The following is a 144179-nucleotide window of genomic DNA, read 5'->3' on the forward strand; positions in this document are numbered from 1 at the left end:
ATGGAGTTAGCAGTATATCTCAGTGGGCTCCATATGGAGTAAATTATTGTAAAAAGTACTGGAGAAAGTTGGTATTATTACAAAAAAAAAAAACGGTGAAATAAAATATATAATTCAAAGAAATGCAGTAATTTCCTTGAGTGCATGTTTGCTATGACTGTGTTCTATGTCCTATCAAGTTCTCTTCTTTAGAAACGAAACAATAAAATATACATCCATTTTTAATGAGAAATTGAGACCTTTTCGAATTATGCCTCAAACTAAGTATTATTTTAAAGATTTTTTTTTAACTGAACAGATATTATTTTAAATACCTCTTAGTAACTGGATCTTGGAGGAACACTTTATGTTGTAGTAGATAAATTAATATTGGAAATCCTTTTGATGACAATTAAGTAAGGACCAGAATCTGTTCGTCAGTCAGTGGCAAACAACTTTTCTTCCATTTTAAATGTGATTGTTATACAGTATAATCAGTCAAAATCACAATACGTGTATGTATATACACAATATACTCACATACGTTGTTCTCTTTAGGCATATTCCCCAGTGCCTCATTATCTTCTAAAGTTATGCCACTTCTAAAATTTAGAAAATAGTGAGTTGCAGTAAATGTATACACATGACAGTGGGGAACAATTATTTTAAGGGTGTATATAGAAAATACTTGGAAAGGGAAAATAGGTTTGGTTAGTGTATGGGACAAGATATTATCATGGGTCAAACATTGCTCTGTTTTTATTTATTTATTTTCTGGTCAACATAATGATGACACGGTACTTTGTTTCCAAGAGCTGAAGACCTATCTTACATAGTAATTCAGTTGGTCACATACATATTTCAAAAATGACAGACTGACCATACATGGATATAGAGATATATCCATCGAGATATAAGTGCATGTGGGAGGCTTCCAGGGAGAACAATGGTGGACTAACACACCTTTACTAAACGGCAGAGATGATCCTGAGGAGATTGCTGGTAGCTGAGCTTTAAGCCTGAGCGAATGGAGCTCCTCTGGACAAGGAGGAATGTGTGAGGTGGCCTATCTGTGGCCTGGGGGGCTGATCTTTGAAAGAAAACTGGCAAGATCTGAAGGGATGTTGTCAGCTACTGTTGAGTAGAGTGCCAGTAGCCACAGAAGAGAACACCAAGCTCTGACCATAATAAAAACATTCATTCATTCATACTGGTGAAAGTCACAGCAAGAACCACAATGCTGCAGCTAATTTTTAAAGCTGCAGTTAGTAAAGTGAAATGGAAACTGATTTCATAGAACTCTACCACTGATCTGTAATATGCCTCATATAGAAAATACACAACAGATATGTCAGGGAAAGACCATTCAACGTTACAAAGAAAACAGCTGAAAACACTACATCAATGTTCAATATTGTATCCCAGGCTTGTTCTGAACTAGAATTCTTCCCAGTGCCCCCAGAACCTCTTGATTTCGGAGGGTATATACTAAGGGGTTGAACACAGGGGTTAGCACAGTATTAAAGACAGAAATTATTTTTTCAATCTCATGCATCTTCTTATTTGGAGGAAGTAGATATGTAAATATGGCAACACCATAATATATAGTCACTACTGAGAGGTGGGAGCCACATGTCGAAAAAGCCTTCATTCTGCCCCCTTCAGAGGGCATTTTTAGGATGGCTTGAAGAATGCGCATGTAGGAAAAAAGGATAAAGCCAAGGGGAAGGATGAGTGCTAATGTGCTACTGGAATACATGGTTATTTGTCTTGAAGTGGTATCAGTACAGATGAGTTTCATGATAGATTTAACTTCACATCCAATATGGTCAATTTCATTGTTTCCACAAAATCTCGATGGCTTTGCAAGAGAAGGGACGATTCCAAACATAAAGGCTGCAACCCATGTAACAGCAGCCAGGAAGATGCAGACTGTCCTGTTCATGATGAAAGTATAATGCAGTGGCCTGGAGATGGCAATGAGACGGTCATAAGCCATGACTGCCAAGAAGAAGCATTCCGTTGTCCCAAACAAGAGAATAGCATACATTTGGGTAAAACATCTAGCAAGAGACAACACAGGCCTTTCCACTAAGCAATTGACAATGGATTGAGGGATTATGGCAGTTATGAGTCCAAGATCAATAAAAGAGAGGTTACATAGGAAAAAGTACATGGGATGGTGCAGCCGTGGATCATATATGACTACTAAGACAATGAGGCCATTTCCAGCCATTGCTACAAAATAGGAGACAATATAAACTGGTATTAAAACCATCCTTGACTTGAGTCTACCGGACCAGCCAATGAGGATGAATTCAGTCACTTCAGTCTCATTTTCTCCTACTTCCTGCATTAGGGCTGATCTAAAATGGAGAAGAAATAAGAAACAAATATATCTGAATAATCTCTAAGTCTTCTTATAAGCAAAATGAATCTTTGGGTCTAGATCAGTCTAGAATTTTTAGAATGTCTTATGCACAGATTAGTAAAAGTCTGCACACCTTTGACATTCTGCAAAGATTTCAAAGCAGTTCACTAATTTTAAAAATGCATATAAATGTTATGTGTTAGGATTTTTTTTTTTTTTGGTAAAAAAGGAATTAAGTATAAAATGTCACTTATCAGGAGAAATACATATAATGTATGAGCCAAATCTTTTGCTGTTTTACATTTCCATCATTATATCCCAAAGTTTCATCAACACCAGAAGAACTGATGTGAAATAAATTCCGAAGAAAATAAAAGCATTGAACAGACTTGTTCATTCCTAGTTCAGTCCATATAAATATGATATATGAAATTAGAATTTTGCTATTTTATTTTGGATATATTAATAGGAGACCAACACCCACGAAACAGCATTTTACAAAGGAAGATGAGAAAGACTCAACTTTCTAGAAATATTCCGATTTGGATATTCACTAAAATGAGCCATAGGGAGTGATAAACACCAAACGAAGTAAAAGAGGTGATGTAAGTTCCATGTTGAAATTAATCTGCAATGAATGGAAGAAGAAACTTCCGTCTAACTGACATTTTGCCTATGGCTGACATGTTCAGTGAAATGAAGATACTATAACATATATTTTATGAAAAACATTCACTTCTTTTCTTCGATCCATTTGTAATTTTTAGCAAGTTTTTATGCAAGCGGTACTGTCATTGAATGAAACTGGTCGTGTAGGGAACAACTTCAACATTCCAGCTTGTTCTAAGGGATACTGAGAAATTAAAATAATTTAAGACGACTAGCAATGTAATGTTGTGCTTGTGTGGTTGGCAGTAAACTCCTCTGTGCTGCTTGTTAACTAAATTTAAATAATAATGAAAAAAAATGGTATTATTACACAAAATATTATGAAATAAATTATATAATTTTAAAAAATGCTGTAGTTGCCTTGAAAGCATATTCACTTTTACTGTATTCTATGTTCTTCCAAGATCCTTTCTTAAAGAGTAAAAACAATAAATTATGCATTTATTTTTAAGGAGAAAAACCAACATATTTCAATTCTATTCCAAACCTTTTTTAAAAAAATATATATTATTTTAAATGAGTATATATTTTTATGATTGAACATGTACCCATTTTAGTTACCTCTCAGGACCTGAATCATGCAGTAATGTTTAATTAATATTGGAGATCCATTTAATGAAAGTTGAGGAAGCAGAAGAATCTTCTTATCAGTGAATAGCAAACAATTTTCCTTCATTTACAATGTGCTGTTATATAGTTAATCAGTCAAAGCCACATTTTGTGTATGCACACATACCCATAGATAGATACACAAATACTTTGTTCTCTTTAGGCATATTCTCTAATGTCTAATTATCTTCCAACATTATGCCATATCTAAACCTACAGACAATAGTGAACTGCAGTAAAAGATTACACTTTATGCAGGTGGTGGGGTTTGTGTGTGTGCCATTAGGGTTCATAGATGACAGCAGAAAGGCCAAAATGTGACTGGGTGGTGCACGGATCAATAATAAGCCAACCATTGTTTTAACATATGTATTGCTTGTAAGATTTTTTTTTTCCCTATCCATATTTCTTTAATGGGATCTAGGTGAATCTGAAGAGAATCTTGTAGCATTACTCTCAGACCAATGCAAAACTGTCATTTCTAATTAAGTGCCTTTTCACAGGATCATCATAGAATTCACTTGGAATAGTTTTCTTTTTACAGGACTCAGGGCTTCTCTTAAGTAGATTTCTGGTATTCCAGAAATCCTGTACTATTGTATGATGTATGCCACTTCCATTTTAGTCTCCTTTGTTGGTGGTGCCCACTTTTGTACCAACATCTCATTATCTTCTTGATTAAGTTTGCATATTTATGGGGTTTAGGAGGAGCCCATATGGACAAATGTGAAGCACACCAAGGTTCCAGAACCTCAGACTGTTCTTGTAGAATGGGCATGGTCCATGCCAAGTTTTAGACTATAGTTATCCCAGACTGTGCAGCCTGTAAATCAGCACAAATTATCTGATAAGAAGCCTTGTCCAGGAGTTCAGTGATGTTATCCCCAACTCCCCATGTGTATTGAATGTTTAAAGCTTCTTTCTGTAACTACTGTGGTGTTGTGATTACTTGAACCACATGCTTTCAAGTTTCCAATACATGGAGACATTCATTTTACATGACTCTCAAAGAACGATCAATAAATGTCAGCTGAAAGCTACAGAGCCTGAGTTGAAAGTTTCTATAGTTTCAGCAGCTCAAATAGAACCTTAAAAGCCAGGAAACCCTGGTTAAGGAAGCTACTATAGGTGCAATATCTTTTATTTCTGCAGGAAGTTCATCTTCTGATTACATGTTCACTTTTCTGCCCTGGGGTTGCTTATTTTCCTAGGCCCAAATGGTTTGAGCCATTTCATCTAATCCCTAGTTTTCTGCCTTCACACCATTATTCCCCATTTAAGTAGTTTATTAGATTCTGGATTCTGGATTCTAGCATCTAAGGAATTCATAGCTCTGGTATGATCGAGGAGATCAATTTTCTATTGCAACTGAACAGACTGAGATTTTTTGTTGCCAATTCTTCTCATTTAACTTCCTTTGAGCATCCTGACCCCCAGCTGACACTTGGGTTAAGAAGCCCAAAGACAACTAAACAGCAAGAACACGTAGCTAACAAGGACCACTGTTTCATATGTGTATTTACTTTATTCATTTCAATATTCATACAGTGCCATATTCCATACAAGCCCAGGCGCTATAATGCTTGAACACCTTCACCACAGCTAGTAAACTGTATTCTCTTCACAGCCAGTTGCTGGATGTTCACATCATACTTCACTTGTTCACTGAATGACCTGTCAACCAAATTTGAACATGCTGTGCTCGGTTGGCTTCAGCCTATGTGGTTTTTAGTTTTCTCTTCTCACCGTGTTCTGCTATCCCTTCCCATTGTGTTGCTTACTCAGTCTATGTAGCACCTCATCTCTGAAGATAAACTGCTGCTCAGAAGTGACTGACTGTAGATGGGTGCTCACTTTCCAACTGTTTAATCTGAGTTAAACAAACAAGCAAACAATAAAGTACAATTCTTTGACAACATACTTTGCATCCTTCTGAATCTGCAGTGTGATGGCATGAAACAGCTGAAACTGCTTCAAAGCTTGAAATGGCTACTTTGAGTCCATCCCATCTAGATATATGGATACCCTGAAATCCATACTGTATATATGGAGTTCAGTTCCCAGAATTCTCAGCAATGGACATGCTGGCTGGGAATTTTTGGAACTTGAAGTCCATACTTCTGGAAGCTGCCAGATTGAAACACTGGTTTAATTGAATCAAATTATGTGGAAAAAATGGTATGATATGGAGTAATGCTAATAACCCATTAGAGTGCAGTTGTTGCTGGAGTGCTGGGATTCTGCATGTAACATCATCTTTGCTGAAGAAGCATATCAGTAGCATCAGCTAACAATAAGCAAAGCTATCGGGATACGATTGTTTGAAAATCATTTATTTGAATCAATTTCTCAGAGAGCATTCCACTGAGAAGGATATGGCCAATTAAACTGAGATAGAATTATTATTATTATTATTTTCTAAGAACCCATATGGAAGAGCTTTGCCATCTGAGAGGTGTTTATCTACTATGTAATTAATGAAATCACTGGTATTTATTTATTTTCAGGACACCAATAACAATTCAAGTTAAAAATGGAAAGAGCTGAATTCTGTACCACCTTGTGCTGAAGCTATAATGTGCCATTCAGAGTTGTTGGTGATCGAGCTTTATAACTAATTTAGAGGTCTGGTGTGGGGCACATTGAATTATTTTGTATGGCTAAAGATGAGCTTGTACAGCTGCGGCATCTGTAAGCATGGTAACTTTCAGTGGCTGCTACTGCTGCTATTCCAGCTGCTGCTCGCTCCTCCTGCATATGAAGATGAAAGAGAAAAATGTAGTCTTTCTACAAGTATCCAAGACAACTTGTACAGACCAGGAGAAGCGATAATTGGGGGCATCCTCTCTCTAATGTATCCTGTAGTTTATTTCCACAATTTTGCCAAAATTCCAGACAGGACATACAACATTTCTGTGTAAGCTTTCTCTTAAGCTATCTTTAACATTAAAACTATTTTAATAAATTAAAATGAATAAATAAATAAAATTTACCAGGTATGATCAGAACTGTCAGGACTTAGAAAAGATCTCTCTCTTTCTCAACCATAGATTGAATAACTAAAGTTGGAACAGTTTCTTCAAGTAATGGCATTAGTAAAGGCATGGGAATTAAGGTTGGGCAACAACTAGCCAATCCCTAAAAATATGAGGTCCATAAATAGTCTTACCAGTCCTTGATATGTCTAGGAATAGCTCTTTCTCAATTGTTCCTGGTGCCAATGTATGTTGTTGTGATGCTCCAGGATTTTTTTTTTTTTTTATAATTTGCCTTCAAGAACATATTTCTCTTTTTAATTAAGATGATGATGATGATGATGATGATGATGATGATGATGATTAAGAAAGTGATCAGAATCCAGGCATCGTGAAGCTGCCAATCAACTTTTGTTTCTCTCCATCTTTCTTCTTACAAATCCCCTAGAGGGATCACTACAGAAACTGAGTTAGCATATTTCCAGGCTTCATATATATATCTTCTGGAAAGCCCTAAGCCCTGTTGTCTCTACAAAATAATAGGTTGCTAATATAAAAAGGCAGGACAAGTGATATTCATCTCCCAAAGTTTCATCTTCATCCTTTCTTCAGAATCTTAATAGTTTGTGAGGATTGCTGCTCCTCAAATTTACAAACAGCACTGGGATGTTGCTTGGAATTCTGGGAGATATGGGCTGAGTAGCTCAGGTAGGTACCAGATTAAGAATCACAGAGTACAGCAATTCTGTTCAAGCAACAGAACTGTAAACATCTCTCCTTGCCTAACAGGGAGAAAATGCAGTCTTTCTATCTGTGGGTTACAAACAATGATATATTATTTCTGATAAAAGTTTCTGATTCTTATTGTCAATATTGTTCCAGCATAAAAATGAAACATTATCAACATGTCCTTGCTTTGATTTTTGCAACTGATGAAATCAATAAGAATCTAGGACTCTTGCCCAATATCACCCTGGGTTTTCATATTTATGACAATCTCTTTGACTCAAAGATAACATATGAGACCATTCTGGACCTATTGTTCTCAAAGGAAAAGAATGTACCCAATTACAAATGTGACAGGAAACATGTATTATCTGTTACTGGGGGCTTCACTGTGGAAAATAGCATCCAGATGGCCACCATATTAAGTATCTACAAGATTCCACAGGTGTGTGTTTGTGTGTGCAGTATTAATTTGGATTCTTACATTTGTTCTCCTTTAGGACAAGACTGTCTGGGTGCTTAACTATATTCTGTTCAAAACTCTTTTGGTGGGGGGCATCTTGTAATTTTAATATACTTCACTTTCACTTATAAACATGGAGAACCCAGTCACAATGTAATTATATTCTTTCATATAATTCACTGCATTCAATTTTATATGGGGAAAGTTATATGTATCAAGTGTTCAATTCTTTAAACAATCAAATGAAAACATTATTTTGTGGCTGAGTGATTTTCAACCATTTCATCAATAAAGTGTACTCTTGATGGGTACTGATGGATCAGAAGATTTGGAGTCTCACTGGTGGTATTATAATGTAGAAGGTCTTCTGTATAGAGATTTGGTTAATGCCTATTTTGGGAGTTTTGGCTCTAGATATTTTTGTATTTTCCCAGGTTTTTAATGCTTAGAATAATTTCATCTGCAATCCTACACAGTTACTTAAGAGTAAGTCTCATTTACTCTGGAATTTATTTCTCTATAAATATGAGCATATGACTATTCTTTTCAGATATTTTAATCTAATACTATCTGATATTGTTGAGTTTATATTGATATACATTGCATCTGTGTGTTTTTTTTTAGCTCTAGAATTTCAATATTTGTTTTACTTTTTACTGTGTTTTAAAATCAACCCATAGATTTTTATGCCAACCCTCTGGAAGTCCTGCGCCTTTCATAGAAATAAGAAAATCACAAGGAAATATAATTCATGCGGAGATTCATGTCAAGCAATTAACCTAGTAGTTAATTGTTTAACAGTTTAAAATTTGCAACTACTAGTCTTCCTTGCTCTCTCAAATCCTACAAAATCTTGAATTTAATCATTCTTCTTTAAATTAAATTCAAATAGGTATAAGAAAAAGAACAATTTGGCTATATCAATCACTTAATAATTTATTTTCAATATATACTGAAATCATTTGAAAAAAAAGGTGAGTCTTGGTAGAATGTTCATTTTATAACATTTTATTTAAAAATACTTCTTTTTCTTTACTATATTCTTTTCTTTTCTTCCTTTCTTTCTTGCTCTTTCATTCAAATCTTTTCTTTTTTTCCCCTTTGCACCTTTTATTCTTTCTATTTTTTTATTTCTTTTAGTTTGTATTATTTTTTACTATTGTAGTTATAATCTTGAAGGAAGATAATAAAATTACTTTAAAAAAAGAGGTTCAAATGAATATTTTTTGCTTTAATTAGACAACTATAAATAGAACATTTATATGAAGTATGTATTAGTCTTATTTGGGATTGTACATGCTGTTTTATGCTGTTATTAGACTGCAGTTTACTAATTGTTGTAATTTATCTGATATCATATCTCAAAAAAGAATCAAATTTAAATACAATAGAGCTTGGTACTGCTGCACAGCATGTTTACAGAAAGCATATCATTTGAGAAACATATTATTTTTCCCAGTTCAAAATAGGACTTTTTTCTCCATTAGCTCACTTATGGTGAATATCAGACTGAATCAAGCAGTAAAACTGATTTCCCATCTTTATACTGGATGGTGCCCAGAGAATCGATTCTGTTTACAGGGATAATCCAGTTACTCCTGCATTTCCAATGGACATGGGTTGGCCTTATTGTTTCTGATGATGATGATGGAGAAAACTTTGTGCAGAACCTGACACTTCTGCTGGCCCAGAATAACATATGTATCGCCTTCCTGAAAAGAGATACAGCAAACAACTATCTTTTTGCCAGTTATTCAACTGAAAATACTAGAAAGTTAATAATAACACTTTACTCAACAGATACCAGTGTAATTATTCTCAGCATGGGCTCTCAATTAATCAATATATTAACAATCTTCTTAGAAGAAATTGAATTCTTGTTTAAAGAACATTTAGGAAAAATTTGGATCATGCCAGTCCAATGGTATTTCAGTACCACACCCAAAAGGGAATTAAGTGGCAGGAACATTTTCCATGGTTCCTTCTCTTTCTCAGTTCAAATAAATCCAGTGCCAGGATTTAAGGACTTCCTTGAGAACTTGAATCCAGATGAGACACTACACCACTTCTTCTGTAAGTTCTGGAAATTTGCATTCCATGCATGTGAAAAATGTGAAGGAGAAGAGAAACTGGAGAGACTCCCTGCATATTTATTTGAGACGGACATGCCTAGCGAGAGCTACACTATCTACAACACTGTTTATGCTATAGCACATGCTTTACATGCCATGTGCTTATCTAGGCAAAGACCCTTCTATGGTAAAAGTCAATGCAAACATTGGAATGTCCAGTCATGGCAGGTAAAGGCATTGTGGGTGTGTTTGTGTTTGTGTGTGCTCATTTGTTTTTTAATTTGTGTGACCTCGAATATGAGATCCAAAAACAATAATGTCCTAAAGGTTTTCTCAAGCATGAGGGTTGGGGGGAAGAGAGAGAGAGAGAACAGAGACACACATATACATTGTTCAAGCTGTACACCTGTGTTTGAACAGTTAGGAAAATGAAGGCATTCCCACAAGAGGATTATGGATCAGTTTGAAAAACGTTTCTGGATCTCTCAGTGGTGTTGGAAAGTTGAGATGATTTTTTGTACAGTTGCAGTGCAGAAGAAACTGCTTCAGACTGTTTGGTAAAGGAAGCTTGATTTGGCAGATCAGAATGACTGCACTACAGATCATGTATTCTGATTCTTAGAATAACATCCTCTGTCTGGAAGTTCTTCCAGAGCTCTTCTCAGAAAACTTCAAAAAGTAATCCAAGGGCTGGCAAAGGTAGTGGACTACCTATAGAGGACTGGACCTAGGATAAGACATACCCAATGTCTCAGTCATAGTAGGGGAAAATAAAATATCTTCAGTGATTGAAAGCACCTACTGACAGTTTTCTGTTCCTTTTACCTGACAATGATGACGCTTGGGGATCTTGGGCAATCAGTGGTTAAGTTGGAGAGCCTAGAGCTTTATTCAATTCAAAACTGGAATAAAATCAGACATTCCCAGTATAAGATATCATCTTATTTTATTCTATAGTATTCTTACTGTAGAAGTGATAATCAACAATGAATTCAGACAAATGCTAACTTGCTACATTATAGTAAACAGAAGGGAAGTTAAATACTGTCATTATGTTAGAATATGGATTTCATTCATTATTTTTCTTCCATTATAGCTCCAAAGTTTCCTGAGAAACATCAAGTTTAACAATAGCTCTGGTCATGAGATCTCATTGGACTATCGGGAATTCTTTGCTAGCTTAGAACTCATCAACTGGATCACTTTCCCCAATCAAACATATTCTAAAATCAGAGTGGGAAAGGTTTCCCCAGGGCAAGAATTCACTATCTCTGAAAATGCCATTCACTGGAATACCAGATTTAAGCAGGTAAAAAATAAACAACACATTTTAAATATCAGTGATGAATGGGTGCTTTTGTTCTCTGATCACGACAGAGTAGGGGAAAATTCCACATCCATTCAGATATAGTGTTGCAGAACAAATAAGGATGTGTACTGTACAATGTCTCCGCAAAGGATCGTTACCTTGTCGTGGTGCTGGAGCTTGAGCACCTCAATGATGCCATGAGCTAAACCGTGAAGGGCCACCCAAGACGGGAAGGTCATGACAGAGAGGTCAGACTAAATGCGATCCCTGGGGAAGGTAATGGCAACCCACCCCAGTATTCTTGCCGTGAAAACTAAATGGATCAGTACAACCAGAGATATGTCGGTATACCATCGGAAGATGAGACCCCCAGGTCGGAAGATGGTCAAAACGCTACTGGGGAGGAACAGAGGATGAGCTCAACTAGACCCAGTCGTGATGACGCAGCTAGCTCAAAGCCGAAAGGACGGTTAGCGGCCGACGGTGCTGGTGGTGAACGGCGAATCCGATGTTCTAAGGATCAACACACCATTGGAACCTGGAATGTAAGATCTATGAGCCAGGGCAAATTGGATGTAGTTATTGGTGAGATGTCAAGATTAAAGATAGACATTCTGGGCGTCAGTGAACTGAAATGGACTGGAATGGGCCACTTCACATCAAATGACCCCCAGATCTACTACTGTGGACAAGAGGACCACAGAAGAAATGGAGTAGCCTTCATAATTAATAGTAAAGTGGCTAAAGCAGTGCTTGGATACAACCCCAAAAATGACAGAATGATCTCAATTCGAATTCAGGGCAAGCCATCTAACATCACAGTGATCCAAATATACGCCCCAACCACAAATGCTGAAGAAGCTGAAGTAGAGCAGTTCTATGAGGATCTGCAGCACCTACTGGACAACACGCCTAAAAGAGATGTTATTTTCATCACAGGAGACTGGAATGCTAAGGTGGGCAGTCAAATGACACCTCGAATTACAGGTAAGTATGGCCTGGGAGAACAAAACGAAGCAGGACATAGGCTGATAGAATTTTGCCAAGACAATTCACTCTGCATAACAAACACTCTCTTCCAACAACCTAAGAGACGGCTTTACACATGGACTTCACCAGATGGACAACACCGAAATCAGATTGATTACATCCTTTGCAGCCAAAGGTGGCGGACATCTGTACAGTCGGTAAAAACTAGGCCTGGAGCTGACTGTAGTTCAGACCATGAACTTCTTCTTGCACAATTTAGGATCAGACTAAAGAGATTAGGGAAGACCCACAGATCAGCTAGATATGAGCTCACGAATATTCCTCAGGAATATGCAGTGGAGGTGAAGAATAGATTTAAGGGACTGGACTTAGTAGATAGGGTCCCGGAAGAACTCTGGACAGAAGTTGGCAGCATTGTTCAGGAGGCGGCAACAAAATACATCCCAAAGAAAGAGAAAACCAAGAAGGCAAAATGGCTGTCTGCTGAGACACTAGAAGTAGCCCAAGAAAGAAGGAAAGCAAAAGGCAACAGCGATAGGGGGAGATATGCCCAATTAAATGCAAAATTCCAGAGGTTAGCCAGAAGAGATAAGGAATTATTTTTAAACAAGCAATGCGTGGAAGTGGAAGAAGACAATAGAATCGGAAGGACAAGAGACCTCTTCCAGAAAATTAGAAACATTGGAGGTAAATTCCAGGCAAAAATGGGTATGATCAAAAACAAAGATGGCAAGGACCTAACAGAAGAAGAAGAGATCAAGAAAAGGTGGCAAGAATATACAGAAGACCTGTATAGGAAGGATAACAATATCGGGGATAGCTTTGACGGTGTGGTCAGTGAGCTAGAGCCAGACATCCTGAAGAGTGAGGTTGAGTGGGCCTTAAGAAGCATTGCTAATAACAAGGCAGCAGGAGAAGATGGCATCCCAGCTGAACTGTTCAAAAACTTGCAAGATGATGCTGTCAAGGTAATGCATGCTATATGCCAGCAAATTTGGAAAACACAAGAATGGCCATCAGATTGGAAAAAATCAACTTATATCCCCATACCAAAAAAGGGAAACACTAAAGAATGTTCAAACTATCGAACAGTGGCACTCATTTCACATGCCAGTAAGGTAATGCTCAAGATCCTGCAAGGTAGACTTCAGCAGTTCATGGAGCGAGAATTGCCAGATGTACAGGCTGGGTTTAGAAAAGGCAGAGGAACTAGAGACCAAATTGCCAATATCCGCTGGATAATGGAAAAAGCCAGGGAGTTTCAGAAAAACATCTATTTCTGTTTTATTGACTATTCTAAAGCCTTTGACTGTGTGGACCATAACAAATTGTGGCAAGTTCTTAGTGGTATGGGGATACCAAGTCATCTTGTATGCCTCCTGAAGAATCTGTATAACGACCAAGTAGCAACAGTAAGAACAGACCACGGAACAACGGACTGGTTTAAGATTGGGAAAGGAGTACGGCAGGGCTGTATACTCTCACCCTACCTATTCAACTTGTATGCAGAACACATCATGCGACAAGCTGGTCTTGAGGAATCCAAGGCTGGAGTTAAAATCTCTGGAAGAAACATTAACAATCTCAGATATGCAGATGATACCACTTTGATGGCTGAAAGTGAAGAGGAACTGAGGAGCCTTATGATGAAGGTGAAAGAAGAAAGTGCAAAAGCTGGCTTGCAGCTAAACCTCAAAAAAACCAAGATTATGGCAACCAGCTTGATTGATAACTGGCAAATAGAGGGAGAAAATGTAGAAGCAGTGAAAGACTTTGTATTCCTAGGTGCAAAGATTACTGCAGATGCTGACTGCAGTCAGGAAATCAGAAGACGCTTAATCCTTGGGAGAAGAGCAATGACAAATCTCGATAAAATAGTTAAGAGCAGAGACATCACACTGACAACAAAGGCCCGCATAGTTAAAGCAATGGTGTTCCCTGTAGTAACATATGGCTGCGAGAGCTGGACCATAAGGAAGGCTGAGCGAAGGAAGATCGATGCTTTTGAACTGTGGTGTTGGAGGAAAATTCTGAGAGTGCCTTGGACTGCAAGAAGATCAAACCAGTCCATCCTCCAGGAAATTAAGCCAGACTGCTCACTTGAGGGAATGATATTAAAGGCAAAACTGAAATACTTTGGCCACATAATGAGAAGACAGGACACCCTGGAGAAGATGCTGATGCTAGGGAGAGTGGAAGGCAAAAGGAAGAGGGGCCGACCAAGGGCAAGATGGATGGATGATATTCTAGAGGTGACGGACTCGTCCCTGGGGGAGCTGGGGATGTTGACGACCGACAGGAAGCTCTGGCGTGGGCTGGTCCATGAAGTCACGAAGAGTCGGAAGCGACTAAACGAATAAACAACAACTGTACAATGTAAGTATACAATTTGGTTTTGAGATACAAATACAATAAGATATTGAAATTCAGAGTGGACTATTACTTGCAATGGCAATAATAATAATAATAATAATAATTATTATTATTATAATTATAATAATAGAATATATTCAAGTGCCTTGACCAAACATGCTGTCTTGAATGCTTTCCCATTTCATTCTACACAGGCTTGTGTTAGGAAGTAGAAGCCAACCTGTGTAGAAGAATAGGGTTCCTAAATTAATAGGATTAGACTAGTGTAATAATAATAATAATATAATAATAATAATAATAATAATAATGCTTACAAATTATTTTATATAACTAGGTACCTCCCCATTCATTCTGTGTTGAAAGTTGCCACATTGGACAAAGCAAAATACTTCAGGAAGAAAAACCAGTATGTTGCTATGATTGTATTCCATGTTCAAAAGACATGATTTCTAACCAGACAGGTAAATGACAATTTACACATGGGTACTAATTATGTGTGAACATGTATTTAACATCTGAGCAAGAGGTCATTTCTCTAGTGATAGTTCTGTACTTATAGAAACATATTGCTTTCTAGGGTACAATGTAATTTGTGGAAGGCAAGATATTCTGATCAGAATCAAGATGAGAAGGAGAAGATTAATCTCCTAGCTTTCCTCCAGTAAAATGTAAAAACACTTACTGATGTGATTGTAATGATAACAATAGAAACCAATGAGAAAAAAAGTGTAAGAAGTATAGATAAGCTGTTGACATCAGTAGGTAGAAGTCCTAATAGAGGGAAGAAGATGATAATAGAAGGAATAAACATTCACCAATTAATTTCATATTGAAATAAAATACATTGTTTTGGCTGGAGCATCAGACAAAATTTAATGACCCATCAAAGCTGATTAAAGCAAAGCACTTTAAATCTTCAAAGTGGCATTGTTGAGTAACAGTTGAGACAGATGTCAGGATTATTTTAGTTTCCTCCCAACCACCGTGAATGGGTTGTCCAATAAGTCAAAATAAAGAAATTAATCAAAACCCTTTATTATTATTTGTCTAACTATCTTACATATAGTGTATGCTTCTCTGAATAAGACATGAAGTACTAACTTAATGGATTGTCAATTCTGCATAGAATAATAATATATCTCAAAAGCTAAGTTGAAAGTATACATAAATGTAACATCATTTTATAACAATTTTCTGTTATAGACTTTAAAGGCATTATACTGTTCATCCCAATAAATCATAACTGGTCACAGAAATAATCCATTCTGTTTTATTCATCACTTCAGGTTGCTGTTTTCAGTGTGTTGTTGATTTCTTCCCTCCCTCTCTCCCTCCCTCTCTCTTCCCCTTTCTCTCTCTCTCTCTGGTTATGTGTGTGCTTGTACCCTGAGCCAGTCTTGACTCCTACTGCCTACATGGAGACGATTATACAACTTTTAGCAAACTTTTTAGAACTTAATGTTTAATTATATACTTTAAAAATGTAGCAATTTGAATCTAAGGCAGAGTGTCCTAACAGTGAGAATCACGCTGAGACAAGGAGTAGTTCTCTAGTGTTTATTACTGCTACATAAACAGAATCCTAACAAACTGAATAAGCATGGGAAAACCCAGACATATAAACCCCAAAAGCTAAGGTGGTCTGATCTGTGTCTCTTTGAATGGCTGCTTAATTCCTCAGTACTACGCATGTGTTTTCCACCCTGGATGGGAGCCCCTTCCTGCTCACCATCATTACTCATGACATAGAGAGCGGTAACGTCTCACTGGATGAGCATCTACTCTTAGCTCCTGGAGTCACACCTGTACCTACCAAACATGATCACAGGCTGATGCAAAGAATGGGAAATAAAGCAGTTTCAGGAAGAATATTCTCCACATTCTCTGAAAGAAGATCAGCTCCCCTGCTGCTTACAGACAGGAATTATAATTGAGATCTTAGATGTGGTCAAGCACCTCAATTTTTGGAACTAGGACTGCTGAATATAAACTGAGGCCCATTCAAATGAGCTAAAATGGTAGACAAAATGTTAGCTATTCCTGAGCATTGGGTTCTCCTACTATCCTTATCACAGGTGTCTGTAGTGGTAGATGGGGGGTGGGGGGGGGACAAGTAAGTGCATCCTAACACAAAGTCTGTGACTCAAAACCTTGCATCCACTGTTGGGATGCAAGTACAAAAACACTAGATGTGTTGTCATTGTTTTCATTGCCATGCATCGCAGTGGGCATTTCTGTTTCTTATTGTGGTTGGGCACCTGTTATGACTAGTCTGGTGGATCTGACCACTTCTTTGTGAGATGTGCTGCTTCTCCTGGCACCAAGGCTTAAAAGAATAACTTGTATGGATAAATCTTCATCATCCTCAAAGGAAGAAGATTAAAGTGCTGGTCCCTTCTGGGCTTTGACCAGATCCTTTTTCTTCTTTTCAATTCTTATCATCTACTTCACAGGTTTTCTTTTGATAGCCAATTCATGAAAGTAATCATTACTTTTAAAAAGGGAATGTGATTTCTGACTCAGCAATATTTTTTTCCTTTCCTTTCAGATGCTGTTCATTGTGTTCCATGCTCCCATGATCAATATCCAAACAGCAATCGAGATCAATGTATCCCAAAGATTTTAACTTTCCTTTCTTATCATGAACCGATTGGGGCTGCTTTGGTTTCTTTTGCTATATCCTTTGCCTTTATCACTGGCTTGGTAATATTAGTTTTTATAAAGAACTGGAACACACCCATTGTCAGAGCTAACAATCAGAATCTCACCTGCGTTCTTCTTATCTCCTTACTTTTGTGTTATCTTTGTCCCCTGCTTTTTATTGGCAGACCTAGTAAAGTGTCCTGCCTCCTTCAGATAACAGCTTTTGGCATATTTTTTTCCATTGCAGTTTCTTGTGTTTTGGCAAAAACAATCATTGTTATCCTGGCTTATATGGCTACAAAACCAGGAAACAGGATTGCAAAATGGTTAGGGCAAAAAGTGGCAAATGCCATTGTTATTTTTTGCTCCCTGATTGAAGTAGCAATTTGTACAGCTAGGTTGCTGACCTCACCTCCATTTCCAGATGTTAACGTGGACTCACCAAATGGGCAAATCGAATTACAATGCAGTGAAGGCTCCATCAACATGTTCTATTGTGTTCTGGGCTACATGGGCTTTTTGGCCATCATCAGCTTTATTGTAGCTTTCCTAGCCCGAAAATTGCCAGACACTTTCAATGAAGCCAAGTTTATAACTTTTAGCATGCTGGTCTTTTGCACTGTTTGGATCTCCTTTATTCCAGTTTATCTGAGCATCACAGGGAAGAAAATTGTGGCCATTGAAGTTTTTGCTATCTTGGCCTCCAATACCAGCCTCTTGACTTGCATCTTTTCCCCAAAATGTTACATCATTATTTTCAGGCCTGATCTCAATACCAGAAAGGTGTTCACTGGAAAAAGGATCAATTAAACTAGAATGGAAAACTTGGGTTTCTTTTTTCTTGTCTTTATATTTATCCTAGGAACTGTAAATTAATATTAGCTAGGAGTTTATAATCATTTTTCTAATTCATTAATAACATGAATTAGAAAAATGTATATACAATTTGTCCAACCATTACAAATAAGACTTGGACAAAAAGCTCTACCTATGATAGGAGTACATTATCATGAAGTGATCTGGTTTGAGTAAAATGAATACAGAAGGTGAGATAAGAAAAATCCAAGTTATAGAACAATGAGATGATAGAAATAAGAGACTAGGCAGAAGAAAATTATAAATTTGAAGAGCTGCTCAACAAGAAATACAAAAGGTATTCTGTCTCTCATAATCTCACCTAACATTTTCTTATAATTTCTTTTTTAAATCCACTCATTCTGTGTCATTTTCATATTCAGATTGCAGGGAACAAATAGTTTCCTTCTGCATATTTATATAACTGGTTCCATATACACAGAATGGAGTGCAATATTGCATTATTGCACTTCTATTCTTCCCTCTACTCATCTTCCCTCTATTCAAATGAGATTACCAAATGAAAAAAATTAGACACAGAAATGAAGCTGTCCAAAACCTATTAATACTTCTTAGCTTTGGGGATCTACAGGAATTCCAACTTTTACTCTTTCCACTGTTTTGGGGAATATATGGATTAACTTTCATGGGAAATTTACTCATTTAGTACCTGTGTCATTTGATAAAAGATTTCATGTTACAATGTTTTGTTTTGTTTTGTTCCTGGCAAAATATCACTCCTTGAAGTATGGTATACATCAAACATCACCGCAAAGTACTGGTAGATTTGTTCAGAAAGCAGAAAACTATTTCACTAACAAGTTGCATCATAGAGTAATAAATTTTTGATGATCTGGGAACCACCAAATGCTTCCTTCTGTTGTTTATGTCATATGATTGCTACTTGATGATCTGTGAGCCACTGAATTATACCTAAATGATGGGCTTGAACTCTTGCTATTAGCTGATTGCTAACACATGGCTATCAGATTTTCTATTAGCTGCTGGGCCCAACTACATAACTTTCATATCCTGAACCCTGTGGCTTCAGCCAAATTGACCATTACTATTGTGACATAACACCATTACTGAACTTGTCCTGCTGACATTTACCCAGAAGAGGTGGCCATCTTTGCTTAATGTTTCTTGGTAGCATTATTTCATTTGTAATGGAGCGTTGCATCATATATCTCGGCATTATAATATTGACTATTCTGATAAGCCCTGGAGTTGCAGGAGAAAAGAAAGGCTCTTCCACTTGTAGTTTCCACTTGGTCAAAGTAACTGCTTTGTATGGGACACTGGGTAGAACCTATGGTGTTTCTGCTGGAACACAGACCACCAAATTATACTTTCCATAATGTACAGTATGTTGATTCCTATGTTTAATCCTATTATATACAGCTTGACAGAAAAGGAAGTTATAGAAGCCCTCACTAGCCTTGGGGGAAGTTTTACGTTTCCTACATTGGTGAAAAATAATTCCCTAGAATTCATCAATTCTCCAAAATTTTAAAAGAGCTACGTCAAACTGAAATTTGTTAAGAAGAAAACCATGGAACAAAAGGAAAGACCCCCCCAAAAAATATTCTGTGATGGTAACAGAGATGACTCAAAGCATGGGAGTTTGAAAGCTTGAGAATCTGCCCCCTTTTTAGAAATTTTTCAGGCTTTGTTCAACCTGCTTACTAGTCCCTAAAAGTAAGTAAGTAAATAAATGAATGAATGAATGAATGAATGAATGAATCTATCCCTATCCTGAGGAAAAACCCACAAACTTGTCTTGAATGGGATCTTAAATGTAATACAGCAAAAAAAAGCAGATGTGAATGATCCCTGAAATTCCCAAAGTGATGTCTTTGTATAATTTGCTCTTTAAGTGAAATTTCAAGGCTTGAAATTCTAGCAACACAAGCAACAGCCTTTTAAGTTAAGAGAAGATGACTGCCACAAGCTGCCACAGCCACTGGTCAATGCCATTCTGGCTGCCACTCCATCCTCTGTCCTTAATATCCTCTTAGTTATTCTGGGGGGGGGGGGGGAAACGATACCAGCTTAGACCCTATGATTCCCTTCCCAATCCCTTTCCTGAAAGCATGTGGAGTCATCATGTTTAAGATACATATTCATGCACAAATACGCTTAAATAAAATATCTCATTTGCATGCCTGGCCCTGCATAACACTATTATTTTATAATAAACTAATTTCCAATAAAGGTTTAGGCTTTGGTCGACTTTCATTTGGTCCTCTTCCATATAAGCTTGATCTAGAGCTGAAGTGAACACTAAACAAAATAAGTACTTATGCAATATTGCTAAGTCAAGCACAACCTTATCTGATTTTTGGAACTAGTATAATTGCAGAGATGGATAAACTCTTCTGGAATAATCCAAAACAAAACAGAACTCTTATCAATGTGATTTTCACCATTCATTATATACTTTGAATTCTTGGGTAGAGTTGAAACATGCCACGCAACCATTACAGTTCTGCGTTGAACTAAAGGTATTGTACCTACCCATCCCATATCTATATCTATATCTATATCTATATCTATATCTATATCTATATCTATATCTATATCTATATCTATATCTATATCTATATCTATATCATCTATATCATCTATATCTGTATCTGTATCTGTATCTATATCTATATCTATATATCTATATCTATCTTAGCTACCATTAATTCCTATGGGATTATGAGTAGCCTCAGTGTATACAATTAGATAATATTCTGAACTGGGATTTGTTCTCAAGACACGGTATGATACCCTTCACATGATGCTGGCTGAGAAACTTCACAATTAAAATTACTTTAAGGATTATATTCTCTAGTGCTTAATCATTCTTGCTACCATTCTGGAAATCACCTCTCATGTATCTTCCCAAAAAGAAGAATTATAGCATAAATTGTGGCTACAAAAAAAAAAAAAAAAAAAAATGTTCATCCATTCAGCTCAAACATTTTCTGATGCATAAAGGAGTATTAACGGTTAAACATAAAAGCCATTTCTTAAAAGCCCTGATTGCTGTGAAAATGCATTCATATCATGCAGTTGGTTCATGACAAATGAGAGTGACACATCGAAGTGTAGCAGCAATGGAACTTTAGAATCTGAGAAACAGAAGATACATCTGCAAATTGAGAAAAAGCAGCTGAATAGGCTGGTGAAGACAGATATAATAGGTAATATTTGTTTCTTCTTCTTCTTCTTCTTCTTCTTCTTCTTCTTCTTCTTCTTCTTCTTCTTCTCATTTCAGTCCAACAATATTTTATTTTATTTATTTATTATTCACATTTCTATCACCGCCCATCTCCCCCTAAAAGTCTCCGCCCTAAACTCCCCCTATTTGTCTTAACCATAGATATATTGATAAATAGAAATTTTGCACATTAATTTTAAAAACATGTTTTTCTCTTTTAATACCAGGACTAAACAAATGGAAAATTTTGTATTCAGAAATTCAACAGTGAGTGTTTTAATACTCCTTGGCTTTGGGAATCTCCATAAATTTCAGATCTTAATCTTTTCACTATTTCTGGGAATATACGTAATAACTTTTGTGGGCAACACACTCATTTTTGTTGCGGTTTCCCTTGATAAAAGACTTCACACGCCAATGTATTTTTTTCTTAGTAACTTATCATTCCTTGAAGTTTGGTATACATCAAACATCACACCCAAGATGTTGGTAGACTTGCTGAGAAAGGAGAAAAATATTTCCCTGACTGCTTGCATCTTACAGCTCTACATTTTCTGTGCTCTGGGAACAGTTGAGTGCTTTCTGCTTTTGCTCATGTCATATGATCGCTACCTGGCTATTTGCAATCCATTGAACTATGTAAAATTAATGAACTGGAATTATTGCTTTAAATTAACTGCAAGTACTTGGTTTGGGGGGTTCCTTTTAGCAGCTGTACTGAACTTCATTGTATCCACATCTTTAACAATCTGTGGCTCGAACCATGTAGATCATTTCTTTTGTGATTTAACCCCACTGCTGAAATTGTCCTGTTCTGATACCCACCTAGCAGAGATGACCATATTTGTGGCATGTTTTGCAGTGTCACTGATACCTTTCCTCTTGACTATCACATCATATGTTTATATCATAATGACTATTTCCAAAATCCCATCATCCTCTGGAAAGAGGAAAGCTTTCTCTACTTGTAGTTCTCATCTTATTGTGGTAAGTACTTTTTATGGAACTCTGGGCATTACATATGCAATATCTATAGGGACCCAATCGGTAGAGTTAAATAAAATGCTCTCCTTACTGTACACCGTACTGACCCCTATGTTTAATCCCATTGTCTACAGTCTGAGGAACAAAGAAGTTAAAGGAATTCTCAGCAAACAGTTTAACAAGATTTCAGCTTTCATATATTGGTCAGATGCTACTTAACAATATTTTTCATCTATCTGTCCCCTGAAATATGAAGTGAGGTTAGTTTTGAGGAATCTCAAGAGCAATAGGAGGACAAGGGATCAATCCTGAGACATGTCATATATAACCAAGTATGCTATAGTTAAAAAAAATCTTGTTGAGAGATTTCACTATATTTATGGCTTTGTTATTCAATTTCTATCCTGTCATGGCAGAGCTTAAGGCTTTCTCTTTCTCTTTCTCTCTCTCACACACACATACACACACACATACAGTACATACAAACACACAGCCCTGTGGGGTAAATTGGACTAAGAGAGAATGACTGGTCCAAAGTCACCCAATAGGATTCCATGGCTGAGGATGGCTACGTTCTGGGTTGTCTTAGTTCAAGTCCTGCCCCTGAACTTGTACACTGCACTAGCTCTGCAAAGCAATGTGACTTTTTAAAACATTGCTAATATACTTCATTCTCTCTATACACACACACACACACACACTCCAAATTCATTTCCTTCCATTTTGCAATGATATAATGACTAATGCAACAACTGATTAAACATACTATAAATCCTGGAAATCCCAGGACCTCTGTATATTATGCTATAGTATCACTGTGAGTTAGGTTGGGCTAAGAGTGCAATAGTATCACTGTGAGTTAGGTTGGGCTAAGAGTGAGTGATTAGCCAATATCCCCACAGAGTTTCCATAGATGAGGGTGGACCTGAACTAGTAGAAGCACACCTGTATATTAAAATTCTAATATACGTAAACGGTAAATATAGTATCACAAGTGGTGTTCATCCATAGATATGAAAAGCTTCAGACATCTAACTAAAACTGATTTCAGCTGGACTTTTTAAAAAAAAGTCTTGCTAGGCATAAAATAAAGTTTTCTGACATATTGAGGAGTACATTTTTATGTTCAGGTAAAAGCAGTCTTCTTTCAGTTTAATTTATGGAATCTAGGTTTTTAAAATGGTTAAAGAACTTTCCTTTATCCAAGGTAGTATTCCATAACCTCAATTCCAAAATTACAGAGTTCTTATCTTCAAAATCTGAGCTGAAAAATGTTTATCTCTGGGATTCTACAAACATCTTCAAGCACCGACAGCTCCAGCTTTTGGGGATCCTGGGACAAACTGATATTTTCACGGATTCTGCTTACAATGGTGAGATGCAGGAAGCTTTTCTCCAAGAACTTGCAGCACCAGTACTCCACAATATTCTACAATAGAATATCCTACAATATACTACAATGCTCCAGAATAATACTCTTGTGAGCATTATGGGGGAGTTTAAATGCACAGGTGACTCAAAAACATGTGGCTGATGGTGGGTTTAGTGATGGACCTGCTCAAGTTTTGGACCTTGACTGCCATCTACTAGCACTCAACTTATCTTCAGTGGGTTTCTATACCTTAACTAACTCTGATACTGAATTTTGATAAGAATATACAGTATATATAAAAGAAGAGGCAGTAGAGCATCCTAAGAAACAAAATAAATCATGCTGCAGTACAATATCATGATAAAAATAAAAATATAAAACTTTTTAGAAGTTTTTTATCTGTACAAACATGTCAAGAGTAGATATGGAGAACCATGTTACTTAATATTTATTTATTTGTGTGTTTATTTGTTTGTCTATCTATCTAATTTGTCCCTGCCCATCTCCTCCCATTGGGGTACTCTGGGTGGTTCACAACAATCAATTAAAAACCACAACCATAAAATTTACAATATAAAAATATGATAATAAATAATATAAATAATGATAAAGATAAAGATAATATGCAAGCAGGGAATGGCTCAGTTACTGTGCATTATTTTGTTAGGTGTTATATATCTTGATATACTGTGTCTATGGTCTTTGATATAGTTATTATAAGCCATAGAACAAAAAAGAAGAAAAATAAATGTATGCATGTGACATTTGGTTTCAGATATTTTTTTTCATACTTGATGTGATTTGATCTATTTTCTGCAAATCATGTATCAACATTTAATCTGCAATTACACTAATCCAATATTTTAACATATTAATAATGACATTTTACTGGAATGAAGCAATGCTCTTCTTATGCTATTCCTTCTAAGCACGTGATTCTTAAAATATAGCTGTTTGTTCCAGAGTTCTGAATGTAATGTGCTTATTGGCTTCCACCTTGTTCACATTTTAATAGCAAGCGATAGAATGGAGAGCTTCTGACATCTACATCCACATCTTTACATATCATTCACTTCTCTCAGTTTACACACTCCTATTTTATAACCTAAAGTTGTTTAGTAACTGGTTTTCATCAATCTTTTCATTTAAAATTTAGAAGATATTTTGGGGAGGACTCTAACTATTCTTGGGACTTTCTTGATCATGGAAGATTAAGTCCCAACTCTTTAGTATTTTTATTGATTGGTCATACTTTGATCTACTCCTGGTCTTTGGCACTTTATTGTTTTAGTCTACCTTAGAATGCTGTTGTATTTCCATGCACCTGGGCATTTGGATAGACTGTATCTACTTTGTTAGACTGGATATTTATCACATAGATGATTAAGCTCATTATACATCACAAAGGTAATTTCCTGGGGAAGCCTGCAAAGAGGTTATATTCTGCTCAAATATGTATTTTCTCTGGTTCAGCTAGTCCTTGGTTTGTACCCTTTCAACAAGGATTTTTAATGCCAAAACTTGATTAAATCCAAATAGGGTTGTTCAAACTCTAAAATACACCTGCATGAGAAAACCTATATTATTTGATAAAAATATAGTGTATAAAATACTATATTGTTCAAAACTCTCATAACTGGGGGAAGTGTCAAGGAATCACAGAGATAAGTTGACAGAAGGATCAAAGTATTTGCTGCTGTGGGGGTTTCCAGTGAAGGAGTATGGCGGCTGGTCGAGCCTTGTAACAGCTCGGAAAAATTAATATCTACCACGCGGAGGTTGAGAGTTCTGCGGAGTCGGAGAGAGACGGGCAGACCTCGTAGGCAGAGCTAGAAAAGGAGCCCTGCTGGTGAAAGACTCCAGCGGCTTCGGAGTGGTAGGTGAAAGTTTTGCTTTCTATTTCAATACTTCACTTTCGCTGCAACAACAAAGCAGCCAGGAAGCCTGGAGGCACATCTGTAGAACCCGCGTGAGTAGCCTAGCTATCTAGGCAATTCTGCAGCCCCCTTTATCTGTAGTAAAAGAAATAACAACTTTTGACTACAGAAGAGAAAAAAGAAGAAACTTTCTAAGCAGAAGGAAAAAAAAAAAACTTTTCTATATTTTGGAGACAAAAAGTCTTTACTGACTGTTCTCACTTAAAAGGAACTGAATTAATTAATTAATTTCTAACGCCATATAGGACTATATTGCAGATGTTTATAAGATTATTTTGAATTGTTTGCTCTGTATGTTTTGATATAAATATTATACATTGCTTTATATAGATAAATATAACATTGGGTGTAGTGATTAAGATAGGTAAATAAAGATTTCTATAAGAACAAAATGAACACAAGGAGACAGAATAGGAGAGGCTCAGAAACCGGGAAAGGAGAATGGTTGAAAGCTACGTTTGAAGATTTTACGCAAAAAACAATTCAAAATATTACTCAAAATTTAACGCAATTATTAGAGGAGAAAATAGATGGCTTTGAAAAAAGGTTAGATCACAAGTTAGAGACAATGGATAAAAGAATAAAAGCAGACATTCAAGAGGTAAGAGAAAGAGTGGAGAAATTAGAAGTAGAGAATGATATAGAATTAGACCGATTAAGTGTGTTAGAGTTAAAAGAAAAAGAACATTGTGTTAGGCTTAGAGGTGTACCTGAAAAAAAAGAGGCAGAAATAAGAGAAATAGTGGTTCAAATGCTTGCAAGTTTAATTGAATGGGAGGAAGAAAGGCTAGAAGAAGATATAGAAAAAAAATATTCAGAGTTAATTCGAAATATGCAAAAATTAACTGGAAACCAAGAGATATAATAATTGAATTTGCGAGGAAGAAGACCAAAGAATTGATAATACAGGCCTCCTGGGGGAAAACAATTAATATCGAAGGAGAGGAGATTATGATATTGAAAGACATACCACTGAGAATATTAAAAAAAAGAAGAGATTATTTCTTTCTCGCTGAAGTCCTTAAACGAAATAAAATCCCCTTTAGGTGGGAAGTATTGGAAGTAGTGAATGTCACACTCCAACAACAAATATATAAATTGAATACTATTTTTAAGGCTCAAGAATTTCTTGGAAAATATAAGAAAGATTTAGAATCAGAAACAGATAGAAGGGAAAGGCCAAAAAGTAAAGAAAGTAAAGTGAAATGTTTAAATATAGAGGAACAAAGTGCAGAGGAACTAGCTTCAAGTTCTAAAGAATTTGCAATACTCCTTTCCAATGAGTGAATTAAAATGCCTTTCCTGGAATATAAATGGAGCCAATACACCAGCTAAAAGGGAAAAAAAAGTTTTTCACTATTTATACAAATTAAAACAAGATATAATATGTCTTCAAGAAATTCATATTGTGAAAAGTGGTAGTAAATATCTGGTAAATAACAAATTAGGAAATGAATTTATAGCAGCAAATGAAAAAAAATAAAATAAATGGAATTGCAATATATGTAAAGCCCCATCTAAATCCTAAATTAATAAGTGTTGATAAAAATGGGAGATATTTAATAATAGAATTAGAACTACAAAACTCTAAAGTTCAATTGGCTGTAAAACTCCACCCAAAAGTTATAGGTGGAGATTAAATGAAACTTTGTTGAGAAGTAAAGGACTTGTAGAAAATTGCCAAAAGAAATTAAAATAATTATTTGAATGGAATTTCAATAATGACATGAGTATTGGGACAGTATGGGATACTAGCAAGGCATATATGAGAGGATATTTTATGTATTTAAATAGTTGCTTAAAGAGGAAAACACAACAAAAATTTCAAACAGTTCTTGATCAAATTAAGATAAAAGAAAAAAAAAATCTTCAAATAAGACCATCAGATGAAGGTATAAACCATCAAATAAAAATTTTACAGCAGCAATTAAAAATATTTACAACAGATGAAATTGAAAGAAAATTGAATTATATTAAACAAAGAATTTTTGAATATGCTAATAAAGCTGGAAAATGGCTAGCATACAAATTAAGAAAAGAAAAGGAAAAATATTACTAAAATTCGAGAAAATGGGAAAGAATTAGTTGACAATGAAAAAATTAAAAAGGCATTTCATAATTTCTTTACAAATCTATATAAGAAACAAGAAATTTCATTTGATAAAATTGAGAAATATTTATTAAAACAAAATTTAAAGAAATTAACTAAAGACCAAAAAGCATTAATTAATAATCCCATCACAACCCAGGAAATTATAGAGGCAATTAGAAAATTGAAAACAAGCAAAGTTCCAGGTCCAGACGGATTTCCAGCAGGTTATTATAAATATTTTCAAGATCAAATTTTGTTACCACTAGGAAATCCAATACCAAAATCTTGGTCAGAGGCAAATATCATACTAATCCCAAAAGAAAAACAAGACCCGTCACTATGCAAGAATTATAGACCCATTTCATTATTAAACAATGACTATAAAATATTTACTTTAATTTTAACTGAAAGACTAAAAACAATACTTCAAGAAATAATTAATTATGACCAAAATGGTATTTTACCCCAAAGATACATAAAAGACAATATAGGGATGATTTTAAATATAATAGAGTACGCTCAATTTCATAATGAAAAACAGATTATGTTGTTATTTTTTAGTTGCTGAAAAAGCTTTTGACAACCTAAATTGGAATTTTATGTTTAAGACTTTAGAATTGATGGATTTTGGTTATATATTTATAAAAGCAATAAAATCAATTTATACATTTCAAAAAGCCAGAATTGTGATCAATGAAGAGATAACACAAGAATGTCAAATAGAAAAAGGAACAAAGCAAGGCTGTCCACTATCTCCTTTATTATTTATATTGGTATTGGAGGTTCTAAGAGAAGCTATCAGAAAGGATCATCAAATTGAAGGGATAAAGATTAAACAAGAAACATATAAATTAAGAGCCTTTGCGGGTGATTTAGTTATCACTTTACAAAACATGTTAATATCAATTGATTACCTATTAAATACACTACAAGAATATGGAGAATTAGCTGGTTTTAAAATAAATAATCAAAAAATGAAGATGATAAATTTAAATATGCCACAAAATAATCAGAATGTATTAGAAATTAAATCAGGTTTTAATAGTGTTAAAAAGGTTAGATATCTAGGGATGGAAATTTCAGCCAATACTAGTGATTTATTCCAAAATAATTATGTTAAAATATGGAAGGAAATTAAACAAGATTTATTGAGGTGGGAAAAAATAAATTTATCATTTATGGGACAAATCTCTGCAATTAAGATGAATATTCTGCTGAAGATGCTATTTTTATTTCAAACTATTCCAATATTTATAACTGATAAAACTTTTAAGCTATGGCAAAAAGATCTTTTAAAATTTATTTGGCAAGGGAAAAGGCCAAGAATTAAATTTAAATTACTACAAGAAGATAAGGAAAGAGACAGCTTGGGTCTTCCTGATTTCAGGCTATGTTATGAGGCATGTGGTCTATTATGGTTAAAAGAATGGATCACCCTACAAGATAATAAATTACTAAATTTAGAAGGGCATGATTTAAAATTTGGATGGCACGGCATCTTATGGTATAACAAATTGAAAGTAAATAAAACATTTAACAATCATTGTATTAGATCGTCTATTCTTAAAATTTGGGAAAAATATAAATCTACTCTAACATCGACAATACCACTCTGGATTTCCCCACAAGAAGCTTTTGTAAGGCGAGAAACAATAGGAAACTATAAGTGGTTAAAATATTCGGATTTAATAAAATTTGAAGGGACCAAACTTACAATGAAAACAAGAGAAGAACTGGAAAATGAAGGATATTCATGTCAATGGTTTACATATATTCAATTAAAAGAACAATTTAAAATAGATTCCAAAAGTTACAAATTTACAAAAAAACTATCTTGGTGGGATGAACAAATCTATGCTAATAATGACCACATGATCATCTAAAATATATAAAATATTATTACAAATGAGAGTACTAAATGTACAAATTAAGCAATATATGAATAAATGGGAGAAAAACTTTGGATCCAATATTGAATATGATGTTTGGAAAAGAACGTGGACTAAGGAATTAAAATTTACATTACATTATAATTTAAAAGAAAACTTTTTTAAAATGATGTACATGTGGTATACTACCCCTGAAAAATTATCAAACATGTTTCAAAATATGTCAAATGTTTGTTAGAAATGTAAAAAAGAAATTGGAACTTTATACCATATGTGGTGGACCTGTAAAAAAGCGAAAAAAAAATTGGTCATCTATACATAATATAATTTGTAAAATGTTGGCAGTTAATATCGATAAATTACCAAAACTCTATTTATTGGGCTTTATGAACAAAGATTTGGAAAAAAAAAAACTATGGAAAACTTCTACTGTATTTGATTACTTCGGCCGGAATGATCTACGCTGCAAAGTGGAAAGAACAATTAATCCCATCTGTGGAAGAATGGATACTTAAATCCCTAAACTTGGTACAAATGGCAAAACTAACGGACCAACTAAACGATAAACATATGGAAGATTTTCAAAAGGACTGGACACCCTTTATTAAATATGTGGAATGGACTCAAAAAGTTAATATGAATATATAGTATTTAAATAGCAAATTACTTTAATTGTTTAATCTCTTATTAGAATTAATGAAAGCAATTTAAAGAATTAAGGAAAAAAATAACATGCTAGGATACTAAGCTGTACCGTCTAGAAAGTTGGAAACCCTAATCTTTCTATTTATTTATTTATTTATTTATTTTTCATTTTACCCCCCCTTTATTTATTTTTTATTTATTCTCTCTCTCTCTCTCTCTCTCTCTCTCTATATATATATATATATATATATATATATATATATATATATCATTTTTTTCTTTTTTTCTTTTTCTTTTTCCTCTCTTCTCTTCTTTTCTTTTTCTTCTCTCTTCTTCTCTTTTTTGTATTGTGAGATATTATTGTTTGTATGTAATTTTATGTTTATTTAAATAAATTAATAATGATTCTGGAATGAACACAAAAAACAAAATAAATTTTAAAAAAAGTATTTGCTGCTGTAACACTACTGGTCTTTTTTCCTTTCCTTTGTCTAGAAAAAAACAAAAAAAACAAAAACAAAGCCTGGTGGTACCAACACTGTTTACTGGATACCCCAAGTGGTGGGAGTGCATGTCCTTGATGCATTGTGGGCAATTTTCCCTTCCTTCTGACTTGTTGTAGGTGGCCATTAACACCACTCCTTCTCCACAAAAGCTTTACAAAATTATTCAGCTATGTCTTATTGCATTCAGCTTCTGCTTTATTGCAGAAAGACGGAATATCCTCACAAAAATTCACTTGCTTGCCTGGTTAGAATTATTCCATCACTCCATGCCTATATTCAATAGGCATCTTCAGGAGGTCAAGAGAGCAAATGAAAACATATATGTAATGATACTACAAATGGAAACATATATGTAATGTCACTATCATGCAAATTATGCAACTTATGTACTTGTATCATAGATCATGATCAACTCATGCAAGTTACCAAATTACTTAATTTGCATGATTATATCATGATACCTGGTTGTAGTATGCATGCATGCATGCATGTCTGTATATATGTATGTACGTTGACATTATTTTGGACACTTATGTCTATAGATTCAAAAAGAATGAAGCATGCATACAGAATTAAATGGACTGTATTTGTGATAAAGACTGGAAAATTCTGTTTTCTGTATCACAACATTTTATTATAATAATTAAGATTCAACATAATTTCTCTGTTAAATCTGAGTCTGCTGAACAGAGGTATTTTAAATTCTATGTTTTCTATTGTTGATCATGGACTTACAGTAGGTACATAGTTACTGACATGGTAACAGAACTTGTAATGGCACTTCTGTCATTCCTGAGGCTCATGGATTTTAATGAAAGGTCTTCATTTAAGTTCTAAGACTATTCATGTATTCATAAAGGTAATATGTCCAAACAACTAAACAGGATATATATGCAAATTGAGAAGGGATCATACCAAGGTTTTCCCCAGACATTGCAGTTAAAATTCATGTGAAACATATGAAGGATCTCCTCAGATACCAAAATGAATACTTCTGGATGGAAGCTGTGGAATGACACACAATCATTTGATATATTCTGTCAAAATAAGTTATATTGATAAAGATCCACTCCAATATTTATGAATCACCAATGATATATTAAATATAATGGGTCCCATATGTGTCATCTAATCCCATGATTTGGCTTCTGTGAAACCTCTGTTGAGAGATCTGGGGGGACATAGCAACATAAATCCATAGAGGAGGTAGAGCATGAAAACATTTAAGTGACCTTTGGGATTCCTCTTTCCAATTATTACGAAAGAAAGTGCATTAACATGTTTTTAAAAACTTGAAGAATTCTTTGAATATGGCATTTCAATATAGTCTGAAATTATGATGTGATAAATGTTATTCATTCAAACAATGAAGTTTTGGTTGCAAACTGTGGTACACAAAAACACAGCTTTGGTGTGGGAATCATCAAAGAATAATCTATTCACTGTATTGGAAAAGTGTAAGTAACTCTATCTATCTATCTATCTATCTATCTATCTATCATCTATCTATCATCTATCATCTATCTATCTATCAACTATTTCTTTTTATAGAGAAAGAAGTATGAATGAATATTAGATAGAAGTGGAATTATAAATTACCAAAATAGAGGTGCCAGTTCATATAAGATTAAGAACTCAAATAACAAACTCTTTGAAAGTGGTTTTTATTTCTTAAGTTACTATGAATACAATTTTAAAAGATTTCAGCTATACATATTTTCTCCAAAGCAGCATGTTCAGCAGACAGTCTCCTTTTCAAAACATATTAACATCAAGTTTTCCTGAAAAAAGGGAAGATAAGATTGTTGAAAAGTTGGAACGTGATTAAATACAATGTTAGAAAATATCCAACTCAAATATAAAGTTTCATGTAGTAAAATAAATCAATGCCACTGTCAATGTCTCAGTGTCAAATTGGACAACATGGAACACCAATTGGGAATGCAGAATTCAGCTTTAAAAAATGGTTACCAAACATTCTTGATTGATGGAATACCCCTTTTGGATTAGAAGATTTCTCCTATTTCATTAACCCAAACTTATCTAAACAGATTTGTTCTGTAAGTTAAAAAAAGACATGTTCATTGAAGTTTTTTCTCATCAGTTTTTAAAGCAAGGTGGTGATGTTTTGATTCCTACTTTAAAAAACAATGACAAGGAAGTATTTCTCCAAAACAATGTACCTTTTGGAGAAAATGAGTTGGCATATGAATACTAAGAACATTGATTCGTCTTGTATCAACGCTATTGCTCACAAACAGGCAAATGGTATTTCAGATATTAAAAATATTAACCACATGAAAAATGAGGCAACACATCTCAGTCTTTCTATTGTAGATCTTCTTACAGTGACCTGAAGGTTTAACAATGGCTATTCACACATTTGGACCAATGTATTATCCCCTTCTATAGAATCACGCAAAGACATAAAAATTAATATTATTATAGAATGCATTATAATAGATATTAGTATGTACCAGAAGGCACCTTCATTTTTTTTTTTCAAAAAAAGTGTCCATATGCTTTTGAAACTCAGTTTGAATGGACAATATATTTTTTTATATAAAAACTTGAGAATTCATTACCAGGAAACATACAGTTATTTTAACAAAGGGCATTTTAGTACATAATTGCAGCCTTTCACTAAATTAATGATAGTTTTAAAAACAGAAAAAAAAATCCTATATGTTGTAATTCAGCTTACATTTTCTTTACCTTCTCCTATCTATGTTAGCATTCAGTGGCTTACAGCATAGAATACGAAACAATATTAAAGATGTGTGAGTGTGTGCTTCTGTGTGTTTGTGTAAGGTTTATTTGTTACCTTTATCGCACAGAGAGAGGCAAAGATTTTTAAAGGAGCAGATTTTAGAAATCTCAGTGAGGACAACGGCAAGAGTGGGAGACTCTGATTACTAGAATAATCAGTCCAGAGACAACACAGCAGAATCAAAATTATACTAAGAATAACAACTATGCCACTTTTGTTTTAATATTTATTATGCTTATAATATAATATTGTGAATCCCAGATTAATTATATTTAGACAACACCAACCAAAACCAAGTAACACAATCTGTTTTAAGTACGGAGAAAGCTTTCATCTAATTAATATGAAATTGTTTCATCTCTCTCTCTCTCTCTCTCTCTCTCTCTCTCTCTCTCTCTCTCTCTCTCTATCTTGATATATTTGTTCATTGATTACTGCAGGGAAAATGAGAGGACTGATGGAAAAGACAAGTGAAGGAGCTGAAAATGAAACAATAGTGACTGAATTTACTCTTCGTGGATTCTCTGGACCATATTATTTAAAAGTGTTCCTCTTCATGATCTTTCTTATCATGTACACTCTAACAGTTTTAGGAAATGTGGCCATTATCATTCTCGTAGCCACAAACCAACGTCTTCATACTCCCATGTACTTCTTCCTTTGCAATCTCTCTTTTCTGGAAATATGGTATACAACAGCTTGTGTCCCAAAGGCCCTTGCCACCATTCTTGGGAGGAGCAGAACCATCTCTTTCATTGGCTGCATTCTGCAGATGTACTTTGTTTTTGCCTTGGGATGCACAGAATACTTCCTGCTATCTGTCATGGCTTATGACCGGTATTTGGCCATATGTTATCCTCTGCACTACACCACTATCATGAACTTCCATTTGTCTAGCAAGCTAGCAGCTGGCTCTTGGCTAAGTGGATTCATCATTATTTCCACACCAGCTTTTCTGATCTCAAGGTTGACCTTCTGTGGACCCAATGTGATTAATCACTTCTATTGCAACATTGATTCCTGGATAGTTCTGGCCTGCAGCAGCACCTATAATGTTGAAATGGCAGCCTTTGTCATATCCATCTTTGTTATATTGGGACCATGTGTGATAACTCTACTTTCCTACATTTATATCATTTCTACCATCCTACACATTCCTTCAGCCCAAATACAGCAAAAAGCATTTTCTACATGCTCTTCCCATCTTGCTGTTGTCATCATTTGGTACGGTTCCACCATGTTCCTCTATCTTAAACCTTCCAAACGGACATCTTTGGAACTGACCAAAATAGTGAATATTTTGAGCACAATTGTGACTCCATTTCTAAATCCCTTTATCTATACATTTAGAAATCAGGAAGTAAAAGAAGCATTTAGACGTTCAGTGCACTGGCATTAAAGAAGAATATGTATTTGTTGGATCTGAAAAATTTCTTAACTATATCCTTATTTTCATTTTTTTCTTTTTTCTTTTTCTTTCTATTTTTGTATTTTCTGCACTTTCTATTTTTATTTTCTTCTTTTATCTTTCTTAGTTTGTATTAGATTGTTTCTATCTTTTTAATTGTAATGTTTATTAAAATTACTAAAAAAAAGCCTGTGTAACATACCCAAATAAATTTGTGTAAAGCCTGTGTAACATCCATCTTTCTTTCTTTCTTTAGTTCTTTCATCTTCCTTCCTTCCTTCCTTCCTTCCTTCCTTCCTTCCTTCCTTCCTTCCCCTCCCTCCCTCCCTCTTCACTATATAACCATCTGTGAAAAGAAAGATGTACTTTTCAAAGCATTAGCACATGGACTGTCCTGACTCCCAGGAAACACTTTGAGACAGGGAACTGTTCTCTAATGTTTATTTGCTAATACATAACAGTAATCCTAACAAACTGAACAAGCACGGGAAAAACCCAGCCATATAAACCCCGCAGGTTAAGGCGGTCCCAATCTGTGCCTCTTGGAATGGCTGACCAATTCCTCAGTGCTACGCATGCGCTTAACAGTCTGGAAGGGAGCCCCCTGCTCGCCATCCTTACTCATGACATGGACATTCTTTTTCATTTTTTAAAAAATATTGTCATTCTTCTTTTCTTCTCTCTTCCACTTTCCAGATTAACATACTGTATGGTAAATAAGCTGATTAAGTAGGTTATATGAGAGTATGATATAAATGGAAAATTAGATAAAGGAAATAATAAAATTGAAGAGGAAATGTAAATACCAAGGTAAGAGAAAATTAATCTATGGAATGATAAAATACAGTGGAGTGATGATGACAGCAATCATTATAGAAAAAAATAATTAACAGCAAAAACAAAACAAAACAAAACTAGTTCGAGCATTGACTGCAAAGAACTGGCAAATGTTTTATTTAAAATGGATTTGCATATAGCAAGAACTTTTAAACTGACATCTTCAGAAAGGTTTTTTTTTTTTTTTTCTGTGTGATAATATTAGTCACTTCTTTTCTTTCACCTCATAGGAAATAGGCCACATTGGAGGATGTTTGCTTATTATTATTATTTTTTTCCCCTCATTTTGCTTTCTTGCTTGCTTTCAAGTGGCACTCATTGTCTCTACCTAAACAAAGTTGCAGCAAGGCTAAATCCAGAGCATTGGGAAGAGTGCAAAATGGAGCTGTCAGGATCCCCAATCAAAGGTTTCTGAACCTTTGTTGAGGCATCTGCCATAGTTTCCTTATCTAGTGGTGGCCTGGTTCTCGCAAGGAGGGAGGGGTGTGAAGATGCAGTGTCTGGAACATTCCTATGTTTATTATGGCTACCGGGATGCCAAGGACATGGAACTGCAAGGCAGCAAAAATGCCACCTGGAATAGGGGGAGTGGGTTGAGTGGTTTAATGGGAAAGGGGACTGGTTAGGGGACTTTGTATTTTAAAAGTAAGTTTGCACGGGAACTCTTTATTCACAGCTTGGCCTCTGTACCCTGCATTTCGCTTCATTATACAGTTTAAGGATTCCAAGCCTCCTGACTGTGATTGTGTGAATGCTTGAATGCTGAGGTGCTGACAGGAGCTTCCGGTGGGAATGGCAGTCACAGTGGCTGTGCCCACTGTTTCAGTGGGAATAGCAGACAGCAAGGCAGCTTTTTTTGGGTTCAGGCAGGCTTTCTGAAGCCCAAAACTCTTCTTCAGATGAAGGCGAATACCAGGAATTATCCTATTTGCCCTCTTGAACAGTGGTGTGTAGCCTGGGGATCACAAACAGCATCTCATGGTCGATGGTAAGAGCACTGGGAGTTGGGGACGTCACCGTTTCTGAACCATGCTGCAGCCTTAAAGGACACTAAGACCACCCACCCTATTTTTAAATCAATTTGTTTGTTTGTTTGTTTAAAGTATATGTACCCCAAATGAGGCTTTCTACAGTGAGGAGAAGCTGGTTCTCTTGGTGTTTAACATTATTCTTGGGATTACTTTTAATATCAAAGGAAATATCAAAGAATTGCCTTCTTGTTATTGTTGTATTAAATTTGAAGATATTAACATTTTCCTAAAAGTTGGATTTGAATCTTAGCTTTCTGTCTTCAATTTCCCTTGAGAAGAGTTTGCTAACTTTTACTATGTGTAAACAACTTTCCCATATCTTTGACTTTTGCTGATGAAGTTCCTAGGGGGCACAATGATTTACTGCATGAGACATGGAGGATTTCAAATAGATTATTTCTGACCTTCACCAGGACTTCAAACTAATATCTTCTGACTTTTATCAGATCTTTATGCAAGATATCCAGGCCATTTGGAAAATATGAGAGCCAAAATGTGCCATCAGGTTGGGGATCTGGTGGATGAAATTGAGGAATCTAAGAATAACAGAAAGGTTCCTTCTGAGACTGAGATTGGGATTTCTGTCCAGGTGCTGGATGAAGTTTGGATAATGGAGTTGGAGAAATCTAGGGGAGAGAGTGATCTGAAAGCCCTAAGCAGGGTCGATCTCCTGGTGGAACGACATGAAAAGATCCTGGCATTTTTGAGGGGGGCAGCTGGGCTGTTTGATTTTTTTTTAAGGAAAAAGCTATATGCATATTTTGGGAACATTTTGGGGAAGGTGGTTGAAAAGTGGTGGCATTGCAGCTCCAGAGGATCCTGGATGAAATGGATTATCTAGTACCCTTTCAGTCAGGTTTCAGGCCCAGTTATGGGATGAAAATGGCATTGGTTGCACTTATGGATGATCTCTGGCAGGAGCGGGATGGAGGCAGTGCATCCATCCTGGCTTTTCTTGACCCTTCAGCAGCTTTCGATACCATCAACCTTGGTATCCTTTTGGGTTGGCTCAGGGTCTTGTGGGTGGGTGGTGTAGTCTTGCAGTGGTTCACCTCCTTCCTCCAGGGCCAGTCCCAATTGGACCCTCCCCTTTGTGGGGTGCCTCCGGATTCGATGCTCTCTCCATTCCTTTTTAACATCTACATGAAACTGCTGGGTGAGATCATCCACCACCACAAGGTAAGGTATCATCAATACACTGATGATACCCAATAATACATCTGCACCCCGGGTGACATAAGTGATGCCGTTGACTCCCTTTCACAGTACCTGGAGGCTGTAAGGGTTTGGATGGGGAACAACAGGTTTCAGATGAACCATGGTAAAACAGAGTGGCTGTGGGGTAATGGCTCCTTGGGATCTGGGAAATCATCATCTTTAGTTCTGCATGGGGAGGCACTGCCCCAGACAGAAGTGGTGCATGAACTGGGAGTCCTCCTGGACTCACAACTACTTCTCAAAGAGCAGGTGGCAGTCGTGGCTAGGAGGTCCTTTGCTCAACTTCATATTGTGCACCAGTCCAAGGCACTCTCAGAATTTTCCTCCAACACCACAGTTCAAAAGCATCGATCTTCCTTCTCTCAGCCTTCTTTATGGTCCAGCTCTCGCAGCCATGTGTTACTACAGGGAACACCATTGCTTTAACTATGCGGACCTTTGTTGCCAGTGTGATGTCTCTGCTCTTAACTATTTTATCAAGATTGGTTATTGCTCTTCTCCCAAGGATTAGGCGTCTTCTGAATTCCTGACTGCAGTCAGCATCTGCAGTAATCTTCACACCTAGAAATACAAAGTCTTTCACTGCCTCTATGTTTTCTCCCTGTATTTGCCAGTGATCAATCAAGCTGGTTGCCATAATCTTGGTTTTTTTGAGGTTTAGCTGCAAGCCAGCTTTTGCACTTTCTCCTTTCACCTTCATCATAAGGCTCCTCAGTTCCTCTTCACTTTCAGCCATCAAAGTGTTATCATCTGCATATCTGAGATTGTTAATGTTTCTTCCAGAGATTTTAACTCCAGCCTTGGAATCCTCAAGCCAAGCATGTCGCATGATGTGTTCTACATACAAGTTGAATAGGTCGGGTGAGAGTATACAGCCCTGCCATACTCCTTCCCCCATCTTAAACCAGTCCATTGTTTCATGGTCTGTTCTTACTGTAGCTACTTGGTCGCTATACAGATTCTTCAGGAGGAATACAAGATGACATGGTATCCCCATGCCACTAAGAACTTGCCACAATTTGTTATGGTCCACACAGTCAAAGGCTTTATAATAGTCAATAAAACTGAAATAGGTGTTTTTTCTGAAACTCCCTGGCCTTTTCCATTATCCAGCGGATACTGGCAATTTAGTCCCTAGTTCCTCTGCCTTTTCTAAACCCAGCTTATACATCTGGCAATTCTCGCTCCATGAATTGCTGAAGTCTCCCTTGCAGGATCTTGAGTATTACCTTACTGGCATGTGAAATGAGTGCCACTGTTCGATAGTTTGAACATTCTTTAGTGTTTCCCTTTTTTGGTATGGGGATATAAGTTGATTTTTTCCAGTCCGATGGCCATTCTTGTGTTTTCTTGTGTTCTCCAGTCCGATGGCCATTCTATGTGCCAAATTTGCTGGCAAATAGCATGCATTACCTTGACAGCAACATCTTGCAAGATTTTGAAGAAATCCTGATCCTGCATACTATTCTTTAATAAATCAGATATCTTTGAATTCCTGCTCATGAGTCTGAGAGTGTTTTAGAATAGGCATTCATTACACCCTGGACCTCATCAATTAAAGGTGTTCCTCTTTATAATCTTTCTTACCATGTATACTCTATCAGTTTTAGAAAATATGGCCATTATCATTCTTGTAATCACAAATCAACGTCCCCATATTCCCATGTACTTCTTCCTTTGCAACCTCTCTTTCCTGGAAATATGGTATACAACAGCCTCAGTCCCAAAGACCATTATGAATATTCTTGGATGGAGTAGAACCATCTCTTTCATTGGCTGCATTCTGCAGATGTACTTTGTCTTTGCCTTGGGATGCACAGAATACTTCCTGCTATCAGTCATGCCTTATGACCGGTATTTGGCCATATGTTATCCTCTGCACTACACCACTATCATGAACTTCCATTTGTCTAGCAAGCTAGCAGCTGGCTCTTGGCTAAGTGGATTTATCATTATTTCCATACCAGCTTTTCTGATCTCAAGGTTGACCTTTTGTGGACCCAATGTGATTAATCTCTTCTATTGCAACGTTGATTCCTGGATAGTTCTGGCCTGCAGCAGCACCTATAATGTTGAAATGGCAGCCTTTGTCATATCCATCTTTGTTATATTGGGATCCTGTGTGACAACTTTACTTCCATATATTTTTATAATCTCTACTATCCTACACATCCCTTCAGCCAAAGGACAGCAAAACGCGTTTTCTACGTGTTCCTCCCATCTTGCTGTTGTCATCATTTGGTATGGTTCCACTATTTTTCTTTTTGTTAAGCCTCTAAATGGAGCTCTTTGGAAATGACCAGAATAGTGAACATTTTGAACACGGTTGTGACTCCCTTGCTGAATCCCTTTATTTACACACTAAGGAACAAAGAAGTAAAAGAAACATGTAAACATGCACTGCACCGGCATTAAAGGAAAAACAAACAAACAAACCTTGAATTTAATAGATTGTAAACCGTAGGTTTAAGGGTGAACAATTTTTAAGGACAATCTATTGCATCCTCTCTTTTTTGAGTGATTAATTATGTACTTGTGCATTTTCATACCTTTAGAAAACCATTACTGTCATGAGTAAGGATGGTGAGCAGGGGGCTCCCATCCAGACTGTTAAGCGCATGCGTAGCACTGAGGAATTGGTCAGCCATTCAAAGAGACACAGATTGGGACCACCTTAAACTTTGGGGTTTATATGGCTGGGTTTTTCCCACGCTTCTCCAGTTTGTTAGGATTCCTGTTATGTACTAGCAATAAAACATTAGAGACCAGTTCCTTGTCTCAGCGTGTTTCCTGTCTGTTAGGACAATTACTAAGTCAAAATAAAGTGAGTTAAATGTTCCTTTTTGTCAGTTTAATTAAAACCAGAAGTGAGACGGAACTTGGGATTGTTCTAGAAACTCTGCTGCATGGTCAGACTAAATCCCTAATGGCTGCCTGGAATGGAACGGCAGCTGAGGCCTTGATTATTTATTTATTACATCATATTTATATAACCACCCATTTCACAGATTATCCAGAACCATTTCAGTTGGGATTGAGGCCAGGGTATAGGAAGAAGATGGCATTGATCATGCTCTTAGATGTAAAAACTCATGATATAGGGCTAAAACAGAAGCAGCAAACTCCTACTTTTCAAAAGAAAAAAAAAATCAAAATCTGAAACCGTAAAAAACATTTTGTACTCCTGTTGCTCATAGAGGTTTGAAATTAAAAAAAAAAAAAATGGTGGGGAGGTGGGGAGCTGAGGTACTACAAACTCTCAGCTTCCAACTCTGAGGAATACTGTCATCTGTAAGACGTTCTGTCCACATATAAGGAGGAAAATGTTGAAAGGCCATTTATACAATGTTCTATATGTCAACAGATGCTGGTTGGGATATGTCCTGCTGAAGTGCAGTTGGCAGCTCTGCCCAGATGTTAGTTGCTTTCAACAGATCAATGATCTTATCTTTCTCTGGATTGTTAAAATAACATTGTGCACATATATTTCAATGTCCACCAATGGCAGTGCCCACAACAACAACATGGACACAAACTAACCTCCCAACCACTCTGGCTAGAAACACAACCAAATCTTTAACTCATTCTGAAAAGTTGTCAGTGTCAGGTCAAGTTGAATTTCAGGTGAGTATGGGCTTCCAAAGGGTTGGTGTCGCAACCAAAAAGGATCACTTTCTGGGTCCCACTAAGAGGCAGATTTTATTTGACAGAACCTGCAGCATACCTCTCCTGTTGGACCTCATAGGACAGTATATGCAATTAGAGAGAGAGAGAATCCCACTACATGAATAAACAGCAAGTGAAGTTGACTCTGGTGGCTAGCCAATATAGGAGTGAGCTTGTATGTTTTAACATGTAGATTTGAGATGGCAATACATTGGGAATCACAGATCAAAGCTATGCAAACTTGCCCCATATGTCCTGTTTTTGTTTTTGTTTTAATTTGTCAAGTTCCCATCTTTTCTCCCTGGGATTCAGCACAGAAGATGTTGTTTGCTATATAATTAAGTAGGGGAAAAAGCAAAAGAAAAACAAAAGAACAAATACAAACCATACCAAAAAAGCATTGGGTTGGGTGCATACTATGATCTTTCTGTCAAATTCACACTGGGCAACCAATGGCTCATTGGCTGGATTTTGTGCCACCAAGATCCAGTTGGAAGATCCAATACATCCTGAGATCATCCTGCTGAAATTCAACTGCTAAATGGACATTTTACGTCTCAAGATGTTATGTTTAAGTATTGAAGTGACCCTGCAATGCACTTACTTCTTCTCTTTTGTCCTGTTCAAAAACAAAACTGGGTTGACATTTTTCATTACTATGCCCAAGTAACATGACTTTGTCATTGTTGCAAATACAGATTCCAGACTGCAGGGTTACAAGTCAGACATGCAATCCACAATCCACATCCTCATAGAAGTGTTGTTGTTTGTCAGATATGGAGAACTGAATATACCAGCCTTTTCTTCTGTTGCACATGGGGGGGGGGGAAGATATTTTTGAAAGCAGAGGGTCAAGACCCAGAAGTCTTCTAAAGGAGGAGAGGCAAAATAGAAGTCTAGAGCAAACAAAGGGTCTCAAACTAATTAACACTACCAAAAAAGTGGAGGGGGAATAATTTAATAGATTATCATGGATTATAGATTTGATGAACAGCCTTGAAACAGTGTAGGTAATATGAATACAGTTGAAGGCTGAGTCAGATAGTTTTTAACATGGCCTTCTTACTTCTTAGTATGTAGCCCTTGGAAACAGAAAATAAATGCCAAGTGCAGCTTTTCATCAAAATAAGCCCTCTGGATAAAAATCTAGCCCAATAATTATGAATCACCCATGGTGACAGATTAAATTTATTTAGTCCCATATGCTTTAGCTAATCTCATGATACTTTCTTTAGCTTTTATGAAATTCGTTATATTGAGAGATCTGGGGGAACATAGCAAAGTAAATCCATAGAGGAAATAGAACACGGAAACCCTTAAGTGACCTTGGGAGTCCTCTCCCAATCCTGGCGAAGGATATTTTATCACCATCTTTCAAAAGCTTGCAGAATTCTTTGAATATGGCATTTCAAAAGAGCCTATAATTTTGATGAAATCCTTTTAAATATTGAGGTTTTAGTTGCAAACGCTGAGACAGAAAGCAAAATTCTGGAATGGGAATCATAAGAGAACAATCTATATGCTATATTGGAAAAGTGTAAATAACTATGTTTCTATCTTTATTTCTTATAGAAAGAAAGACGTGTGAATGAATACTAGATGGAAGAGGAATTATAAATTGAAGTGCAAGTGTATATTAGATTAATAACCAAAACAGAAAACACATTTTTTTTTCTTTCTTTTTTATTAGCAGTAGGGTGGAATGTTGTTTCTTAGGTCACTCTGGATAAAGTTTTAAGAGATTCCAAATTTATATATGTTTTCCTCCAAAGCAGCATGTTCAGCCATGCACATATTTGGACAGATGTAGTTATACTCTTATATAGAATCATATATATATATGTGTAGAAATGAATATTATTATAGAATGCATTATATTAATATTAGGGTGTACCAGAAGGCATAGTTAAAGAAAATTTGAAGCTGTCCATATACATCTGAAGCTCAGTTTGGATGGAAAGATCTTTTTGAACAAAATGAGGCAAAGTATTAGAAGTAAAATAATATCAAAATAATTTTAGCAAAAAACAATATTATTTAGCAAATAAACAATATTTCAAACTCCCACTACATTAATAGGGATAGCTTTAAAAAACAGAAAAAAAGAACATTCTCTGTGTTGTACATTATTATGTTTCTCAAATTTATTCTACAATGCAGTGGATACAATACTTTCAAAGCGGCTTATAAAATAAATTGTAAAGCAATATTAATGAATGTTTGATTGTGTGCATGCAATTTTTATACACATATACACACACCCACACACAAAGACATGAATACATGTCTTTTTGTTTCTTAGTTTGTTTAAGTACTGAAGACCAAAAATCTTAATGAGGACATCAGGCAGTGGTAGAGTCTAACTGGGAAAATCATCTCAGAAGCAAGAGACTAGAACGTAAAATTTGCCCTGAATAACCATTTTATTTTAGATGGTAGAAGTACCTGCTGAATATCCCTGAAAATTATCACACTGGCAGGCTCTATGTGTTCTCATTATTCAAATTCTAAGAAAGAGTGTGTTTGTGTGTGTGTCTGTGTGTCTGTGTGTTTAAGGATATTATACTTGCAATCTGATGTAGGTGAAATCAGACTTAGGGGAGACTTACAACACAATGTAAAATTATCCTGTTTGGGGTATGAAAGCCTGGATCCAATTAGTGTGTTTTTTTCCCCAATTTCAGCAAACAAAAATAGAGGACAAATGGAAAAGACCAATGAAGGAGCCCGGAATGAAACAAATGTGATGGAATTTATTCTTCTTGGCTTCCCTGGACCTCATTCTCTGAAAATGTTCATCTTTATAATCTTTCTTATCATGTACACTCTAATAGTTTTTGGAAATGTGGCTATTATTGTTCTCATAACCACAAACCAATGTCTTCATACTCCCATGTACTTCTTCCTTTGCAATCTCTCTTTTCTGGAAACATGGTATACAACAGCCTCAGTTCCAAAGACCCTTGCCACCATCCTTGGATGGAATAAAACCATCTCTTTCATTGGCTGCATTCTGCAGATGTACTTTGTTTTTGCCTTGGGATGCACAGAATACTTCCTGCTATCAGTCATGGCTTACGACCGGTATTTGGCCATATGTTATCCTCTGCACTACACCACTATCATGAACTTCCATTTGTCTAGCAAGCTAGCAGCTGGCTCTTGGCTAAGCGGATTCATCATTATTTCCATACCAGCTTTTCTGATCTCAAGGTTGACCTTCTGTGGACCCAATGTGATTAATCACTTCTATTGCAACATTGATTCCTGGATAGTTCTGGCCTGCAGCAGCACCTATAATGTTGAAATGGCAGCCTTTGTCATATCCATCTTTGTTATATTGGGATCCTGTGTGATAACTCTACTTTCATATATTTATATAATCTCTACTATCCTACACATCCCTTCAGCCAAAGGACAGCAAAAAGCATTCTCTACGTGTTCCTCCCATCTTGCTGTTGTCATCATTTGGTATGGTTCCACTATTTTTCTTTTTGTTAAGCCTTCTAAACGGACCTCTTTGGAAATGACCAAAATAGTGAACATTTTGAACACAATTGTGACTCCCTTGCTGAATCCCTTTATTTACACACTAAGGAACAAAGAAGTAAAAGAAGCATTTAGACATTCATTGCACTGGCATTAAAGAAAAAATGTCTATTTGTTTTTTCTAAAAAAAATGGTTTTAGTATGAACAGTTTTAAGGACAATCAATTATATCTTGTGTTCTTGAAAGAGTCCTTATAAGTTTGTGTATTAATATAACTTGGCTAAGATATCCAAAGAAACAACGGACACTGATGCATTGGTATTTAATTTAAGGCATTTTCTGTCATTTAATTTCTAGTTCTTCAATAGTGTTCAACATGCACTTTCATTTGTGCCTCTCCTTCATAATTATAGGTATCTGTGAAGGAGAGAGAAGCAGTTTTCAAAGCATCACCACTGATTCATTTTAATTTTTTTCCCCATTTCATTTGCATTTTTATACTCTTCTTTCTTCCAGCTGTTCAAACTGTCATACTGCATCGTAAATAAGCTGATTCAGTACTGGTTCTATGACAGTAGGATATAAATGGGAAATTAGATAAAGAAATAAGTTGAAGAGCAAATGTAAAATACAGAACATAACAGAAAATCTAAGGAATTATACAATACTTTGAGGTGATAAAGCAAGTGGCAATTTATAGAAGAATGATTAATAAGCAAAAAACAAAAACGAAAAGCCCTACTATTTCTAGGACTGACTGCAGACAACTGGCAACTGAGTTCATTTGTAATGGGTTTAAATATAACAGGATGGTTCAGACAAACATTCCCAGAAAGCTTTACTTTTCAGAGGAAGAATATTAATTATTTTGGAGTAGCATTCATCTGCTCCATCCTAATAAAATTGTATAGCAAGGCTAAATCCAGGGCACTGTGAAAAATACAAATGGTGGTCATGTTGATAATCCATTTTGTGTGCTGTTGCACTCAGAGGAAAAAGGAGGAGAAGGGAGAAGGGGGAAGAGGGAAGGGGAAGGCGAAGGAGAAGGAGACGGAGCGGGAGAAGGAAAAGGAAAAGGAGAAAAACTGCTGTGCTGCTGCTAAGGTGAAGCTTTCGACTCTGAAACTGAAATTTCATTAAAAAAAAAAAAGTCCTAAAGAATTTTTTCCACAATTTTTGACCACAAAGAAATTGGAGAAAGTTGGGAGGCTCTAGATGACAATACACATATTTATACAATTGGGCTTATTCCCTTGATATGTAACTATAGTTTAAAGAGAACTATGATAGTTATATGTAAAGACCAAGAAGACACATTTGAATAGATATCACAACTTGGGAGTAGAGTAGCATTTTAAAGATCAGTTGGAACCCTGATTTTCAAAATCTGTAATTAATTATTTCAGATAGCTGGATTCATAATCTACATTAGCTCAGTTCTAACCTTTGCTGGGTTTGGATTATAATCCAAGAAATCAAAATGTCAAGGTCAAGATCATTAGAGAAAGAAGAACAAGATGTGCATGCGGGAAAAAATGCTTTTGATATGAACCAGTTCATCATTGAAATGGTTGTTCTGGGTGCTGTAAGGTTACAAGCACCTAAGTTCTAAGAGTTTTGTTTCAGAAGATTAAAGAAAAATGTTGGTTCTGACTGTCAGCCATAATTGAGGCTTTCTGCGTGGTTCTGGCAAGGAGATCAGCTTCTTCCACAGTACAAGGGGAGGACATGGTGGCACTATCTCCTTGTCCAGTCAAATGACTGCCTCCATTAAAAGCCAGGACTTAAATGTAGTTGTCAAGCCCCACAGTTTTGATTGTGATAACCAAGATGAAGAACCAGTAGACTACCTGCCCACATTAAAGCAAGCTTTTGATGCCTGATGGGAATACTTTAATACTTTAAGCCTGAGCCTGTAAATCCATGCTATGCTTCCTCCAATTAAAGTAAGCAAGGAAGCTATTTTAAGATGAATGCTTTAAACACAGAGTAAGTTTTACTTAGCCTGGTTTCTGCTCTTATTCCCCCCAAGCTTTAAAAAGCTCCTGTGAAATCTTAGATAAAAATGGGTAAGAGTGAAAATGAGTAGAATAAGCCTCCTCAATACATCTACTTCTGCTCTTATGTCCTGTTTGAAAACATTGAGATGGGATTCTTAATTCTTATCCCACAGTGACAAGACTGTGTCATTGTTACAAACATAGGTTTCGTGTTAGACTACAGGTTTAGGATGCAGATGTGCAATCCAGTTTCTCATGGAGAGAGTCTGATATCGTAATTTCTTCCTCTCTAGCAAAGAGGGAAAAAAATCTTGAATCTTTCAAAACCCTGGGCAGAAGTCTGGAGAAGCTGCAGAAAGAAGATGGTTATGGATCACAGACTTTCTTCCCCCATCAGTCTCAGAGAAAAAATTGGAAACACCAAAAGTGGGCAATCCGGAAACTTTGAAGCAGAGGATCATTCAGGAACTCTTCTACTTCTGTAGCAATAGGTAAAAAGAAATCTAGGCAGGTTTCATTTGTTTTATCTGTGGTGATAAGTTTCCATTTCTGTGGTTCTATGTACTAAGAATTGTTTTTAATTCATACATAAAATTGGTTCTAGAAAATAGATTTTCTTTCTTGTAAACAGTAATATGCAATTGAAATTTGATTGTCTGTCTGTCTGTCTGTCTGTCTGTCTGTCTATATATCTGCTTTTGTTGTGAGGAGTATCATCATGATTTGGTCAGGTCTAATTAACCTTTCCCATATTTAAAAGTTGAATTTTTAACATTCAAGGAGTTTTATGTTCAACATTCTCTTAAAAAAAAAAGGTTTGATTTTTTTAATCTCTGAGATTGTTCGAAGAGGGAAACAATGGGCTGACTCAACTAGACATATGTACAATGTACTGGACATAGCATTCTCTCACTTTTCCCTGCAATAATCCTGTGAGGTAAGCTAGGCTGAGAGAAAGTGACCAGCTCAAAATCACTCAATCAGTTTCTATATCTTGAACCCAGGTCTCCTTGATTCCAGTCTGACATCTTAGCCAGTACATCAATTTCATTGTTTGAACTATCCTTTTAAATATTTGCAGTGCTGTTGCTGCTTCAATTCCTTATCTTTTTCTGCATTCAGCCACCTGATTTCACATCCATTAACTCATGGGTTTGCAGCTAAAACAGAACAAGCACAAAAACATTTGTAGAAGATTAAATTATCTGCCTTCCTTCACAGTGGTTGGGTAATAAAGAGGTTTCTGCTCAAGTTCATGATACACAGATCTTCTGGGAGTGAACAATCCCAGTCCTTTCACAGGAAGGGACAACCATTAGGGGGAGAAGTGGATGAGGGATTATCCTCAGAGAGTCTAAGTGCTTGGTACACACGGCAATGGAATGGAGAGGGTGAAATGTATATCATATCATGGTGCAAAATCTGGCTTTTTGTAATTGTGACCTGATGTTGGATGGAAATACATAACACATGTGGTTTGTGTTACAATGTCACAATACTTTTTTTTTAATGTCCCCCCACTCTTGTTTCTTCCCCCTTAGTTCTATTTTATTGAGCATTCTCTCAATCATACTGCACTGAGTGAAACTCAATAGAATGATACATCTAATAATGTTTGTAGAGGAAGTTTGCATCTCAGTCTGAATTCCTTGCACCCAGAAAGTATTTGGTTCTCAATCTGATTTGTATGCATCCCTGCCTTTTTTTTCTGATAAACAGCTCTCTGAGTTAGAAAACAAGTAAAAATAAAATGTTAATTTTAAAACAAGCAAGCAAGCAAACAATTAAGCACTTCATTTGAGTAACATTTAAAAACTTTAATAAAAACAAATAGCCTTCATCCATCAAGTGAACTAATACATTAAAAGAAGAATAAGGTAATTATGGCCTGACATCCTTAAAGAGGCAGATCAAAACCCCTGACGTAAATCCTATTCTAGTTTCAAATTGATGTTTAGCAGGAAGATAGTCTTAGAAATTATTAGTACGGCTGGTTACATTAACAACAACAAGGTAAACACGAAGCAGCTGATGAACTTGCATGTAACTCCAAGTAGAGTGTATTATTAATTCAAATAGAAGTATTCTACAGAATTTATGTCTGCTACAGAAGTATATATAGAAATTACAGTGATAAAATACAAAAAAAGGAGATTCAGGAGTGACGTCAACCATGCAGGGCCATTCATTATACACACACACGCACACACACAGACACACACATACAGGTCATGCACTTGCTATTTGCTTAAAATTTTATCTCCTACATAGATCAGAAACAGAATAAGATTTAGAGTCACAGTTAAGTAGTCATTAACTGCCACATTTCTGAATTGGTCGAGGGCATTTGTTTTGTTTTCCCTGTCCCCATTTTCTCCCTTCCCATGTAATTAATTTGTTTAGAATAATGTTCTTTGGTATTAGCAATTGGTTATAGATGATCAAATAATGACCTTGAACCCTAGAGGCAGTAAGAAAATGAAACATGGAATCTTGTGATGATTTTTAACAATAGTTATGGGGTCCAGGCTGGGAAAAGGAGCACTTCTGGCACCTGAATGAGCTATATACTGGGAACTATGGAAACTGACGGATTATAGCTCATCTCCCTTTCCATCAAACTGTGAGCTGAAAACAGTGCCAAACACTGTAGCCCTTTGCTTTCAGCTCTCAGAAGACAAATGATGTGTCAGTGCAGATCTCCTCTCTTATTCAACCCTGGCTTAAAATTGATTCTCCATCTCTTTAACATGAGTTAGGGTCAAACACCTGTGTTGTTGCAATCTGGAATTGTTCAGGGGTAAGCGGTACATCATACAGGGAAAGCCCCATGAATGAAGAGGTGCTTTGCACAAACATGGCATGAGCAGAACATCTCTTCTATAACTCTTTAGATTAATTTTCTGTCACTTCTCTGTTTATAACTTCACTTCAATGTCATCATTTAACTTATCTACTTTTCCTTTTTCTTAAAAAAAATGCTCTTATGCCCACTGCACTGCATATTAAAGAATGATGAGCAGATGATTTTATGATCTTCAGAGTGATTTATATGAGTTATCACAATTATGTATTTGCATAGTTAAGAGATAGTCCAGAGAAGCGAATCCTGCCTCACCCTAAATGGTATTTTAAAAGGAGGTTTCATGGTGTTGCAAAACATTGCATGTAGCTGATTCTGGGAACACACACACACACAGACACACACACACAATCAAATCAACAACCAACACTGATGCCTATCATGTCTATATAATTAAATCTGCTCATCCAGTAAGGTCTGACAAAGTTGCCATACTTCAGGTCTCATCACTCCAGAGACATGCCTACTCTGCCACTGCCCCATCCTTTGGAACAGCATCCCCATAAAAATTTGGCTGTCCCTACCCTGCCTGCCTTTTGAAAATCATTAAAGACTTGGCTCTCTTCCTAGGCACTGGGTCAAGGGTGGTGGTCTTATGATCCTATTGGTTGGTTCTTCCCTCAAGCACTTTATGTCTGTATGTCTGTATTTTTTTGTTTAAATTAGTAACATTATTTGTTAATTGTGTTGTATGAATTCAGTTGTGTATTGGTAACTGATGGTGTATACTGTCCTGAATTGTATGCCAAGGGGGATGCTATATAAATTGATTGATTTATTGATTGAATGAATGCATATATGCATGAATAGCATTCAAAAACATTACCAAAGCAAACTTCAGCAAAGGATCTTTACCTTGTCGTGCTGCTGGAGCTTGAGCACCTCAATGATGCCATGAGCTAAACCGTGAAGGGCCACCCAAGACGGGAAGGTCATGACAGAGAGGTCAGACTAAATGCGATCCCTGGGGAAGGTAATGGCAACCCACCTCAGTATTCTTGCCGTGAAAACTAAATGGATCAGTACAACCAGAGATATGTCGGTATACCATCGGAAGATGAGACCCCCAGGTCGGAAGATGGTCAAAATGCTACTGGGGAAGAACAGAGGATGAGCTCAACTAGCCCCAGACGTGATGACGCAGCTAGCTCAAAGCCGGAAGGACGGCTAGCGGCCGACGGTGCTGGTGGTGAATGGCGAATCCGATGTTCTAAGGATCAACACACCATCGGAACCTGGAATGTAAGATCTATGAGCCAGGGCAAATTGGATGTGGTTATTGGTGAGATGTCAAGATTAAAGATAGACATTCTGAGCATCAGTGAACTGAAATGGACTGGAATGGGCCACTTCACATCAAATGACCACCAGATCTACTACTGCGGACAAGAGGACCACAGAAGAAATGGAGTAGCCCTCATAATTAATAGTAAAGTGGCTAAAGCAGTGCTTGGATACAACCCAAAAAATGACAGAATGATCTCAATTCGAATTCAGGGCAAGCCATCTAACATCACAGTGATCCAAATATACGCCCCAACCACAGATGCTGAAGAAGCTGAAGTAGAGCAGTTCTATGAGGATCTGCAGCACCTACTGGACAACACGCCTAAAAGAGATGTTATTTTCATCACAGGAGACTGGAATGCTAAGGTGGGCAGTCAAATGACACCTCGAATTACAGGTAAGTATGGCCTGGGAGAACAAAACAAAGCAGGACACAGGCTGATATAATTTTGCCAAGACAATTCACTCTGCATGACAAACACTCTCTTCCAACAACCTAAGAGACGGCTTTATACATGGACTTCACCAGATGGACAACACCGAAATCAGATTGATTACATCCTTTGCAGCCAAAGGTGGCGGACATCTGTACAGTCGGTAAAAACAAGGCCTGGAGCTGACTGTAGTTCAGATCACGAACTTCTTCTTGCACAATTTAGGATCAGACTAAAGAGATTAGGGAAGACCCACAGATCAGCTAGATATGAGTTCACTAATATTCCTAAGGAATATGCAGTGGAGGTGAAGAATCGATTTAAGGGACTGGACTTAGTAGATAGGGTCCCGGAAGAACTCTGGACAGAAGTTGGCAGCATTGTTCAGGAGGCGGCAACAAAATACATCCCAAAGAAAGAGAAAACCAAGAAGGCAAAATGGCTGTCTGCTGAGACACTAGAAGTAGCCCAAGAAAGAAGGAAAGCAAAAGGCAACAGTGATAGGGGGAGATATGCCCAATTAAATGCAAAATTCCAGAGGTTAGCCAGAAGAGATAAGGAATTATTTTTAAACAAGCAATGCGCGGAAGTGGAAGAAGACAATAGAATAGGAAGGACAAGAAACCTCTTCCAGAAAATTAGAAACATTGGAGGTAAATTCCAGGCAAAAATGGGTATGATCAAAAACAAAGATGGCAAGGACCTAACAGAAGAAGAAGAGATCAAGAAAAGGTGGCAAGAATATACAGAAAACCTGTATAGGAAGGATAACAATATCGGGGATAGCTTTGACGGTGTGGTCGGTGAGCTAGAGCCAGACATCCTGAAGAGTGAGGTTGAGTGGGCCTTAAGAAGCATTGCTAATAACAAGGCAACAGGAGACGACGGCATCCCAGCTGAACTGTTCAAAATCTTGCAAGATGATGCTGTCAAGGTAATGCATGCTATATGCCAGCAAATTTGGAAAACACAAGAATGGCCATCAGACTGGAAAAAATCAACTTATATCCCCATAGCAAAAAAGGGAAACACTAAAGAATGTTCAAACTATCGAACAGTGGCACTCATTTCACATGCCAGTAAGGTAATGCTCAAGATCCTGCAAGGTAGACTTCAGCAGTTCATGGAGCGAGAATTGCCAGATGTACAAGCTGGGTTTAGAAAAGGCAGAGGAACTAGAGACCAAATTGCCAATATCCGCTGGATAATGGAAAAAGCCAGGGAGTTTCAGAAAAACATCTATTTCTGTTTTATTGACTATTCTAAAGCCTTTGACTGTGTGGACCATAACAAATTGTGGCAAGTTCTTAGTGGTATGGGGATACCAAGTCATCTTGTATGCCTCCTGAAGAATCTGTATAATGACCAAGTAGCAACAGTAAGAACAGACCACGGAACAACAGACTGGTTTAAGATTGGGAAAGGAGTACAGCAGGGCTGTATACTCTCACCCTACCTATTCAACTTGTATTCAGAACACATCATGCAACAAGCTGGCCTGGAGGAATCCAAGGCTGGAGTTAAAATCTCTGGAAGAAACATTAACAATCTCAGATATGCAGATGATACCACCTTGATGGCTGAAAGTGAAGAGGAACTGAGGAGCCTTATGATGAAGGTGAAAGAAGAAAGTGCAAAAGCTGGTTTGCAGCTAAACCTCAAAAAAACCAAGATTATGGCAACCAGCTTGATTGATAACTGGCAAATAGAGGGAGAAAATGTAGAAGCAGTGAAAGACTTTGTATTCCTAGGTGCAAAGATTACTGCAGATGCTGACTGCAGTCAGGAAATCAGAAGACGGTTAATCCTTGGAAGAAGAGCAATGACAAATCTCGATAAAATAGTTAAGAGCAGAGACATCACACTGACAACAAAGGCCTGCATAGTTAAAGCAATGGTGTTCCCTGTAGTAACATATGGCTGCGAGAGCTGGACCATAAGGAAGGCTGAGCGAAGGAAGATCGATGCTTTTGAACTGTGGTGTTGGAGGAAAATTCTGAGAGTGCCTTGGACTGCAAGAAGATCTAACCAGTCCATCCTCCAGGAAATAAAGCCAGACTGTTCACTTGAGGGAATGATATTAAAGGCAAAACTGAAGTACTTTGGCCACATCATGAGAAGACAGGACACCCTGGAGAAGATGCTGATGGTAGGGAGAGTGGAAGGCAAAAGGAAGAGGGGCCGACCAAGGGCAAGATGGATGGATGATATTCTAGAGGTGACGGACTCGTCCCTGGGGGAGCTGGGGGTGTTGACGACTGACAGGAATCTCTGGCGTGGGCTGGTCCATGAAGTCATGAAGAGTCGGAAGCGACTAAACGAATAAACAACAACAACAACAACAACCAAAGCAAAACAAACAAAAAACAGTGCCCCCTCCAAAAAACAAACAACAAACAAAAAAAAACTCTTAATAAAATTCCACACAATCTCACTAAATTATAGTACTTTGTTAGGCTCTGCCAAACTTGCATCAGCATTTATACTTTATAAGCAAAACAAAGAGCTAATATTTTACCTACAATCAGCAGCCAAATCAGATAGACAGACAGGCAGACAGACAGATAGAATCCCCATTCAATAGCTTTATGTTGGTTTTTTTACAGAAAATTTATACACCTTCTTAGTACCACAAACGTCTTCACAAGTATATGAAGTCGATACAAGTGTTGGCCTATAACACATCTTTTCCCAGTGTTAGGTCTAAGTACTGATGCAGACAAATCTATTCATGCATCTCCATATGTCAAACTTAGGGATATACTTAGTTCAAAAATGATTAGGAAAAATATTTTGGACTTCATGTGAGCATGGGTAAAATACTTCCCTGCAATTTACAGAAGTAGCCCAACCCGTTCTAATCTTCTTCATGAGTTGTTGTTCTTGCTGTTGTTTTTAAGCAACTGCTTTAAGGAACCCTCTCATTAAAGTTGATCAGACTCCTAAAGGAGTAGCACCTATTTTCCATACGTAAGCCTGAAAAAGATTTGGCTATGTTAATGAAAGCAGAGATGCACTGTACTCATGATAAGTATTTTAAATCATTCTTGAAAAGCTTGTATTTCTAATTAAGATCTTTCTTTCATTAGCATGTCATTGTGCAAACATACTTTTCAACATTTTTTTTAAATGTGTTCTGGACTTCTTTATTCCTCAGGCTATATATAATGGGGTTAACCATTGGTGTCCCTACTGTGTAGAGCACAGAGAAAACTTTGCTTAAGCTTGGACACCAAGTTGTTGTAGGTATTCTGTATACTACTATCAGTGTCCTATAGAATACTGTGACCACAGTAAGATGTGAGGAACATGTAGAGAAAGTTTTCTCTTTGCTTTTAGTTGATGGGATCTTTAGGAGAGTGGAGATTATTTTAAAATAGGATAGAATAGTTAAAAATAATGGACAGAAAGACACAAGTGATGCAATAACAAAAGCAGTAATCCTCACCATCCATGTGTCTCCACATACAAGCTTAATGATAGGGGCTAAATCACAGAATAAATGGTCTATCTGTTTAGAAGCACAGAAAGGTAACATGGAAACCATTATTGTGGTGACCACTGTAGACAGAAATCCACCAATCCATGACACTGTTGTTAACTGAAGACACAATCTGAAGGTCATTATGCTTATGTAATGCAATGGGTGGCAGATGGCTATGTAGCGATCATAGGACATAGCTGCCAGGAGAAAACACTCAGCCACTGCCAATGAGTCAAAGACATAAATCTGGAGAAGGCAAGCTGAAAAAGAAATGGTCTCATTTAAAGTCAGAAATGTCTTCAGCATCTTTGGAACAACACTGGCTGTGTGCCAGATTTCTATAAAAGATAGGTTTCCTGAGAAAAAGTACATGGGTTTGTGAAGGCTATGGCTGGTCAACACAACCACCATAAGCATATATTTCCAATTACTATTACAACATAGACTGCAAGATATATTATGAAGGTAGGGATCCTTAATGCATGAAGGTCTCCAAATCCCAAAAGAATGAATTCTGTGATCATGGTTTCATTTGTATTCTCTAGTATGTTTCCAGCTGAAAAACAGATAAGCACAAGACGGACAATGGAATAAGAACAGTAGGAACCCTATTACTAGTCATTCAGATAATCAGTACAAGACACATAGAAGGATATCCACAGTGGTATTCTAAGCTACCCACTATCCAGAACATGAAAATGTATTCATCTTCATGAGAGAAAGTGAGTCCCCATCAGTTTGGGGATTCAATGTTTTACGTGAAGAAAATTTAATAGTGGTCAAAATCACCAATCAATAATAAGAACCATTAAATCCACAGCCATCCTTTGCATATTCTTACCTTTTCACCTGCATATGCCCCTTTGATCATATAGCATAAAGAAACCTTGAGGAATGAACATGTGCCTTAAATGTAGATAGATGAATTATGTACTTTTCAGAGTAAAAGCACTAAGATCCAGTCCCTAGCATCTTCAGTTAGGGCTGGAAGTGAGCTATCTTTAATATCTTCAAATACTGCTACCAATCATGTCAATATTACTGGACTAGATAAAGCAATGGTTTGTTGTAGTATTATACAGATATTTAGATATGTCACAGAAGGTAATCATTATGAAATTTGGAAATTCAGTGATTGGTAATAGATTCCATGGACTTACATGCTGAAAGGTGTTTCCATCTGTAACAAAGATAGATGGTATTCTCTTTATATTTTAAATGGCAGTTAAAATGTCTTATCTGGATGGTATTGAGATATATATGATTTATCTTGAAGGGGACTGCTTTTGGGGCCAAAAGAAAACTGAATGTGGAAGAAGAAAAATATGAACGTTAGACAGGGAGTAGCAACATTTGCCCTCCCAGAAGTAGTTGAACTACAATGGCCAGCCCATAAGGCAAGCAGCATTTCCAAGGTCACATAATGTCCACTGAAGAGGAATAAGGAAAGGAGAAGAGACCAAGCAGCATTTACCTCTCTATAATATAATCACAGAATAGGTATGCTATTTAGTATTGGGGCTGGATACCATGTTAACAGAACTATTACATTATTGTCTCATTTTGAATAGTGTTAACTGTACACCACTCTGACATCTCATTAACATGCAAAGTGTTATATAAACATCTCTCTGTCCCTTGAATGTCTGTCTGTCTGTCTGTCTCTACCATGTATGTGTCTGTCTGTGTATCAAATAAGTCACATAATTACAATTAGGCCAATATTACCCTAGGGTTTATAGATTAGTGTGTATGTAAATATGTATGTATATTCAGTACAAAACAATGTATTATCTCAATATAATCAGTGATCTGACAAACTGCACAAGCAAACTTGCTAAATAAATAAAAGTATGAACTGTTTATTAAAATAATGTAAAAACGGATATCTGAATATTGGCATATATGGAGAGCATTTAATAGTAAGGTGTTTATGCTAAGTTGTTAAAATATGTATTTAAATGAAACAGGTTTGTTGTTTGATCAATATACAAAATGTAAACTAAGGGTTTGATATAAAAACAGTTAATCTGATACATTCAAATGTGAAATATCTGTATTTCACTGAATCTTGATATTATTATCAAAATATTTATAATCTGCTTTACCTCAGAGCTGACTTTGGTCAAATAAAATAATACAACACAATAGAAATACCTTTGAAAAAACAAAGCTACTTTCTTTGCAATTTAGAAGATTTGGTGAATTGACGGATTCACACACTGCACCAAGATGAAGTAAAATATAATGGCAAGTTACCTTCCTGATGATACCTAGTCTGAATCTGCATCGCCATTCATAAAAAAAGGAGTGGATATGCACATTCTTCTTTGCATTCTGAATCCATGCAGGATTGTGTCCTAATACATTGTCATTGGATATAATCTGATAGCACTATTTCCATTGACATGTAATCACCCCCCACCCCCCAGTATTCTACCTGAAGGTAAGTGGGAGGAAGAGCAAAAATAATCTTGTTTTACCTTTATTCATGTCATCCTCCTCTTCAAACTCTAGCTTGAGATATGTAGCATCCCTGCATATTCCAGAAATTTATTCCTATTTTAAGCATTTAGATTATGACTAAGCAATGATATGCTGCAATAGGATATTGGCATATTCAGTGCTTAATTCTGAAGAGCTTAATTCTGAAGAACTAGCAGAAACGAGATGAAATAAGAAATCAGAATACTGCACTAAGTAGCAGCAAATCAATATATTAATAATTATCAATAATTAAATTATAATATTATATAAAATTAATATAAATATAATTATAATACAATTATAAAATAAATTTATTGATAATTAATAAATTAATATATTAAGCAGAGGTAGTATTTATTTTTTACATCTACAAAAAAGACCAATTGGCTTGTGCATTTCATTTTCACTTGGAAATATTTTCCAATAGGACAAAACTCTGATCAGTGAAAAATAAAGCAGACTACTGTACAGTTCTTTGCTACCTTACAATTCCATTATAAAAGGTTGTGATGTGTGTATAGTGTAATGGTTGTATCAGAACTGTTAAGTGTAATAATTTAATGTCCCTTGTGCATTAGGGATGCTTTTTGAAGGTATTGCTAACACAGTAAATATGAAATGGGCCAAGGCCATTTTCCTCACCCAGATTACTGTATGGTCAACCAGCATGATTGAAAAAAATCAGGCTCCAGAAACAGCTGTAATTGCTGGTGTCAGTTTCTGGACAAATTAAAATTAAGTGGATAATAATAATAATAATAAAAAGATTGACAAGTACCTGGGCATGCTCCATTTTGCTTCTGAGCACTCCCACATTTTGCCTTTTCCATAAAGATCCTGAATTTTTCTCCTGAGCACTCCCACAAGATCCACCCACAAGATCCTGAATTTCAAAAACATAAACTGTAAAGCATGGGCCGTTCAGAAAGTTTTTTTTTAATAAAATAAAAATCACTGCCTTTAAAACCATGTGTATATTATTTTTCCTGATTCCATTTGTGGGTACAGGTTTGCCACATCTTCAAGATTACCTTTTCTCCAGGTAATTTACTAGAAGTTCTTCCCACAAAAGATATTGTAAACCATAGTTTATATAAATAAATAGTAAACATTTTTTTCTCTAGATCTTCATTATAATGAAGTATGACAGAGGTGGCATTAACATTGAAAACTTTTGGACAATATCAGTACCAAGGATCTTCAAAAAACCCACTGCTAATACTTGCCTTGTTCTCACCTTTTTTCTTGTCCAGACTCCTGGGTAGCTGGATCAAGGTCAGCTTTCTCCACTCTGGAGGGCACTAGATATGTTGCACTACAACATACACAATTCCCAGCCAGTAGCATAAAATTCTATGAACTGCAATCCAACCATCTGGAGGTTACCAGGGTTAGAGCTATTCTTTATATTTCACATAATGTTGTGATTTTGTCCTGCTGCAATAGCTATATCCAGCTGCCCACTGCTATTCAAAGCACTATCATTTGATGTAAATGCAAACACCAAAGCCAAGAGGTGATAATGCCATCAAACCAATCTGCTGGAAAAAGTTCTGCATTAGTGTGATTTAATGATGGAATCTACCATTTTCTGGCTCTCTAAGTTCTTACGTTATACAAGTCTCAGTAGAAGGAAGGACCATAATATTCTAAGCTTTAAGATAATGAAAAATACTGTGCAGGATAACTAGGAAGAAAGAAAAGTAAAATGCAAAACAAAGACATGTATGGAAGTATAATTAAAAACCAAAATAATATAAATTGCAAATATAAAAAATACTAATTGAATAAAAATCAAAAAAAGTAAACTGAGAAGATGGATTTTGCTATTATATCAGTATGCAAAGGGAATTTAATGGAAGGAAGGTACAGTACATTTGGTATGCTGTGAAAAAAAAACTGAATTAAAAACAGATTAAATCTAACTGTGGGATAGCCCACACACAAAAAAAAAAGTCCTGGAAAAATACCCACATCTAAGAGAAGCTTCAAGTGATGATAGTTCCTCTGTTCTAGGGCCACCTCCTCCCAGTCATATGAGCCAAGACAAAACTTGTATTAAGAGGTTGGAATGAATTCCAGAACCCATGCTTTGCAAGCTTGGACTTTTATTTTTATTTTTTTGGAGGGGGGAGAGGGTAATCATATAAAAATGATTTGATGTGATTTAAATGATTTATATGTCAGGCACACCTCTTTTAGAGATGTCCTTGCATCAGTGATATTTCCCCTGACTTCTGGAGATTGAGTTGTGATCATTAGTATTCAAAAGTTTCCAACTAATGTGCTAATTCCTTACACACCTTGAAGCATTGAGAGTTAAAGACTAAAACACATGCTGAACTTTAAGTAAGGGATAGAACCCTGCTTCAATACTCAGGTATCAATGATCTGCTGTAACTTCCACTGGCATTTGCTTAAGCATTGTTTCTGGGTTAACTGTGTTATTGATACAGGGACAACAGGAGTTTTTATAGATAATTTTTCTCAGAGCATCTTTGACATCTTTGTTTCTCAGACTGTAAATCATGGGGTTGATCATGGGGGTAATTACAGTGTATAGCAAGGAGAAGAGTTTATTGAGCACTGGAGACTGTTTGGCTGAAGGGGACGCATAAATAGCACCTAGAGTGCCATAAAATAATGTCACCACAATGAGGTGAGAAGAACATGTTGAGAATGCTTTCTGTTTCCCTTGGGCAGAGGGGATTTTAAGAACAGTAGAAATAATATTGACATAAGATGTTAGTGTGAGAAGAAACGGGCCGATAGTCACCATTGATGCTAAAATAAAGGTTGTTGTCTCTGCAACGTAAGGGTCAGAACAGGAAAGCTTTGTAACAGGAGCTAAATCACAGAAGAAATGGTCAATTTTGTTGGAACCACAAAATGGCAAACTGAAAGTGAGTACAATGGGGGCTATGGAAATCAGGAATCCACTTATCCAGGAACCAGCTGCCATTTGGAGACAGATTTTGATGTTCATGATAGCTGTATAACGAAGTGGATTGCAGATGGCTAAGTAGCGGTCGTAAGACATCACTGCTAAAAGGTAACATTCAATGACTGCCATAGAACCAAAGAAATAAAACTGAGCAATGCATGCAGAGAAGGAGATAGCTTCATGCATTGTTAGGAGTGTCTTCAGCATCTTTGGTATAATAGCAGTTGTGTACCAGATCTCAAGGAAGGAGAAATTTCCTAGGAAAAAATACATGGGAGTGTGGAGGCCTTGATTGGTTGATACAGCAATCAGAATAAGGATGTTACCAGATAAAGTTATCATGTATATAGCCAAGAATATCACAAAGAGAATGATCTGTAGACCATGAAGATTCCCAAATCCCAGGAGAATAAATTCTGTGACGACAGTTTCATTCCTCTGTAGTTCAGTGAACATCTAATGTAAACATATTTAAAAAAAAAAAAATCATTAAAGAGTTAAATCAGGTGAGGTTGGAGCAAAATGTCAACTCAACAACAGTATTGACCTAACAATAGTAGATGATTTTCCTCCACTTTCCAACCTCTCTTTTTAAAGAAAGGTTGTGGAGAAGATGGCTGGGCTCCAGAGGGCTCTGGAGGATACATATTATCTGGAGACCTTTTCAGTCAGAATTCAGACATGGGCAAAGAGTTGGGCCAGCACTGATTGCACTAGCAGAAGACCTCTGGAGGAGTTAGGATGGTGGTTGTGCATTTGTCCTTGCCCTCCTTGATCTTGCAGAGGTTTTCAGTACTGTCAATCAAGGTATCATTTTGGATCAGCTCAGGGAGATAGCAACAGAGGACTCATAGTGCTCTTCCTTCCTCTGAGGTTTGTTTCAGTGTGTTGATGAGAGGAGAGATCGAGCCCTAACCCCCTGATTTGTGTGGTTCCTCAGACCTCTAATCTCTCTCCACTTCTGTTTAAATCTACCTGAGGTCCTCCACTGGCATGGTGTAATGGCATGTGAGAAAGACCTTGGAAGACAGGGCAAAGAAATACTGTGTAGGGAACAGTCAGATAAGAGAGGGCATAGCCTGCAGCTGCATAATGGGTGGAGAAAGAGGCTCAGAAGGGACCCACCTGAACTTCACAGGCTGTGAAGGAGATGGTGAAAGATTTGTACTTTCAGACTTGCAAGGTTCTGTTAATGTAGCCTTACAATAAAGTAGAATTAGCTCATCTGGTCGTATGTCTTGTCTTGTTTACTTGGAAAGGCTGACATATGGAGTCAGGTATCATCAGTACAATTAGGATATTCAAATTTTATTTATCAGTCTCTGATCAACCAAGTGATGCTCTCAAGGGTATCCTCAGTATCTAAAGGCTGTGGGAGTCTGGATGGGGAAGAACAAATTTTAGCTGAAGCACACTAAGGCTGAATGGTTGTGGGTTTTAGGTCCTCTGGTGCTGGGGATTTTTGATCTTTAGTTCTAGATGGGTTTGCCCTCCACCAGGGAGACCCCTAGTGTTTAATTTGGGATCCTATTGAATTTACAGCTCCTGCTAGAAGAGCCGTTGGCAGATAAGACAAGGAAAGCTTTGGTACAACTTCATCTTTGAGCCAATTGCCCCCATTTGTGGATTGGGAGACACTGATCATGAACACTTGTGCCTTAGTTACATCCTATTTGGATTACTGCAATGTGCTCTAAATAAATCTGCTCTTTAAGAAGGTACAACTGGTCTAAAATGCAGTGGAATGGGTATTGTGAGCATGCCTCAATACACCCATGTTATATCATTACTTTATGAATGCACTAGCTTCCAGTAACTTCTGGATGTTATTCAAGACACTACTTACTATTTAGATGCTTCATAGCACAGCCCTGGGTTATTTACACGTTCACTTATCTTCCATTGGTTCTGCTTGCCCTGCTAGATCTGTCAGAGTTGGTATGCCTTCTGATGGGACCCAGGAACTTGTGTCTTCTCTGCCATGGTATCTAACCTCTGGAACAATTTGTCCCTCAAGATTTGGATGGCTCCAATGCTATTGTCTTTTTTAATGTCTTAAGATCTCCTGTTTCCTTGGGCATTGGGCATGTGTGTGTGTGTGCGCGCATTACATTTGTTTGTATACTGCCCAGAGTTGCTGTGAATTGGGCAGCCGTGCAAGATGGATGAATTAATAGATGGATGAATGAACAAATAGCAAACTCTGGAAAATATACAGAGTCAATGATAACAAGAACAAGAACATAATATTAGGTCCCCAAATCCATGGGTAATCAGATGTATCTAATGTAACTACATTGGAGTTATGCTACGAAAGCATGCGATAGCTGTGGACTTAGACCCCGATTTTCTGATGAGCAGTCAATCTCATGGTTACCCTGCATTTTAATGCCACATTCATAGCCTCATTTTATAACATTGTAAAACCTGCAACTGAAGGGAGACACCACTGGCATGGATTGATTGATTATGTACCATAAAATCATTTTCAACTCCCAGCAACCACATAGATAGATTTTGTCCATGACTGGCATAGAAGCCACCTACATTTCTATTGCCGTGTTTTTTTTTTAAAGATATTCCCTGGAGAATGACATTTGTTTGTTTGTTTGTTTGTCACCATAACCCAAAATTAGTACCATCTCATATCAATGTTTTAAGTAATGTCAAGATCTTAATTATCCTTATGTGATTAAGATTCTCCAATTCTAGTACCATTTGGTGCACTTGAATGGCTATAGCTTGAAATGTTTGGAAAAAGGATGGAGAATACATCCTTTAAAAAACAATCACAAGGGCAATAGTCAGAGAAAGGGGAGGCATGTTTAATTATGATGGAACACAGATCTAATTCATGTCTTATAAAACCTTAATGTATTAGTATGCTGAAACAAAGAGATGCATGGAAATATTTGGAGAACAGCACCCACTATCTCTTCCACTTTCTGCTCCCAAATATACAGCATTTGTGTTCAAAGGACTCAAAGAGGCAACAGCTGAGAAAATAAAAGTAAAAGCTGTTTCATTAGTATTAGTCAGATAACACAACAGGGAGTCCTCAGTTACCAACCATAACTGAGACTGGGAACTTCATCATTGAGTGATGCAATTGTAAAGAAAAAAAAAATCACATGACTGTGCAGACTTATGATGATAGTTCTGGCAGTCCTGGTTGTGGTTGTTAAGTGAATCACATGCAATCATTAAGCACAACATCATATGACAGCTCATACCTTCCTGCCAGCTCCCCCATTGACTTTGCTTGTTGGAAGCTGGCAGTGAAGGTCTCAAATGGCAATCACATGACCCCAGGACACTGCAACAGTTGTAACTGCATGCCAATTGCCATGAACCCAAATCACAATCATGTGATCATGGAGACACTGTGATGGCTGCAACTTCAAGGACCAGCCATAAGCCACCTCATTCAGTGTTGCTGTAACTTTAAATAGTCACTGTAAATGGGTGTTTGCTAAATGAGGACAACCTATATTTGCATATACTAAACAATATTGAAACTAGGTTGAACAGCTTATTATTCCCAGCATACTATTAAACTTTGAAACTAAGGAACATGCTTACAGAAACACCCAAATATATCTATATACATATATCAGTTTATATCAATCATCAAATAAAAAACACTAAGCTGCATAAATACTTTGAGATATATGAATTAGGTCTTTTTCATACTGGAATATTCCAAAAGGTCAGAGCAATTTCAGGCATTTCAGTCCTTCATCTGAGATTGGATATTACATCCAACTGAGTGTAATATTCAAACCAATTTCAGAATACTTCCATTTAAACCAAATACCTCATTTCAGTTTGGGTTTAGGCTTAACTAGGGCTGCTGCAAAAATCAGTATGTTTTCTGTCCATCTTAGGTGCCACCTAATAGTTATCTGCATAGAAACCTTAGTTTAGCTCACCGTCAACATACATTTGACAATTCGCTTGTAATAGATGTACATAATTGAACCATTGATGTTGTTGTTGAACCGTAGACCAGCAAAATACCTGTAAAATTGATTGAACTCTAGGTCAATATATGGTTATAAAATAAGTACTGGACATGCACCCCCCCTGATAATATGTTTAGTCCTTCCTCCTTAACAGACCTTAGCTAAGTGTGGACCAGTTCAAATTTTGCTGTTTGGGCATGTGAGAAATAGTCAAAATAGGAGGAGTCAGGAGAAAAAAAAGGGTAAGAAAAAATTATATGGATGGGCTTTTACAATATTTACTCTTTACAGAGTTGCCAGAACATTCTTTCCTTTTGTTTAAAAGACCAATCTCTGCCCTCATTTGATGCCTACAAGCCATCCTACTATCTAGGCATGCTTAGAAGACAATAATACAGAAGCTGCTTAATGTTAATGTGATCACTGGTCTATGTGGACCATTCATTGTTGTAGTTGAAGACACAGAAAAGAGAGAACACAGTTAAGCATTCAGTCCTAATGTTTTATTGATTCAAATTTTGTTTTGGGAAAATCTTCCCAAATAATTATTTAAATGTCATAGAGGAGGGTTTTTTTTTCCTCCCCCTCAACAATTTATTTGCATTGCTGGATGCCATTGTTAATTCAGGACCCAAAGCCAAAGAGAAGCAACATTTTATATCTGAATTCCTATACACACAGAGAAATAAATGACATTGTACTCAATAGAGCACACATCTGAGTAGATGTACATAGGATTGTGCTCTAAAAAAAATACAGAAACTGGCATAATTTATTTTATTTACTGACATTCAGTTACATAATTTCTATACTGACTCTAGGCTGCACATATTGCAGGTTTAGGAAAGAGACTATTTTTAAGTGAATGTGAGTAGGATGATGCTAATATGATTTGCTTTAACAAGAGGACTGCAAATTTGAGAAGAAAGGCACTAATGACATACCGAGAGAGGATACAGTTTCAGTATAGGGAAGAGAATACTTTGGGTTAATGCCTTTTTGAGCAAACACACTGGTAGCAATGGAATGAACATAGAGACACTAAACACTGAAAAAGTTTAAATTCTGACATGGAAGTCATTGTTGTGGATAAAAATGCAATAAATCAACATCCTAATATTATTAAATTTGGCTGAAGCTCACAGAAGGCATAATCTTTCTGCCTTTCCTCTTTACACTATTCTTCAGAATCCTAAGGATTCACCTTTCCCCAACTGAGAGGATTTGTTGAAGCCAAAAAAGTTGGAGGCAGGTGAAGGAAAAATAAATTAAACATTCAAAATAGGAGTTAGATCAAAATAGTGTGACAAATAGTATCTTCCCTAAACATTTGCCAATGTAAGCTACTGTGCCTGCTTTAGAAAGCATTAGGTGAGAATATTTAATTATATCTAGCTAGGAACTGTAAAATGTAAGAAAAGAACACCAGAAGAAGTGTTACATAGAAAAACATTATTATTATTATTATTATTATTATTATTATTATTATTAAAGTTTATCTTACCTTTATCTTACCTTCATACAAAATATCTGATATATCTTAGCAGCAAAACTTCCTAATGACACTCCTTCCTGATTTCCTGAGTGAAGTTCTCAATAATCCATGAAATAACATCTCTGGACATAAAGTTACATTTAGTTTTGCACTGATTTGTATTTTCCCTCTCTACTATTTGGAGAACATCAAACTCTCTTAGCATTTCATTAACAAATGGAAAGCAAAAGTGTTCAGAGATACCAATATTGGACATACTGATCTGCATTGTCAAACTGTATCCTAGTGCACTGACCAAAGATATTTAAGGAACTTTAATGTCATGATTAATTTAATCCCGGTGGAGAGCTGTTTCTAATTGGCACCATATCATCCAAGTGAACTTTTTAGGGGAAATAAAATATACAGAAGAAAGAACTTTGCTTGCTCCCTGAAAAAAAAAAAAGTCAGAAAAGTGACACTATATGAAGTATGATTTCCATAGCATTACATTACAAGTGCTGCTTCAAGTTTGAAACATATGCGACTGAATTATGATTAAATCCCTGTGGTCCTGTGAAAAGTTAAGAATTAGCAATGGGTACTTGCTACTTGACTAGTACTGGGCTGTATCAGAATGAACACTATTACAGTATTTATTTATCTGTTTATTTATATTAAATTTAGCTCCTACTTTTCTGCTCAGGGTGGTACTCCAAGTGATTATTATTATTATTATTATTACCAAAAAGTTAAAACATAAGTTAAAATTAATTAAGAAAATCATAGTGAATTCAGTGAGCTATTCAAGGGTTTTTTTTAGAATGTAATAAGGCAACCTACTTCACTCTCTTGTATGCATTCATCCAAATAATCCTTAGCCAGCTACTGTATCTAGGAAGTGAAAATGCAGACAACCATTGTTGTTGTTGTTGGTGGCTGTTTTTGTTTTTGTTTTGTTTTGCTTGATTTGGTTTGGTATCTTTCTGCCAGTGGCCAGATTTTGCAGCTGAAAATACACACACACAACACACATACAACACACACACAAACACACAACTATTATTATGTCTGCTTCTAATTACTGTCTTAACCAAGAGTTTGTCTTTTAATGACCATCAATGTGCTTTTTAAATTAATTTCCTTCCTTCCTCCCTTTCCCTTTTTATTTATTTAAGGAATTAAGATTTAGGGAAGTGCTAGGCTTCTTTTTTCCTTAAATTTCTTCACTATAAAAGTTATTTCCTTCTCTTTTTTTTTTTCACAGCTTGTTTCTATAACTGTTTGGAAATTATTAAAGCTACAGCCATTTCCATGATAGTGCTATTTCTGGGGTGTAAAATCACTCAGACATTTTCATTCAGAGAGGTAGGATGACAAATTATTAGGATCCAGATTACATGGCCTATACAGATTTAAAGAGCAAAATATTCAGGTCACATAAAGTATATTTTATTTCCAATGTAATACTGTAGGCTTTTTAAGGCCTCCCTAACTTCTTTGTTTCTTAGTGTATAAATGAAGGGATTTAACAAGGGTGTCACGAGTGTATTCAGAATATTCAAAATAGTTTTTGTCATTTCCAAAGATTTTTGTTTAGATGGTTTTACATATAAAAAAAATGGTGGAGCCATGCAAAAGTATAATTACAAGATGTGAAAAGCACATAGAAAAAGCCTTTTGCCGTCCTTTGGCAGATGGGATATGAAGGATTGCCAGGATGATGTGCATGTAGGAAACAAGGATTATGACAAATGCACACAATATGACAATGATGGATAACACAAAACATACAAGTTCAAGGACTTGGGCATCAGTGCATGAGAGAACTATCCAGGAATCAGCATTGCAGTAGAAGTGGTGAATCACATATGGTCTACAGAAGGACAGCCGAGATCAACAGAACTAGTACAGAAATGGATAAAAAACCAGACATCCAAGACATTGCTGCCAGTTTACAAGAGAGACTGATATCCATGATGGTGGTGTAATGCAGTGGATAGCTTATAGCTAAATATCGATCCTAAGCCATGGCAGATAGCAGCAAGTATTCTTTGCATCCAAAGGTAAAAACAAAATATATCTGCAGAATTCAGCCAGTGAAGGAGATAGTTTTGCTCCTGCCAAGAGTAACAGCAAAAGTCTTGGGGGTTATTGATGTTGTGTACCATATCTCTGAAGGGACGCGGTGGCGCTGCGGGTTAAACCGCTGAGCTGTCGATCGGAAGGTCGGCGGTTCGAAACCGCGCGGCGGGGTGAGCTCCCGTTGCTCGTCCCAGCTTCTGCACACCAAGCAGTTCGAAAACATGCAAATGTGAGTAGATTAATTGGTACCGCTTCGGCGGGAAGGTAACGGCGTTCCGAGTCGTCATGCTGGCCACATGACCCGGAAGTGTCTATGACAACGCCGGCTCCAAGGCTTTGAAACGGAGATGAGCACCGCCCCCTAGAGTCGGACACGACTGGACTTTACGTCAAGGGAAACCTTTACCTTTACTTTACCATATCTCTAGGAAAGAGAGGTTGCAAAGGAAGAAGTACATGGGAGTGTGAAGGCTTTGATTTGTAGCAACTAGAATGATGATGGCTGTATTTCCAAAAATTGTCAGGATATACAAGATAAGAAAGAATATGAATATTAACCTTGAATATTAATATTATGAATATTAAATGGAATATTAAAATGCCATTGATTTTATTTCATTTTGTTCTCTTAGGTTGTGTTTCTGCATTTTGCTTCTCTTAAGTAGAGAAGTAAATTGCTGAATTAACTTAAAGAAGGTTTCTCTAAGAACTGCAAAGACATTCTTATAAACTTAATGAAAAAAAAATCAGCCCTTTTGCCTTTATGAATCTGGACTAAATTAGGCCTGTGTGTGTGTGTGTGTATCTGTGTGTGTGTGAGTGAGCATCAAATTACATTGATCACAATAACATAGACTGATTGCACACTGAGTTAAGATGAAGCCTAAATTTCATGGTTTATTTTCTCTGCAGGAATATGTAGACTGTCTAAACATGGTTAATCCTTCTCAGAGTTCTGTAATGCAGAATTCTAATCAACAATGCAAGCTGAATAGTAGAGAGAGAGAAACAGAGAGTGAGTGGGCATTAAAGAAATTGCAAGAAAGTATGTGTGAGGAGAAATTGTTGTCTTATGCTAGGAGAAACACTTAATGTCTGAATCTCACACTGATTTTTCAACCAAAAAAACCCAGAAGAAAATCACAAAAAGATGTGGACCTAATGTAGGGCCATATTCATTTGTGGTTTAAAACAAGAAGAAGTATAGAAAGGAAAACAGACATGATCTTCCCATTTCCACAAGAAGGTTGTCTCAAGCTGGTAGACCACATGTAGGTTTATAGATTATTAATGTATAAATCAATATAGTGTACTGTGTCTGCTGGTTCCTTTCATCTAACAGAAAAAAAAAAAAAACTTTTTGGGGGGGTGTGGGGAACCTATGCAATTCATAGGGAAAGGAACTTCTATTAAAAGAACTGTATTCTTTAGGAGTTTTTGGATTTTACGTAAATTGAATGATTTATTGTGGGAATAGACACATCCCCATCATTAAATCCCCCCATCTCTCTCTCACACACACACAGACATTCTTTCACTCATTTACTACCTACAGACTGGCAAATAAACTGTGATGTTGTGAAGTTTGAATTCTTTAGATAGACATAACTGGAAAATATCACTACTTAAGAAATTCTGGACTCCATTGTTCCCTAATATGCTAATAACAATAATTTTATTGAATTACATACCTATTTACCATTCAGCACATCCTATGTTATTTCACAAATACACACTTCCAAGCTCTTGATTTTCAACTCCATCAATCAATTTATTAATATTTTTACTCACCCAGGATACTCTCAGAAAAGGCATTTATTGTTACTTTACCTTGTGTTACTGAAAATAGATACAGAAATTCTATTAAGGAAAAAGGATGGAATAAGTGCACAGTGTCTTTTGGCTGATAGTAGAATACATGATCTAACTGAAATCAACCAGATAGAGATAATTCTTTAAGAAACCTTTACAACATTAGAAATAAGCCATAAAGAGAGTTCTAAATCTCTAAAATGTCTAACAATTCTGATGGAAGAATAACAGGACAAAAACCTAATTAATGTTATGTTGCTGCTCTTTTTCAGATTTTGAATCTCAAAGATCTTACCTCTTAAAATATTAATTGGTTTCTAAGGTAACCACAACCCCCCCCAAAAAAAAAAAAATGGGGAGGAAAAAAGAAAATATCATCATTAGAAAATCAAGTAAAATACAAATAGTGTTAAAATACAGTTACATCAAGATATTTGCCATTCTCTTTGATATCTACTACCAGCATTAATCGGAATCACTCGACACTAGAAATCACCCAGTATTGGGCCCGAAGAGAAAAATTTCAGAAGATATCCATCCATACAAACACTGTAATCATTTTTTTTTTCTTAGTGATTGGTTCTATTGGTTGCAGGTTCTTATTTTGATCATTGTGCTTTGGAAATTGTAAAACATTCTGAGTGTTTTTGACAATCTTGGAATGGGTTGGCAGACAAATGTTAGTAAAGAAGTAAACTGTAAATGAATGATTCAATCAATTTATCAATCAATCAGTCAATAAGACAGTAATCAACGTGAATATGGCTAGTAAGCTATATGTTTACCACCTGTACTCAAAGTTGCTAGATTAGTTGAAGAAAACTAAAATTCTGGCCATCAAGCAGAACAAATTTATAGCAGAGAGGTAAACTTTGAACTAGTATGTCATTCTTCATTATCTAGTTTTTTACAGGGTACCACAATACAATGGTATTCCACAATCACTCCAGAATGAGGCTATCAGCAGCGCAGTCCTGGAGAATGTGGCATGCTTGCCAATGTTATTCTTGCCAACTGCAAGAGTTGAAATCCATGATTTCTGGGGAGCACCTTTGCTTTAATAAATTTTGAGTCTTTTAGATTAACTGGTATTTTGTCTATCACCTGTGAAATACATTCCTCAAAATATCCCTGACTTCTCTGTTTCTTAATGTATAGATGAAAGGATTGAGTAGTGGGACCACAATTATGTTGAAGATGCTCACTACCTTGGTCTTCTCTAAAGAGGTATGTTTAGAAGGCTTGACAAAGAGGAAGATGGTGGAGCCATACCAAATGAACACCACAGCAAGGTGGGAAGAACAAGTGGAAAACGCTTTTTGTCGACCTTTGGAGGAAGGGATGCGCAGGATTGTGGAGATAATGTACATGTAGGAAAGAAAGGTCATCATACAGGAACCTATAACAACAATAATAGCCATGAAAAAAAATGTTAGTTCAATGAAACGAGTATCTGTGCATGAGAGTATGATCCAGGAGTCAAGGTTACAATAGATATTATTGATCACATTGGGCCCACAGAAGGACAGTGTTGTAACCAGGTAGGTGGGTATGCAAATAACAAGGAAGCTCCCCAGCCAACAGCCAAGGGCCAGCTTACATGATAGGCTGATATTCATGATGGTGCTGTAATGCAGAGGATAACATATGGCCAAATATCTGTCATAAGCCATCAGAGCTATCAGCAACTGTTCAGTGCATCCAAAAGAAAAAATAAAATACATCTGCAGAATGCAGCCAGAGAAAGAGATACTTCTGCTTCTTCCCAGAAGGATGGCAAGGATCTTGGGGATAGAGGCTGTTGTGAACCATATTTCCAAGAAAGAAAGGCTGTAAAGGAAAATGTACATGGGTGTATGGAGGTGTCGATATGTTATTATGAGAAGAATGATGGAGAGATTTCCTAAGATGGTCAGAATGTATATGATTAAAAAAAGGATGAACATGAAAAGCTGGAAACGTGGTGAGCCTGGGAAGCCAAGAAGAATGAATTCTGTCACCCTTGTGCTATTTGGCTGCCTATGATTGAGCTCTTCCATTTGTCCTCTTTGGTCTGAAAAGGAATAATGAACAGAAAATTTCACCAAAACATACTGTAAAAGTATAATACCTATTTATATTTTACAGTAACATCAAAAATATGAATTATTTTATAATATTGCAGTAGGTTCCTGCTCAATTTTTCTGTCTATCAATATGTCATAATCTATATTAGTTAATATTTTACTTTTATGAACTGATGGCAAAATAATTTGGAAAAACAATACTTGGTAATGTCTTGTATCTGACATGGTTTAAATGAGAAATAACAAAGGACCTTTTGAAAGGGACATTTAATATATATCAAAAACATTATGTGAACTTCTTTTAGGTATCATAATTGTTTCTTAGTTGGAACAAGAGAATAAAACATGTGACATTGACTCAGCAGACCTTGAAAGACAATGGCATAGCTCTTCTGAATAAGGGACAATTGCAGATCTGTATTTCATAATTGAAGAAGGTAACAGCATTTACTTGGATTGGTAAAATAAATAGAACTTCCTGGGTGGAGGTCAGAAACTGGCCAAAACATTCCATCGAGTTCCTGATGGTACAACAATGGTCCCTTCTGCTAAGCTTGTTTTGCTTTTGGGTGCCTGAAATATGCTTTTTTTAAAGTAACTTCTTTGTTTTTTATAGATAGGATAAAGATAGTGAGAAGTACTTTGTTCTCTTTCCAGAGAGTTTATTAATCTGGAATGTTGTTGACCATATAAGCGTGTTAAGCCCTACCTGCAGCATAACAGATTCAGCCAATGCATAAGCATTCTAGTGAACTATGACTGTCTTCAATCCATAAAGTGTTTGAGACCCAACAAAGAGTCACAAAAAATAGTCCCAGAAGTTTGGATTGTGCATATTTTTTTTCAGATGATAGAAATGATTAGGGACACATGGCTCTATTTTCCCTTTAAATACCCAAACATGTGAATTGGCCATCCTTGCTTAGAGTGGCAAACTTCTGGCTATTTTCTGTGTGCTGGAGAATGAATTATCTTCATTGTGTTTTCTTCGGTTCTGATTTTGCATTTTTCGATTATTCTTTCTTAAGTTCTGAAATAATTCAGATAGAGGTTGTTTTTTTTAGGAACACTAGGGGCATTATTATAAACTGAATGAAAATAAATAGCCTTTTTACTATTATGAATAGAGAGTAAAGATTTTTTTTAATATCCTGTATACTCATGAGGAATGCCACCTCCTCATGATAAATAACGGTGGCAGCATCACATTATATGAATCACTGAAAACAGAGTGCCAATAATATAAAATGACATAATCAGATTTCAAATAGCATTTGGACAAAGTGTTTGTAAGCCTCTGTTTCACAATTTACTTTCTTTGGAGCAGTAGTATCGGGATGTTTTTCAAATGGTACCCTCCTTGTGATCTTTGTAGATCTAAAATAAGTGTTTGATTACATTCTGAAAGAGAATATCAGGGAAAAAAATAAAATATTTCACCATCTAGAATCTACCGCTTCACAATACCATCACAATGCAAGTACATTATTATGGCCATGCGCAACTCTCTGCCCAAAGCTCCACTTAAAAGGAGAGAAAGCATGGATGTATTTGAGCACTGCTTCTAGCATAATATTTGTGCATGAATGCTGCAGTTACTAAGTAAGCAGGAGTTTTCGCACCTGAAAACACCTGGCAGATCATTAGCGGTATTTTTTGCAGTTTCATCTACAATTAAGAGAGGCATGGATGGAGACCTAACGCTCTTGCATTATATTGCAAGGGGGAAAACTCAAATGTAAATTATAGTAAAAAGGGAGGTTTCACCCAATAGATAGATAGATAGATAGATAGATAGATAGATAGATAGATAGATAGATAGATAGATAGATAGATAGATAGATAAATGCATTTGCATTTTTGAGATGGGACAAACAGAAAAACTGTGTTCTTTTATAAATTGAAGCATTATCTTCCAAGCATCAGCTGGCTGATAACAGAGAAGGGTCAGCATAAACAATGCTCCAAAAAGCTCTAGACTGATTTTAAGCTTTGCTATAACTAAAGACAGCAATTTCTTACTATCTATCTTTAAGACTTTTAAGACTAAAACATACCCAGATGTTTGGTGAAGGTGTATAGTTCACAGATCTGTATATAACAGAACAAGAGGAGAGTCAAAAATGTTCAAACTTCTTAGAGCAGCTTCCATGTTTCTTGCTGTGTAGCAAATATGTTGCTGTGGTTGGACTCTGAAATGTTCACCTTTGAGGGAAACACTAGGGTCTGTGGTTTAAATTCTGGTTTAAATTAATTCTTAATGCTCGGTTCTGAGCCACTCTGGTACTTCAGGATATATCTGTCCCCCAGAGGGAGAAAAAAATAAAATGAGCAAGGTATGTAGAATTGTGGATTTTCATCGCAAACGTTGATTGCCTTAGGTATAGAAAGAGCAAAGATTAAAGTCAAATGTTGACTCCTAAATATGAAACCTTAAAGAGTATGTGGATCCCTCCCCACTTTAGAATGCAGAATTAATAAGAGACTCTTTATCCTCCCAAGCTATCTGATGACAATTGTTTATGACAGAAATTGAAGATCCTTCTGCCAGTCAGAGTAAGCACATTGCCCTTCAAATCACTGGAGGGGAAATACTATCAAATCCCAAGAGCAGAGCAAATGTGCCCATGTGGAGTGAAGGAAATACAAGCTAGAATATGGTTACTTCATTGTCCATTTATATAGAGCTTGCTTCCTAATGCTTTAATACAACCTGTCACTGCATTTCCATTTATGGTAGGGTAGCCTTCCAAAAAACAAACAAACAAACAAAAAACACAGTCTGGAATGAATTGATATTCACACTTGATTTAGACTAGCTGGAAGCTTTGAATCAATTTCTTATTCAAATCTTTAATTCAGTTTGATAAGCCAGATAAAAGATATCTGAATTCATGCAGACCAAGAATTTGGATGCTTTCTGCACATGCATTTTAATGGTACCAAATAATGTATATATAATTGGGGTGAGTTTGAAAAATTGGTTCAAATCTAATTGGATGTCTCAGTATTATCAGATCAATTTTCTAAATCACTTTTAACACTGGGATTGAATTGAACAGAATTATCATAGTTTTCTGAAGAAGTGCAAGTACAGTTTATTTTTTTACATGAAATAAGCTGTACTCGCATGTATTTTTCCATATTAGTTTATAATGCATTTTATACCATATGAATGTCATCTGTAGCTGACTAATTGAGTTTGAATGTGTTTACCTGCTCTTTTACTAGCAGTTGAGGGAGGATAGCAAATTAAATGTGCATCATACAAGATGTCCCTTCAGTTCCATCCAATTGACTCAGCCAAAACCCACAACCTCCTTGACTGTGCACAACCATTGGTGGAAAAGAATGGCTAGACACCCATGCACCCTGTATTAAAGGCAATTGCTACAACCCTGAGAGATGTGTCAATTAGGGTACATCAAAGGAGGAAGAATAATAATTACCAACATTCTAATCATCCTTTTCTCTAGCTATCTATATATTTAAATATGTCACAGAAGGTAATCATTATGAAATTTGGCCATTCAGTGATTGGTAGTAGATTCAATGGACTTACATGCTGAAAGGTGTTTCCATCTGTAACAAAGATAGATGGTATTCTCTTTATATTTTAAATGGCAGTTAAAATGTCTTATCTGGATGGTATTGAGATATATATGATTTATCTTGAAGGGGACTGCTTTTGGGGCCAAAAGAAAACTGAATGTGGAAGAAGAAAAATATGAACTTTAGACAGGGAGTAGCAACATTTGCCCTCCCAGAAGTAGTTGAACTACAATGGCCAGCCCATAAGGCAAGCAGCATTTCCAAGGTCACATAATGTCCACTGAAGAGGAATAAGGAAAGGAGAAGAGACCAATCAGCATTTACCTCTCTATAATATAATCACAGAATAGGTATGCTATTTAGTATTGGGGCTGGATACCATGTTAACAGAACTATTACATTCTTGTCTCATTTTGAATAGTGTTAACTGTACACCACTCTGACATCTCATTAACATGTGAAGTGTTATATAAACATCTCTCTGTCTCTTGAATGTCTGTCTGTCTGACTGTCTCTACCATGTGTGTGTCTGTCTGTGTATCAAATAAGTCACATAATTACAATTAGGCCAATATTACCCTAGGGTTTATAGATTAGTGTGTATGTAAATATGTATGTATATTCAGTACAAAACAATGTATTATCTCAATATAATTAGTGATCTGACAAACTGCACAAGCAAACTTGCTAAATAAATAAAAGTATGAACTGTTTATTAAAATAATGTAAAAATGGATATCTGAATATTGGCATATATGGAGAGCATTTAATAGTAAGGTGTTTATGATAAGTTGTTAAAATATGAATTTAAATGAAACAGGTTTGTTGTTTGATCAATATACAAAATGTAAACTAAGGGTTTGATATAAAAACACTTAATCTGATACATTCAAATATGAAATATCTGTATTTCACTGAATCTTGATATTATTATCAAAATATTTATAATCTGCTTTACCTCAGAGCTGACTTTGGTCAAATAAAATAATACAACACAATAGAAATACCTTTGAAAAAACAAAGCTACTTTCTTTGCAATTTAGAAGATTTGGTGAATTGCCGGATTCACACACTGCACCAAGATGAAGTAAAATATAATGGCAAGTTACCTTCCTGATGATACCTAGTCTGAATCTGCATCGCCATTCATAAAAAAAGGAGTGGATATGCACATTCTTCTTTGCATTCTGAATCCATGCAAGATTGTGTCCTAATACATTGTCATTGGATATAATCTGATAGCACTATTTCCATTGACATGTAATCACCCCCCACCCCCCAGTATTCTACCTGAAGGTAAGTGGGAGGAAGAGCAAAAATAATCTTGTTTTACCTTTATTCATGTCATCCTCCTCTTCAAACTCTAGCTTGAGATATGTAGCATCCCTGCATATTCCAGAAATTTTTATTCCTATTTTAAGCATTTAGATTATGACTAAGCAATGATATGCTGCAATAGGATATTGGCATATTCAGTGCTTAATTCTGAAGTGCTTAATTCTGAAGAACTAGCAGAAACGAGATGAAATAAGAAATCAGAATATTGCACTAAGTAGCAGCAAATCAATATATTAATAACTATCAATAATTAAATTATATTATATAAAATTAATATAAATATAATTATAATACAATTATAAAATAAATTTATTGATAATTAATAAAGTAATATATTAAGCAGAGGTAGTATTTATTTTTTACATCTACAAAAAAGACCAATTGGCTTGTGCATTTCATTTTCACTTGGAAATATTTTCCAATAGGACAAAACTCTGATCAGTGAAAAATAAAGTGGACTACTGTACAGTTCTTTGCTACCTTACAATTCCATTATAAAAGGTTGTGATGTGTGTATAGTGTAATGGTTGTATCAGAACTGTTAAGTGTAATAATTTAATGTCCCTTGTGCATTAGTTTTTCCCTATGGGATGCTTTTTGAAGGTATTGCTAACACAGTAAATATGAAATGGGCCAAGGCCATTTTCCTCACCCAGATTACTGTATGGTCAACCAGCATTATTGAAAAAAAAAATCAGGCTCCAGAAACAGCTGTAATTGCTGGTGTCAGTTTCTGAACAAATTAAAATTAAGTGGATAAAGTTTCTGTAATAATAATAATAAAAAATGATTGACAAGTACCTGGGCATGCTCCATTTTTCTTCTGAACACTCCCACATTTTGCCTTTTCCATAAAGATCCTGATTTTTTCTCCTGAGCACTCCCACAAGATCCACCCACAAGATCCTGAATTTCAAAAAACATAAACTGTAAAGCATGGGCCGTTCAGAAAGTTTTTTTTTTTTTTTTTTTAAATAAAATAAAAATCACTGCCTTTAAAACCATGTGTATATTATTTTTCCTGATTCCATTTGTGGGTACAGGTTTGCCACATCTTCAAGATTACCTTTTCTCCAGGTAATTTACTAGAAGTTCTTCCCACAAAAGATATTGTAAACCATAGTTTATATAAATAAATAGTAAACATTTTTTTCTCTAGATCTTCATTATAATGAAGTATGACAGAGGTGGCATTAACATTGAAAACTTTTGGACAATATCAGTACCAAGGATCTTCAAAAAACCCACTGCTAATACTTGCCTTTTTCTCACCTTTTTTCTTGTCCAGCCTCCTGGGTAGCTGGATCAAGGTCAGCTTTCTCCACTCTGGAGGGCACTAGATATGTTGCACTACAACATACACAATTCCCAGCCAGTAGCATAAAATTCTATGAACTGCAATCCAACCATCTGGAGGTTACCAGGGTTAGAGCTATTCTTTATATTTCACATAATGTTGTGATTTTGTCCTGCTGCAATAGCTATATCCAGCTGCCCACTGCTATTCAAAGCACTATCATTTGATGTAAATGCAAACACCAAAGCCAAGAGGTGATAATGCCATCAAACCAATCTGCTGGAAAAAGTTCTGCATTAGTGTGATTTAATGATGGAATCTACCATTTTCTGGCTCTCTAAGTTCTTACGTTATACAAGTCTCAGTAGAAGGAAGGACCATAATATTCTAAGCTTTAAGATAATGAAAAATACTGTGCAGGATAACTAGGAAGAAAGAAAAGTAAAATGCAAAACAAAGACATGTATGGAAGTATAATTAAAAACCAAAATAATATAAATTGCAAATATAAAAAATACTAATTGAATAAAAATCAAAAATAGTAAACTGAGAAGATGGATTTTGCTATTATATCAGTATGCAAAGGGAATTTAATGGAAGGAAGGTACAGTACATTTGGTATGCTGTGGGGAAAAAAAAACTGAATTAAAAACAGATTAAATCTAATTGTGGGATACCCCACAAAAAAAAAAAAAAGTCCTGGAAAAAACCCCACATCTAAGAGAAGCTTCAAGTGATGATAGTTCCTCTGTTCTAGGGCCACCTCCTCTCAGTCATATGAGCCAAGACAAAACTTGTATTAAGAGGTTGGAATGAATCCCAGAACCCATGCTTTGCAAGCTTGGACTTTTATTTTTATTTTTTTGGAGGGGGGAGAGGGTAATCATTTAAAAATGATTTGATGTGATTTAAATGATTTATATGTCAGGCACACCTCTTTTAGAGATGTCCTTGCATCAGTGATATTTCCCCTGACTTCTGGAGATTGAGTTGTGATCATTAGTATTCAAAAGTTTCCAACTAATGTGCTAATTCCTTACACACTTTGAAACATTGAGTGTTAAAGACTAAAACACATGTTTAACTTTAAGTAAGGGATAGAACCTTGCTTCAATACTCAGGTATCAATTATCCTTAGCCAGCTACTGTATCTAGGAAGTAAAAATGCAGACAACCATTGTTGGTGGTGGTGGTGGCTGTTTTTGTTTTGTGTTGTTTTGCTTGATTTGGTTTGGTATCTTTCTGCCAGTGGCCAGATTTTGCAGCTGAAAATACACACACACAACACACACACAAACACACAACTATTATTATATCTGCTTCTAATTACTGTCTTATCCAAGAGTTTGTCTTTTAAAGACCATCAATGTGCTTTTTAAATTAATTTCCTTCCTTCCTTCCTCCCTTTCCCTTTTTATTTATTTAAGGAATTAAGATTTAGGGAAGTGCTAGGCTTCTTTTTTCCTTAAATTTCTTCACTATAAAAGTTATTTCCTTCTCTTTTTTTTTTTTCACAGCTTGTTTCTATAACTGTTTGGAAATTATTAAAGCTACAGCCATTTCCATGATAGTGCTATTTCTGGGGTGTAAAATCACTCAGACATTTTCATTCAGAGAGGTAGGATGACAAATTATTAGGATCCAGATTACATGGCCTATACAGATTTAAAGAGCAAAATATTCAGGTCACATAAAGTATATTTTATTTCCAATATAATACTGTAGGCTTTTTAAGGCCTCCCTAACTTCTTTGTTTCTTAGTGTATAAATGAAGGGATTTAACAAGGGTGTCACAAGTGTATTCAGAATATTCAAAATAGTTTTTGTCATTTCCAAAGATTTTTGTTTAGATGGTTTTACATATAAAAAAAATGGTGGAGCCATGCAAAAGTATAATTACAAGATGTGAAAAGCACATAGAAAAAGCCTTTTGCCGTCCTTTGGCAGATGGGATATGAAGGATTGCCAGGATGATGTGCATGTAGGAAACAAGGATTATGACAAATGCACACAATGTGGCAATGATGGATAACACAAAACATACAAGTTCAAGGACTTGGGCATCAGTGCATGAGAGAACTGTCCAGGAATCAGCATTGCAGTAGAAGTGGTGAATCACAAATGGTCTACAGAAGGACAGCCGAGATCAACAGAACTAGTACAGAAATGGATAAAAAACCAGACATCCAAGACATCACTGCCAGTTTACAAGAGAGACTGATATCCATGATGGTGGTGTAATGCAGTGGATAGCTTATAGCTAAATATCGATCCTAAGCCATGGCAGATAGCAGCAAGTATTCTTTGCATCCAAAGGTAAAAACAAAATACATCTGCAGAATTCATCCAGTGAAGGAGATAGTTTTGCTCCTGCCAAGAGTAACAGCAAAAGTCTTGGGGGTTATTGATGTTGTGTACCATATCTCTAGGAAAGAGAGGTTGCAAAGGAAGAAGTACATGGGAGTGTGAAGGCTTTGATTTGTAGCAACTAGATTGATGATGGCTGTATTTCCAAAAATTGTCAGGATATACAAGGTAAGAAAGAATATGAATATTAACCTTGGATATGAATATTATGAATATTAAAATGGAATATTAAAATGCCATTAATTTTATTTCATTTTGTTCTCTTAGGTTGTGTTTCTGCATTTTGCTTCTCTTAAGTAGAGAAGTAAATTGCTGAATTAACTTAAAGAAGGTTTCTCTAAGAACTGCAAAGGCATTCTTATAAACTTAATGAAAAAAAAAAATAATCCCTTTTGCCTTTATGAATCTGGACTAAATTAGGCCTGTGTGTGTGTGTGTATCTGTGTGTGTGTGAGTGAGCATCAAATTACATTGATCACAATAACATAGACTGATTGCACACTGAGTTAAGATGAAGCCTAAATTTCATGGTTTATTTTTTCTGCAGGAATATGTAAAGACTGTATAAACATGGTTCATCCTTCTCAGAGTTCTGTAATGCAGAATTCTAATCAATAATGCAAGCTGAATAGTAGAGAGAGAGAAACAGAGAGTGAGTGGGCATTAAAGAAATTGCAAGAAAGTATGTGTGAGGAGAAATTGTTGTCTTATGCTAGGAGAAACACTTAATGTCTGAATCTCACACCGATTTTTCAATCAAAAAAACCAGAAGAAAATCACAAAAAGATATGGACCTAATGTAGGGCCATATTCATTTGTGGTTTAAAACAAGAAGAAGTGTAGAAAGGAAAACAGACATGATCTTCCCATTTGCACAAGAAGGTTGTCTCAAGCTGGTAGACCACATGTAGGTTTATAGATTATTAATGTATAAATCAATATAGTGTACTGTGTCTGCTGGTTCCTTTCATATAACAGAAAAAAAAAACTTTTTTGGGGGGTGTGGGGAACCTATGCAATTCATAGGGAAAGGAACTTCTATTAAAAGAACTGTATTCTTTAGGAGTTTTTGGATTTTACATAAATTGAATGATTTATTGTGGGAATAGACACATCCCCATCATTAAATCCCCCCATCTCTCTCTCACACACACACAGACATTCTTTCACTCATTTACTACCTACAGACTGGCAAATAAACTGTGATGTTGTGAAGTTTGAATTCTTTAGATAGACATAACTGGAAAATATCACTACTTAAGAAATTCTGGACTCCATTGTTCCCTAATATGCTAATAACAATAATTTTATTGAATTACATACCTATTTACCATTCAGCACATCCTATGTTATTTCACAAATACACACTTCCAAGCTCTTGATTTTCAACTCCATCAATCAATTTATTAATATTTTTACTCACCCAGGATACTCTCAGAAAAGGCATTTATTGTTACTTTACCTTGTGTTACTGAAAATAGATACAGAAATTCTATTAAGGAAAAAGGATGGAATAAGTGCACAGTGTCTTTTGGCTGATAGTAGAATACATGATCTAACTGAAATCAACCAGATAGAGATAATTCTTTAAGAAACCTTTACAACATTAGAAATAAGCCATAAAGAGAGTTCTAAATCTCTAAAATGTCTAACAATTCTGATGGAAGAATAACAGGACAAAAACCTAATTAATGTTATGTTGCTGCTCTTTTTCAGATTTTGAATCTCAAAGATCTTACCTCTTAAAATATTAATTGGTTTCTAAGGTAACCACAACCCCCCCCCCAAGAAAATGGGGAGGAAAAAAGAAAATATCATCATTAGAAAATCAAGTAAAATACAAATAGTGTTAAAATACAGTTACATCAAGATATTCGCCATTGTCTTTGATATCTACTACCAGCATTAATCAGAATCACTTGACACTAGAAATTACCCAGTGTTGGGCCCGAAGAGAAACATTTCAGAAGATATCCAACCATACAAACACTGTAATCATTTTTTTTAGTGATTGGTTCTATTGGTTGCAGGTTCTTATTTTGATCATTGTGCTTTGGAAATTGTAAAACATTCTGAGTGTTTTTGACAATCTTGGAATGGGTTGGCAGACAAATGTTAGTAAAGAAGTAAACTGTAAATGAATGATTCAATCAATTTATCAATCAATCAGTCAATCAGACAGTAATCAATGTGAATATGGCTAGTAAGCTATATGTTTACCACCTGTACTCAAAGTTGCTAGATTAGTTGAAGAAAACTAAAATTCTGGCCATCAAGCAGAACAAATTTATAGCAGAGAGGTAAACTTTGAACTAGTATGTCATTCTTCATTATCTAGTTTTTTACAGGGTACCACAATACAATGGTATTCCACAATCACTCCAGAATGAGGCTATCAGCAGCGCAGTCCTGGAGAATGTGGCATGCTTGCCAATGTTATTCTTGCCAACTGCAAGAGTTGAAATCCATGATTTCTGGGGAGCACCTTTGCTTTAATAAATTTTGAGTCTTTTAGATTAACTGGTATTTTGTCTATCACCTGTGAAATACATTCCTCAAAATATCCCTGACTTCTCTGTTTCTTAATGTATAGATGAAAGGATTGAGTAGTGGGACCACAATTGTGTTGAAGATGCTCACTACCTTGGTCTTTTCTAAAGAGGTCTGCTTAGAAGGCTTGACAAAGAGGAAGATGGTGGAGCCATACCAAATGAACACCACAGCAAGATGGGAAGAACAAGTGGAAAAAGCTTTTTGTCGACCTTTGGTAGAAGGGATGCGCAGGATTGTGGAGATAATGTACATGTAGGAAAGAAAGGTCATCATACAGGAGCCTATAATAACAATAACAGTCATGAAAAAAAATGTTAGTTCAATGAAACGAGTATCTGTGCATGAGAGTATGATCCAGGAGTCAAGGTTACAATAGATATTATTGATCACATTGGGCCCACAGAAGGACAGTGTTGTAACCAGGTAGGCAGGTATGCAAATAACTAGGAAGCCCCCAAGCCAACAGCCAAGGGCCAGTTTACAAGATAGGCTGATATTCATGATGGTGCTGTAATGCAGAGGATAACATATGGCCAAATATCTGTCATAAGCCATCACAGCTATCAGAAAATGTTCAGTGCATCCAAAAGAAAACATAAAGTACATCTGCAGAATGCAGCCAGAGAAAGAGATACTTCTGCTTCTTCCCAGAAGGATGGCAAGGAACTTGGGGATAGAGGCTGTTGTGAACCATATTTCCAAGAAAGAAAGGCTGTAAAGGAAAATGTACATGGGTGTATGGAGGTGTCGATATGTTATTATGAGAAGAATGATGGAGAGATTTCCTAAGATGGTGAGAATGTATATGATTAAAAAAAGGATGAACATGAAAAGCTGGAAACGTGGTGAGCCTGGGAAGCCAAGAAGAATGAATTCTGTCACCCTTGTGCTATTTGGCTGTCCATGGTTGAGCTCTTCCATCTGTCCTCTTTGGTCTGAAAAGGAATAAATGCCAAATTAATGAACAGAAAATTTCACCAAAACATACTGTAAAAGTCTAATACCTATTTATACTTTACAGTAACATCAACAAATATGAATTATTTTATAATATTGAAATTTGTTCCTGCTCAAATTTACTGTCTTTCAATATGTCATAACCTATTAGTTATTTTTTTTTACTTTTATGAACTGATGGCAAAATAATTTGGAAAAATAATACTTGGTATCTGACATGGTTTGTAATAATGTTTTGTATCTGACATGGTTTAAATGAGGAATAGCAAAGGACCTTTTGAAAGGGACATTTAATATATATCAAAAACATTATGTGAACTTCTTTTAGGTAGCATAATTCTTTCTTAGTTGGAACAAGAGAATAAAACATGTGACATTGACTCAGCAGACCTGAAAGACAATGGCATAGCTCTTCTGAATAAGGGACAATTGAAGATCTGTCTTTCATAACTGAAGAAGGTAACAGCATTTACTTGGATTGGTAAAATAAATAGTACTTCCTGGGAGGAGGTCAGAAACTGGCCAGAACATTCCATCGAGTTCCTGATGGTACAACAATGGTCCCTTCTGCTAAGCTTGTTTTGCTTTTGGGTGCCTGAAATATGTTTTTTTAAAGTAACTTCTTTGTTTTTTATAGATAGGATAAAGATAGTGTATTTCCAGAGAGTGTATTTATCTGGAATGTTGTTGACCATATAAGATTAAGGGTGTTAAGCCCTACCTGCAGCATAACAGATTCAGCCAGTGCATCAGCATTCTAGGGAACTATGACTGTCTTCAATCCATAAAGTGTTTGAGACCCAACAAAGAGTCACAAAAAGTTGACAGCCCCAGAAGTTTGGATTTATACATTTTTTTCAGATGATAGAAATGTTTAGAGACACATGGCTCTATTTTCCCTTTAAATACCCAAATGTGTGAATTGGCCATCCTTGCTTAGAATGGCAAATGATAACTTCTGGCTATTTTCTGTGTGCTGGAGAATGAATTATCTTAGGCTAGCTTCATTCTGTTTTCTTTGGTTCTGTTTTTTCATTTTTCAATTATTCTTTCTTAAGTTCTGAAATAATTCAGATAGAGGTTGTTTTTTTTAGGAACACTAGGGGCATTATTATAAACTGAATTAAAAAAAATAGCCTTTTTACTATTATGAATAGAGAGTAAAGATTTTTTTTAATATCCTGTATACTCATGAGGAATGCCACCTCCTCATGATAAATAACGGTGGCAGCATCACATTATATGAATCACTGAAAACAGAGTGCCAATAATATAATATGACATAATCAGATTTCAAATAGCATTTGGACAAAGTGTTTGCAAGCCTCTGTTTCACAATTTACTTTCTTTGGAGCAGTAGTATCGGGATGTTTTTCAAATGGTACCCTCCTTGTGATCTTTGTAGATCTAAAATAAGTGTTTGATTACATTCTGAAAGAGAATATCAGGGAAAAAAATAAAATATTTCACCATCTAGAATCTACCGCTTCACAATACCATCACAATGCAAGTACATTATTATGGCCTTGTGCAACTCTCTGCCCAAAGCTCCACACAAAAGGAGAGAAAGCATGGATGTATTTGAGCACTGCTTCTGGCATAATATTTGTGCATGAATGCTGCAGTTACTAAGTAAGCAGGAGTTTTCCCATCCGAAAACACCTGGCAGATCGTTAGCAGTATTTTTGCAGTTTCATCTACAATTAAGAGAGGCATGGATGGAAACCTAACGCTCTTGCATTATATTGCAAGGGGGAAAACCAAATGAAAATTATAGTAAAAAGGGAGGTTTCACCCAATAAATAAATACATAAATACATAAATAAATAAATCCATTTGCATAGCTGAGATGGGACAAACAGAAAAACTCTGTTCTTTTAGAAATTGAAGCATTATCTTCCAAGCGTCAGCTGGCTGAGAACAGAGAAGGGTCAGCATAAACAATGCTCCAAAAAGCTCTAGAGTTATTTTAAGCTTTGCTAGAACTAAAGACAGCAATTTCTTACTATCTATCATTAAGACTTTTAAGACCAAAACTTACCCAGATGTTTGGTAAAGATATACAGATCTGTATATCAGAGAACAAGAGGAGTGTCAAAAATGTTCAAACTTCTTAGAGCAGCTTCCAAGTTTCTTGCTGTGTAGCAAATATGTTGCTGTGGTTGGACTCTGAAATGTTCACCTTTGAGGGAAACACTAAGGTCTGTGGATTAAATTCTGGTTTAAATAAATTCTTAACACTCAGTTCTGAACCACTCTGGTACTTCAGGATATATCTCTCCCCCAGAGGGAGAAAAAAATAAAATGAGCAAGGTATGTAGAATTGTGGATTTTCATCACAAGCGTTGATTGCCTTAGGTATAGAAAGAGCAAAGATTAAAGTCAAATGTTGACTCCTAAATATGAAACGTTAAAGAGTATGTGGGTCCCTCCCCACTTTAGAATGCAGGATTAATAAGAGACTCTTTATCCTCCCAAGCTATCTGATGACAATTGTTTATGACAGAAATTGAAGATCCTTCTGCCAGTCAGAGTAAGCACATTGCCCTTCAAATCACTGGAGGGGAAATACTATCAAATCCCAAGAGCAGAGCAAATGTGCCATGTGGAGTGAAGGAAATACAAGCTAGAATATGGTTACTTCATTGTCCATTTATATGGAGCTTGTTTCCTAATGTTTTAATACAGCCTGTCACTGCATTTCCATTTATGGTAGGGTAGCCTTCCCAAAAACAAAAAAAAAAAAAAAAACACACACACAGGCTGGAATGAATTGATATTCACATTTGATTTAGAGTAGCTGGAAGCTTTGAATCAATTTGTTATTCAAATCTTTAATTCAGTTTGATAAGCCAGATAAAAGATATCTGAATTCATGCAGACCAAGAATTTGGATGCTTTCTGCACATGCATTTTAATGGTACCAAATAATGTATATATAATTGGGGTGAGTTTGAAAAATTGGTTCAAATCTAATTGGATGTCTCAGTATCATCAGATCAATTTTCTAAATCACTTTGAACATTGGGATTGAATTGAACACAATTATCATAGTTTTCTTTAGAAGTGCAAGTACAGTTTATTTTTTTACATGAAATAAACTGTACTTGCATGTATTTTTCCATATTAGTTTATAATGCATTTTATGCCATATGAATGTCATCTGTAGCTGACTACTTGAGTTTGAATGTGTTTACCTGCTCTTTTACTAGCAGTTGAGGGAGGATAGCAAAGTAAATGTGCATCATACAAGATGTCCCTTCAGTTCCATCCAGGTAGATCTATTGACTCAGCCAAGACCCCCAACCTCCTTGGCTGTGCACAACCATTGGTGGAAAAGGATGGCTAGAAACCCATGCGCCCTGTATTAAAGGCAATTGCTACAACCCTGAGAGATGTGTCAATTAGGGTACATCAAAGGAAGAAGAATAATAATTATCAACATTCGAATCATCCTTTTGCTGTTTACTCGAAAATATTTTTTCTTTTCCCTAAAATTATATTTAAGTCCCTAAAATTATATTTAAATTATATCTGCAACGTAAGGGTCAGAACAGGAAAGCTTTGTAACAGGAGCTAAATCACAGAAGAAATGGTCAATTTTGTTGGAACCACAAAATGGCAAACTGAAAGTGAGTACAATGGGGGCTATGGAAATCAGGAATCCACTTATCCAGGAACCAGCTGCCATTTGGAGACAGATTTTGATGTTCATGATAGCTGTATAACGAAGTGGATTGCAGATGGCTAAGTAGCGGTCGTAAGACATCACTGCTAAAAGGTAACATTCAATGACTGCCATAGAACCAAAGAAATAAAACTGAGCAATGCATGCAGAGAAGGAGATAGCTTCATGCATTGTTAGGAGTGTCTCCAGCATCTTTGGTATAATAGCAGTTGTGTACCAGATCTCAAGGAAGGAGAAATTTCCTAGGAAAAAAATACATGGGAGTGTGGAGGCCTTGATTGGTTGATACAGCAATCAGAATAAGGATGTTACCAGATAAAGTTATCATGTATATAACCAAGAATATCACAAAGAGAATGATCTGTAGACCATGAAGATTCCCAAATCCCAGGAGAATAAATTCTGTGATGACAGTTTCATTCCTCTGTAGTTCAGTGAACATCTAATGTAAACATATTAAAAAAAAAAAATCATTAAAGAGTTAAATCAGGTGAGGTTGGAGCAAAATGTCAACTCAACAACAGTATTGACCTAATAATAGTAGATGATTTTCCTCCACTTTCCAACCTCTCTTTTTAAAGAAAGGTTGTGGAGAAGATGGCTGGGCTCCAGAGGGCTCTGGAGGATACATATTATCTGGAGACCTTTTCAGTCAGAATTCAGACATGGGCAAAGAGTTGGGCCAGCACTGATTGCACTAGCAGAAGACCTCTGGAGGAGTTAGGATGGTGGTTGTGCATTTGTCCTTGCCCTCCTTGATCTTGCAGAGGTTTTCAGTACTGTCAATCAAGGTATCATTTTGGATCAGCTCAGGGAGATAGCAACAGAGGACTCATAGTGCTCTTCCTTCCTCTGAGGTTTGTTTCAGTGTGTTGATGAGAGGAGAGATCGAGCCCTAACCCCCTGATTTGTGTGGTTCCTCAGACCTCTAATCTCTCTCCACTCCTGTTTAAATCTACCTGAGGTCCTCCACTGGCATGGTGTAATGGCATGTGAGAAAGACCTTGGAAGACAGGGCAAAGAAATACTGTGTAGGGAACAGTCAGATAAGAGAGGGCACAGCCTGCAGCTGCATAATGGGTGGAGAAAGAGGCTCAGAAGGGACCCACCTGAACTTCACAGGCTGTAAAGGAGATGGTGATTTGTACTTTCAGACTTGCAAGGTTCTGTTAATGTAGCCTTACAATAAAGTAGAATTAGCTCATCTGGTCGTATGTCTTGTCTTGTTTACTTGGAAAGGCTGACATATGGAGTCAGGTATCATCAGTACAATTAGGATATTCAAATTTTATTGATCAGTCTCTGATCAACCAAGTGATGCTCTCAAGGGTATCCTCAGTATCTAAAGGCTGTGGGAGTCTGGATGGGGAAGAACAAATTTTAGCTGAAGCATACTAAGGCTGAATGGTTGTGGGTTTTAGGTCCCCTGGTGCTGGGGATTTTTGATCTTTAGTTCTAGATGGGTTTGCCCTCCACCAGGGAGACCCCTAGTGTTTAATTTGGGATCCTATTGAATTTACAGCTCCTGCTAGAAGAGCTGTTGGCAGATAAGACAAGGAAAGCTTTGGTACAACTTCATCTTTGAGCCAATTGCCCCCATTTGTGGATTGGGAGACACTGATCATGAACACTTGTGCCTTAGTTACATCCTATTTGGATTACTGCAATGTGCTCTAAATAAATCTGCTCTTTAAGAAGGTACAACTGGTCTAAAATGCAGTGGAATGGGTATTGTGAGCATGCCTCAATACACCCATGTTATATCATTACTTTATGAATGCACTAGCTTCCAGTAACTTCTGGATGTTATTCAAGACACTACTTACTATTTAGATGCTTCATAGCACAGCCCTGGGTTATTTACACGTTCACTTATCTTCCATTGGTTCTGCTTGCCCTGCTAGATCTGTCAGAGTTGGTATGCCTTCTGATGGGACCCAGGAACTTGTGTCTTCACTGCCATGGTACCTAACCTCTGGAACAATTTGTCCCTCAAGATTTGGATGGCTCCAATGCTATTGTCTTTTTTAATGTCTTAAAATCTCCTGTTTCCTTGGGCATTGGGCATGTGTGTGTGTGTGTGTGCGCATTACATTTGTTTGTATACTGCCCAGAGTTGCTGTGAATTGGGCAGCCGTGCAAGATGGATGAATTAATAGATGGATGAATGAACAAATAGCAAACTCTGGAAAATATACAGAGTCAATGATAACAAGAACAAGAACATAATATTAGGTCCCCAAATCCATGGGTAATCAGATGTATCTAATGTAACTACATTGGAGTTATGCTATGAAAGCATGCAATAGCTGTGGACTTAGACCCCGATTTTCTGATGAGCAGTCAATCTCATGGTTACCCTGCATTTTAATGCCACATTCATAGCCTCATTTTATAACATTGTAAAACCTGCAACTGAAGGGAGACACCACTGGCATGGATTGATTGATTATGTACCATAAAATCATTTTCAACTCCCAGCAACCACATAGATAGATTTTGTCCATGACTGGCATAAAAGCCACCTACACTTCTATTGCCATGTTTTTTTAAAAAAAGATATTCCCTGGAGAATGACATTTGTTTGTTTGTTTGTTTGTCACCATAACCCAAAATTAGTACCATTTTATATCAAAGTTTTAAATAATGTCAAGATCTTAATTATCCTAATGTGATTAAGATTCTCCAATTCTAGTACCATTTGCTGCACTTGAATGGCTATAGCTTGAAATGTTTGGAAAAGGATGGAGAATACATCCTTTAAAAAACAATCACAAGGGCAACAGTCAGAGAAAGGGGAGGCATGTTTAATTATGATGGAACACAGATCTAATTCATGTCTTATAAAACATTAATGTATTAGTATGCTGAAACAAAGAGATGCATGGAAATATTTGGAGAACAGCACCCACTATCTCTTCCACTTTCTGCTCCCAAATATACAGCATTTGTGTTCAAAGGACTCAAAGAGGCAACAGCTGAGAAAATAAAAGTAAAAGCTGTTTCATTACTATTAGTCAGATAACACGACAGGGAGTCCTCAGTTACCAACCATAACTGAGACTGGGAACTTCATCATTAAGTGATGCAATTGTAAAGAAAAAAAAAATCACATGACTGTGCAGACTTATGATGATAGTTCTGGCAGTCCTGGTTGTGGTTGTTAAGTGAATCACATGCAGTCATTAAGCACAACTACATATGACAGCTCATACCTTCCTGCCAGCTCCCCCATTGACTTTGCTTGTTGGAAGCTGGCAGTGAAGTTCACAAATGGCAATCACATGACCCCAGGACACTGCAACAGTTGTAACTGCATGCCAATTGCCATGAACCCAAATCACAATCATGTGATCATGGAGACACTGTGATGGCTGCAACTTCAAGGACCAGCCATAAGCCACCTCATTCAGTGTTGTTGTAACTTTAAATAGTCACTGTAAATGGGTGTTTGCTAAATGAGGACAACCTATATTTGCATATACTAAACAATATTGAAACTAGGTTGAACAGCTTACTATTCCCAGCATACTATTAAACTTTGAAACTAAGGAACATGCTTACAGAAACACCCAAATATATCTATATACATAAATCAGTTTATATCAATCATCAAATAAAAAACACTAAACTGCATAAATAGTTTGAGATATATGAATTAGGTCTTTTTCATACTGGAATATTCCAAAAGGTCAGAGCAATTTCACGCATTTCAGTCCTTCATCTGAGATTGGATATTACATCCAACTGAGTGTAATATTCAAACCAATTTCAGAATACTTCCATTTAAACCAAATACCTCATTTCAGTTTGGGTTTAGGCTAACTAGGGCTGCTGCAAAAATCAGTATGTTTTCTGTCCATCTTAGGTGCCACCTAATGGTTATCTGCATAGAAACCTTAGTTTAGCTCACCGTCAACATACATTTGACAATTCCCTTGTAATAGATGTACATAATTGAACCATTGATGTTGTTGTTGAACTGTAGACCAGCAAAATACCTGTAAAATTGATTGAAATCTAGGTTAATATATGGTTATAAAATAAGTACTGGACATGCACCCCCCTGATAATATGTTTAGTCCTTCCTCCTTAACAGACCTTAGCTAAGTGTGGACCAGTTCAAATTTTGCTGTTTGGGCATGTGAGAAATAGTCAAAATAGGAGGAGTCAGGAGAAAAAAAAGGGTAAGAAAAAATTATATGGATGGGCTTTTACAATATTTACTCTTTACAGAGTTGCCAGAACATTCTTTCCTTTTGTTTAAAAGACCAATCTCTGCCCTCATTTGATGCCTACAAGCCATCCTACTATCTAGGCATGCTTAGAAGACAATAATACAGAAGCTGCTTAATGTTAATGTGATCACTGGTCTATGTGGACCATTCATTGTTGTAGTTGAAGACACAGAAAAGAGAGAACACAGTTAAGCATTCAGTCCTAATGTTTTATTGATTCAAATTTTGTTTTGGGAAAATCTTCCCAAATAATTATCTAAATGTCACAGAGGAGGCTTCCCCCCACCCCCCCGCTCAACAATATATTTGCATTGCTGGATGCCATTGTTAATTCAGGACCCAAAGCCAAAGAGAAGCAACATTGTATATCTGAATTCCTATACACACAGAGAAATAAATGACATTGTACTCAATAGAGCAGACATCTGAGTAGATGTACATAGGATTGTGCTCTAAAAAAATATAGAAACTGGCATAATTTATTTTATTTACTGACATTCAGTTAGATAATTTCTATATTGACTCTAGGCTGCACATATTGCAGGTTTAGGAAAGAGACTATTTTTAAGTGAATGTGAGTAGGATGATGCTAATGTGATTTGCTTTAACAAGAGGACTGCAAATTTGAGAAGAAAGGCACTAATGACATACCGAGAGAGGACACAGTTTCAGTATAGGGAAGAGAATACTTTGGGTTAATGCCTTTTTGAGCAAACACACTGGTAGCAATGGAATGAATACAGAGACACTAAACACTGAAAAAGTTTAAATTCTGACATGGAAGTCATTGTTGTGGGTGCAAATGCAATAAATCATCATCCTAATATTATTAAATTTGGCTGAAGCTCACAGAAGGCATAATCTTTCTGCCTTTCCTCTTTACACTATTCTTCAGAATCCTAAGGATTCACCTTTCCCCAACTGAGAGGATTTGTTGAAGCCAAAAAAGTTGGAGGTAGGTGGAGGAAAAATGAATTAAACATTCAAAATAGGAGTTAGATCAAAATAGTGTGACAAATAGGATCTTCCCTAAACATTTGCCAATGTAAGCTACTGTGCCTGCTTTAGAAAGCATTAGGTGAGAATATTTAATTATATCTAGCTAGGAACTGTAAAATGTAAGAAAAGAACACCAGAAGAAGTGTTACATAGAAAAACGTTATTATTATTATTATTATTATTATTATTATTATTATTATTATTATTATTAAAGTTTATCTTACCTTTATCTTACCTTCATACAAAATATCTGATATATCTTAGCAGCAAAACTTCCTAATGACACTCCTTCCTGATTTCCTGAGTGAAGTTCTCAGTAATCCATGAAATAACATCTCTGGACATAAAGTTACATTTAGTTTTGCACTGATTTGTATTTTCCCTCTCTACTATTTGGAGAACATCAAACTCTCTTAGCATTTCAGTAACAAATGGAAAGCAAAAGTGTCCAGAGATACCAATATTGGACATACTGATTTGCATTGTCAAACTGTATCCTAGTTCACTGACCAAAGATATTTAAGGAACTTTAATGTCATGATTAATTTAATCCCGGTGGAGAGCTGTCTCTAATTGGCACCATATCATCCAAGTGAACTTTTTAGGGGAAGGAAAATATACAGAAGAAAGAACTTTGCTTGCTCCCTGAAAAAAAAAGTCAGAAAAGTGACACTATATGAAGTATGATTTCCATAGCATTACATTACAAGTGCTGCTTCAAGTTTGAAACATATGTGACTGAATTATGATTAAATTCCTGTGGTCCTGTGCAAAGTTAAGAATTAGCAATGGGTACTTGCTACTTGACTAGTACTGGGCTATATCAGAAGGAACACTATTACAGTATTTATTTATCTGTTTATTTATATTAAATTTAGCTCCTACTTTTCTGCTCAGGGTGGTACTCCAAGTGATTATTATTATTATTATTATTTTTACCCAAAAGTTAAAACATAAGTTAAAATTAATTAAGAAAACCGTAGTGAATTCAGTGAGCTATTCAAGGGGTTTTTTTAGAATGTAATAAGGCAACCTCCTTCACTCTCTTGTATGCATTCATCCAAATAATCCTTAGCCAGCTACTGTATCTAGGAAGTAAAAATGCAGACAACCATTTCCCCAAACAGGTGGCTGTTTTTGTTTTGTTTTGTTTTGCTTGATTTGGTTTGGTATCTTTCTGCCAGTGGCCAGATTTTGCAGCTGAAAATACACACAAACAACACACACACAAACACACAACTATTATTATGTCTGCTTCTAATCACTGTCTTAACCAAGAGTTTGTCTTTTAAAGACCATCAATGTGCTTTTTAAATTAATTTCCTTCCTTCCTCCCTTTCCCTTTTTATTTATTTAAGCAATTAAGATTTAGGGAATTGCTAGGCTTCTTTTTTCCTTAAATTTCTTCACTATAAAAGTTATTTCCTTCTCTTTTTTTTTCACAGCTTGTTTCTATAACTGTTTGGAAATTATTAAAGCTACAGCCATTTCCATGATAGTGCTATTTCTGGGGTGTAAAATCACTCAGACATTTTCATTCAGGATGACAAATTATTAGGATCCAGATTACATGGTCTATACAGATTTAAAGAGCAAAATATTCAGGTCACATAAAGTATATTTTATTTCCAACGTAATACTGTAGGCTTTATAAGGCCTCTCTAACTTCTTTGTTTCTTAGTGTATCAATGAAGGGATTTAACAAGGGTGTCACAAGGGTATTCAGAATATTCAAAATAGTTTTTGTCATTTCCAAAGATTTTTGTTTAGATGGTTTTACATATAAAAAAAAAATGGTGGAGCCATGCAAAAGTATAATTACAAGATGTGAAAAGCACATAGAAAAAGCCTTTTGCCGTCCTTTGGCAGATGGGATATGAAGGATTGCCAGGATGATGTACATGTAGGAAACAAGGATTATGACAAATGGACACAATATGACAATGATGGATAACACAAAACTTACAAGTTCAATGACCTGGGCATCAGTGCATGAGAGAACTATCCAGGAATCAGCATTGCAGTAGAAGTGGTGAATCACATATGGTCTACAGAAGGACAGCCGAGATCAACAGAACTAGTACAGAAATGGATAAAAAACCAGACATCCAAGACATTGCTGCCAGTTTACAAGAGAGACTGATATCCATGATGGTGGTGTAATGCAGTGGATAGCTTATAGCTAAATATCGATCCTAAGCCATGGCAGATAGCAGCAAGTATTCTTTGCATCCAAAGGTAAAAACAAAATATATCTGCAGAATTCATCCAGTGAAGGAGATAGTTTTGCTCCTGCCAAGAGTAACAGCAAAAGTCTTGGGGGTTATTGATGTTGTGTACCATATGTCTAGGAAAGAGAGGTTGCAAAGGAAGAAGTACATGGGAGTGTGAAGGCTTTGATTTGTAGCAACTAGAATGATGATGGCTGTATTTCCAAAAATTGTCAGGATATACAAGATAAGAAAGAATATGAATATTAACCTTGAATATGAATATTATGAATATTAAAATGGAATATTAAAATGCCATTAATTTTATTTCATTTTGTTCTCTTAGGTTGTGTTTCTGCATTTTGCTTCTCTTAAGTAGAGAAGTAAATTGCTGAATTAACTTAAAGAAGGTTTCTCTAAGAACTGCGAAGGCATTCTTATAAACTTAATGAAAAAAAAATCATCCCTTTTGCCTTTATGAATCTGGACTAAATTAGGCCTGTGTGTGTATGTGTATCTGTGTGTGTGTGAGTGAGCATCAAATTACATTGATCACAATAACATAGACTGATTGCACACTGAGTTAAGATGAAGCCTAAATTTCATGGTTTATTTTTTCTGCAGGAATATATAAAGCCTGTCTAAACATGGTTCATCCTTCTCAGAGTTCTGTAATGCAGAATTCTAATCAATAATGCAAGCTGAATAGTAGAGAGAGAGAAACAGAGAGTGAGTGGGCATTAAAGAAATTGCAAGAAAGTATGTGTGAGGAGAAATTGTTGTCTTATGCTAGGAGAAACACTTAATGTCTGAATCTCACACCGATTTTTCAACCAAAAAAACCCAGAAGAAAATCACAAAAAGATGTGGACCTAATGTAGGGCCATATTCATTTGTGGTTTAAAACAAGAAGAAGTGTAGAAAGGAAAACAGACATGATCTTCCCATTTCCACAAGAAGGTTGTCTCAAGCTGGTAGACCACATGTAGGTTTATAGATTATTAATGTATAAATCAATATAGTGTACTGTGTCTGCTGGTTCCTTTCATCTAACAGAAAAAAAAAACTTTTTTGGGGGGTGTGGGGAACCTATGCAATTCATAGGGAAAGGAACTTCTATTAAAAGAACTGTATTCTTTAGGAGTTTTTGGATTTTACATAAATTGAATGATTTATTGTGGGAATAGACACATCCCCATCATTAAATCCCCCCATCTCTCTCTCTCACACACACAGACATTCTTTCACTCATTTACTACCTACAGACTGGCAAATAAACTGTGATGTTGTGAAGTTTGAATTCTTTAGATAGAAATAACTGGAAAATATTACTACTTAAGAAATTCTGGACTCCATTGTTCCCTAATATGCTAATAACAATAATTTTATTGAATTACATACCTATTCACCATTCAGCACATCCTATGTTATTTCACAAATACACACTTCCAAGCTCTTGATTTTCAACTCCATCAATCAATTTATTAATATTTTTACTCACCCAGGATACTCTCAGAAAAGGCATTTATTGTTACTTTACCTTGTCTTATTGAAAATAGATACAGAAATTCTGTTAAGGAAAAAGGATGGAATAAGTGCACAGTGTCTTTTGGCTGATAGTAGAATACATGATCTAACTGAAATCAACCAGATAGAGATAATTCTTTAAGAAACCTTTACCACATTAGAAATAAGCCATAAAGAGAGCTCTAAATCTCTAAAATGTCTAACAATTCTGATGGAAGAATAACAGGACAAAAACCTAATTAATGTTATGTTGCTGCTCTTTTTCAGATTTTGAATCTCAAAGATCTTACCTCTTAAAATATTAATTGGTTTCTAAGGTAACCACAACCCCCCCCCAAAAAAAATGGGAAAGAAAAAAGAAAATATCATCATTAGAAAATCAAGTAAAATACAAATAGTGTTAAAATACAGTTACATCAAGATATTCGCCATTGTCTTTGATATCTACTACCAGCGTTAATCGGAATCACTTGACACTAGAAATTACCCAGTGTTGGGCCTGAAGAGAAACATAGATATCTGTCCATACAAACACTGTAATCATTTTTTTTAGTGATTGGTTCTGTTGGTTGCAGGTTCTTATTTTGATCATTGTGCTTTGGAAATTGTAAAACATTCTGAGTGTTTTTGACAATCTTGGAATGGGTTGGCAGACAAATGTTAGTAAAGAAGTAAACTTTAAATGAATGATTCAATCAATTTATCAATCAATCAGTCAGTCAATCACACAGTAATCAATGTGAATATGGCTAGTAAGCTATATGTTTACCACCTGTACTCAAAGTTGCTAGATTAGTAGAAGAAAACTAAAATTCTGGCCATCAAGCAGAACAAACTTATAGCAGAGAGGTAAACATTGAACTAGTATGTCATTCTTCATTATCTAGTTTTTTACAGGGTACCACAATACAATGGTATTCCACAATCACTCCAGAATGAGGCTATCAGCAGCGCAGTCCTGGAGAATGTGGCATGCTTGCCAATGTTATTCTTGCCAACTGCAAGAGTTGAAATCCATGATTTCTGGGGAGCACCTTTCCTTTAATAAATTTTGAGCCCTTTAGATTAATTGGTATTTTGTCTATCGCCTGTGAAATACATTCCTCAAAATATCCCTGACTTCTCTGTTCCTTAATGTATAGATGAAAGGATTCAGTAGTGGGACCACAATTATGTTGAAGATGCTCACTACCTTGGTCTTTTCTAAAGAGGTCTGTTTAGAAGGCTTGACAAAGAGGAAGATGGTGGAGCCATACCAAATGAACACAACAGCAAGGTGGGAAGAACAAGTGGAAAAAGCTTTTTGTCGACCTTTGGAGGAAGGGATGCGCAGGATTGTGGAGATAATGTACATGTAGGAAAGAAAGGTCATCATACAGGAGCCTATAACAACAATAATAGCCATGAAAAAAAAAAGTTAGTTCAATGAAACGAGTATCTGTGCATGAGAGTATGATCCAGGAGTCAAGGTTACAATAGATATTATTGATCACATTTGACCCACAGAAGGACAGTGTTGTAACCAGGTAGGTGGGTATGCAAATAACAAGGAAGCTTCCCAGCCAACAGCCAAGGACCACCTTACATGATAGGCTAATATTCATGATGGTGCTGTAATGCAGAGGATAACATATGGCCAAATATCTGTCATAAGCCATCACAGCTATCAGCAACTGTTCAGTGCATCCAAAAGAAAAAATAAAATACATCTGCAGAATGCAGCCAGAGAAAGAGATACCTCTGCTTCTTCCCAGAAGGATGGCAAGGAACATGGGGATAGAGGCTGTTGTGAACCATATTTCCAAGAAAGAAAGGTTGTAAAGGAAAATGTACATGGGTGTATGGAGGTGTCAATATGTTATTATGAGAAGAATGATGGAGAGATTTCCTAAGATGGTCAGAATGTATATGATTAAAAAAAGGATGAACATGAAAAGCTGGAAACGTGGTGAGCCTGGGAAGCCAAGAAGAATGAATTCTGTCACCCTTGTGCTATTTGGCTGCCTATGATTGAACTCTTCCATCTGTCCTCTTTGGTCTGAAAAGGAATAAATGCCAAATTAATGAACAGAAAATTTCACCAAAACATACTGTAAAAGTCTAATACCTATTTATAATTTACAGTAACATCAAAAATATGAATTATTTTATATTATTGCAATTTGTTCCTGCTCAAATTTTATGTCTATCAATATGTCATAATCTATATTAGTTATTTTTTTTTAATTTTATGAACTGATGGCAAAATAATTTGGAAAAAAACAATACTTGGTAATGATTTCTATCTGACATGGTTTAATTGAGAAATAACAAAGGACCTTTTGAAAGGGACATTAAATATATATCAAAAACGTTATGTGAACTTCTTTTAGGTATCATAATTCTTTCTTAGTTGGAACAAGAGAATAAAACATGTGACATTGACTCAGCAGACCTTGAAAGACAATGGCATAGCTCTTCTGAATAAGGGACAATTGTAGATCGGCCTTTCATAATTGAAGAAGGTAACAGCATTTACTTGGACTGGTAAAATATATAGTACTTCCTGGGAGGAGGTCAGAAACTGGCCAAAACATTCCATCTAGCTCCTGATGGTACAACAAAGGTCCCTTCTGCTAAGTTTGTTATGCTTTTGGGTGCCTGAAATATGCTTTTTTAAAGTAACTTTGGTTTTTATAGATAGGATAAAGATAGTGAGAAGTACTTTGTTCTCTTTCCAGAGAGTTTATTTATCTGGAATGTTGTTGACCATATAAGATTAAGGGTGTTAAGCCCTACCTGCAGCATAACAGATTCAGCCAATGCATAAGCATTCTAGGGAACTATGACTGTCTTCAATCCATAAAGTGTTTGAGACCCAACAAAGAGTCACAAAAAATAGTCCCAGAAGTTTGGATTGTGTATATATATTTTTTCAGATGATAGAAATGTTTAGGGACACATGGCTCTATTTTCCCTTTAAATACCCAAATGGGTGAATTGGCCATCCTTGCTTAGAGTGGCAAATGATAACTTCTGGCTATTTTCTGTGTGCTGGAGAATGAATTCTCTTAGGCTAGCTTCATTCTGTTTTCTTTGGTTCTGTTTTTTTCATTTTTCAATTATTCTTTCTTAAGTTCTGAAATAATTCCGATAGAGGATTATTTTTTTTTAGGAACACTAGGGGCATTATTATAAACTGAATGAAAAAAAATAGTCTTTTTACTATTATGAATAGAGAGTAAAGATTTTTTTTTTTAATATCCTGTATACTCATGAGGAATGCCACCTCCTCATGATAAATAACGGTGGCAGCATCACATTATATGAATTACTGAAAACAGAGTGCCAATAATATAAAATGACATAATCAGATTTCAAATAGCATTTGGACAAAGTGTTTGTAAGCCTCTCTTTTAAAATTTACTTTCTTTGGAGCAGTAGTATAGGAAGGGTTTTCATATGGTACCCTCCTTGTGATCTTTGTAGATCTAAAATAAGTGTTTGATTACATTCTGAAAGAGAATATCAGGGAAAAAAATAAAATATGTCACCATCTAGAATCTACCGCTTCACAATACCATCACAATGCAAGTACATTATTATGGCCATGTGCAACTCTCTGCCCAAAGCTCCACTTAAAAGGAGAGAAAGCATGGATGTATTTGAGCACTGCTTCTGGCATAATATTTGTGCATGAATGCTGCAGTTACTAAGTAAGCAGGAGTTTTCCCATCCAAAAACACCTGGCAGATTGTTAGTGGTATTTTTGCAGTTTCATCTACAATTAAGAGAGGCATGGATGGAGACCTAAAACTCTTGCATTATATTGCAAGGGGGGAAACCTAAATGTAAATTATAGTAAAAAGGGAGGTTTTATCCACTGAATAAATAAATAAATAAATTCATTTGCATAGCTGAGATGGGACAAACAGAAAAACTCTGTTCTTTTAGAAATTGAAACATTATCTTCCAAGCATCAGCTGGCTGAGAACAGAGAAGGGTCATCGTAAACAATGCTCCAAAAAGCTCTAGAGTTATTTTAAGCTTTGCTATAACTAAAGAGAGCAATATCTTACTATCTATTTTTAAGACTTTTAAGACTAAAACATATCCAGATGTTTGGTGAAGGTGTATAGTTCACGGATCTGTATATAACAGAACAAGAGGAGAGTCAAAAATGTTCTAACTTCTTAGAGCAGCTTCCATATTTCTTGCTGTGTAGCAAATATGTTGCTGTGGTTGGACTCTGAAATGTTCACCTTTGAGGGAAACACTAGGGTCTGTGGTTTAAATTCTGGTTTAAATTAATTCTTAACACTCAGTTCTGAGCCACTCTGGTACTTCAGGATATATCTGTCCCCCAGAGGAAGAAAAAAATAAAATGAGCAAGGTATGTAGAATTGTGGATTTTCATCACAAACGTTGATTGCCTTAGGTATAGAAAGAGCAAAGATTAAAGTCAAATGTTGACTCCTAAATATGAAACGTTAAAGAGTATGTGGGTCCCTCTCCACTTTAGAATGCAGAATTAATAAGAGACTCTTTATCCTCTCCAGCTATCTGATGACAATTGTTTATGACAGAAATTGAAGATCCTTCTGCCAGTCAGAGTAAGCACATTGCCCTTCAAATCACTGGAGGGGAAATACTATCAAATCCCAAGAGCAGAGCAAATGTGCCCATGTGGAGTGAAGGAAATACAAGGTAGAATATGGTTACTTCATTGTCCATTTATATGGAGCTTGCTTCCTAATGTTTTAATACAACCTGTCACTGCATTTCCATTTATGGTAGGGTAGCCTTACCCCCCCCCCCAAAAAAAAAAAACACAGTCTGGAATGAATTGATATTCACATTTCATTTAGAGTAGTTGGAAGCTTTGAATCAATTTGTTATTCAAATCTTTAGTTCAGTTTGATAAGCCAGATAAAAGATATCTGAATTCATGCAGACCAAGAATTTGGATGCTTTCTGCACATACATTTTAATGGTCCCAAATAATGCATATATAATTGAGGTGAGTTTGAAAAGTTGGTTCAAATCTAATTGGATGTCTCAGTATCATCAGATCAATTTTCTAAATCACTTTGAACATTGGGATTGAATTGAACACAATTATCATAGTTTTTCTTTAGAAGTGCAGGTACAGTTTATTTTTTTACATGAAATAAACTGTACTTGCATGTATTTTTCCATATGAGTTTATAATGCATTTTATGCCATATGAATGTCATCTGTAGCTGACTACTTGAGTTTGAATGTGTTTACCTGCTCTTTTACTAGCAGTTGAGGGAGGATAGCAAAGTAAATGTGCATCATACAAGATGTCCCTTCAGTTCCATCCAGGTAGATCTATTGACTCAGCCAAGACCCCCAACCTCCTTGGCTGTGCACAACCATTGGTGGAAAAGGATGGCTAGACACCCATGCGCCCTGTATTAAAGGCAATTGCTAGAACCCTGAGAGATGTGTCAATTAGGGTACATCAAAGGAGGAAGAATAATAATTATCAACATTCGAATCATCCTTTTGCTGTTTACTCGAACAGATTTTTTTTAAGTCCTTAAAATTATATTTAACATTTCTTTCCTTAAGAATTGAAGGAAACTCACCCAGTTTTATAAAACTTGTCATTCTGAAAGTTCTAATAAATGAAACACAGTTAACAAGCAATTTCCAAAAGAGATCAGAAGGGAAGTAAGTGACCCCAGTGTCCTTTGCGAAGGCACCAACTGAGGATTGGGCAAAGACGGTGTTCCCTCATCTCCCAGAGCTCTAAACCCTCCAGAGAGTGCTCTCAATGCAATTGCTTTGTGAGCAGCAACCATCTGGAGGATTTGTGGGTGATCCCAAGTCCACCTGCCAACAAGGAATCCAAGGAATCACGAAGAGCCGATCCATGCATCAGCAATTCATTGTGCTGTGGTAGTTGGCTCTGCTCTAAGCTGAGATATCTTAAGTTCACCATTTCTTCCCTGGAAGTCCCAGGTGCATATATTATTTTGATGCAAGTTACGGTCACCTTTCATTTAAAATAATAATAATAATAATAATAATAATAATAATAATAATAATAATAATAATAATGCATCAATAGCAAGATATCTACAAAATAGACAGACACAGCTCCATTTTCCACATTTTTCCTTGACTTTTAAATTTCCTCTTCTCCAGTTCTTCACTTCATGTTTTTTTTGTTTGTTTGTTTTAATTTTCCTTTTTGCAATACACTAAACAAGTGAGGATACAATTCTTGCCTTAGTTTTTACAACTTTATATTGCAAACTGGTACATGAAAGAAGTTTTTATTAATAAAGTTGGCGACATGACTGGCATCACCAGGTGCTGCTTATCAATTAACTAGCCTATGCCAGATCTGTGTTTTCCTCATATTAGTGAGGCTTCCCTTCACCAAGCAGGACGAGTGCTGGCCTCCATGAACCTGCATCTACCAGCCCTTCATTTATACATAGACATCTGAGTGAACACTGCCATCAGTGCTACCCTGTCACAACCAGCATCTAGGAATTAGATAACCACTAAAGTTGGATTTGCTCTGAAGAAGAGCACCACTATCGAGAATTATCCTTTCCCAAAATGCATCAGAAACCCTGTATGCATTCACAGAAAAGTTAAAAAAAAATGGTATTTTTATTTAGAAACAATGCTTTGTCCCCCCTAAAAAAAAGAAAAAAAAAGAATGTTGTACAGGAATTGACAATTAATATCTGATGTAACCAAATGCTGATAGAAAACAATCTTACATCTTTACCATCTAAATAATTGCAATTGGTAATTTCCATTGTTGAACCCATTTTGGAACCTCCAAGTGCACACATTTCTCTTTAAATATTCATGCCATTTTCTTGAAATGCCAGTCATATCTACTGGTCAAAGTATTGGAGAATTCTGTTCTACCTCAGTAGTTTCCCTGCTATTTAATAAGCTGATTTGAGTGGAGGAGCTGACAGACCAGCACTTGCAGCTTTCCTGATGCAATGGTAGAGGCATAACATGGGCAGGGTCACCAGTGGGACAGACGTTCCAATGTATAAACCAGGGATCGCAGAAATCCGCATAACAACATGTGGAGGTTAAATGCATAAATGTACTACATCTGAAGTAAACAGCATTTTGGGGGTGGGGTGGGGTGGAGTGGGGTCTGTCCTGAACCTGTTTCTTTAATGTATGAGTGAAAGATAACATTCTAACTACTAGATAACTAGTTGTTTCCCTGAGATTCCTTTACAGTTAGGAAATAAACATGGAATTCTGATATTGAAAATAAAATAAAATAAAATAATAATCCCATTCTTTCCATTTCCACCTGGTTTTGATAAACATTTTGATAAGCTCAAATCATTTCTTTAATGTCAGAAGAGGATTTTGACAGGAATATATATATATATATATATATATATATATATATATATATATATATATATATAAGTGTTAGCATATATATTTTCCATAGTCACTCCAGAATGAAAATATAAGCAATTCAGATTGATGCAAATAGTACTGGTGAAGCTGGTATTCCTTCCAACTGCAAGAGTTGAAATCCAAAAATTATAGGAAACCCCTCTGATTTAATGATTTTTTGGATTAAATCTATCACCTGCAAAATACACTCCTCAAAATATCCCTGACTTCTCTATTTCTTAATGTATAGATGAAAGGATTCAGCAGTGGGACCACAATGAGGTTGAAGATGCTCACTACCTTGGTCTTTTCTAAAGAGGTCTGTTTAGAAGGCTTGACAAAGAGGAAGATGGTGGAGCCATACCAAATGATCACAACAGCAAGGTGGGAAGAACAAGTGGAAAAAGCTTTTTGTCGACCTTTGGTGGAAGGGATGCGCAGGATTGTGGAGATAATGTACATGTAGGAAAGAAAGGTCATCATACAGGAGCCTATAACAACAATAATAGCTATGAAAAAAAATGTTAGTTCAATGAAACGAGTATCTGTGCATGAGAGTATGATCCAGGAGTCAAGGTTACAATAGATATTGTTGATCATATTTGGCCCACAGAAGGACAGTGTTGTAACCAGGTAGGCAGGTATGCACATAACAAGGAAGCTTCCCAGCCAACAGCCAAGGGCCACCTTACATGATAGGCTAATATTCATGATGGTGCTGTAATGCAGAGGATAACATATGGCCAAATATCTGTCATAAGCCATCACAGCTATCAGCAACTGTTCAGTGCATCCAAAAGAAAAAATAAAATACATCTGCAGAACGCAGCCAGAGAAAGAGATATGTCTGCTTCTTCCCAGAAGGATGGCAAGGAACTTGGGGATAGAGGCTGTTGTGAACCATATTTCCAAGAAAGAAAGGTTGTAAAGGAAAATGTACATGGGTGTATGGAGGTGTCGATACGTTATTATGAGAAGAATGATGGAGAGATTTCCTAAGATGGTCAGAATGTATATGATTAAAAAAAGGATGAACATGAAAAGCTGGAAACGTGGTGAGCCTGGGAAGCCAAGAAGAATGAATTCTGTCATCCTTGTGCTATTTGGCTGCCTATGATTGAGCTCTTCCATCTTTCCTCTTCAGTCTGAAAAGGAATAAATGCCAAATTAATGAACAGAAAATTTCACTAAAACATACTGTAAAAGTCTAATACCTATTTATACCTTACAGTAACATCAAAAAATATGACTTATTTTATAATATTGCAATTTGTTCCTGCTCAAATTTTATGTCTATCAATATGTCATAATCTATATTAGTTATTTTTTTACTTTTATGAACTGATGGCAAAATAATTTGGAAAAACAATACTTGGTAATGATTTCTATCTGACATGGTTTAAATGAGAAGTAACAAAGGACCTTTTGAAAGGGACATTGAAAATATATCAAAAACATTATGTGAACTTCTTTTAGGTATCATAATTCTTTCTTAGTTGGAACAAGAGAATAAAACATGTGACATTGACTCAGCAGACCTTGAAAGACAATGGCATAGCTCTTCTGAATAAGGGAGAATTGCAGATCGGTCTTTCATAATAGAAGAAGGTAACAGCATTTACTTGGACTGGTAAAATACATAGTACTTCCTGGGAGGAGGTCAGAAACTGGCCAAAACATTCCATCTAGCTCCTGATGGTACAACAAAGGTCCCTTCTGCTAAGTTTGTTATGCTTTTGGGTGCCTGAAATATGCTTTTTTAAAGTAACTTCTTTGGTTTTTATAGATAGGATAAAGACAGTGAGAAGTACTTTGTTCTCTTTCAGGAGAGTTTATTTATCTGGAATGTTGTTGACCATATAAGATTAAGGGTGTTAAGCCCTACCTGCAGCATAACAGATTCAGCCAGTGCATAAGCATTCTAGGGAACTATGACTGTCTTCAATCCATAAAGTGTTTGAGACCCAACAAAGAGTCACAAAAAATAGTCCCAGAAGTTTGGATTGTGTATATATATATTTTTTTTTCAGATGATAGAAATGTTTAGGGACACATGGCTCTATTTTCCCTTTAAATACCCAAATGGGTGAATTGGCCATCCTTGCTTAGAGTGGCAAATGATAACTTCTGGCTATTTTCTGTGTGCTGGAGAATGAATTCTCTTAAGCTAGCTTCATTCTGTTTTCTTTGGTTCTGTTTTTGCATTTTTCAATTATTCTTTCTTAAGTTCTGAAATAATTCTGATAGAGGATTTTTTATTTTTAGGAACACTAGGGGCATTATTATAAACTGAATGAAAAAAAATAGTCTTTTTACTATTATGAATAGAGAGTAAAGATTTTTTTTTTTAATATCCTGTATACTCATGAGGAATGCCACCTCCTCATGATAAATAACTGTGGCAGCATCACATTATATGAATTACTGAAAACAGAGTGCCAATAATATAAAATGACATAATCAGATTTCAAATAGCATTTGGACAAAGTGTTTGTAAGCCTCTCTTTTAAAATTTACTTTCTTTGGAGCAGTAGTATAGGAAGGGTTTTCATATGGTACCCTCCTTGTGATCTTTGTAGATCTAAAATAAGTGTTTGATTACATTCTGAAAGAGAATATCAGGGGGAAAAAAATATTTCACCATCTAGAATATACCGCTTCACAATACCATCACAATGCAAGTACATTATTATGGCCATGTGCAACTCTCTGCCCAAAGCTCCACTTAAAAGGAGAGAAAGCATGGATGTATTTGAGCACTGCTTCTGGCATAATATTTGTGCATGAATGCTGCAGTTACTAAGTAAGCAGAAGTTTTCCCATCCGAAAACACCTGGCAGATTGTTAGTGGTATTTTTGCAGTTTCATCTACAATTAAGAGAGGCATGGATGGAGACCTAAAACTCTTGCATTATATTGCAAGGGGGGAAACCTAAATGTAAATTATAGTAAAAAGGGAGGTTTTATCCACTGAATAAATAAATAAATAAATTCATTTGCATAGCTGAGATGGGACAAACAGAAAAACTCTGTTCTTTTAGAAATTGAAACATTATCTTCCAAGCATCAGCTGGCTGAGAACAGAGAAGGGTCATCATAAACAATGCTCCAAAAAGCTCTAGAGTTATTTTAAGCTTTGCTATAACTAAAGAGAGCAATATCTTACTATCTATTTTTAAGACTTTTAAGACTAAAACATACCCAGATGTTTGGTGAAGGTGTATAGTTCACGGATCTGTATATAACAGAACAAGAGGAGAGTCAAAAATGTTCTAACTTCTTAGAGCAGCTTCCATGTTTCTTGCTGTGTAGCAAATATGTTGCTGTGGTTGGACTCTGAAATGTTCACCTTTGAGGGAAACACTAGGGTCTGTGGTTTAAAATTCTGGTTTAAATTAATTCTTAACACTCAGTTCTGAGCCACTCTGGTACTTCAGGATATATCTGTCCCCCAGAGGGAGAAAAAAATAAAATGAGCAAGGTATGTAGAATTGTGGATTTTCATCACAAACGTTGATTGCCTTAGGTATAGAAAGAGCAAAGATTAAAGTCAAATGTTGACTCCTAAATACGAAACGTTAAAGAGTATGTGGGTCCCTCCCCACTTTAGAATGCAGAATTAATAAGAGACTCTTTATCCTCTCCAGCTATCTGATGACAATTGTTTATGACAGAAATTGAAGATCCTTCTGCCAGTCAGAGTAAGCACATTGCCCTTCAAATCACTGGAGGGGAAATACTATCAAATCCCAAGAGCAGAGCAAATGTGCCCATGTGGAGTGAAGGAAATACAAGGTAGAATATGGTTACTTCATTGTCCATTTATATGGAGCTTGCTTCCTAATGTTTTAATACAACCTGTCACTGCATTTCCATTTATGGTAGGGTAGCCTTACCCCCCCCCCCAAAAAAAAAAAAAAAACACAGTCTGGAATGAATTGATATTCACATTTCATTTAGAGTAGTTGGAAGTTTTGAATCAATTTGTTATTCAAATCTTTAGTTCAGTTTGATAAGCCAGATAAAAGATATCTGAATTCATGCAGACCAAGAATTTGGATGCTTTCTGCACATGCATTTTAATGGTCCCAAATAATGTATATATAATTGGGGTGAGTTTGAAAAGTTGGTTCAAATCTAATTGGATGTCTCAGTATTATCAGATCAATTTTCTAAATCACTTTTAACACTGGGATTGAATTGAACACAATTATCATAGTTTTATTAAGAAGTGCAAGTACAGTTTATTTTTTTACATGAAATAAACTGTACTCGCATGTATTTTTCCATATTAGTTTATAATGCATTTTATGCCATATGAATGTCATCTGTAGCTGACTACTTGAGTTTGAATGTGTTTACCTGCTCTTTTACTAGCAGTTGAGGGAGGATAGCAAAGTAAATGTGCATCATACAAGATGTCCCTTCAGTTCCATCCAGGTAGATCTATTGACTCAGCCAAGACCCCCAACCTCCTTGGCTGTGCACAACCATTGGTGGAAAAGGATGGCTAGACACCCATGTGCCCTGTATTAAAGGCAATTGCTACAACCCTGAGAGATGTGTCAATTAGGGTACATCAAAGGAGGAAGAATAATCATTATCAACATTTGAATCATCCTTTTGCTGTTTACTCGAACAGATTTTTTTTAAGTCCCTAAAATTATATTTAACATTTCTTTCCTTAAGAATTGAAGGAAACTCACCCAGTTTTATAAAACTTGTCATTCTGAAAGTTCTAATAAATGAAACACAGTTACCAAGCAATTTCCAAAAGAGATCAGAAAAAAAAAAATGTTGTACAGGAATTGACAATTAATATCTGATGTAACCAAATGCTGATAGAAAACAATCTTACATCTTTACCATCTAAATAATTGCAATTGGTAATTTCCTGTCATGCACTGCCTACCGCAGAGTAAAACACAGACGCTGATTTCTAGAAGAGCAGGTTCTGGTTTATTTCATACGTAGTGTCAGTTGCGAAAAAAAGCTGAGAGTGAGAGGAGCGCGCCGGTGCGGGGTTTAAATACCCCGCGCCGGTCAGCGCCCCCTCACCCTGGGTTACGTCATCCCCCCTTTGTCCTGCATGCTGTCTTGCCGGTAGGTGAAGGGTTGCGAGGCCCCAGCTGGTGCCCCGGGATCGCCCATCATCGGTTTCCTCATTCAGCCGGTGATTGCTGTCAGCTGGGCGATCTCCGTTGTGCTTGTGCACTCATGACATTTCCATTGTTGAACCCATTTTGGAACCTCCAAGTGCACACATTTCTCTTTGAATATTCATACCATTTTCTTGAATTGCCAGTCATATCTAGTGGTCAAAGTATTGGAGAATTCTGTTCTACCTCAGTAGTTTCCCTGCTATTTAATAAGCTGATTTGAGTGGAGGAGCTGACAGACCAGCACTTGCAGCTTTCCTGATGCAATGGTAGAGGCATAACATGGGCAGGGTCACCAGTGGGACAGACGTTCCAATGTATAAACCAGGGATCGCAGAAATCCGCATAACAACATGTGGAGGTTAAATGCATAAATGTACTACATCTGAAGTAAACAGCATTTTGGGGGTGGGGTGGGGTGGAGTGGGGTCTGTCCTGAACCTGTTTCTTTAATGTATGAGTGAAAGATAACATTCTAACTACTAGATAACTAGTTGTTTCCCTGAGATTCCTTTACAGTTAGGAAATAAACATGGAATTCTGATATTGAAAATAAAATAAAATAAAATAATAATCCCATTCTTTCCATTTCCACCTGGTTTTGATAAACATTTTGATAAGCTCAAATCATTTCTTTAATGTCAGAAGAGGATTTTGACAGGAATATATATATATATATATAAGTGTTAGCATATATATTTTCCATAGTCACTCCAGAATGAAAATATAAGCAATTCAGATTGATGCAAATAGTACTGGTGAAGCTGGTATTCCTTCCAACTGCAAGAGTTGAAATCCAAAAATTATAGGAAACCCCTCTGATTTAATGATTTTTGGATTAAATCTATCACCTGCAAAATACACTCCTCAAAATATCCCTGACTTCTCTATTTCTTAATGTATAGATGAAAGGATTCAGCAGTGGGACCACAATGAGGTTGAAGATGCTCACTACCTTGGTCTTTTCTAAAGAGGTCTGTTTAGAAGGCTTGACAAAGAGGAAGATGGTGGAGCCATACCAAATGATCACAACAGCAAGGTGGGAAGAACAAGTGGAAAAAGCTTTTTGTCGACCTTTGGTGGAAGGGATGCGCAGGATTGTGGAGATAATGTACATGTAAGAAAGGAGGGTCATCATACATGAGCCTACAATGACAATAATAGCTATGAAAAAAGCTGTTACCTCAATGAAATGAGTATCTGTGCATGAGAGTGTGATCCAGGAATCAAGATTACAATAGAAATTATTGATTACATTGGGCCCACAGAAGGACAGTGTTGTAACCAGGGAAGCAGGTATGCAAATAACAAGGAAGCCCCCCAGCCAACAGCCAAGTGCCAGTTTACAAGATAGGTTGATATTCATGATGGTGCTGTAATGCAAAGGATAACATATGGCCAAATATCTGTCATAAGCCATCACAGCTATCAGAAAATGTTCAGTGCATCCAAAAGAAAAAATAAAGTACATCTGCAGAATGCAGCCAGAGAAAGAGATACTTCTGCTCCTTCCCAGAAAGATGGCAAGGATCTTGGGGATAGAGGCTGTTGTGTACCATATTTCAAGGAAAGAAAGGTTGCAAAGGAAGAAATACATAGGAGTATGGAGGGGTCGAAAAGTTATTATGAGAAGGATGATGGAGAGATTTCCTAAGATGGTCAGAATGTACATTACAAAAAAGAGGATGAAAATGAAGAGCTGGAAACGTGGTGAGACTGGGAAGCCAAGAAGAATGAATTCTGTCACCCTTGTGCTATTTGGCTGTCCATGGTTGGGCTCTTCCATCTGTCCTCTTTGGTCTGAAAAGGAATAAATGCCAAATTAATGTACAGAAAATTTCACCAAAACATAAAAGTTTAATATCTATTTATGCTGTACAGTAAGCACCCCCATTATGAGTTCTCTTACAATATTGGAATTTGTTCCTCCTCAAATTTTCAGTCTGTCAATATGTCTTGGTCTATATTAGTGTCTTTTATAACTTTAGACACTAATATAGACCATGACATATTGACAGACTGAAAATTTGAGGAGGAACAAATTCCAAATTTTATATTAGTGTCCTTTATACCTTTATGAAATCCTCATGTAGCATAGAGAGCTAGGTGGCAGTATTGCGACTGAAACTCTCCCCATGACCTGAGTTCGATCCCAGCGGAAGCTGGATTCTCAGGTAGCCAGCTCAGGTTGACTCAGCCTTCCATCCTTCCAAGGAAAGTAAAATGAGTACCCAGTTTGCTGGGGAAGGTGGCGGCTTGGGAGGGCAATGGCAAACCACCCTGCTATAGTCTGTCAAGAAAACATTGTGAAAGCAGCATCCCCCCCAAAGGGTCAGACATGACTTGCTGCTTGCACAGGGGGCCTTTCACCTTCTTTTTTCCCCCCAACATACCTTTATGAATAGATGACAAAATAATTCCTAGCAGTAAAACCACAATGAGGTATCTAATTTATATTTGAAATGAAAAATAACAAGGGACTTTTAAAAAATCAAAATATAATGCATTTTTATATGTTATATTTCTGTTTCAATTGGAAAAAAAATACATGGAAATGTTTGACATTGACTCAACAGACCCTAGAGACAATGGCATAACATTTCTGAATATGGGCCAACTGCAGATCTGCCTATCATAACTGGTTCATGGCTTTTTCCTAGCATCAAGTATTTTCTTTGTTTAGAATAGAATAGAATAGAATAGAATAGAATAGAATAGAATAGAATAGAATAGAATAGAATAGAATAGAATAGAATAGAATAGAATAGGATAAACTTTTATTGGCATTCTACTATACACCAATGTGCACATTAAAATGAAATTCTGTTGCAATTGGCTCACAACAAAATAATTACTATAATACATAATATACAATGTGGGACGCGGTCGCGCTGCGGGTTAAACCGCTGAGCTGTTGATTGGAAGGTCGGCGGTTCAAAACCGCGCGGCGGGGTGAGCTCCCACTGTTAATCCCAGCTCCTGCTCACCTAGCAGTTCGAAAACATGCAAATGTGAGTAGATCAATAGGTACCGCTTCGGCAGGAAGGTAACGGTGTTCCGTGTCGTCATGCTGGCCACATGACCCGGAAGTGTCCTATGGACAATGCCGGCTCTAAGGCTTAGAAACGGAGATGAGCACCGCCCCCTAGAGTCGGACACGACTGGACTTTACGTCTAGGGAAACCTTTACCTTTACCTTATAATATACAGTATATATTTAACATTCCACTCCCCTAATCATTATCCCTAATAAATAACACAGTCCTACATACAACATGTGCCACAATGACATGAGAGGGGATTATTAAGAGTTCAGAAGTCTAATAGCCCATGGGACAAAACTATTACCTAATCTAGCTGTTCTGCATTGAATGCAGCGGAACCTTTTTCCAGAAGATAACAAGGTAAACAAGCCATAATAAGAGTGGGAGGGGTCACTGACAATATTTGGGGCTCTGGACTAACCTTGTGTATACACTACAGTATATCCTGAATAGGAGGAAGTGAAGAGTTTTAAAAGAGTTTTATAGTTCATTTGTTTTTGTGTAGCAATAATTTGAGGAAGTAGGATGTGACAATTCTGTATCTTACTGGAGTTAATTCAGGCTAATAAGGAAGCTTTGGCTGCTCTGCATCTCTGGTCAATTCTGGTTTTATATTTGAAGAAAGTCAGGGTGGGATGACCAAGCACTGATTCCTTAATAACATATTTCTGAATTAACTAAAGAGCAATTCTATTTTATAATTTCCTTCTATATTTCATGATTTCCTTTCTAACCCTTTTCCATGTTTCATTCTCCCACAATTTTGATTCTAACCTAGTTTAATCTGTTTCAGAGCTATAATCATTCCCTGTAAACTACTTCATTAATGTTTTATTGATGTTTTCCATAACATTTTTTTAGCTTTCCTTGGTCCAGAAAGAAGTTCAATTATATAAACTACCCATTTTCCTTGAATAAACTACTGTTGATGAAAACTACTGAAAATTTAGAAAAAGAAGGAGGAGGAGGGAAAAAACTAATCTCCAAATGGAATCAGCAAAGATTCAATTATATTTCCCACACCATCTCTCTAAATTGATACAAAAATAATACACAGTAAATTTCCAATTACCCATCCATCTATTCTATATTCCATATATTCAGATTTCTCAGCTGTCTCCTTTGTTGTATATGGATAAAATCCCTCATTGTTGCTACTCACCCAGTCCAACGACAACTAGGACAGGCTGAGATGCAAAGTGTGAAATAAAGAATGTTTATATAACATAACCACAACCTCTCTTGAGATTTAATCTCTATAGCAATTAGAACACATATGGTAACTCTTTTCTAGCTATTATGATCCCCCCCCCTTTTTTTTTCCTCTAAAGGCAAATAAGTTATAGTGGTGATAAAAGTATTATTGGAAGACCTGAAAGAACAGGTTATGGATAGATTGTCATGGAGAAAATTTATCTATATGGTTGCTAGGAGTCAAAAATAACTTGATGGCACTTGATCAGTCAATCAATCAATCATTCAATTAGTTTTTATGATCTACACAATTAAATTAGCATTGAAGTGCTTAACAGGGGAAAATAAAGGAGAGAGAAGAGAGAGAGAGAGAGAGAGAGAGAGAGAGAGAGAGAGAGAGAGAGAGAGAGAGAGAGAGAGAGAACCTGAAAAATGTTTATGGGATGCAGGGCTTAGCCAATGGAGTTCAAGGATATACATAAAAATGGGACCATTCTAAAATAGGCTTTAAACATAATTGATCTATACTTATTATTCAAGAGCAGGGCTGTTAAGATAGGGCAGTTATGCCAGTTAAGTAAAGATATTGGCAAAGTAAGGATCTTTGGCAGTTTAGCTTGACACACTGGATAATTAGTTTTCCAGGATATAAGATTGATGGTCAAATGGGATTCAGACTATAGTAGAGCTATATGAAATCTGACCCATATCCAGAGGAGGCAGTTGGGATGGGTGCATAATACCAGAAGTTGAAACAATCCATTTATCACATGTTCTTGTTTTGGTCTTTGGAGAATCACAATCACCATTTGACCATTTCAGATATGACACAATATTCAAGTAGCATTTGGGAGTCGCGTGAAAGGGTGTTGCCTCACATCTATGCTTATGGAGGAGATGGGATTGATTTGTCATTGCAAGTATTGATTTAGGCTTGCTGAAAGGATAACTCAAATAATGATTTTAAGTGTTCAGAGGCAAAGTGACTTGAGATTCATTGTATTATTCTGCTAAGTGATATTATGCCATAGAAAGCATAGTTTTGGGATGGAATTAACAATTCACTTTAGAAGCTACAGCTCATCCATTGTGATCAGCTTGTGGTTAGTTAAAAGGATATTCTAGAGTATATTCTGGTCCAAATAAACATTCAATTGTTTGTCAACATAATGGTAGGCTAGCATTGCTAAGAAATTGCAGGGTTGCTTTTTTTTTTTAATATTATTGATGTTTAGAGGTGAGAGTTGGTTTCTAAGTTGAGAAATCCTGAGTAAAGTTCCCTGCTCATGGTGTGCAATGGTTCTTGCATTTTTATCCCTGGGAGACAGGTTTAGTAAATGTGCTAGTATAATTCAAAACCCCATGTGTGGTGAATGGAGTACAGTTTGCTCTGAAAAGGTTCAGATGCAGAGTTAAAGGAAAACTTGACCTGTCAATAGAGGTAAATAAGCTAGAAAGCTGTGATCCATGAAAATCTATCCGGGAACAGAAAGGTTTCATTTTTTTGGCTGGGGGCGGGGCTTGGTTCTCCATTTGCTTTTGTCTTTTGCTTTCATGGATAGAATAGGAACATGTCTTCTCCACTACTGGATGAAAGCCAGATAAGAAAAGTTACCGTACCCTATTAAAGTCTGAGTTCAAAACCCAATATTTATGCAGCAAAATAGGGACTAATGGAAGCTAGGTGGAGATTAGAAATTTGATTTATTTTACCATCCCTGATTTGCAAGAGGTGACTTCATTTCATGTTTTGTGTGTATATGTGTTTCTGGCTAAAGGAGGAGGAACTGAAATTAAAGTCATTGTTCCTTCCTCCTCCTCCTCCTCCTCCTCCTCCTCCTCCTCCTCCTCCTCCTCCTCCTCCTCCTCCTCTTCTTCTTCTTCTTTTGTTTTGTACATTTTCAATTACTTCTTTTATTTTGATTTGAAAACTTGAATTCCTAATGACACAATGATGCTCTTCCTTTGAAAGCCTTTAACACACTTTTTTTTTTTTTTTGTATTGACAGAAAGAAGATTGCTGATTGCTTTTATTCCAGTAACAGATAATAATTTATCTTGGAAAAAAGTGGCTTGTGGCCCAAGACAATTAAATTACAGTAATTTAAATTTAATTAATGTAAACAGATAATAAATTACTTTCCATATGCTTAATCATTTCCTTTTTCTGTCATAGTATTATTTAGTATTAACTTCTACAAGCCCTTGAAGGAATACATTTAGGCCTGAAGTTTACAGTGAGACACTCCTGGTCCATCTATTCAATACAGATTATGCCACAATACTTTTCTAATTATTTAAATGATGTGTTTTGCATAAATATCTGCACAATGAGTGATTTGAAACTTTTTCCAGATTTCTTTCTGTACGTAGAAGAAATGGCTTCTCAATGAAACTACAAGGCTGATGCTTTTCAGTTTGTAAAATGTTTCCATTTAAAAAAATACTGCTCATCTACTGTATATATTTTTTTAAAATAATAATAATAACAACAACAAAAATAAAAATAAAAATAAAAATAAAAACACCAGACAAGGAGGAAGGTTCATTTATTTATTCATTAACACCTGCCTTTAAGCTCTCATGGACAGGGCTTTAAAATAATACTGTCTCCTTTGAAACTTCAGGCTGTGCAATTTTTAAATCAAATTATAATGTCTATCAGAAGTTTATGTCCTTTGGTCTTTCTTTTTACAGGCCTGAATAGAGTAGTTCAGCAGCAGAGTTTCTTTCTTCTTTTGCTTCTTGTCTGTCATCAAGCTGGTGTTCTCTCTCTCCCTTTTTCTTCCTTTTTCTCCTTTAGAAAAAGCCCTGTATCTCACAGCCTTTCATCTTATCAAGGACCAAGTCTGAAAATATACATTCTGTGATGATGAAGGGGCTTGTTCTGAAGGAGGTTACGCTCTCCCTTTACCATGCTTTCTTTACACATTTATTGTCAGTACAGATGCCAATGCAGTTAAGTGCTTCAAGCATTCCTTCACCTCTCTATTTCTCAGGGTGTAGATAAAAGGGTTCAACAATGGAACTACAATGAGGCTGAAGATATTCATAACTTTGTTTGTTTCTAACGACATCTTTTTAGAAGGCTTGACAAAAAGGAAGATGGTGGAACCATACCAAATCAACAGAAGGAAAAGATGGGAAGAACATGTGGAGAAGGCCTTTTGACGTCCTTTGACAGAAGGGATATGTAGAATAGTGCAGATAATGCAAATGTAGGAAAGAAAAGACATCATGCAGGAACCCAAGATGACAATGATGGCAATGATGAAGGATGCCAGCTCAATAAGGCGAGTGTCGGTACAGGAAAGAACTATCCAGGAATCAATGCTACAATAGAGATTATTGATTACATTGGGCCCACAGAAAGTCAAAGTTGTGATCAGATAGGCTGGAATAGAAACAATAAGAAATCCAGCCAGCCAACAGCAAAATGCCAATTTATTAGAAAGACTGATGTCCATGATGATGTTATAATGAAGAGGATAACATATAGCCAAATATCTATCATATGCCATGACAGATAGCAGGAATTGTTCGGTACTTCCCAAAGAAAAAACGAAGTATAGCTGTAAAATACAGCCAGCATATGAGATGCTCCTGCTTTTCGCTAAAAAGATCAAAAGGATCTTAGGGATAGATGCTGTTGTGTACCATATTTCCAGGAAGGAGAGGTTGCAAAGGAAAAAATACATGGGAGTATGCAGCTGATGATTTGTACTTACTAAAATGATGATAGCTACATTCCCCCAAAGTGTCAGGATGTACATGAGAAGAAAGAGCACAAACATAAACAAAATCAGTGTTTGAGGCCCACGGAATCCAAGAAGAATGAATTCAGTGACTCTGGTTACATTGTCTTCTTCTTGATTGCCCTCTTCCATCTATCTTCTTTTACTTTCTGAAACAAAGTATTGAGTTAAGACCAACAGCTTCAGCATTCCATAGAAATTCAACATCCTGATTTCAGTAATGAAATCCCATTTTTCCCATGAAAAACAATTTCCTATACTAACAAACTATCACCTTTTTTATGAAACTTCCCTGTTTGCCTTACATAAAATCTATTGCACTGTAATTTACAGTGATACAGTGAATTAGGCGACTAGAATTCTACTAAGTGTAATTTTTTAGTCCCCTTCTTCTACACTGTAGTTCTGAGATGCCAAAACAGAGCTGTTTCACAGAATATTATGGAATCTGGCAGTGCAATTGAAAGGGAAAGGAGCAGCAGGAGGGAATTTTAAAGCAGGGGGATACAAAGTGGTGCCTTCAAAAATCTTTGGATTTCAAAGCCCATTTGCCCCAGGTACCGTGGTCAGTTACAATGGATTAGTGGAGATTTAATTCTAAACATGTAAAGAACACGAGATTTTTGGCATGAACTTAATGTGATTTCCTTCTAGAGAACCAGTCTTAATTAGAAGGTTTGAATAATTAGGCAGTAGAGGGCTTAAAGAAGTAGTTGGAAATAGGATGGATCATAAACTTACAGTATTTAAAACAGGTGGCATAGATAAGAATTTTTATAGAGGAACTGTAAAAGATAAAATGAATGTTGTATGGTGGCTTAATAAGTAGCATGATATAATACTAAACTGAACAAAGACAATTTTGAATAGAGCAAAGGATGTAACTCAAGTGGAAATCATAAATTGAAAGGGCAGAATCATTGCTACATGCTGAATTTGCTAAATAAGCTTCTGCAGTGTTGAAGTTCTATGTCAAAACTATAACATAGAAGTTGACCTGCTCTTTGGCTTGGGCACCACAGTGCAACTCCCTGCCTTGCCTGAGAGTTTCAGGGGTCTTCTAGATTGGCTGGGTCATATTTTCTGGACCTTTTTTTTTTTTTGTAATTGGGGGAAATGTGAGATTTTTCAAAGAGTTCAGATTGATATCTTATGACTTGCTAAAGCTTTCTGCCCCTTAACATTACCTACCACAAATGGAAAATATCTAACTGATTTGTGGGGCTGCTCTGAAACAGTCATCTGATAGATTGCAGGAAGAAAATAGTTGACATTTCCTGTTCCTACTAACATTGTTCAGATTTAATCCAGGATTTCTGCTTTGTTTTAGAGGTAAAAAAATGAAGGAAAGGAAAGCTTTTGGATAATGCTACTGTGTTCAAGAATAACAAGAACCTTTCTAGGCTTTTAAAAGTCCTTTGGGTCAGAAAGTTTATTTGAATATGCATTTGAAATTTTGGTTTTTGACTGAAAATTATCTTTAGTTCTTGGGGACTGTGGTAGAGTATAAATATGATCAATCAATCAATAAACATTTGAATTTGAAAACTGTTCTATTCTACTGAAGTCAACTTTCTATGTTTTGGGGAGCTCCAAGCTATGGAATTATTTTTGCTTTTACTAATTTTAATAATGTCGATGGATGTTATTAATCTAGCTGATATTTTGTTTCCATTCTTTTCAAAGACTGAAGTATAGTTGAATGAATCTCTCTCTAGATGTGATGGTCAGGCACTTGGTGGTTGCCCAATTCTTTAAAAAGGAAAAAAAAAATGCCAAGAGTAATTTATCAGGTATAATATATTAACATCTGAAAATTTTGCCAAGAAGAGCTTAGGGCAGGGATGGAAAATGAGATGGGAAGATCTGGAGAAAAATCCTAGTTTTAGAATATTAGGATTTTTATATTAATTTTGATGTCTTTTTTTATGTGGAACAGAATGGCAATATTTGTAGTTAGTGTCTGTCATAGGTACTCAAGATTTCTATAACACATGTAATATTAAAAGATTATAATTAAAACAATTAATATTATTTTGAAAAGTAGAGGTTTTAAAAAAAAGCAAAACCAAAAAGTCACATATTCTCAGAGTATGCTGCATTGAATAACTGAAGTGAAAATTCTGATGCAAGAGAGATATATCTCAGAATCTATATGACAATGACAGTAATAAACAGCAGCATGAAATGAAAAGAACCATTTACCAAGTGGGTCATCCCTTACCACCGTCCTTCAGTCTCTTTCCCTTGACCAGCAATATCACTTTGGTTAACTGTTCATCCATCCATCTGATCTACATGTTTTTTACATACATTCTGCTGTACAACTACCTTACTTTTCAATTTTTTTTAAGGTGAATTAATCTCCTTTTATTTATATGCACTAGACTAAATCTTCCTGGGAAGGTCCTCATGTGCAATTCTTTTTGTCTGAGAACTTGGTGGTTGAATATAAAGAATCTTTATGTTTCACACATTAGTGTCCCCTTGACATTTCTGATGTTCTGGGAAATGATCAAACATAACTATTAAAAATAAAACAACTTTAAAAGAATATTCATAAATTATATGCTTTCATTACTTTATGGATTTGTGTTAGTAAGCCAACTCATATCTACCAATAATGAACAACAGGTCTGATGAATTAATCTGTCTTCTGGCACTAATTATCAGCAATTATGAGGAAACCCCTATTACTCTTAGGCTTTATATATAGTTCTTGTGAAGCCTTTAGGCAACAGTTGGCTGTGAAATGTAGGTGTGTGTGTGTGTGTGTGTGTATGTATGTATGTGTGTGTGTGTATACACACACACACACACACACACATACATAACTTTATCATATCATGCTACCACTAGGGCTGCTAGACATCTACTGGCAAACACAATAAGGATGGATAAATATCTGGTTGATTCAGGCCACAACTGGGGCCTCAGTCCAATCACCTGCAAGACTGTCAGGGAAAGTTCCGAGTGATCATGTCTTACGTTGAATTGAGAATAAAACAGACTTACTTGAAATATTCTGAGCTGGCTGGGCATAATGTAGTAAGTTTGAGTGTTGCTTGTTCCATTGGAACAAAATTCAAAGAGTTTAGAATGTTCCAACCAAACACAACAAAGGGAACACAGGAACAGTGCTGTTCCATTCCGTTTCAGCTCAGGCCTCGAGGGTAGATAGAATGTAAGGAATGTAATATGCCAATCAAATCGCAGAAAAATGGGCTGAGAGAATTATTTTAAAACATGTTTGAAAACAGTAAAATAAATCCCTTAAGAAACAATGGAAAAATATTGGTCATGTTGAAAAATCTGTTTTGATTAGAATGCATTATTGAAAACAGATAACAGTGCAGACAATAAACATATGTCAAAGTTCAAGAAGTTAGTCAAAGCCAAGATAAAATCATTCTTTGTTTAAATGATCATTGAAGCTTATTCAGGCACCTCAGATCTGCTGGAGGTAAGGATAGAAGTAGAAGTAGGAATTGATGTACAGAATATTTCTTCTTGGCTGTCATGGTTTATGGTCATTATTTGGCCATCTGTCACCCCTTGCACTATAATATCATCATGTCTAAAACTCTGTCTGCACAAATGGCATTTGGCTCTTGGGTATGTGGTTTCCTAATTATTTCTTTTCCTGCCTTCCTTATTATCCAGCTCTTCTTCTGTGACTCCAGGGTAATCAACCATTTCTTTTGTGACATTGAGCCTTGGATAGTACTCCCTTGCACAAGCACTTACACAGTGGAAATTGTATGGTTTATTGCCATCATGGGATCCTACATGATTACCTTGATCTCCAATATTTATATTATTGCTACAATATTAAGGATTGCATCAGTTCAAGGATGTAAACGAGCTTTCTCCACTTGCTCTTCCCACCTCACAGTGGTGATTATATGGTATGATGCTACTGTTTTCCTGCATGTCATACCCTCCAAAAAGCAAGCCCAAGAATTGAACAAAATAATCACTGTATTGAATGTCAGCCCCTTGTTAAACCCTTTCATTTATACATTCAGAAATACAGAAGTGCAAGAAGCTTTTAGGACTGTATTTAGAGCCTCAGCTGTAAATCTAAATAGAAGGCACAATGAGGGTAATAAGTTAACCTCACAGAATCCATAATATAACAAATGGAACATTCCACTGGGTGTTTTTGCACATATTGATATCTCAATAATTAGAAATTAACTGTTTGCAAACTTATGGGATGTTCTGCATGAACATTTGTTTCCTGTAAGATCTCATGAGGATCAATGCAGCCATTTCCATACTAATGTTAAGGCCTTTGTCTTTAAAAAGTAAATTACAAAAAAAAGATGAATTAAAAAAAAGGAAAAGTTTTTCTTAAATTTAATTTTAATACTAGTGACTAAATGGGAATGTCCACATAATTTTCTTCACAACAATACTGAAGTAGTTTACTATTATTTTTTTCTGGATTTTTTATTTTCCTCTAAATTCCCAGAGTAGTTTATAATCCTGTGACTCCCTGCTGGCCTTTCATCTAAGTACTAACCAGGCCCAATTCTTATTAATTTTCTGAGCTTGTTTGGAGGTTCTAGCAGGGATGTGCAGGTATCGTGTACCCTTGACCAAAGTTCGGTAGACTCCTTCTATCTGGGATGGTCGTCCTCTTCCACCACCATGCAGCTTCAGCAGGGATGCACATGGAGCACTGAGGGAGGGAGGGGACACCTGACTAGCTGGCCAGATCAGCTGAATAAACCCTGGTGATCAATGGGGTGACAGATGTCGCAGCCAGATCGCCCTCAGGTCACCCTCACGTTTTGTGTTTTAGTTTCTTAGATTAGATTTTAATGTACCTTCCATCTTTTAACTGACTGTACCCCACCCTCCTTATGCCAGTCATTGACCGTAATAAAGATTTGTTTGTTTATTAATTTTCTGAAATCAGCCATGATAAGTTGCTGCCACCTAAGCTTAAATTGCCCAGAATAAATACCAATGCAGAGTAAGTATAGACATTCCTTAAAGATCAAGGACTAGTGGATGGTCTGTGATCAAATGATGTCATGTTCAACTTTTTGAATTATGATATTGTTATAATGATACAGGAAGACTGTATACATATGTGTATGCATGTGGTTTGATTTTACAGAAATTATGTTCTTGATTTCCTGATGTGCCTCAGGTCTTGATGTATGTTTTGAGAACATGCATAGATCATCCCAGTAGAAACCAATGCAATATGAATTCACTCTGCCTTCTCTAGTTTGATGCCCTCTAGATGCTTTGGACTATACCTCACAGAATTCTGAGTCATCTAATACAATTGAAAGGCACCAAAGTGAAGAAGACTGGTGTAGAAGAAGGTTACAATATTCATTTAATATCTACCTCTTATACAAATGGCCTGAATCAAATTCTCTAAATACGTGACTTTGGCAATTATCTATCATTATAATGTTAAACAGAGTCTTTCAAACATTTTGTTAGCCATATTTATTTATTTAAATATATGTTATATCTATTTTGCTTTTTATAAGTTTAAGAAACTAAGATCAAGCCCAAAGGCCAGATATCAGCTCAAAACTGTTTAATGTGATTAAAGCAATGCAACTGGAAGAAGTTTCAAAATACAGTATGTGTACTATCTGTTTAACCAGATGTAGATGTAGATGTAGATATAAAAGAAAAAGGAAAGGAAAAGGAAAAGAAGAACAAAAATGCAGAGGACTCTTGTGGTGCCCTTCTTAAACAAATCCTTCCTATCCAGAAATTCACTTTCTGCTATGGAGCATCTCTTATTAAAGGCTTTGCCTTTAGTTACATTGAATGCACTGTATGGAAATACTTCGAGACTCCTAAAGACTATCTGGATAAGTGATATCCAAACACCAAATATTTTAATGAAAATAAATTAAAATAAGCCTCCATGTATGGGCCTGTTAGTATGTGCTACTTCCCCCCTCCCCCCAAATAAACTCTCTGATTACAGCCATGAGACTTCCAGAAGAATGGAAGCATTGCAAGCTTATCCTCCATTCCCCAGATACATCACAGCTGGAGAAATAAAAGATCAATACATAAAAAAATGCTAAAGAAAACAAATGCATTATTTCAAATATTTCATTATCTCTACAGTACTGTGCATATTATTAATTGTTTAGGATAGCAAAATATGATATTTTAAATGGATGAAGCCCAACCGTTAAAGTTTTATGAGTGTTCTCCTTAGTTTCTCATCACTACTCTTTCTCTCTCTGACTATGAAAATAACATGGAGAGTGAGGAGAACAAAATATTTGGTATATAATTTAGAATGGTAAGAAAATACGTAATGAGGTATTCAGTTTATTAGATTTCTTTTTTTCATAAATTGTCACACAGAACAAATGAACACATATAGTACATGCTAGCACATAACACTTTTGTTAAATAGATGAGCTATAACATATAGGTAAAAATATCTTTCTACAGATTCTAGTACATGAATAAGTTTTTTTTTTTTTCTTTTGCAGTTAGTTAGAATACAACAATCCATGCATGTGCGATGGGGCCAAATCTTTTGAGGTAATAATATTAATATAACTGATTCCACCCCCACCTTATACAGAAAAATTGTCATGGAAAATGTATAAGTTTATAAATTTGTGCTCTAAAGCATTGAAACATTCTTGATACAAGTCCAGCAGTCTTCCAGATGACTGCTGGACATGTGACTGAAAAGCCACCCTGATGTAGCTTGTCCCTGCAGCAGCTAAACTGGGGAAGTGGCAGTTAAAGCCTGAAGAACTGATGCCATCTCATTTTTCTTATTTTGGGGGAATGCAAGAATGGAAAGCAACTCATCAGCCACCACACAGGGGGCGGGGTGGTGGTGGTCTTTTTGGTGCTGGAAACCTGGCGTGAAACATCTGCTTGATAACTGTAGATGGATTACCTAAAAGTAAGAATAATAAAAATAAATTCCATGGGTCTGGACCAACATACATTTCCACAAACAAACAAACAAAAAATATCACCAGTAGGGCTCCTGGGAGAAAAGCCATAAAAAAAAAAAAAAAAACACCTTCTGGAACACCATAAGGTTGGGGCAACACAGATCTCTGGGAGGGGGGAGTAGATCATTTCAGAGGGCAAATACTGTGACAGAGAAGAAGTGTTCCTTGGTCCTTATAGATGGTATTGTTTGATTGAAAGGACCAGAAGGGCATCAACTCTGACCAATCTTACTAGGTAAGGTTCACTTATTTCTTTATTTAAGAAATTTATATAGCTGTCCATCTCACAAAATCTGATTCTGGGTGGCATTCAAGCACAACAACAATTGAAACAATGTAACAATCCTAAAACACTGAAACATGAATAAAAATAAAAACATGCAATAAAAACATTAAAGATTGCAGGAGAATAACAATCATCCAATGTTGTACAGCCATCTGACTTCAGGATGTTCAGGATGAGTATCAGGACTCACTGCTTGGTTCCTTTGATCAACCCTTGCATCTTTTCACAGAGGATCTTCAAGGTTGTCCTATAATCACTTTATGACATTATGCTCCAGCTGCCTGTATGTATTTCACCCTAATCTCCCACAAAAATGCTAACTCTTAGTTCCTAGGGGTATGATGTCCATATCAGGTACACTTTATTTACACAATAACAGAAAAGGTTCAAGGGGTTAAAAAAAAAGAGAGAGAAAAAGAAAGGCAGTGCAGAAATGCATTAACAAGAATGAAAGAATAAGGCATGGTCCACCATTCCAATATTTCATTTAACATTAAATGATGTTAATTTGTAAAAAATAAATATAATCCAAAACCAAATGGTTCCTAAAATCAGTTCAACAATTATTACACATGTTTTGTTGCACAAGAATTCTGTCCCTAATCCGTGTTCACTTTGGCAATGTAGGAAGCAGTTAGAAGCACACATGCTTGTTGTTTTTTTCCTAGGGGTAAGTAAATTGCCAACATCTTTTTTTTTTTAATCTATCCACTGTAAGCCTGTACTGGTATTATGACTTTCAGGATCACTGATTGATACATCACTTGAGGTGGGCTAGAATAGGGGGATAATAATTACTTTTCAACATTGTGTCTAAGTTCCTTCCTTCCCTCCTTTATAGGTAGCAGCAGACAAAATTTCTTAGGCAAAAGTCTTTTGGGAAAGATGTGAGGATAATACACTAGAATAATTATGAAAAATGGCTGCCTGCATGGACTTCTCTTCAGGGAACCATCACTTCCTCCCAGGAATGTCCTTGAGGTTATTGTATGATCACATAAAACATGAATGACAGAAAAAAAAAGGATCTCTGGATCTCCCATCAAGATACCACCAGATCCACATTAAAGACACACTTAGTTTTGATACAGGCTCTAAGCATAATAGAACAGTAGTACCTGTAAATGTTGGCATTTGTGTGGGTGTGCATGCATAAGTGTGTACAATGTAATAATACATTCTGCCACACAAGAAAATGAAATTTCTCAAATATAGAGCTCTTCATGAATTTTACAGAGGCAGAATTGGAAGGGGAAATTTGGAGGAAGGCCAAGAGTACAAAGTTTACAACTATTAGCCATATCTTAAGAAGAAACTGTGGCCTCCCCCCTCCCAATTTTGCCATAAATTCATCACTATAATAGGGAGAAAATGGGAAGAGACATTTACCATTAAGCAAAGCCAATGTACAGAAAGGGGACAAATGCTGCTTATATCTCCAAAATCTTGTTGCTAAGGTCACATATTATGTGTTTGTGAACGATATTATGAGAAGACCTAGTTGTTCCAGAAGAAGTCCACTCAACTGGTCCAATACACCTAATGAGATTAGATCAACAGCAAAATCCTAGGCATGTCTGCTCTAATATAGATCCCATTTTATTCAGTGGGTGATGTTATCAGGTAAGTGTACAAAGCCAAACAGCAATAAAATAGTGCCTGCTTTAGCAAAACTTATGAACTGGTGGGCAGAACATGACCAACTCTGGAATCCATGTCAACTTTTTTTAAAACTGTCATGTTTTTTTTTACCTATTGTGATTATAGAAGTAAAGATATATTATAACTTGTTTCTCTCTAAATGTAGTTTTTGAAATGAAAGGAAATATTTTACATTATAGTATAATTAATGTTCTGAAAGCTATATGCCCCCTTTGCATTGAGCCACAATGCAATATGTCGCTATGATATTTATTTGTAGTGTAAATAGTAGAAGTACTAATATGCTGTTTCTTGTAATGGACTGGAGGGTTTACAAGATGATTTTGAAGGCCTCTTATAAATTTAATTATTGATTTACAGAATGTACCTCATATAATGATCATCATTACATTCTATGCTTCTAAATCCCACAGAACAGTATAGGCTTTATTTTACAGGCGTTTATATGATTGTGTTACAACTACTGTATATGTATTAACCGGCATCCAGAAGGAAAAGCTACACTAATGCTGATAGTTTAGAAAATGCTCTCCTGACTTAGATCTGACTTCCTCATCTGGAAGTGTTATTGATTTGATCCCTGAGCTGAGGCTCAGAGACTGTTTGATATTTAATATACTTCATAACATTTAAGAGTTTGAAAGCACATTATATAATACCTGTCATCTTTGCACAGAAAATCCAATACCATTTAAAATATTCTCTCTGTCACTTTTTCACCCTCACAAACCAAGCACACAGCACAAAAAGTGTCAATTCTCCAACGGAGATAGGAAAGAGAACTTTGCTACATCCTCAGATTTGCACTTCAGCAGCACAAGCCAATGGTGTGCATTGTTAAAAGATATTAAACTCTATCACTGAAGTGTGTAGAATTTAGACAGAAGACAGATATTTTACTATTCTTTTGCATCCATAACAGATTTACAAAGATTACATACAGAAAGTAAATTAGAGTCAGAGCAATCCAGCTTCCTTTTAAAATGCCATGGTAGTGGTTAGTTACAATGTTTCTGAAATGTATTATTTATTTAGTGTTAAGTCAGCCTTCTCAAAAAATTTCTGTGAGACAGCAGAAAAGAAGAAGGAATTACTATGGACAAATTGGAGAACTAAGCAATTATCTTTTTTTTTTTCCCCCAGTGGCTGTTGACAACTGCTCAGATGAACCAGTGCACTTGACCTACATGCCATATATATACCCTCCCCACTGACCCCCTGGGCAGCATTTTCAATATGCATTTTAATTGCAGTTATAATGAATTGATCAATATATATTTTAAATTGGCTACATTTGATGAGATTAATGGATTTATTGATTTGACTTAGAATAACTTACATACTAGTCTATTCTGCTGAATTCTCAGTTTATGCATTTGCACAAGGTATTATTATTATTATTATTATTATTTTAAAAGATCCTTAGCTCTTTTTAAATGATTATTAACAGTGAAAACATTAATGGACATATCAGAGAATGAAGAACCATACTTCTCACACCAAATTCATCATTATGGGTTTTCCTGAACTTCCAGAGCATCAGCTAACATTGTTTGCAATATTTGCCACTATCTACCTTCTGACTCTGGTAGAAAATGTCCTCTTGATGTTGACCATCTGTTTGAATCAATACCTTCGCACTCCCATGTACTTCTTCCTAGGAAATCTTTCTATTTTAGAAATTTTCTATGTCTCAGTAACAATGCCCAAGTTATTCTCCATCCTATGGTCAGGGGAGAACACCATCACTTTCCAAAACTGCCTCACTCAGATGTACTTTTTTCTCTCTTTGGCATCTTCTGAATGTTTTCTCTTGGCAGCAATGGCCTACGATAGATATTTGGCAATTTGCTATCCTCTTCATTATACCTCCCTTATGAATCTCAGAACTTGTGCTTTCCTGAGTGTGGCTTCCTGGCTTAGTGGCTTCCTGGCTTCGTTTCCATCTGTGGTGATGATCTCCAGGTTGCAGTTCTGCCATGAAAATACCATTGGACATTTCTTCTGTGACATCTCACCTTTATTGAAGTTGTCTTGCACAGACACTTCAACTATTGAGATTCTGGATTTTGTGGCAGCACTAGCAGTCCTTATGACATCAGTGATGGTGATTGGGACATCTTACATACGCATTTTTTGTACAGTTGCAAAACTTCCCTCCAGAAAAGAGAAGAGTAAAGCCTTTTCCACATGTGTCTCTCACCTAACAGTTGTCTCTATATTCTATGCCACCACCATATTCATGTATGCCCGACCTAAGGCCATTGGAACATTTGACTTGAACAAACCAGTGTCCATCCTCTACTCAGTGGTAGCTCCATTTCTCAACCCAATTATTTACAGCCTCAGGAACAGGGAAGTAAGAAAGACCTTGAGCAAAGCCATATATTGGGTGGTCACCCTCTCAGGATGTTTTCAAATGAAAAGATTGAAGCCATTATCAAACTAATATGTATCACAGTTGAAGATATTTTGTGGCAAGTATTCCTTTCACTGCCAAACTTGATCTACTGACTTGTATAATTCTAAATATTTTACAAACTGAGCAGTTTGTTTTGCTTCATACAGATGCAATCAATTTTCAGTTGATCTCAAAATGATATGCTGAAGGTGATTTGAATGTTATTTCTTTTTTGTGATGGTAGGTGGGAATGACCTTGGGAGACAGGAGGAAGACCTGCAGACTAGCGAACAGTCTTCCTCTGCACGTCAGAGCATTTGTAGGCCTTATGTATAAATTGCTGTTAAAATATGACCCAGAAACCAAACAAGTCAAAAACTGTATGATCAAATGCATGCAAAATTTAGATTCCATAACTGATATGCAGTCGGAATCTCAAAGGACACAACATACCAAATACTGTATATTTAGAGAAACAGTATGTTTTGTAGCTTGCATTTAATACATAGTGGATTGCTCTTGGTACATAGTGCTTGCTAGTATTCTTTGCTGAATGCTACTTTAGTTTTTCCACAATAAAGCTTTACTTATCAGAAACCATGTCTTTGAATGTTTGTTGTGTCTGCATCCAATTGAGTATTGTTGACAAAAAACATTCAAAAATTCTATCCATCCATCCATCCATCCATCCTTCTATATTAGTATCTATGACATTAAAATATTTTTTTTAAAAAATGCAATAATGGATGGCTTCATAACAAAATCCTGGATATAATCTAAAATAAAATATCAGACTGAAATATAACTTTTCAAATTCTTCTTGACAGTAACACAAAGTGGTAAGTTGAATTGAAAGGGGGAGGGGATCCACTAATTTAAGCCACCTTAGGGAACATCCTATTTAAGAAGGTATCAGGGAAGTTTCAATTCAGTGTGTACAGCAGGCCCTTCAATGAAGACTGCCATTTTGGGAAGCAACATAAAGGGGAGCTATACTTTAAGTAAAGTGCATCCAAATCAGTAAGGGGTTTATATGGACTAATAAGCACCATTACTTTTATTTGGAAATCTATAGGAAATAGCACATCTTAACCTTGCTCCCACACTAGAAACCAGGCTGCTGCGTTCCAGACCCACTGCAATTTCTGGGTTTCCTTCAAGGAAGATCTCTCTGTGGGTGGTGGGGAGTGGGGCAAATGATGAAAGTAGGGTTACACTCTTGTGACATGACCTTTGCCACTTTTGTAGGTGCTTAATGATGGTGTAGCATTGCCATTGATCCTGCAGACACTGTCTGCTTCAAGAACATTCCCATGCATTGTTTGATACAGTAATCAGGAATACAGGAAGTAGTCAACACATGGATAATGGCCAGCTCAGAACTCTCCAAGAAGGGTCATGCTTGGTATATCACTTTCAGCTGAATATAGCTCTGAATATATCTAATAACCCTTTTGAGTGTGGAAAAGTTCCATTCTGAGACGTTGAAAACTCCCCCAACCACCAATGTTCTGCTTGCTCTCAATTCAGTTTCAGGGAAGTTGAACCTTCCTAATCTGCTGCATAGCCCTGGAATTGCCTGTTGTTGTTGTTGTTGTTGTTGTTGTTGTTGTTGTTTTCATGCCTTTTTAGCACTATCAACTAAAGTTAAGAAGGTGCTGTCACAAAACTCCTATTTTTAAGTCACTATATTAGATTGTGCTTGGGTGCCATGATGCTGATATTTTGTTATTACTGTTGTTGTTGTTTTTTTGCTGGTTTTAATTCTATGTTTGCCACAATTGTGAGATGGGAGGCTATATAATAAATTAAATTAAATTAAATTAGTTCCACTTGGGTGGTAGGGGGAGAAGAAAAAAATAGAATCTAATTCTTCCTTTAATTTGGTATCTTTAATATATTAGATGAGTAGAAAATTAGGTAGGAAATAGGACTGTAAATACTTCTATGGCAGGTTGTATTTGACAAATTAGTTGAATAAGTCCTTTATATTATAGTTCCTGGCATTCTATTTCATGCTGCAGTGAAAATAATGTATTATTACCAATGATCGCATTACTTGTGACAGATACTAAGGTCATTAGTATCCCACTGCACATCACTCTGCCTTTTCTGCTCTGCATCTGACTCTCTCAAGTCTCTGCCTCAAAGGATCTGGGAAGGCTGCTAGGTTGAGAATATGAGGTGAGAATATCCTATGCCTCCTTCATAAAACTGAGGTCCAGAACTATTACTTCACAGCATCTTCCCCAAAATGGGAAAGTGTCTTCCAGAAGTGTTAGAGTTCAACTCCCATAATACCTAACCCAACCAGGGGTGTCTGTTCAGGGAAAAAAGTATCTTGGCATTTGGATCCTTCCTGTACATTTTTGTAAATCATTGCATGGGCACTCATGTGTCTAGTATGATTGATTATCCTGATTATCTAACATATCTGGAGTACACCATGCTGGGCCAGATAGCCAAAGCCAAACATATGGCAGTTCAGACAAATGAACACAACTGGGACTGCATTTTTTGCCAGCTATTCCTGATATATCTTAGATTTTTATTTCAGAAAGCAGAAGACCCTTAAAAGCTGCAACTTCAATTCAGTGATTCTGAGAAGTTTGACTACCTATGTAATTACATAGGACAGGGATTCAAGGTGGCCTATCAAATCACTAGTGAGTAAATGAACCCAATAGGCTGCATTCCTAGGTATCAAAAAAAATGTGAAACCAGACCAACTGGTTTGATCGCAGATACAGAAACAAAAGAACACCATTTTACAAGGAGAATGTTGGCAAAATGACTGCCTAATCTAGATGAAAGCAGAGCTTAACTTCTATCTATCTATCTATCTATCTATCTATCTATCTATCTATCTATCTATCTATCTATCTATCTATCTATCATCTATCTATCTATCACTGAAGAGCTGCCAGCCTCTGCCCTTCACCCTTCTTTGCTTTAAAAGCAGAAAAGAGCTGTGTTAATAAGTAAGCCTATATTTCTTTTCTCAGAACAACTTTTTAAAAAGTTATGTAATAACCTTTCTAAAAGTTATTCTGTCATTCTATTAATGTTTCATTGATAGTGTGTGTGTGTGTGTGTGTGTGTACACTTTTTTTCTTATTCCTACATTATTTGGATTACTAAGGATTACTGTTCTCTATTTGTTGTGAAAGAGGCAAACTGTTTTATATGTAATTGTTTGAATGACAGGCAAGTTATCTTCCTCATCTTCCTCAACATCACCAGTTTGAAACATATTGTCCTTTCCCATCTACTTTAGTACCATCTAATGTTACTTGTTTCTTCTTCCTAACATCTGAACATTGTGCATTATTAAGAATATATTTTCCGTTCAAGATCAGATAATGATTCTCCAAAATTCCAAATCTCTGGTTTGTACTGAACATATGTATTTTAGTCACACTTGGCAAGAAATATTTTGTTTGGCTGATAAAAGGGGATTTAAACTAGAGTGGTCAATTCAATGTCCCACAGCCATATGCAATCCAAGTTGCTTTTCCCCCCTATATATGTTGCTATAGGTCTTCTTCTGACACAACTCCCAAAAATTACTGGAATAATTTCTAGACACTTTCAGGTATCAATGAATGATGTACATTCTAAAATTGGCTAAAAAGACTTTTTTAAAAAATCCCCTCAGAATCTAAAGGGAAAAAAAAAGTGTGATACTATCTTGCCTATTTTACATTATCCTCACTCATCAAAAAACTGAAAATTGTGGCTTTGTCCATGCAGGTGTGAGGCAACTGATTTGGAATCATTGTACCTCTCTAGTAATTTCCAGGGTAGTCCCCAGCCACAAAAAAGTTTTCTACACCCAGTTTAGACTACAGTGTTACTGAAGTTGTGATTACCCAAGAGCAAATTATCAATCTTAGTGAAGCTAAGCAAAATTCCAGATTTGCTGCCATGTCTTCCATTGAGGATAAAAGGTAGATTGGAAAGCGAAGGAGAAGGAGAAGAGGAGGAGGCAGCCATATTTATTTTAAATTCTAAATCAATATTTATTGTTGTGAAATGCCTTGGAAGCATGTTTGTGAATAAATACAAGCTATGGGATAAAAATGAACCATATTATTTAATTTTCTTTCCCCAAAAGATTATTCTGGCAAGATCTTATTTTTGTTGGAGTGAGGCCTAGATGTAATGGGACACATTCTCATCAAAAGCAGCATGAAGCATTAATGGCACCTGAATTTTTATTCTTATTGATTCAGTGTTTGGCCATGCAGGACAGAATTGTTGCTCAGAAGTGTGGTGTGAGCAAATTAACTGCACACAACTCAAACATTTGAGTACTGAAAGTGAAATCACACATGAAAAAAATAATTTATTTGATTGACCACTTCTCTAATAAATCCTTTGACATGGAAGTATTTTAAGTTAAAACATAAGCAGTAAGTGTAATCATTGCACTCTGTTTCATTAGCAGTATGTCCTGAATTGCAAGAAACAAAACTTTAGCAATTAGTCACACAGGGACAGCTGTCAAGATGCTACTGTGATTTACCTTCCCACATGAGTTTCTTGTAATTGCCTTGCTCTCTAATAAACCCTTGTGAGGTTTGGTACACTAGGTTGCAATGATTTGTCCCAGTGCAACCAATTCAGCTTTGCTCTGTGGTCTAGAAACCTGGAGCTTTTCAGTAATCTCTCAAGACTGGCAAATAATGTAGGGAATAAAGTTTCAGGAACTCTAATAGGGCCTCTAGGGAACTGTTAACAAAGAAACTTTCTTTTAAGAAAAAAATGCAACTCTAAATGAGAAACCATTTGTACCTTGAAAAGAAAGATAATAAATGTCAGTGAAAATTAGATAAAGAAATATGTCTTTAAAAATAAGAAAAGAAAAATAAATTGCTCTCTATGTGAATTTAATATCTATTTTATGGCAGAGATAGCTTTCTTTAGAAATTCCATCAGGCAATTTAGCAGTTAAAGGAACAGCAGATTATGAATCACAGTGATTTTTACCTTTATGCCTGTTCCACAGCAAAAATACATTTTTCAGGGTTATACATATGGCTAAAATCAAATCTGGAGAAAACTGAACATAACCGCATGGTCTGAATATATGTGTTCTGTGTCCATTCCACTGGCTGAATGTTAGTTTGGTGTGGACTTTGCTCTATCTGAACATAAGACTAACAGATGCCACCAAGTTTTACCCTTGTGTATGCCATGAGGCTAGTAAAAAATGCTGGTTGGAAGCAGATTAAATTTAACAGCTTCCACCTAGCATTTTTATCAGCTTCAGAGCATATACAAGGGTAAGCTTTGGTGAAATTTGTTAATCTTTTGTTCAGATACCACAAAGTCATCCAGTGGAATGGACACAGAATACGTACATTCAGACCATGGGCCCATTTCTTTACCATTTTAGACAAGGGGGGGGGTGCTACCTTAACCACGCAGTTCTGTTTGAAGGTAACCTCAGATGCAAAATACAAGAATTACTGATAGAAATGTGCAGGGACTGTAAATCAGTTCTGGAAGCTACACAAGTGATTGTGTATTGCACAATTGGTAAACTATTGCAACTGATTTCTAATTTAGATGTATGAATCACATCACTGCTTGATCTTTCATTCCTCTATCAGTGCAAAAAGTGATCATGACCCAATCACCAGCAGGTGTCCTGATTCCTTTTTATATGACATTTCAAGATAGCCAGTTGTTCAAAATTTCTCTAGAAGAAGTCCACACAGACATATTCAGCCTGAAACTTATTATAGCCCTTCCTACAATCACCAGCACCTCATGAGCATACTTAGGCCTACCAATTTCAATTTGAAGAAAAAAAATGTTGGTTATTTGTGGATGGGATGACATTCTTCTGCCTGTGAACCCACCTATCTGCATCCAGATGTTCTGACAGCAACTTCAGACAACAAGAAATGTACTGACTCCAATGCTGGTATGGGGAGACCAAAGAAGTCTAGGTTGAGATTCGACCAAACAAACAAACAAGCAAACACATAAATAACCCTTCTGACCCTTTGGCAGTAGAGAGGTCATTTTGTTTACATTGAGGCTTATCCTAATTGAGGTTAAAGAAAGCAGTAAAAATGAATAAACATATGCACAGAGGAACATGCTAAATTCTCTCCCCATTTTTATCTTGCCTAGACAAAATGGAGATCCTATTAGTTGAGATAAACAGTTAAAACAGAAGGTGCAAAGAGTCAGATAATCTCTACCTACAACTTTAGGTGTGTTTGGGTCAGACTCGGGTTTATACATTCTGCCCTTCTTGAGCCTGGTGTGGAACTCAGGCTGACTTCAGAAGTATTGAATGGAACCTGGGCAGGGCAATCCATTGAACAAACTGACAAGGGCTTCCACAAGGGAGGAGGAGGAGGAGGAGGGGAACTCTCCCTAACTAAAAGACTGTGGCATACTGTCCTACAATATATAGGTTTGATTTTTTCTTCCTTCAGAAATTAAGACAATCCCTGATCAATCACCACTGTATGACATTTGAGCCTTATTAGACCACTGCTCTTTATCCGACACCCAATCAGATCTTCATAATATATATCCATCCTTTAAAAAATTATAATTAAAAAGCTGAAAGTATTATCACTGAAGATCCAGCAGGTGTCCTTTTAAAACTATGCATACTGTATGTGCATCATTTTTATATGCTTATTATTAATGAGAGAACGAGCACATTTCTAGCTGTGAAAATTATGGGTCAGATTTCTACAGGTAAGTTAGGGTGGCAGGAATAGTAAGTAGCTATAACAAGGAGGTAATTGGAAAAGCCATTGGTTGATAGAAGACTGATCTTCCAATAGTAATGAGAACTATGGCCAGCTGGAGGCAGTAGTCAGACAAACCTTAATATTGCTGGTAAGGCAGTGCTTAATGTCACCAATTAGCAGGGAAGTTAGATGTTACAGTCAGAATGAGTTAATTAACTGAAAGTAATAGGCAAACTTCCTTTGGAGGATTGCAAGCTGGCTGGAAGCCCAGAATGATTCTGTAGCTCTCAAGAACTGAAGGCAAGCTGAGAAACACAGTTGTAACAAGAATAGGATCTACTGGGAATTATTAGCAATTAAATGGATATGAGAAAATATAACTCCAGTAATGATCCCAATGTGGGTGATTAAAAAGAAAATCAGCTCCATTAATTGAACTTAGATGTCTGTTGCCATAGATGAATACTTAGGAAAAAAAATGGATGGTTTGGTTATCAGGTCATTTATTAATTTTTCCCATGTGTAGTAATGCTACCATAATGGAATTCCACGAGATGTCCATACAGTGATGGAATGTTTGTAATTTTAATAACTGAATTGCAGACTGAACAATACTGAGAGGATCTCCACCCACCAGTGAAAGCCGATTCACACACATTCACAAGTAGATTTTTTTTAATTAGTGTAAAAATAACAAAGATAAAAGTCTTTGCTGTGAAGCACTGTAATTGTTATGCACGTGCCTTTGCTCGGTAATGATCTGCAGTCTAAAATGTACAAGTTAGTCTGTTTATTTTGATTGAGCAATAATTCCAGTCATGTAGCATATGGCTTACTAAAGTCCCATTCATTACCATTCATATGGACCCAACATATATAAAACAACAGACACTGAAACTACAGCTATACATGCATGAATATAAAGAACCAGAAATACCAGTCTAGGAATAGGTGTAATTGGCACACAAGATGAATCTGTATAAAGGTCTCCCTAGCTATGACTGCCACCTGCCCCTCAAGCCACAAGTCCAGGAGGACCCCTATGTTATGTACCAGTTCTGGCCAGGGGAATGCTATCTCAGCAAGAGTCAGAGATGACACTTCACTAGACGCATGGGGATGAAAAACCCAGAGACACTTGATCTTACTAGGGTTGAGTTTCAGCCAATTCCTCCCAAACCTTTCAACCAGTTCCATCCAAACCCTCACAGCCTCCAGGTACTGGGCCAACACTGGGACAGCATCAGTTTGCCAGCTCACAATGAATGAATGAATGAATGAATGAGAATGAATATGTATGTATGTATGTACACACACACACACACACACACATACATACACACACATATACATATATACATATACATACAGACACACACACACACACAAACACCAGGTATCATTTGCATATTAATGATCCCACAACCCATGCTTCTGGATGTCCACTCCCAGTGGGTCTCATGTACTGTACATATTATTGAGCCCTGAGACACTCCACATTGCAGGGGCCTAGGGCTTTATCTGTCACCTCCCAACTGGAACTGACCACATCCCTTGTAATAACTTTGTGGTCTATATAACACATTTTATATATGATATTTTACTCTTTTTATCACTCCTTCTAATATTTTACCTATATTTTTATAGACACTTATAGCTGATAGAATATTAGTCATGATAATGCAAATTAATAAGATTGTTTTTAAACTTGATTAAGGGGCTCACTTGCATTGTGATCCAAACATATTTAACACTTAATTGGAACTTGTAAACTCAAATTTAAAATTATTTTAATTTAGATGGCTTATATTTTATGGCTAATGGCTAATGGCTAATGTGCATATTTTTATAGAATTGTATCTTATACTGGTCAGTGACCGTAATAAAATTGATTGAATTGAACTGACCACAGAGAAAGGAGGGGAACTAATACAAAATAGTATACCCTACTCCCAATCCCTGGAGCTTGTCCAGAATGATATCATGGTTGATGGTGTCAAAAGCTGCTGAGAGATCCAGGAAGGCCAGGACAGATGCACCACCCACATGCCAAGTCCTCCACAGGTCATTCAGCAGCACCATAAACACCACCTCACTACTATAGCATGGCCTGGAAAGATTCCAGATAATCTGCTTCATCTACGGCCCTCTGAAGCCAAGTGTCTAACCACCCTCAACTAGTCAAAAGTTATCTAACATGGTTGGATCCAAGGATGGACTCTTGAGAAGGGAGTGTACCACCACCTCCTTCAGAGCAAGCAGCACCCCCCTCCTGTAATGATGTGTTAATCACCTCTTGGACCCAGCTGCATGCTATCTCCCAGGAGGCCTTAACCAACCAGGATGGGTACAGGTCCAAGACAGGTGGTAGAACTCACAGCCCTAAGTACCTTGTTCACTTTCTCAGGAGTAACCAGTTGAAAATCTTCCCAAATAACCAAGCTCAGATGTCCCCTGGACATTTCCAAAGGACCTTCCCAGTCAGCATCTAACTCTGAACAAAGTCAAGTGACTTTATCTGACAGATACTGAGAATATTCTCACAGCAGCTCTACAAAGGCTCCCCTGGCACCTCCTTCCCCAGAAGAAGACTTGTCACCCTCAACAGAGTCACTGGCCAGCTATCTGCAGATGCAATAACAGTGCACTCATATTACCACAAAGTAAGTCCTACAAAGGTTCTGACCTGCACTCAGTCAATCTCACTGTTTACCATTTGCCAGTGGTGTTCTAAGCATCTCTTGCATTATTTCATCTCCTGCAGCTCTTTGGAAAACCAAGAAACCCTATGGGATCAGTAAACATGAAGAGTCCACACAGGAGTAATCTAGTCCCAGGTGAACAATTATTTGGCATTAAATCTGAGCAAAAGGTTACATTTGCAAGTGTGTATATGTGTGTCTATGGGTGGTGGTGGTGGTGGTAATAAGGGAAGAAAGATTGCTCATATATCAATGAAGGTATTTCCTCTGGTATAAATATAAAATATCCCAGAATTGTGATTTCAGAAGTAAGAGTCTGTCAGGAGAAACTGAAGGGGGGGGGGTTGTCTTGATCTGCCTGGGGAGTTCAATAAGTGCTGATTAGCAAACTGGCTATGTCTAGATGGTGGCAAGACTGCTAAGTGGATCTATAACTGCCCCAAAAACCATAGTCTAGGAGTGCTAATCAATGGAAGTGAAAGTGATACAACACCGGTTTTGTCCTGGGCTATATGCTTCAATATTTTCTTTAAAGATTTGAAGTGAGAAGTGGAGGGAATGCCAATCAAATGTGTCCTAACAGCCAGGAAACACACTGAGACAAGGAACTGGTCTCTAATATTTATTGCTAGTACTTAACAGGAATGAAGAAGTGTGGGGAAACTGAAGAAGTGTGGGGAAAACCCAGACATATAACCCCCAAGGGTTAAGGCGGTCCCAATCTGTGTCTCTTTGAATGGCTGACCAATTCATCAGTGCGCTTGACAGTCTGGATGGGAGCCCCCTGCTCGCCAACATTACTCATGACAAAATGTGCAGATAACACAGAACTAAGTTGGGATATCTCTAGCAACATCTGTTGGGGAGAGGGGCCTCAGAGCGATGCAAGTACCATTGCAGTGGTATGATGCAAGTGCTGCTTCTTTTCTACATGTGTCATGACAATGCACACATGCCCCAAAGGGGCAGAGCTTGCTGCATGACACTGCAATACTTCTTTCATCATTTGAACAAAAGCAGCAAGATCTAATACTCTAGAACAGTGTTTCTCAGCCTCAGCAACTTTAAGATGTATGGACTCCTGCACTCCCAGAATTCCCCAATCCACACATGGAGTTGCTGAGGTTGAGAAACACTGCTCCAGAAGACAGAAACAAAATTGGAAGTACCTTAGTATGCTAGAGCTGAAAATAACAGAATGTAATTTAAGGAGACAAATAAAAAGTTATTTATTTAGGAAGCAGGACACAAATTCAGAGATATAAGATAGGAGTTAACTGTGCAAAGGTTTGTATTGTGACTGATCAGAGACTGAATATGGATCAGCCTATGTGGCAGCTAAAAGATTTCATCTAATTTCATCTAAATTCATCAACATCAACAGAAATATAATTTTAAAATCTTGAGAAGCAATGGTTCCATTATACTCTGCACTGGTCAGATGTCACTGGACTATGTAGTTCTATGTATCACATTTTAAGAAAGATTTAGAGAAACTGGGTCAGGTTCAAAGAAGAGTGACAAGGATGATCAGGTGACTAAAAGCAACTTTTACAAGACTAGATTGAGAGAACTGGATATGTTTAGATTTTGGGGGGAAAAATGGCCAAGTGGGGGAGGTAAAGGTATTGTCCAGAAGAATTTCAAGACCTGTTATTTGCCCCATTAAAATGTGGGCAGGAGGTTTGTGGAGTTAAAAGCAATAAACACACAAATGAGGTACAAAGTGAAAGAATCTATTAAGCAAAACATTGAAAAATAATAACTTTTAATGCAAAGTATAATGTAGTGTGGAAATTCCCATAGACAATGGAAGAAAACAAGACATGACAGCATTTAGGAAAGGAATGCATATACAGGGCAAAATCTCACATCCCTGTGATAGCTGGAAGTCCTGTGCCCTTATCCAAGACAGCTAGTATAGCACCTTTCCTGGGTAGGCCTGTACTGAGGCTCACCTCAGGTAGGTTTCTGAAACTTTGTATAATCTTCTATTGCAATTACTTCTCCTTTAATTATGTACATTTAGAGTTCTTGCCTAGTAGATATCAAAACTTCATGTGAGATAGTATCAGCATAAGCTTCACCTCCTTCATATTAGGTGGCTGGCCTAAATGAAATAAATCACGTTCTTGAGCTAAAGGAGCAGAAGAAAGTAACTAACAGGCTTGGGTGAGGGGGATAGGGGCCTCTGAACTTTTGAGAAAACTAAAGCCTTACTTAATCATGCTATGCACAAGTATGCAAAAGAGAAACCATTTTATATAGAAAGGCACAGAAAATAATGGAGCACATCACCAAAACCTCCTTGCCATTACAAATGTCTTCTGCAATAGTACTACAACCTGTTTGCACTACTTCTGGAGTTTAGGATATGGAATTAGGCTACAGGAATGCAGATTTGGGTTCAATATTAGGAAGCATTTCTAACTATAAGAGCAATTATACAGTAGAATGAATTATGAAAGAGCTGGTAAACTCTCCTCTTGTTCTCAGGTGGAGGCTAAACATCCATCTGTCAGGGATGCTTTAAACTGGATTCCTGCAGTGAGCAGGGAGTTACATTCAGTAGCTTAAATAGACTTTTCCAAAGTTAGCATTTGAACATTCTAGGACAGGCAGAAACAGAGAAATTGAGATCAGAATTCTGTATTTCATTGCAATAATTAATTCCAAAATGACACCTAAAGAAATTTCAAAATAAATTGGAAAGCATTCCAAATTTGCAGAGAAAGGACTGCTTCAGTGGGACAATGGTCTCTGCAGAAACTCGAAAACTGATTGCAGCACAGTGCTAATTTCAGCTTCCATTTTCTTAAGATGGCATTTCAAATGAATGCTATACAGATTTCAGAATATTTGTGATTTAATAATTCTTGAAAATATGGCATGTTAAAAAAAGTATTTTTCAAAACACACACACAAACACACACAAAGTAACTGTTGTCCATAAGATAAACCTCAGTGTTCAAAGCCTCATAATCATGTCTAAAAGGGTTACAAAAGTACATCTAACTTTCCTTCAGGATTTTGAGTTTCAGAAGGAAAACAAAGTGGGTGGAAGAAATATTGATGTATTTGGGGGCAATTATAAAACCATGATTCATGGTAACTTCCACATAGCTAATACTGAACTAGGACTTTTTTGTCAAAGTTTTGTCAAAGCCTACTGCTGATAAATAATATGTAACTAAAACTATAGTTTTATACTAAACTGATTAAGGTTCTAATTCTGAAAAGAGTGCATTAGGGATTGTTTATATCTCTGCATTTTCTCCTCCATATTCTCCATCTTGTAAATCTTTTACTACGGTTGTAAATGATCTTATATAACAATGGAAATTACACATTAATCATTAATGATATTGCAATTTTTGTTAATAAAGTTTAATTAAATTTATCTATTAAGATTGAATGTAGATTCTGCTTTCAGAAGTAAGACATCTCTAGTCCATTATGTGTAACATTATGTATAAGCTAGTAATGGCATGTGACTGTGCCAACTTATGATGGCAGTGCCAGCAGTCCCAGTTACCATCGTTAGGCGAATTCCACATGGTTGCAGCATCGCACAGTCATATGATAACCATTAGCATCCTCCTGCTGGCTTCCCCATTGACTTTGCTTGTTGGAAGCCAGCAGTGAAAGTTGCAAATGGCAATCACATGACCATAGGATGCTATTACATTGTACTTGTGAGCCGATCACCAAGCACTCAAATCATGATCAAGTGACCATGGGGATATGCAATGGCCACAACTATGAGGACCTGTTGTAAGTACCCTCATTCAGTTCTGTCATAACTTTGAACAGTCGCTGAATGAGTATACATTAAGCAAGGACTACCTGTATTATGGCATCCTCTTTGGGGCTAGCCCAAGATAGTTTTTTTGGTATGGGATGCTCTTTGTCCATCAAAATACAAGAATATAGTAAGGAAAGCCAGACCCATCAGGACTTTTATTAATTTCAACAATATAGGTTCTCACCATTACAGGGTTCTTGATAAACCTGCTTATTATGGGTTATGCGTCTTTTATTGCTATGTAAGCCCTCTTCATTGAGCAACGAAAATTGTATGTATGGAGAAAATTTGTAGAAAAATGTGTATAAGGGAAGTATACATTAAAATTGAACCTGGAACCCATGAGACTAAATAATGTAACCTTCCATGTCTCTGAAATGAAAGGAACTTATTTTAAAGGGGAAAGGCCAGTACATTTTACAGCTTTAGTGTTATGTTCTGATATTTTATCACCATCTGTAATTACTGCTGATTTGGGAGAAAAAAAAAAAAAAAGACTTCTACCATTGCAATAATCATAACCTAGACACCAAGAAAGGCAGAGATACCTTCTAATCTCTTTGGTTCAATTAAGGCATTTCTGACATGTGGTGGCAGCAAAGAATAAGAAACACCTGTAATTAGTACTTATGACAATGCCAGCAAATGAATTTCAAGTTTGTAGTATTATTTCAGTATTCTCCAATAACAGTGGTACTTTGAGATCAATAACTGACATTTATTTTTTTCCCAAAATATAGCTGTATTCATCATTCATTCTTTAGTAATAATTTTCCCCCTTCTAAAACATCATGAAAGTGGCATCCCCCCAAAGGGTCAGACATGACTCGGTGCTTGCACAGGGGACCTTTCACCTCACACACCACAAAATTCATTTTAAGTTATCTCATTAGGCTTATGACTGATATTGAAATCTGATTCATGTCTATTCAAAAGTGAGTCTCAATATCTATTTGTTGAACTTTTAACAACATCCAGTAACTACACATCTTTAAGCAGTGTGCACAATAATTGGAAGCATATTACAAAAATAAAGATTATAAAAAATTAACAGAAAAAAATAATTGATTATCTCCCATCAAGTTAGTGTTGACTCTCAGTGAGAAGATATAGATCTTCTTCAGGATAATCTAGCCTCCATCTGTCCCTTGAGGTCTTCCAAAGATTTCTTCTGTAATCAGTTCCCTATACTTTGCTGCTGGTTGTCCTCTCCTTCCCTTTCCTTCCTCTTTTCCCAGAATGATATCAAAAGAACTTGGTATTCACATAATGCATTCAAAATATTATAATTTGACCCTGGTCATTTGTGCCTTGACTGAGAACTCTGGTTAATTTGTTCTATGATCCATTTGTTTTATTTCTCCGTTATCCATAGTATTCCCAGGAATTTCCTTCAACACCATATTTCAAACCCCCAATACTCTTTCAATCCTGCTTCTTCAGAGTCCATTTTTCACTCCCATAGAACATAACAAGGAAAACCATTCCCTGCATAATTATTTGTATAAACCTATCACAGCTTCTGAATATCATTTCTAAGGCCTTCATTGCTACCCAACCAAGTGCTAGTCTATAGTCTATTTCTTGACTGCTGGTTCTTTTACTGTTGGTAGCCATTCCTAAAGTTGGAGCTATCCACCACTTCAACATCTTCATCGTTACTTGTAAGTACCAGTTTCATCTTCTTTATATATTTAATCATCAACCGCTTTTTTCACTATAATCCTTTCTTTCATTACTATAGCCTGCAGAGCATTTGCATTTTCAGCTATCAGAGCAGTGTCATCAACATAGCATTAATTATTGATGTTTCTTCCTCAAATTTTAAAATCACACTCATCTTCTTCTAATCCAGCCTCCCTCAATATATATTCAGCATGCATGTTGAAGATAGGCTGAGGAACAAGAGAGATCATTTGTGATGCATCCTGCATCCTTGGGAAATCCAAATACCAAAAAGAAGTCAATATGTGCTTCAATCCTCATAGAAAGGTATGTGTGTCAACCATGTCAACCTGTGCAATGTCCTTAGGAAAATGGGAACTGTAGAACATTTAAGTGTTCTTATCAGAATTTATGCACAAGATAAGAAGCCATGGTTTGGAGAGACTATGGTGAATCAAACAGATTCCAGGTTGGCAAAGTAAAGAGGTAAGACTGTACAGCCTTCAACATTCATGGTTCTTCATACAGTAAGGAATCCTGCCTGGTTAAGGTTGGTTTCTCAGTGACTGCAGCACCAACATCCAGGTAGTGCAGTTATATACAGGTAGAAAACCCTTTTTCAGATATCTGAATACATGGATGCCAGGGTAGAATGTCAACAGGAAATGCCAACTAGGAAG

The 144179-nt window shown here is 36.3% G+C and overlaps 14 protein-coding genes and 5 pseudogenes across 14 annotated transcripts; 7 read left to right on the top strand and 12 right to left on the bottom strand.

Annotated features, from left to right (window-relative positions):
• Window positions 1-1387: 1387 nt before the first annotated feature.
• LOC134496488 (olfactory receptor 13H1-like) lies at window positions 1388-2335 on the bottom strand. Its single transcript, XM_063302219.1, has one exon. The coding sequence runs from the start codon at window positions 2333-2335 to the stop codon at window positions 1388-1390; it is 948 nt and encodes a 315-aa protein (XP_063158289.1).
• Window positions 2336-9342: 7007 nt separating this feature from the next.
• On the top strand, window positions 9343-17989 carry LOC134496489 (vomeronasal type-2 receptor 26-like). Its single transcript, XM_063302220.1, has 4 exons — window positions 9343-10092; window positions 10961-11173; window positions 14871-15004; window positions 17095-17989. Exons 1-4 carry the CDS (start codon window positions 9343-9345, stop codon window positions 17987-17989), a joined length of 1992 nt encoding a protein of 663 aa, XP_063158290.1.
• Window positions 17990-21485: 3496 nt separating this feature from the next.
• LOC134496490 (olfactory receptor 11L1-like) lies at window positions 21486-22451 on the top strand. The gene has a single exon (XM_063302221.1). It carries the CDS (start codon window positions 21486-21488, stop codon window positions 22449-22451), a length of 966 nt encoding a protein of 321 aa, XP_063158291.1.
• An 11449-nt stretch (window positions 22452-33900) lies between these two features.
• On the top strand, window positions 33901-34842 carry LOC134496492 (olfactory receptor 6F1-like). The gene has a single exon (XM_063302222.1). It carries the CDS (start codon window positions 33901-33903, stop codon window positions 34840-34842), a length of 942 nt encoding a protein of 313 aa, XP_063158292.1.
• Window positions 34843-39777: 4935 nt separating this feature from the next.
• LOC134497300 (olfactory receptor 6F1-like) lies at window positions 39778-40236 on the top strand. The gene has a single exon (XM_063302969.1). The coding sequence runs from the start codon at window positions 39778-39780 to the stop codon at window positions 40234-40236; it is 459 nt and encodes a 152-aa protein (XP_063159039.1).
• A 4071-nt stretch (window positions 40237-44307) lies between these two features.
• LOC134496493 (olfactory receptor 6F1-like) lies at window positions 44308-45249 on the top strand. The gene has a single exon (XM_063302223.1). The coding sequence runs from the start codon at window positions 44308-44310 to the stop codon at window positions 45247-45249; it is 942 nt and encodes a 313-aa protein (XP_063158293.1).
• Window positions 45250-54762: 9513 nt separating this feature from the next.
• Window positions 54763-57457, bottom strand: LOC134496494 (olfactory receptor 6F1-like; annotated as a pseudogene).
• Window positions 57458-60031: 2574 nt separating this feature from the next.
• Window positions 60032-63960, bottom strand: LOC134496495 (olfactory receptor 11A1-like). The gene is made up of 2 exons (XM_063302225.1): window positions 63946-63960; window positions 60032-61030 (listed from the first exon to the last, which is right to left on the bottom strand). The coding sequence occupies exons 1-2, from the start codon at window positions 63958-63960 to the stop codon at window positions 60032-60034; spliced, it is 1014 nt and encodes a 337-aa protein (XP_063158295.1).
• A 3507-nt stretch (window positions 63961-67467) lies between these two features.
• On the bottom strand, window positions 67468-68063 carry LOC134496496 (olfactory receptor 6F1-like; annotated as a pseudogene).
• Window positions 68064-71028: 2965 nt separating this feature from the next.
• Window positions 71029-71967, bottom strand: LOC134496497 (olfactory receptor 6F1-like). Its single transcript, XM_063302226.1, has one exon. It carries the CDS (start codon window positions 71965-71967, stop codon window positions 71029-71031), a length of 939 nt encoding a protein of 312 aa, XP_063158296.1.
• Window positions 71968-79867: 7900 nt separating this feature from the next.
• LOC134496498 (olfactory receptor 6F1-like) lies at window positions 79868-80463 on the bottom strand (annotated as a pseudogene).
• A 2620-nt stretch (window positions 80464-83083) lies between these two features.
• On the bottom strand, window positions 83084-84022 carry LOC134496499 (olfactory receptor 6F1-like). The gene has a single exon (XM_063302227.1). The coding sequence runs from the start codon at window positions 84020-84022 to the stop codon at window positions 83084-83086; it is 939 nt and encodes a 312-aa protein (XP_063158297.1).
• Window positions 84023-94631: 10609 nt separating this feature from the next.
• On the bottom strand, window positions 94632-95187 carry LOC134496500 (olfactory receptor 6F1-like; annotated as a pseudogene).
• Window positions 95188-97801: 2614 nt separating this feature from the next.
• On the bottom strand, window positions 97802-98378 carry LOC134496501 (olfactory receptor 6F1-like; annotated as a pseudogene).
• Window positions 98379-104316: 5938 nt separating this feature from the next.
• Window positions 104317-105255, bottom strand: LOC134496503 (olfactory receptor 6F1-like). The gene has a single exon (XM_063302228.1). The coding sequence runs from the start codon at window positions 105253-105255 to the stop codon at window positions 104317-104319; it is 939 nt and encodes a 312-aa protein (XP_063158298.1).
• A 4875-nt stretch (window positions 105256-110130) lies between these two features.
• On the bottom strand, window positions 110131-111069 carry LOC134496504 (olfactory receptor 6F1-like). Its single transcript, XM_063302229.1, has one exon. The coding sequence runs from the start codon at window positions 111067-111069 to the stop codon at window positions 110131-110133; it is 939 nt and encodes a 312-aa protein (XP_063158299.1).
• Window positions 111070-116445: 5376 nt separating this feature from the next.
• Window positions 116446-117408, bottom strand: LOC134496505 (olfactory receptor 6F1-like). The gene has a single exon (XM_063302230.1). The coding sequence runs from the start codon at window positions 117406-117408 to the stop codon at window positions 116446-116448; it is 963 nt and encodes a 320-aa protein (XP_063158300.1).
• Window positions 117409-120774: 3366 nt separating this feature from the next.
• On the top strand, window positions 120775-121410 carry LOC134496506 (olfactory receptor 6F1-like). The gene has a single exon (XM_063302232.1). The coding sequence runs from the start codon at window positions 120796-120798 to the stop codon at window positions 121408-121410; it is 615 nt and encodes a 204-aa protein (XP_063158302.1). The 5' UTR covers window positions 120775-120795.
• A 6268-nt stretch (window positions 121411-127678) lies between these two features.
• Window positions 127679-128650, top strand: LOC134496507 (olfactory receptor 6B1-like). Its single transcript, XM_063302233.1, has one exon. The coding sequence runs from the start codon at window positions 127679-127681 to the stop codon at window positions 128648-128650; it is 972 nt and encodes a 323-aa protein (XP_063158303.1).
• Window positions 128651-144179: the final 15529 nt, after the last annotated feature.

The sequence above is a fragment of the Candoia aspera genome, chromosome 4 (genome assembly GCF_035149785.1).
Source record: "Candoia aspera isolate rCanAsp1 chromosome 4, rCanAsp1.hap2, whole genome shotgun sequence".
NCBI classification, from domain to species: Eukaryota; Metazoa; Chordata; class Lepidosauria; order Squamata; family Boidae; genus Candoia; species Candoia aspera.

Excerpts from the sequence above, each read along its gene's own strand:
- LOC134496488 (XM_063302219.1), bottom strand. The coding sequence starts at position 2,335 with ATGCAGGAAGTAGGAGAAAATGAGACTGAAGTGACTGAATTCATCCTC.
- LOC134496489 (XM_063302220.1), top strand. The coding sequence starts at position 9,343 with ATGGTGCCCAGAGAATCGATTCTGTTTACAGGGATAATCCAGTTACTC. Across the intron at positions 10,093-10,960 it reads GGAATGTCCAGTCATGGCAG|CTCCAAAGTTTCCTGAGAAA; the intron begins GTAAAGGCATTG and ends CTTCCATTATAG. Across the intron at positions 11,174-14,870 it reads GGAATACCAGATTTAAGCAG|GTACCTCCCCATTCATTCTG; the intron begins GTAAAAAATAAA and ends TTATATAACTAG.
- LOC134496490 (XM_063302221.1), top strand. The coding sequence starts at position 21,486 with ATGGAAAATTTTGTATTCAGAAATTCAACAGTGAGTGTTTTAATACTC.
- LOC134496492 (XM_063302222.1), top strand. The coding sequence starts at position 33,901 with ATGGAAAAGACAAGTGAAGGAGCTGAAAATGAAACAATAGTGACTGAA.
- LOC134497300 (XM_063302969.1), top strand. The coding sequence starts at position 39,778 with ATGCCTTATGACCGGTATTTGGCCATATGTTATCCTCTGCACTACACC.
- LOC134496493 (XM_063302223.1), top strand. The coding sequence starts at position 44,308 with ATGGAAAAGACCAATGAAGGAGCCCGGAATGAAACAAATGTGATGGAA.
- LOC134496497 (XM_063302226.1), bottom strand. The coding sequence starts at position 71,967 with ATGGAAGAGCTCAATCATAGGCAGCCAAATAGCACAAGGGTGACAGAA.
- LOC134496499 (XM_063302227.1), bottom strand. The coding sequence starts at position 84,022 with ATGGAAGAGCTCAACCATGGACAGCCAAATAGCACAAGGGTGACAGAA.
- LOC134496503 (XM_063302228.1), bottom strand. The coding sequence starts at position 105,255 with ATGGAAGAGCTCAATCATAGGCAGCCAAATAGCACAAGGATGACAGAA.
- LOC134496504 (XM_063302229.1), bottom strand. The coding sequence starts at position 111,069 with ATGGAAGAGCCCAACCATGGACAGCCAAATAGCACAAGGGTGACAGAA.
- LOC134496505 (XM_063302230.1), bottom strand. The coding sequence starts at position 117,408 with ATGGAAGAGGGCAATCAAGAAGAAGACAATGTAACCAGAGTCACTGAA.
- LOC134496506 (XM_063302232.1), top strand. The coding sequence starts at position 120,796 with ATGGTTTATGGTCATTATTTGGCCATCTGTCACCCCTTGCACTATAAT.
- LOC134496507 (XM_063302233.1), top strand. The coding sequence starts at position 127,679 with ATGAAGAACCATACTTCTCACACCAAATTCATCATTATGGGTTTTCCT.